Source organism: Centropristis striata, chromosome 8, assembly GCF_030273125.1.
Source record: "Centropristis striata isolate RG_2023a ecotype Rhode Island chromosome 8, C.striata_1.0, whole genome shotgun sequence".
Classification (NCBI taxonomy): Eukaryota; Metazoa; Chordata; class Actinopteri; order Perciformes; family Serranidae; genus Centropristis; species Centropristis striata.
The window spans coordinates 32790145-32934323 of NC_081524.1; the positions used below are offsets into that span (position 1 = coordinate 32790145).

The window sequence follows — 144179 nt, forward strand, 5'->3', positions numbered from 1 at the left end:
AGAGTTAATATAAATAATTGTTTTAAATCACAAGCTAGATGCTAAACAATGTATAGAAAATACAGCAAGAAGAATGAACACAACACATTATAAACTTGAATTTACACTCATTAGTTTAATATTTGCAAACATGTTCTTATGTACATTACATCTAATAACAGAAGTGAGAGTGAATTTAATTGAAGCCACCCTCTCTCTTTTTCTCACTCACATGACGGCTAGTGGTTGTATTTATAGACATGGTGTCAGCCTCATTCGCATGATGGCTGACTGCTTCATAAACAGAACGCATGCTGAAGCATAGATAAGTATAGACATGTCTTTACTTTACACTGTTAGCAGCTTATTGGATGTGTAATTAGCAAAATCCAGTACAACAGCCCTGTTATGAATCATATCTTTGAGAAGAATATGATGTTGTTTGTTGACAATGTGTCAGAAGGATTTAAAGAGGACTATGTTTTTGAGGGCAGTAAAGATAGTGAGTTGTGGTATAATACATTAGAACAAGTTGTTTCTGTCAATAAAAGCTGCGACTGCAAATTTATTTTCATCATTGATTATATCTGCCACATTTTCTGTTCAAAAGATTCATCATCATTGTCTATAAAATGTCAAAAAATAGACAAAACTTATTAAATTGATCAACTGTCAAAAACTGGAAAATACTCAGTTTATGGTGGTATATGACAAAAATCAAACAAAAATTGTATATATATATATATATATATATATATATGTATATATAATTTTTTTTTAAAGTATTATATAATTTACTGCATTTTCTAATGGAATGGCACAGAGAAGATGCAATAACAAACCAGTGAATAGTATCTAATGGATGGTGTGGGTATAATGAAGCATATAATTCAGTAAAATATCATATATGTTAAAGATACAGTAGACAATATGGCTGTAAAAAAATCATATAAAATCATATATACTGGAATAATTTAAAGTTGATTTTATTGAGAAGCTGGTTCTGTGGTTCTTTATACACCAGGACACTATATTAACAACACTTTATATATATGATACAAAAAACCTGGCCGACAAACTAAAAAGGCGGACAAAAGGACAGCACCATCATATCACTCAGCAGGCTGCCAGCCCAGCATTAAAGAGGAACGAAGTTTCTATTAATAGCCAACTCTTCAAAACAAACTCAAGACAAGCTGCTTGATATGTAAACCTGGACTCTCTATCATCATTAAAAACACACAGCTGTGGTTTTTCCTGTGTTTCTACATTCTGTATTCTCTCCTCTCTACATGTATATACCATCTTTCTGTCTCCTGTATTTATCTCCACTCATCTGTCTTTTCCACCCAGCCTCCTCTTAGACATATTGAGTCAGATCTGGTGCCTTATGGGGAGGAGTATTTAGGTCACGCAGTTTCCATTATTTAGGAGTGAAGGACATCCAAACACTGTTGCTAATGACAACAAATCATACAGTCAGTGCAGAACATATGACAGGCTGCAATGACGTGATTCTTCTGTAGGTCAGGAGACTTCTGATGACTGAAACAAAAAGGCAGTGGGCTGGAAAGTTAGAAACAAGATTTTTAAGGGTTTTGGAAATCTAATCGGACTATAAATGAAACTCCTGAAACTCTATTCAGAATCACAGCATGTGAACAAAAAACAAATGTATTTGCAGCTCTTTAAAACAGGACTACTTCAAAGCCAGTCCCTAAATGATTTATGCCATTATAATTGCAATGAAGCTGACGAGACAGTTCTGTACTAAAGTTACAGCTCAGCAATACCAGGATCTAATGTGTTATGGCCACAACATTCCCACCCTGTACTGTCCTCCAGCAGGATCACAATGACAGGGTTGGGTTGAGTTTAGAGGAAGCAGTAGATTTCAATGGGCTGATGGAGTTGTTGCCTAATAACCACAGTACAACAACAATAGTAATTTCTCTCTTATGTCAAAGTGTTGTTTTCCACTTTCTTTCTTTTTTTTTTTTAAGTTCCGAAGTTTCACACATGTAACTCATGTAATTCATGTAACTTATTTGTGAACTGAAGCGAAAGTGGAACACCCTGCCTGACTCAGTTAAACATGCCAAATCAGTAGCCATTTTTAAAAACAGATTAAAAACCAATCTTTTTTCAACAGCATTTGTTTGAACTGTTTACGTGTGGTTGTGGGAGTGGGTGCGCATGTGTGAGTGAGTAAGTAAGTGTGTATATGGTGAATATGGCATAGCTTGTCTACCTGCACTCTTCAATTAATTTGTAATAGATTTTTTCTAATTGTTTGTATTTGCTTGTTTTCTGTTGTTTTGTTTTGTTTTTTAACTGTAATTATGTATATCCATTGTGAAGCACATTGAGTCTGCCTTGTGCATGAAATGTGCTCAATAAATAAAGTTGAATTGAATTGAATTGAACTAGGATAGAGTAATGACATAGACATACAAACACAGACAACATTTAGCAGGTGATGTGCTGAGGAGGAAAAGCCACTTAGAAACTCAGGACCGGGGGTCAAGCCCCTTTATTAGCATCAGGACTGATTCACTTGGAAAATTCAATGAAGTACAGTATGATTTGAGTCCTAAGGGTACAGTAGAGTCACAATCATTCTTTATGACCCCTAGTGCACACACTGTAAAAAAAGATAAACAATATCTACTCAATAAAATTGAGGCAACAGATTGCACGCAATATTATTAATTAAATCTAACTACGTAACAAGTTGAGTTAATAACTTAACAGGAAGTGCCTGTTAATTAAAAACGGACTAATTCTATTTTGTTGGATTCATTCAAAATTCTCTTGATTTAGAATTATATACACATAAAGATTATATTCAAACATTTTTATATTAAAGTTACTTAAACAACTGCCTCAAAATCAAGGATGCCTTCATATTTAATACATTTAACAAATATATTAAGTGAAATGAAATGACTACAGAGTAATTTATTACAGTGCAGGCAAGTATTTATTGTTAGTCCAGTGCCTGGGAAAAGACTGTCAAATAATGATATATCCCTCCAGCTCCCACAGATGATTTCTCAATGCATTCTGTTAATGAGTCACTCCTTGCTGTGCTTTCAACTGTAACAATGTGGACATTACAACAGAGACCACAGACGTTCATTCTCAGCTGCTGAAGGAAAACCACTGGTGCAACACCCAAACCTCTGTCACTAAAAACTCTTTCCATCCACATCGAACATCACCCAGAAGAAGACTAAGTCAGGCCAGCTCAATGTTTGGTGTAACATGATCTCCATAAGACCTTCTACATCTTATAATCTCTCAAACTTTAGATACACCAAAACACACACCAAGCATCTAATGAGGCCCATACTTATTTTCATATATATTTTCAAACTGAATGGGTTTCCAGGGCCAAGAAACATAACTGATACATAATCACCAATTAAATCAGCCGATAATACTGACTTTCAATTACGTTCAACATGGTCTCACAGGAATCCGTGAAATAGCCACGGATTCGCTTAACTCAAAATCTGTGGAATAGCCACGGAATCACTCAAATTTCCGTGAAACTGACACGGATTTTGCTACAATGCAAGTCATATCCCGTGGCTATTCCAACATACAAAGTGATTACTGACTTGGAACAAACCAATAGGACAAAATATCCATGGAATAGCCACAGGATATGACTGTTATTAACTTGCATTGTAGCGAAATCCGTGTCAGTTTCACGGAAATTTTAGTTATTCCGTGGCTATTCCACGGGTTTTGAGTTAAGCGAATCCGTGGCTATTTCACAGATTCCTGTGAGACCAGGTTCATTACGTTATATATATATATTCATATCATCACACAACAAAATATGCATGAATGCAGAACTTTTTTGCAATGTTATGACCGTCACAGATACAAAAATATGCAGCAATAACTATGACAGTATGCTTGATGCTCTGTGAAAACCTGCAACAGTACCGAGGTGTATAGTTTTCATGTTTATCATCTTTAAATTAATATCTGAGCTATCAGAGGTCCGAACTGAAAAATTGACTAATTTGAGAAGAATACAACACATCATGTATGTAATAATGTAAATCTATAATGAAAAGTGTAATGGAAGATTTTAAAATCTGTTAGCTTTAACATTATGATTTTACCACATTAAATCATATGCTTTTGCACTAGAATCTGTTCATGGTTGGAATCAATTTTTTTCAACCTCTTTTCATGAAATGATTGTGACAATGTGATTTATTCTTGACAGATAAAGTGTACATCTCAAAATGTAATTAATTAGCCTATTCCAAACAATGAAAATGAAACCACAATTAACAGAGGATTGTGTCTGAAAACAAAATGATTCCAACTTTATGGCGAGTATGTAGTATAGCAGTGATTCAACATTCATTCAGTTCTCCAGAATTATGATTAATCTTCAGTGGATTGATCCTTACTGACTCTTGGACAAAATCAATTTCTTTCTACAACCACAAAGTAATCATACTGGTAAATGAGCAGTCTAGCTGCAGAAAACCTGTTTCATATTAAAACCACAATACCCACAATCCAATCTACCATCTGTTGATCAAGATGCTGCTACCAGTCAACTCATTCATGTCGCCTAGTGATTATCCATCTAGTGATCACTCTGGCTTGGAAACACACCCTTCTGCACTTTACCACTGAGTCCACTGTTGAATGTTATAGTCCATAAATGTATAAATCATCAGCTCACTGTTGGCCCAAAAGTTTTAAAACATTAGCCTGTCTGCTGCTGGGTGCTTTAATAGTCAATACATTAATTCACAAACCATGCCTCTGCAGCACTTTTAAGCAGCTGAGTGCAAAGGTTGTCCTTGCTGGAGGGGGTTTCCTTACTTTCAACAGCTGATAATTAAGAGCACTCTGACTTACAGTAGAGCTGTTCAATGTGTATGTGTCCTGGCTAATGGAATATAGAAGGACATGCTGATGGATCACCATGTTCACTGGTCATCTGTGTGTGAGGCACACGCTGTGACTGGAGCTCTAACACAGGAAACACTGTGTACACCATAAACCGCTTCCTCTGAATGTGCTTTCCCATGAAAACCTTCAGGCAAGGAGGTCAAGAATCTCAAATTCAAGACATATTATAGATACTGTTTGCCCCGAGAGAGACGGGTGAAAGGTTTCCATATTCCTGCTCAGTCATTAGAAATATATGTCAGGTGTAAATGTTAAAAATGGCCTCCATAACGTTACCATGGTGAGACGAGCACTGCATAGACCTGAGGAGCCACAGCTGAACTGAATCCCCCTATAATTGAATGTGGTTTTGTCTCTGGTCTCCATACACCCTGAGGAAGGCGCAAGCCGACACGCGTTAGTGTTTTTTATATGTAACCCATGTTAAAATAAAGGGTTTTTAACTTTTCCACCAATCCACCAGAGTGCCTGCATTTTCTTCTTTTGAGTTCACTGTTTACCCATTGCAAGAGCACCGGTGTATTTATTCTGTTATTCTGTTTTTTGTATATTATAGATACTGTTTGCCCTGAGAGAGATGGGTGACAGGTTTCCATATTCCTGCTCAGTCATTAGAAATATATGTCAGGTGTAAACGTTAAAAATGGCCTCCATAACGTCACCATGGTGAGACGACCAGCATATAAAAATCTCCTGCCATAAAATCACCAGTTATTAGAAGCTGGCAGACATCAGTAGAGTAAACATTGGTTGCTATTGAAAACTGCTATGTCAACATTATCCTGTGTACAGACACCGCTTAATTACACACTAGCCAATTCATAGTTTCAGGTGCTGTTTGATTAGCAGACGGTTTTATTCTCAGCATGAACCTATTTGGTCACGACCTGACAGCTTCAGCTGGGGCTCAGATTTCTCTTTAATTCCCTCTAGGTCATTGGGTTGAGTTTCATCTCCCATTCTTTTCTCTCTAATGGGACAGGGAATGTAAAAGTCCCTCAGTCTTGCCAGCACCTTCTGTCAGCTTGCCCTGCTGTAGATTCAAGATATTAACAAAGCAAAATACTGTTGGAAATGTATATATAAAAATGTCTAATCGGGCGTTCCCGGTGGCACACCTGGTAGAGCGCGTACCATAGAGGCATTGTCCTCGTAAGCGGGCGGCCCGGGTTCAAATCCAACTCGGAGCCATTTCCTGCATGTCTTCCCCTCTGTCTCCCCATTCACTCTGTCCTATCAATAAAGCCCAAAAATGGCCAAAAAAATATCTTAAAAAAAAAAAAAAAAGTCTAATCAAATTTAAGGTATTATATAATTTGCATTAAACCGTTCAGTTTTTTTTTTTAAACCAAATGTTTGAGTGAGGCTGGAAAAAGGTCAGCCCAGGCTGCAGCCCTTCCTGTCAGCCACTTTATGATCAATGGATGCAATCAATACTCCAATACAGTCTGTTTGACCTATAGACTGTATATAAATAATGGACATAGTCACCGTGACGTCCCCTATTGGTTAGTGGACTGCCCGTTGGAAGCATTGAGTTTAGCGTTACACTCTTTGCCATCTTGCGTCGCCATCTTGTTTCCGATACGGGGAGCAGACCACATTGTGGAGGAGTGAGAGCGATCTGATCACTGACTACAGCCTCTCTACACCTCAACCCGACTGAGAGAAGCCGCTGCTAATTCATGTTAGCAATAACTGGAGCATTAACTGGGATGTTAGTTTTGGCTAGCAAAAAACTAAAACAAAATGTATGTTTCTTACCTCAGAAAACGGAACAGTCCAACCAAACACTGAACAAGACATTTTTACTGAACAAAACGTTCAAATAAACTGTCATTAAGTGAAAACAGTGGTCAAAGTTATGAGACCAAACCGCTAAACGTCCTTTTTTATATCTATGTAAGGTTATATATAACTTTATTGACACGTTGCCGTGGATACGCATTGCTCTGCTTCTCTCCTGATGACGGCTCGCCTTGTCAGCCCCAAATCATTCTTTATCTTCTATTTTCTTCTAAATGGGGCCATTTTTAGAACTATTAACATCAAATTGTCTTGAAGAAGATTTTTTACTAGCGATTGAGACTATAGTGTTGTCCTAAAAAAAATCTGAGGTAATAAATCAAGTGAGTGAATCATTCACTGTTTTCTAACAGATGTTCTATATTCAAATAGTCTGTGCATGCTAGGGTTGTCAAAAGTATCGATACTCAAAAAAGTATCGATACTAAAACGTTTTATCCGGATATAATACTCATTTTCAAAAGTATCGAGTATCTGAAGCTTGTTATCATGGTTGCAGTTTCTTTTTGCACAACTGTTTTTTATTATAAATATTTAACCTGTGGTTCTGTTCATTTTTACATATTGCATTTTTCTTGTTAATAAAAATATTTCTGTTAAATTTTGGGGTCTTTGTTTTTATCCTTGTGGTATCGAGTATCAAATATTTTCCTGAGTATCGGTATCGAGTTGAAAATTTTAGTATCGTGACAACCCTAGTGCATGCAGCTCCAGAGGGCCACTCTCATCTTTTTAACTCATTTAAAAGAATGTGATTCGTGAAAGATAGGCTGTGGTAAGCATTTAGGATTTCTTTACATATATTTAAATGTACATTTATGACATTTGTGCCATTGTAAAGACACTCATAACTCAAGAAATGTTTGGGTTGTAATTGCTTACAAACTGACATTCTATTTTGGAAAATAAAGACATTCCACTGATTTTTTTAAGGAGAAGTTTGAGACTCAGGGGACATTTGTGTTTGTATTTTGTATCATACTATGTGTTAGCTGGCTTAGCCTACCCATGATTGAAAATCTGTATCAGTAATTGTTGCATATTATTTGTATTATTTTCTGTGGTTGTCGTGTGTACTTTCAAAGAACTATCAGTGTCACATGTATTGCTGCTACTTATGATTATTTAAATTATAGATTCATCTGCAGATTAATCAATTAATCCTTTGGTCTATAAAATGTCTGAAAATTGAGAAAAATGCTCATACACATTTCTCAAAGTGCAAGGTGATGTCTTTGTATATTTTCTTTTGTCAGTCCAAATTAGAAAGATTTTCAGTCTGATATGATAAAAAAAACTGGGGAAAGCAGGAAATCTAAACATTTGAGAGTTTGAAAACATAATCAAATGTTTGTAATCAAAATAATTGGCATTATTTTCTGTCAAACTTTTTGTCAGATGAGAGAGATCTGATGCCATTACTCACAGACAGTGACACTTTAAGAGTCTTCACAGGGAGAAGACACAAAGAGGAAGACAAATAGAGAAGTTAAGGTGAGATTAGAAGAAGGAAGCTGTTGGGATTTAAAAGTCCAACAAGTCACATGATCAGTCAAAAGAAGTTGAGACATCCTTTCTGAAATCCTTTAAATCCCTTCATGTAATGTCAGGGCACCTCTTGGCTGAAGAGTGCTGTGCTACTGTAAAAAAAGAACTTACTTCAAGAGCAACTTAAATTGGGAAAAGGGGTTGATGGATGTGCATGTCTGTGGTGTGACAGCACTGCCTGTTTGAAAGTTTTGCTGAAAAAACTAAAAGTAGGAAATCACAAAAGACAGATCAGAAGGAGGATAGAGCAAGGGAGAGATAGAATGACAGAGAGGTTCTGGGCCTGATGGTGGAGGAAAGACAGAGGTAAGGAGAGAGAGAGAGAGACTGGTAGCAGGACGGAGGAATAGAGGTAGGTAGGTTGTAACTTAACCCATTGAGGCCTAAAACGCCTGTAAAACCTCTGGGCGATTTTAAAATAACCCCCTAAAACCTGAAGTTTTTCTGGAAATTCAACAGAAATGTCAACGCTTCTACTAAATAATAGATTTTTCAGCCTCTGTAGCAGATAGAAATGAAATTCAAAAAGTATTTGAGAGCTTATACAAATACTACAATACGACGTATCCGCAATCCAGGCTTCAATGGGTTAAAAGCAAGAGAGAAGCAGATAACTGCAAGACAAACAAGGTCTGCCATAGAAACATTTACAGTTATTTTTCTACAAGCATTAAACTACTGTTGGATTCTGCACAAGTCATCCATATAAAACAGTTACATGTAATGTATTTTACATTTGCTGTGAAATACATCACATACAGTTCAGTTGTGTTTGCTGATACATACAGACGAGATTAACAAGAGTTGTTCAATGTGTATGTGTCCTGGCTAATGGAATATAGAAGGACATGCTGATGGATCACCATTTTCACTGGTCACCTGTGTGTGAGCCACATGCTGTGACTGGAGCTCTAACACAGGAAACACTGTGTACACCATAAACCGCTTCCTCTGAATGTGCTTTCCCATGAAAACCTTCAGGCGAGGAGGTCAAGAATCTCAAATTCAAGACATATTATAGATACTGTTTGCCCTGAGAGAGATGGGTGACAGGTTACCATATTCCTGCTCAGTCATTAGAAATATATGTCAGGTGTAAACGTTAAAAATGGCCTCCATAACGTCACCATGGTGAGACGAACAGCATATAAAAATCTCCTGCCATAAAATCACCAGTTATTAGAAGCTGGCAGACATCAGTAGAGTAAACCTTGGTTGCTATTGAAAACTGCAATGTCAACATTATCCTGTGTACAGAAACCTCTTAATTACACACTAGCCAATTCATAGTTTCAGGTGCTGTTTGATTAAATGTTTCAAGCAGACGTTTTTATTTATTAACATTACTTTGACGACTGCTGTTGTGATGTGAAACCTATTTATTTAGGAAATCTGTCAGTTAGGGTCCATACCAGTGGCGGACTGAGAGGGGGGGCAGGAGGGGCGACCGCCCCCCCTCGTGCCTCCATGGTTGAAAAAGCTGAAGTGCCTCTAGAGTGGTGAAAACGAGAGGAAGTGCCTTATTGGCTGCCCTTTACACATGCAGAAAAATGACTGTGTGCCCTCTAGGGTGACCCTTCATACAAAACATGATTATGTGCCCTCTAATGCAAAAAAAAATTGATAATGTGCCTTAATAAGTGCCCTTTTAGTGCCCTCCTGGTGCAGTGGTGCCTCTCTTTGGTAGCCGACGAACGGGGAATGCAAAAGAGGCGTTGCTTTCATGTGGCGTCGCAATGACTGACAGCTACATCGAGTGGTACTAAAATCCGCAATGGATAACGATAGCTCTCATTTAGCTCTCAAAGTGGATTAGATTGATGCATTTTACTTTAAAATTTACTAATTTTCTCCCGGAGGGGCATGCCTCCAGACCTCCCTACATGGTTTGGTTCAATGGTTTTAATTGTCAATACCATATAATTTATTACTTTGATCTGGATCTCCTTTAACTTAATGCTAATCGTAATAAAGGATGAGGTCTATTTCATCATACATGATGCGTCGTAGCTTTTGGTGTGTTGGTGGGGCCCCATGTTGTGCAGAATGTGCCCTTTTTTTATTTTTTCGCCCCTGCCCTTCAAAGTCCACCACTGGTCCATACAATCCATTATCATATAGTAGAGTGAATGTGTAACAGAAGTTACAATCTTTAGGGCTGTATAAATGTCAGTGTGGCGAAATTACTTTTCTGGTGCCATTATTGTTACTGCTATAGATGGCAGCAGTATCAGCACAGTAGTATCAGTGGGCTAATTATCAGTCCAGTCCCACTGTCCATCATGATCAGCCAGTCAACCCAAAAGGCAACCAGCTGATAAAATCTCCTAACCCCTCAAACAGTTTACATTGAACACACACTTGCTCACTCTAGCCTTTTCTTGCAGTTTGTGCTACATTTTATTGTCTAAATCTGATTTTCAGACTGAAACACAGTGAGCCATAAATCCATAAAGCTAGTACTCAACTGTGATAAGTGTGCAGTAAAAGAGCTTTGAAGTTAATATTGAGGGCCCGACTCACATATTAAAGCAACCTTTGACTTTGTCTGTCCCTGCAAAGAAAGTCATCAGTACATGAAAGACAGAGTAGAACATAAAACATCAATTGATCAGTTTGTCTCGTCATGCTTGTTGAATAAGTGCAATGCAACGAAAAACTGATGTCACAAATCTGTAACTGTGATGAGTGATTTTCCATATGTTAAAAGCCTTTGAATGTGTGTGTGTGTGTGTGTGTGTGTAGTGAGACAGAGAGGTCAGATGAGAACAAACACCCCCCACAGCCCATCTGTCAGTCGCTCTGTCTATCTGTGGGTCATGCGAGCTGTCTGTTCAGGTCCAGCTTCTGTTAGTGTGACCGTACTCAGAAGTGTGTGTGTTGACCGTGTTGACAGGGAGACGGTGCACAGGCCTTCCACAGATCATGTGCCGTTTGTTGGCAAAACCACCTGGAACCTTATTTAGCTTCCCAGGACTGGCTGAGAAACCCTGCTCCTCAGCAGAGTAGCTGAGGTCAAATAGAAATCACTGACCCCTCCATAGCTTTCACACTGAATTTATTCATCAATATTGTGTTGCAGCCTCTCATATGGAATCCACACCTCTGTGTAGCTTCTCAAGCCATATTTAAGTAACCTGAGGCTCATTATCTTTGTCTCCTTCATTGGTTTGTAATAGAAAATATGATTACGCCTAATGTATCTGCACATGAAGACAGTCAATAGGGAACTTGAGTTTACAAAATAATTGCAATGAATGAAAACAAACAAGGTAATCTAACTGATGTGTAGTACATAAAGAGTTTAATGATCGTAGCACGAATAGTTTTAAAACTGTGTTCACGTTCTCTGTATGGTAGCTGTGATAATCAGTCAGACTGCTTATGGAGGTTTAAGTCACTTTTAACGAATGAAGGCAGATTTCCTGTGATAGGATTAGCCGTAGCGAAATCAATCTTATTAAAAGGTCCCCACTAACCGCTGTGACAAACTCACGAGGCAGAACATTTCACCTCTGAGTCAGTGGACAGAAAACAGCTAATTTACTAGATCAGATCAAGTCCCCACATGGTCCATCTATTACACCGCTGAGAAAATGAATTAGACAGGGAGACGATCAGAGTTTCACTGGAGGAATTTGGTTAAAAACGTGCCATGTGTAAAGTTCACTACATAGTATAACTGTCCCTTTCATGAGTGTCGGTTACAGCTTACGAAACCGTGTTGCACTCTGCACCTGCTCCAGTATAACCCTATGATCATCTAACTTTAAATCTGAAAGTTTTACAAGCTCAAAAGACTTCTTACCGCTTTAATAGATCCTGCTGACTTCCCGAAGAGGCAAAAATAAATCCGTTTTTTCCGTTTGGAGAGAAGCTTAGGTCCAGGCTATTCAGCGCGTCACTCAGCTCGCTGTCTGACAATGTGGTTGAACCAAATTGTGACCGGTGTTGTGCAGAAGTCCGTTTCCCAGTCGATATTTATATCACCTGCTATTAACCTGAACCTAACATTAGTTCTACATACAGTCTTCTTCTGAGATGCTCAGCCTCACCCTAACCTTAGCCTAAACATTAACCAGTTATCTCTGCCACGCCTAACCATAACCTAAGTCCTAACCCCAACCATTGAGGGGCACCCCACGGGAACAGACCGGTGTCAGAGCATCAAGTCCCAATCAGGCGAAAAACACATGAAGTGAACGGACGAGACCAGAAGATGTAAATCCAAGTCAGCCCTGTGTCTGTTCACTAAACTTCAGGAGTTTTTTTTGCTTCCTTCGCAGGGGTTACTGAAACGCTTGATGGAAACAAAAGCTGCTGAGCAGAACCAAGTCAAGGTAGAAAAATGATGGATCTGTATCCGGTGTGAGGGATTCCAAAATAAATTACACTACATTACTTTTATTTTTTGTGGTCTGTTTAGTTAACAGTACACATTATTAGTTATAAAGATAAACGGGTGACACTTAAGAAAATAAAAGACTAGTTTGTAAACTTTGTTTTTGCCTGTACAGTGCATGGAAAAAATAGCTCATGAAAACTACAGTATATTATAATACAATGGAGGCAAGAAAAACATTTTGATCATTGAGACATAGTAGCCGGTGTGTTTTATTCAATCATTTGCACATTGCTGAGCTTGTTTAGAAGAATTAGAAACTCTTTATGTCCTTAAACATAAAGGAAACAGGGTCATTGTGGTAATTTAAGAATACACACATACAAAATAAAAGCCTAAACACTAATACCAATCTAAATCGCAGACTTAAATATTTCCAGTTTCCGGTAAATAAGGACACTATCTGTGACAGTCAAGTGTTTTTCTACTGTCCACCGAACACACAGAATTAACTAATGTTGACAGTACAGTGGTTTTGCTGGCCAACGCCAGATACCAATTAATTTTTATATATCTAGTCAATAAGCATAAGATTCTTGATGAATTTGAGTATCCTGGCTGTGCGAGATGAACACCACACAAAAAGGGCTGAGTTTTAACCAGTCATTAAAACAGCTTACTTTTTAAATGTGTGTTCATCACATGTATTTATGTATTTATACAAAAGCAAATTGTTTAGACTCGAGCAATATTAGTACTCACACCGGTGCTGTTAATGAGAATTGGAATACATAAACAAATAAATGTAGTCGAAAACATTTTTTTAAGTTTTTTTATTTAATTTAGTCTTTTATTTTATTTTGTAGAATAAAAAGTGGTCTCCGGAAATGGTATTTTTTAGCATCTTTAGTTAGCCTTACAGGCTAGGGGGTTTATCATTTTCAGTTCTGAGCGCTCCGAGGTTTCCCACTGTCTCATCTACATGTAAATGCAGTCAATAGGGGCCCAACAATAGATTCCTGCTTCCCAACAGACCAGTGAGCACAACTACTAGAGCTACAGTTAATTATCCTGCAATTTAGTTGCTTGTCGTAACGTAGAAAGGCTGCATTTATAGCGATGATGGAATGTAACTAAGTACATTTAGAACTTTTGGGTACTTGGTTCTTCCGTCTCCTGCTACTTTACAAATATCGTCACACTGTTTAAATAATCGACGAAGTGATTTTTTGTCAAAATAGTTGTTTTTTTGTTGCCTAAATCATCTCCTCATGACGCCGGCCACCTATGGTAAAATCGCCTACATCCTCAGTTGATCAGATCATGTGATTTTACCCCTTTAAGATAATGGCCTATGTCAAGTGTGTGACTTAAGTGCATTTATTATGCCTAAGTCAAAATAAAATGTGACTTAGGCAATTTTTTCAACATGCATTTGTGACTTGACATGACATGACAAGTATCATGAGCATTAATGTTACTTCAAAGTGTCATTAATGTTCATGATACTTGTCATGTCATGTTTCTGACAGGCTTGTGTAACTCTTATGTAGACACCTTCAAAATAAAGTGTTACCATATCTTACTTAAGTCACAAAGGCATGTTCAAAAAATTGCCTAAGTCATTTATTTCTCTTAAGTTACATAATGTACACTCAGTATTATTACTATGCCAATAGCCATCCTTTATTACATCCTTTTTGAGTGAAATGATCGATAAATGTCATATGTTACACTTTTGGTGAAGTTTTTTGTGTTTCCTGCAAAACTTGAAAAAATGAGTTAGGGGATTATTATTTTAACAGGGTGACTATATGGTACTCCAAATTATTTTATAACTTTTGTCATTAGTTATGCCTACTTTGCAGATTTAAATTGAAATACAATAGAATTACAGTCGTGAATTGTGATGTATTGCTATTTGTAAGGTGCCAAATAGAGCTGTCAATATAAGGAACACTTTTTATAGCAGACAGGTAGGAGGAGTAGTCAATATTTTAAAGTTCTCTTTGTACCTCCTTCAGCTTGTCCCCTGCCCCCTTCTCTGTGTGTTCTCCCATTCAGCAGGACCAGGTCTCATTGTGCTTAGTTTAATACATTGGAGTTACACAGGGATTTGATGATTTTAAACGTGTCTTTGAACCAGACAAAGGCACATGTTGATATGGCCCAATGATAGACTAGTACACAAACTGAAGACACATTTAAATTATTAATTTATTTACATTTAATCTTATTGCAAATTTTATTTTCATTACTCTCAAAATCAGGCCTTATGTTTCATTAATACAATGGAGAAAAACTGCTTGGCAGATGCTGTTCTATCTAATCTACACTGGAGAACCATGTATGATTAAGGTCAATGGCCATATCCTGACAACCCTAAGCTCACAAATGCATTTACATATCATTTGAAATTATCTGGGACAGTGTTCCCAACTACTGGAGCATTTGTTTATTTATTTAGTCACATGCATGTTGATCTGTAGGACTTGTTAAATTTTGTATATGCACACATTTCTAAAATTATTAGGAATTTTTGGGGGATGTGGATGAGATCCTGAGTCAAAATCTAGTTTTGGGGGCTTCATTGTTTTAAATTACCATGCTCATATGTTAGTTATTCAATTTCTCTTAATCAAATCCTGAACTAATGGCATTTTCCAGTAAAGGAGGACTGTTTGCTCTGGACGTAATAGAACTTTGTGGCAAGAGTACATTCATATTGAGAGGTGAACATGGGGGATCGAAATTATGGACTGAAATAAAACTTTATAGCAGGCAGGTCGGAGTAGTAGTCAACATTTTAATGTTCTAGTACTACAAAAGATGGACATTTTTAGTAACAAGAATACAGTTTAAAATAGTTTTGATGGTGATTGAGCTGTATTGAGCTTTGACCATGCGCTGTCTGTTGTGTGAGCTCTTGTATCCTAGCAACGCTGGAATATACCATGTGGAGAGGGTCAAGATAAAACCAATAAAACTTTTACAATACTACCAACCTTTTTCATGAATCGTGTGTATGTGAAAATATTTCATATAGTCTAAGACACTTATTTATATACATGTAATGATTTCGGCGACTAGATTCCGCTTTTGTTTTATTTGAAGAATTCCAAACTTCCCTCTTCCAGTTGGAGTTAGGCTGCCCATCACGCTTCCGCCAACAAACAGCTGGCGGTTGAAGAGGTAAGTTCTACTGTAGTTTTATAGTAAGTGTCAGGAATATAAGACATATTATCAACTGACGTTACATATTTGGTGACTTTGTGTTTAGTTGCACGTAGTTTTCATGTAATTGCGTGACTTTTAATGTAAGTGTTACAGTAGCACTGTCTTATCACAAACTGCCTGTGCCTCTCAATAGACGCTAACGTTAGCTGTTGCCAGATCACATAATGTTTCAGTACCAGGGGCCGGATTCACAAAAGTGCTCTTAAGATAAAACTTAAGAGAATTCTTAAGAATTGTCGTATTTATTAGGAACTTCTTAGTTTTTATCACTTAGGACGTGCTTAGATTTTTAACTTAAGTTCACTAGATCATTAATTAAAGTAGAATCAAATACAACAACTGCCTCCTTGATTTACTAAGAGTACATTGTAGTGTAATCTAGGAATAGGTCTACATGTCACACAGACTGAAAGGACATTTCAATTATATGTCAACTGACAAAATATGCTTTATGTGATACAGTCACAAAAAACTACTCTGACCAACTTCAATGAACAACATTTGTTAACACATTGTCTAGGGCTAAACTAAATATTAAAGAAATCAAATGAATGTTATACAAATTTGTAAAGTAAATACAAATCAAGACTTACCTTTTCACTGTAGCTGTTTAAGACTGGTTGTGAAGAAATATGAGAATAAATCTAAGAACTTTGTTTTCAAGAATCTCATTTGTTCTCAAGTTCTATCTTAGGAAAAAACTTAAGAAGAAAGTTAAGAAAAAAACTAAAGAACAGATAAGAATTTCTTTATGAATACCAAATTTTCTTAAATTTTGTCTTCAGGGCAAAGTTAAGAAAAAGGAGGCACTTAAGAAGCATTTTCTTCTGAAGAATGCTTTGTGAATCCGGCCCTTGCTCTCTCTAGCTTAACATTTGACGTTTGATATGATATTCACCTTAAAGTTAGCTCTATACTTCAGACATGCCTATTTAATATAATTGTAGCTATATTTCCTAGCTGGCTGAAAGTTAAAACCCTTTATGACTCTCAAATCAAGCCGTCAGTTAAAGTGGTGTCAAATTTTACAGGGAACCCTTTAAACTGTAACAAGCATTTGTTTTGGCAAAATGTAAGCCTATGCTAAATGCAAGTTCACCATTTGGTAAATTATCAGATCCAAAGCACCTTTATGTATGTTAATTTATTGTTCAACAATCTACAGTATTTATGTACATCATTATGTTTATCCTATTTATTTATTTGACCCTTGACAAAATCAATCAATGATACCATTTACATGTCATTGATGTCATTGTCAAACCATATTCGACAACTTGAACAGGTTTCAGGTTATGAAAATGTAATAATTGTTGTGACAATAATTATGAACAATACATTCAAAATACCATGTTTCTTCTGCTGGACATTTATGAAATTTATGATAAAGATATAAGTTTGTAAAATACTTTATGTTCGGTTTTGTTTGCTATTATTCTCCCAAATTTGCTCATTGATGACAAACTCTACTCTGTCTATTCTCTTTTTTAACTCAACTTCATAAAGTGTCTAAGGATTGTGGCTTCAGACCTTTTATTTCTTTTCTGCAGGGGATGGAGAACTTCATCTTGTATGAGGAACTTGGGGCCGGGTCTAGGTCTGTTGTCTATAAAGGAAGACGGAAGGGAAATCTCAACTATGTAGCCATCATCCGCGCCGACAAAGCCAAGAGATCTGAGATCACAAACCATGTAGGATCATTCTTTAAACTGTATAAACCTTTTAAAACATCTGTAATATTCAAAAAAATGGATGTTAATAATTAAGCTGCTTGTGAAGCTCGAAGAGGTCTGAAATCTCCAACTATTAAATAATAATTTAAATAATATTTAAAGTTCTATTGACCTACATTTCAAATAAGCTGTGATGTCATCAGAATAACCATAACGGCATTACACTTAAACATCAAAGGTTTGGACCCTCTTTCCAGTTTAATTTTCCCTCAGTTTTGTCTGCCAAACTGTCCCGATATCATAGGGATACTGCTTGTCAATTAGCTTTGCTTTTGAGCTTTGCAATAAAGATTGCCTGCTGTGTATATCTAATCCTGTCTTGTTTCTGTCCTGTTAGGTACGTCTCAGCCGTGATCTAGATCATCCGAACATAGTGTGCTTCTACGAGTGGTATGAGACAAGTAACCACCTCTGGTTGGTAGTGGAGCTCTGTACAGGTCAGTAATTATATCTTACACTCCTGAAACTTCCCAAGAATTGTGACACCCCGAACCATTAGATGCAATAACTGCTGGTTTTCTGCCACCAACAGATGAGGAATAAAACATGCATATCATAGCAGCTTAAAACTGATACTATCTATCTATCTATCTATCTATCTATCTATCTATCTATCTACCTATCTATCTATCTATCTATCTACCTATCTACCTATCTATCTATCTATCTATCTATCTATCTATCTATCTATCTATCTATCTATCTATCTATCTATCTATCTGTCTGTCTGTCTGTCTATGTCTCTGTCTCTCTGTGTGTCTGTGTATCTATCTATCTATCTATCTATCTATCTATCTATCTATCTATCTATCTATCTATCTATCTATCTATCTATCTATCTATCTATCTATCTATCTATCTATCTATCTATCTATCTATCTATCTATCTGTCTGTCTGTCTGTCTGTCTGTCTCTCTGTGTGTTTGTCTGTGTATCTATCTATCTATCTATCTATCTATCTATCTATCTATCTATCTATCTATCTATCTATCTATCTATCTATCTATCTATCTATCTATCTATCTATCTATCTATCTGTCTGTCTGTCTGTCTGTCTCTCTGTCTCTCTGTGTGTCTGTCTGTGTATCTATCTATCTATCTATCTATCTATCTATCTATCTATCTATCTATCTATCTATCTATCTATCTATCTATCTATCTATCTATCTATCTATCTATCTATCTATCTATCTACCTACCTATCAGGTGGTTCCCTGCATTCTGTAATTGGTCATGATGGATGTCTGTCAGAAGATGTGGTGAGGAGCTTTGGATGGGATTTGGTCAAAGGATTGAAGCACATCCATGAATTAGGAATAATTTTCTCTGACTTGACCCCTGCTAAGGTTTGTATCTGCTTTCAAGTGAATGTAGGACTAACAGTATAATAGCATATTTTAATTATCATATACATACAGTAACTCTCCTTCTGTTGCCTGTAGATCCTGCTGGATGGTAGTGGCACTCTGAAATTTGGGAACTTCTGTCTGTCGAGGGCAGACGGGGAGACACTGGAGGATATCTTTACCTTGCTCTCTACGTCTGAGGAGACAGGGGAAGGAGACAGCAAGGAGAATTTCTACAACACAAGGAAAATATTACATGGTCAGATTAACATTTATTTTGATCATGTTCCTATATATGGTCCTATATACATTGCATTGTTTATTAATGGAGATGCAGGCCAGTAGATTAGTCAAGAGATTCCAAAGATGTGCAATGTTTTGGTGGAGCCAGTTGAAGCTTTTATATGCTGGGGGATCCCTTTTGACAGCTGCAGAACACATGAACATGCTGGAAAGGATTTCAAGAAACTAGTGGTCAGCGAATTAATCGCTGGTTTTGCAACAATAGGAGATATATTTTAGGTTACCTTGGTAAATTCAGAAGGGCAGAAGGCAGGACACAGGGATGGAGTAGGTGTTATTATGACATGGTGATCATATCAGGAAGTAGAAGCTGAGAGCATGTTAAAAAAGTTTTGACATTAGCCAACATATTGATTACCAATTTACCACATAATGAGTGACCAATAATAGCAAAAATGGACAGTTTGACTAAAACTCAACAGCCCTTTTTCATGAAAAGGCTGCATGTCTTTGTTTACTATTTTTGTCCTTCCTCATTACCATATTTGTGTATTTTTTCAGGTCCTCCAACTTACACAGCACCAGAGGTTTTACAGGGAACAGAAACCAGTATGAGCTCTGATCTCTGGGCTCTGGGTTGTATACTCTTCTACATGTATGCTGGTACGTACACACACACACACACACACACACACACAGTGATATTAAGAAACAGAATAAGAGTACTGTATTACTTAGAGTATTGAAAGATATTATACTGTACTGTACTGTATTATACTAGTATTGTACTGTACTGTAAAGTGTACTGTGTTGGAAACCTAAACCCAAACTGTTTTTTCTTCTCAGGTAAACCTCCATTCTACTATGATAGCTACACTAAAATGAGTAACATGATCTTACATGAAGAACCACCACCTCCCAGGCAAACAGGTAATTAACAGTCTCACAACTACAGACAAATTAGATTTTATATGATATGATATACTTTTTGTTATTATAGAGTGGTTAATTTATTTTTCATTATTGTATTGTCTCTAAAGTGTGTGTGCTGTGTTGTTTGTTACAGTGCTTTCAGCAAGTCCTCCCAGTGAGGACTTCCAGAATCTTCTAAAAGGCTTGCTCAACAAAAACCCAGTCATGAGGTCAGGTTCATAGAGACAAACACACACACACACACACACACACACACACACACACACACACACACACACACACACACACACAGGTCCAGCCCACACTCTCTACTGCTCTTACTCTTATAATACAACATCCATCCTGTGAATTTTAAATCATAGGTAATAATTGTCCTTGCTACATACCGTATTTTATCGTAACATTACAATGCTGCTTAAATTGTCATTAAACAAAATGAAATAAATGTCAAAAAGTTGTTTGATGTCGAATTTTCTTCTGTCCATTAAAAAATAACTTTTATTAATAAAACATATCCAGCTCTTTTTATTTAGAGAATTACTTTCTATTTTATTCGCATACAGCAGCAACTGTAACAAAGCAATTTCCCCCCAGGGATCAATAAAGTATTTTTGATTCTGATTATCTTTACTCAAATTAAAATGGACAGCAACAGCCCTTCAGTGACGTTCATTGCAACATTTAATTACTTTAGACGCTAGTTTTTCATACATGTTGATCTTAGTGTCTTGTTTCTGTGTAATAATTTGCTTTGTTGTGTGTTTTGTTCATTAGGATGAACTGGCCAGAGTTGCTTGACCACCCTTTCTGGGCACAAGTTCTAATGGAGGAAGTGGGAGTAGAGGAAGAGGAGGAGGAAGATGGGGATCAGGAAGAAGAAACTAGTTGTGAGGCGGCTGATTCAGATAGCTTGAGGTATGTTAATATTGTTAACTTTTATTTCCCTTCATTTCACAGCTCCTATAGCATTCTACAGACACTATTGTTGCCATTTTACTGTAGACAGATTTGCTTTGTGAAAATAATAATGCACACATTAATGGTAGATGAAGATGACAAAATGTAATTCAAGCCCAAACCGTTTCAATATGATGCAATACAATTCAACAGTACAACAAACAGCCTGCAGACTTACCATAACACTTAATCAAAACAGTTCATATGCTACATATTTCCCTCCGTTAAATAGTTTGTGTTAGTTTATGTTTTTTCAATTCCTCTGCAGGCACATAGGGATCCCTGACCCTTTCCTTCCAGGACAGGCAGACATGCTTCCCAACTGCCATTCAGCCATCACCAACCCAGCCCATAGGATTTCTAAGAAACTAATCTCATCACAGACAACAACTGCAACATCTTACAGACCACCTGACAGAAGGACTGATTGCCAACAAGCTGTCAGACACACGACCTGTGGTGCCTTAAAGAACAGCCAGGGCTTGGAAAAGGAGATGGGAAAGGAGAGAGCAGGAAAAGAGGAACCAAAGACAGAAGATGACTTCAAGCTAACTGGGGCCAAGATGGGCCAAACACTGCAGCCCAATAAGTCATTCATACTAGGTAAGACATTTCAGATGTTCATGTGTGTATATTTCCATATGGGAATTTATAACTCGGCCACTACAGGCTATGCAATTTTGAAATATGACAGTTACAGTCTGGACTTGTAGTAATGTCGTCTGTATATACAGTCATGGAAAAAAATATTAGACCACCCTTGTTTTCTTCAATTTCTTGTTCATTTTAATGCCTGGTACAGCTTAAGGTACATTTGTTTGGACAAATATAATGATAACAACAAAAATAGCTTTAAAAAAACAAGACAAAAAAAAAAAAAAGAGTTTAATCTAAGAGCTGATATCTAGCCATTTTACATGGTTTTCTTGATAATAACCAAAATCGTTACCAAGAAAACCATGTAAAATGGCTAGATATCAGCTCTTAAATTAAAGTCTTATGAGCTATTTTTGTTGTTATCATTATATTTGTCCAAACAAATGTACGTTTAGTTTTACCAGGCATTAAAATTAACAAGAAATAAGAGAAAACAAAGGTGGTCTAATATTTTGTATTTTCTGTATGTGTGTTTGTGAAAACAGAGGTTGATATGAAAGGTTGTTAACTGGAATTGATTTACCACATTTATGGGATGAAACAACAACTGCCATTATACTCCTAATCAACGATGTGTCTCTAGCAGCGTTGAGAATTTGCAGCTTTATAGTGTTGGACAGTCACAACTGGCATGATCAGCAAACTTTTCCTGCTTAAAAAGACACTATTTAGTAAGGTTTTCATTCCTTCACTGCATTTTTCATTCTTTTCATTTTTTCTGTTTTGTTTCACCATAAAAGTTTTATGAACAAGCCTGTAGTAATCTCGTTTTCTAGATAAGGCAATTTTGTTCTGCCTTTTCCCCTCAGCTGCAAACATTTGGATTTTTTCACTGTTTGCTGTCATTGCTATTGTGCAAATCTCACTCCTGATTAAAATGCATGCCCCAGCTTTCACCTCTGTGGCCTTTACTAGACATGTGTGTCAGAAATGCAGTGTGTCTCATAATGAACACAAGAAAATCTGATTTTATATGTTTTGTGCTTCCTCTCCAAGATAACGTGTCAGAGCTCAGGCCAAAGAGCGGTGTGGATGAGGACAACACTGAAGCCATTTTTCTGCTCAGGTATTCAGTTCGGTCTATCTGCTGCCTGTCAGCCATTTTTTCTGGCTTTTGCCTGGGTCACAGGGTCGTACCTGTTCTGTCAAGGCTGTCTTCCTGTTTTGCCCAATTAACTAATTGATGGACCTGTTCATTTTTAATTTCCAGTATGATTTTATTTTAAGTTATACTCCATCCAAAGTCATATATTAGACTTACACATATGCAAATATTTGACAGGAAAGTACACAGTATAATACAGTACTGTGATTTCTTAAGTGCTATTTTAGAATGAGTGGTCCCAGTGGCACTTGCATATCTCTCCTCAGCAATAATGTGCTCTGCCAATGAAGCTACAGGTGATCCACCTTGTGTACATATATCTAATGGCTAGTCAGAAGCAATTCAGCTGTATATTTTAATTAAATTAAATTAAATTAAATTGGCTTTATTGGCCAACAATGTATATATTGCCAAAGCAAGCATCAGAAAAAAAGATAACAAGATAAGGAAAGCAATATTTACAATAAATTATTATATTTAAAAGAAAAGAAAAACTAATAACAATAAAAGAAAGCAATATTTACAATCATTGAATTACAATCAACATATAATTTATACAATCTAACGGTCCCAGCAAAAAAAGAAGAAAAAATAAAATAAAAAATAAAAACAAAACAACCAACAGCTGTGTGTCACTCGCTGTCTCTCAGTGTGTGACAGGCAGAAACATAGACTGCTGCTAATCTACAGCTCTGTGACTCTTCCCCGAGGAGGAGCGGCAGTTTTTCCTCATCTGACCATTTTAAAAAACCTTTTTTGACAGATTCAAATTTTTGGAAATATGTTTCTCTAATTAGTTCATTTTTTTTTACATTTATTTAATATTAGGGAAACTACTTATTATTATTAGGGAAATTACTTATTTAATATTATCTTCCTGTTTTTCTTCCAGTTCCTGTGCCAACTCAAGGCGAAGCTGCAGTACCTCAAACTCTCTGAACCAGACCCCTGCATCTCAGGTTACTGAGACAGTATACTGGGAAATATGTGATAACATGTAATTGCAAAGAGGAGTAGTTTGTGCTTATACAGCATAAAAAGTAACTGGTGAATTGGCAAAAATAGTTTTTACCAGACGTAAATATAGTCACTAATGGCATGTTATTATTTGCTTTCATCTGCTGCTGTGCCTGGTGAATCCTTCACTGCTCTTCTGCCGAGGTTGACTCACCTCCCTTTTCTTTTCCCCTCCTCTCCTCCTAGGCCAATACTGGTACTGACATTGCATCCTGTGTGAAAGCTCTTCTCCATACTGACTCTGATCTGACTGTCACCGCAATCATGGATAATCCCAAGGTACAGACATGCAGTATTGGTGCTACGTCAGATTCCGGGGTATTCTCACATTCTATTTTTTAGAAACTAATGACTTATATAATCCTCTTTCCTTACAACTCCCTCTCACAATTAAAATGTAAGACAATAAACAATATTTTTTTAGTTTTTTAAAGTTTTATAGTTTTTGTTTTTTTCACTGTAATAAAATGCTTGTATACTGAATTCAGTTGGTTACCAGCAAGTAAGGAAATTGCTATATGGGACTTGTAAAAATCAGACAGCTCATAATTAAGCTCACTGTGCTGTTTTCTTTCTATTGACTAGATTCTTAAGACTCCTCCTGTGCGATATGATCCCAAAACCCTTTCTGTACCAGCATATTCAGGTACTGTGGTACATTTGTTTTTCAAGTCAGTATCAACTGAGATTTTATCAGTGTCCTTTAGAAAGTAAACAGGATCTATAGAGTGTGTGATCAGTGGCCCCAATCCGTCTTGAGGCTGACTCATTCTCCTCTCCTCTCCTCTTCTCTAGTTGAGAAGCTGCAGTCGCTGAGTGATGAAGAGTGGAATGTCTTCCTTTTGCAGCTTTGTACATTTCTTGAAGAACAGAACCCGTCCACTGCTCCTCCTCCTCACTCTATAGCCACTCGCTCCAGACTCAATCTGCTGTGCTATCTCTGCTGTGTGGTTGGACATAAAGTTGTTGCTAACAGGCTGATGAACTCAACACTGGTAGGGAAACATGAACTAAGGATCCCTGTTGAAATATTGTTGCATCACTGCTGGCTGGGTTGGACAAGACAATATTGGGTTTTTTAGAGATTATATTAGACCCCAACACATTCAATATAATATTGTATTAGTATTGTATTATGTTATTAGTCAAGTGGGAGCTGTTAGTGCAGTGACAAGGACAAAGAGGCATTATTCGAGGCCAAAAAGGGACTTCTCTTTCATCAGACTTTGAACAGGAAATAGCTCAAAACATGGCATCCCAACCCTACGTGTGATACTGTTGTTTTATTCACCAATCACACTCAACTTCTCATGAAAGCCACGGGTATAAGCTCTCAAATACTTTTTGAATTTAATTTCTATCTGCTACAGAGGCTGAAAAATCTTCTGTTGAATTTCCAGAAAAACTTTTTTAGGTGGTTCTTTCAAAAATCGTTAAAAACCATAGGTTTTCCAGGCATTTTTTCCTGGCGTTTTAGGCCTTAATGGGTTAAAGAAATGTGCAGCTGTTTTACTCAAATGCATACAAACTTGGCAAATTTTAACAAGCTTATTAAAAGTCATAATGAATCTAAAACCCATGTTTTGCTGCATACCTCATTATTTCCTACAGATTAGTTGCCTAATCTTGTCTGTAAATTTTTCTCTCTATGTCTATCTCTCTAATCTCCTCCCTTCTTCATTCAGCTTTCAGTATTGACCCAGCAGTTACGACAAGCTCCAAACTGGGAAGTGTAAGTACATTATGTATGTATTTTCTCTATAAACTAGGAGCATGATTGTGTGCCTCATAGTAATGTATGAGAAGTGGTTACTACTGATACTCAGTTAAAACGAAATTTAAAATAATGATTGGTGGAGCTGAACTACAAGCTACTGAGATATGGATAGCCAAGATGCAAGTGAGAATTTAACCAGGATAGAAAGGCTTCTGGCTGAAAAAGCACTGGGACATAGCAGCCAAATTTGTTTTTGGCTGCACTAAAGTAACAAACATCAGGGGCAGACAAGCAAGCACTTGGAGGATAGCACCCCGTCAGGGCTGTCTCCTCGCTTGCTCTTTTTTCTTTTACTCTCCCTCTCTCTCCCTATCCTTTTTCTTTTACACTTCTTAAAGAACTGTGTTTCCAGTTTGTTGCTATTAACACCAAAATGAACTGGAAATTATATTTCCCTGATTTTCTCTTAAGTATTGATTTTTCTCTTTTATCACTTTGACTGTTTTTTACATGTTAGTGATTGAAAATACTGTAAGCAGTAAATCAGTAGTTGTAACATTTGCTGTTAAATGAAAAAAAAAATGTTTTTCAGACGGAGCAAGGTTCTCAGAGTGATAGGTCTACTGGCTCTGCACTGCACTGAACTAGAAGAGGACACTCCTGTTTCTGAGGTCTGTAACACACACACACACACACACATACTTTTAGTGTTGTATATCTCTGTTCATTCAGCATTTAGTTCCTAGCACAGTTCAAGTTTGAATTTTCTCTCCTTGTTATCGTGTCCTCTGGCCTCCTCTTCACAGTTTGGTGAATTGGAGACTATATTGCCTGTAGGTGTGAATGTGAGTGTGAATGATTCAATAATATATTCCTGAATTAATGGAGGCTGCAGCCCCAGGACCTAACTGTATCCCCGCAGTTCTGAAACTGCAGCCTCTGAAACTGCAGGAAGATGCTACTTGAAGGGTTGTCTATCTCAGTGTGTCTGCCCTGTGATTGCCTCATCCAGTGTCAGCTGAGCTCAGCTCCAGACCCCTGCAAACCCTCTAATGTCTTGTTCACACTAGATTACGTAACCCCGATTTACCAAGGAGAAGGATAAGAAGTTACAGATAATGGAAGGATAAATAGATGGAATTCCAAAACCTTTGCAAAACATTTTGAGTTTGTAAAACCTGCAGTACCAGTTTACACCATGAGGTGACAGTACATACCAGCAGATGTACAGGAAGTATGCATTAAAACATATAACATGAAAAGTGTGTTACAATGAGCCCTGTGCCCATTTACAATGATGTTATGCACATATATGCTTTTTGGTAAATTTATAGATATATCTTTGTTTTTGTCTTAGGGGCATATCAGCAGTAACTAAAACTTGTAGCCCAACATAAAGGGAAAATAATATGAGGACAGGAATACCTGGTATGTCCACACTAACTTTAGGACAAGTATGTACCAGCAGGGGGCATTAAAAACCTACAAAACAGCATTTCATTTGCCATAGAGATACTGAAAACAACTCACTCACTCAGTCACCCACTTACTCACCCCTCCCCTATTTTGCCAATTTTACAGATTGGTAAAATGGGTTGTAAAAGCTTGCTATTTGTAATCAAGCATTGCATAGTAATACAAGCTAATATTACCACAGAAAGTGTTTGTACTTCTAGTTTAACTTTTATGATAAATATTTGCATAGCTCGAGATCTTTATTGCAGTTGTTTTAGTTTTAATTATGCATTGTTTTTACAGAGTGTTTTAATTTACATACACTACATTTAATTGTTAACCATATAATAGTAACTCCATAGTGGACTTTCTTTGTCATAGTTATTTTAATGATGCAAGTGAAACTGCTCGACATATGTAGATACATATATATGTAGTTGCAAGTTTATTAGCTACAGCTTTTTAAAACTAATGAAGTCATAAACAAATATCACAAATGACAGCATACCCCTCTGTTCTTACACCCTTGTGTAAGGAAAACTCCCCAAAAACTTCCTTAATGGGGGAAAGATGGATTAAACCTCAGGAAGAGCAACAAAGAAGGGCGGACAGATTGTAAAGCCTCTTGAAGCAAATATGTGATTTGTGATATTGAGTTATAGAAATAAAATTCCCTTGACTTGACTATTGGACTGAATTAATATGAACTATGTATACCTAATAAACTGGCAAATGAGTGTATGTAGCTAAATCGCCCGTACATACCTCTAATTATGTTAAAGACCATCCTGTAAGGTAGTTGGACATACTTGTCTACACACAAATTTTCCTGGAGTCACACAGACAATTCAGATACTTTCCTGAGCCCCCCTCAAACACATGCGCACACACACAAACACACAGTCAAACCGAGGAGTGTTGAACTAATTCAACATAAAAGCAGTTTTGTGTGGAGGTGAGATCTGGAGCCTCTCTCCCTTATTTGATCTTTTCATCCTAAACAGAACTGAACATCTTTTTCCTGTCTCTCTACTCTTCTTTGTCTCTTCATCTGCTCGATCACATCTATTTATTCAGAATGTAATCCATTCCGGCTACAGTAGTTCCGATCCCACATCCGCTCTCTTTCCTGGTTTGTCTTTCTTTCCCCCACTTGTTCTGACACTTTACTGCTGCTGAGTCGTCACGGCGATTTACAAAATGGCCGACTGTGGCATAGCAGTGTTTTTTCGGGGAGCTTGTTGTTAAAGACAAATGGCGGAACATTTTTTCCGCTACCCTTCTTACCTCCCTGCATCTCCTGTAGGATGACAAATTGTTAAGAAAAGGACAAAGCTGAACATTTGTGCCTGTGTCTTTGTGTGTCCTTCTGTTTGTGTCTATGTGTGTGTCCATCTATAGACTCAGCAGGGGTTTTCTGTGTGTGTGTTTGTAAGTGTGCATGGTCTTTTTGAGACGTGGTTGTGTGTGCACTCAGCAGGGGTCCTGTGTATGTAGTTTTCTGTGTCTGTGTTCAGTTTCCATATTTGTGTATGTGTCTCTGTGTGTGTATTCTTACGTTATAGTGATGCTAACAGATGACCAATAAAACCACACTTGCATTTTTTTTAATGTGTGTGTGTGTGTGTGTGTGTGTTGTCACAGCAGGGGTTCTCCTGCTGCAGTCCTGCTGATTGGAGTGTCAGGGCTGGGCTTAGTTACCATGGTAACTGCTATATGCTTCGAACCCCCCCTCCAACACACACGCACACACAAATGCACACGCACACAAATGCACGCACACACACACACACACACACACACACAAACACACACCTGGCTGTCTCTGTCTCTCTTTCTGTCTCACTCATTACACGTCACCTCACACGTCTGTCCTTCTGCTATCTCTTTTCTTTCTCCCTTCAGTTTGTCTATCTTTGTCCCTCACTCTCTCTGTCTTTCTCATCAAATAGAATTAAATGAGAATAGAATTTTGCGGGTTAATGTTACTAACGCATGCTTACTGCTTTCCTCATGCGACATAGGGAAGCTGTGCTTTCAAAACCTTCTAGATATCATTTTCCCCTTCACTTATCATCACTTATAAAGTTTTCTGTGGCTTTAACAGCGGTTTAGCTGGTAAAGCTTCAACTGTGCAGGGTGTTTCATGGGGATATGGAGTCTTAACGCATTCTAAGAGCTCACACAAATCTTGAGGAACACACGTTCAAAGTGCATTGGCTTCAGGAAGACACTACTGTGTTTGGTAATACTGCAAGGCAAAAATGACAGTTTTAGCCAATTGTGTTGTGTAAATATCTAAATAATCCTACAGTACATTATATATTTATATGCTTAAGGTCAAACAGATATTATAGCAGTATTGTTTCATGGAGATATTTGGTGAAAAGGTTCTCAGAACCTGTACTAATCTTACTAATTAATTACCTCTTAAATTAGGTGTATGATTCTTTAACAGTTTTAATACAATAACTTTATTTGCTTTGTATAGACGAGTAATGCATTTGTTGTCTTGTTATATTATTTGACATACAGTGTCTCATATCTACCATGGTCCACTTCAGAACATGTATACATTTTTTATTAAAAAGCTAACATGCCAATTTTGAAAGTTAAGCAAATTTTAGAGTAAAGCTGGGTACATGGAGATAAGAGGGTTACCTCTGACTGCAATGCTGCAACACTGCTTCATGCATCAGTTTCTTCTCTCACCTCAGCAGAGACAAGCCTTGGATTAGCTTTAAAATAACGTAGCACCATTAATCCACCAGCCTTTTGTCTGTATTCCTTCTTTAATATCTGTCCCAAGTGTAGACACACACTAACTACTCATGTGCACTATGTGTATGTGTCATATTTGTGTGAGTATTTGTAGAGTATGTGCTGTGTTGGGACGTCTCTTTCTTCTCGCTGCCACTATATCAGTACTGTTTATGCATGTTGATTAAATGCATATGTTTATGGTTCCTTGTGTGCATTCATGTGCATTATTTGATCTGAGGGAGTGTTGATGCTGATATAATGATGTGTTCTGGGAGGGAAAATAGTTGTGTGTGCCTACATTTATGTTTGCTTTTCCACTCTGACTCGTTGCACAGGGGTTGCCTTTCAGTAGCCTCTGCTGAGAGCAGCTGCGTGACCAGTTTCAAACACACCCCAGAATTTCTGCTCCCCAATCAGTCATTTATGTTATTGGTAGGTTTCGGTCAGACAGGGAGTAAGGGAGAAGAAAAGAGAAGTAATGTGGAAAAGAGGCAAAAAAACAAAAGCAGTGTCTTTACTGCACATATGTACCATCACATAGTTGGTTAGTATGGTATGAGTTTATAGTTTATTTATTAACCCTTTATCAGGCGAAGAACCGCATTTGGTAACTTCAGCAGATATCCAAAATAAAAAATAAAAATATTTTGAGAAAAAAGTTGCAAATTTACTAGATTAAAGTGGCAGATCTACAAGAAAAAAAGTCGCAGATTTAAGAGATTTAAAGTAGCAAATCTGCGTGGAAAAAAGTCACAGATTTATGAGAAAGAAGTGGGGAAATAAAGCAACTTTTCTCGCAGATTCACCACTTATATCTCTTAAATCTGCGACTTTTTTCTTGTAGATTTGCCACTTTAATCTGGTAAATTTGCAACTTTTTTCTCGACCCCATTTTGATGTTACCAAATATAGTTCTTCGCCTAATAAAAGGTTAAGATACTACTTGAATGTGTCAGCCCTGTGAACTAAGACATAATGACGTCTGTCCTAGTGTCAAAGAGTATTGGAACTAGTGTTCAGACCTACTCAGGATTCCACTGGCAAACTGATACTGTACCATGCTCATCAGTGGCTCAGCATGAGGATACACTATGGTTCTTGGGCAGAAATAAAAGGAAAGAACACCTCTTCGGGGAAAGGGGAAGATATGTTTGGAGAGAAAACATGACAAACAGACTGTTACCACTTTTCACCCTACAATGAGAAAGAGAGACAGAAGATGAGAGACAGTGAAAGCAAGTGAGTGTGAGAAAAAGATGTAGAGGAGAGAGAGATGGGGGGGAAATTGAGAGAGATTATGTGATACATACATAGAGGGTAATTCAAAGTAGAGCAGGAGGAGTAAAGGCACACTTAGAGTAAAAACAATAGAGGAAGGAGAAACAGAACAGAGAGATGGAAAAAGAAAAAGTGGAGAAGAGAGAGGGAGAGATAGAGGAGTGAGGCACAACTTGCATCAGATCACAGAGGGGAGAAGCTGGCAGTAATGCTAATGCCAGGAAGCAGCCAGCCAGCAAGGCTGTCTCTGCATATACTTAACTCTGTGCGTGAGTGCGGTGTGCATTTCTTACAAGTGCATATGATTGCATGAATTTGTGTACCTAGTTATATGTGTGCATATACTTACTGCTCTGAATACACATGTCTGTACATGTCGTTGTGTGCGTCACCATGTATTTTAGTGTCTATGAATGCATTTCAGTGGTTTTTAAGGGAAATTGTTATTGCTGCTGCCCGGCCCATATCTTTCTCTTTCCTGCTTTGTTTTTCCCCCTCTTAACCAACCTTGTTTTGCCCTATTTATCCTTTATCTAATTCTATTATTATTAATATCTATTTCTCCTTCCTTCTTTCATCTTCTTGCACTGTAAAACCCAATGTTGGTTGTTTGTTATTATAACTAATTTTTCCTTTTCAATACAACAATGATTTGTGCAAAAAGTCATTTTAACTTAAAATATTGAGTCAAATAGCAAGATTCATTTGAGTTAACTCCATTGTCTTTGTTGTCTTGACATAAAATTATTTTACAGCATGGACACTCAAATATTTAAGTTGAAACAACAAGTTGGGTTTTACAGTGTGACTTGTCATTGTCTTGTCACTTTATGCAATCCTTCTTCCATGTCCTCCTTATAACCTAACCTTTCTACTTTCACCCTTACCTGTCTTTAGGTTATCTCATTGTATGGAGTGTCCTGTATTGGTTCATTTAACATAGTACATTTTCTGTACACTAAACTGTACCTCTGAATGATGATGAGAAGCAATACTTAGCCAAATTGCTTTCATTGAATTAACAAGCGTAACATCTACACTCCAATACAGTAGATGGTGGTGGCTAATCATCAGTTTTACTTATTTCATACAATGATATATCTGATTTGACAAATTATGTAGAGCATTTAGATTTGAATTCTTTGTAAAAATGCTTTTTAAAAGCCAAATTATGCTTGTGAGTTTTTTTGGAAAAAAGAACATAATACGTTTGTGAAATAATAACTGATACTTGAAAGAGTTAAATATTATTGACACCATATAATAGAACTGTTTATTTAAATCAATTTAAAAATGCAAGTGCTGATAAAACTCTATCTGTTCTCCTCTCTATCTAGGCTGTGTCCACACTGACGGACCTGTTGAGAGAGAACCTGAGGAATAGTAAAATAAAGCAGTTCCTGCTGCCACCACTTGGGGAGATCCTCTACCTCATCGCCTCTCAGGTAGGTCTGAATCAAGAAGATGGTTTAAAGAGACAAATATAGAGACAGAGATACAGCCGTTTATTGATCTAAATGAAACATTTTAATGGATCTAAACACACTCTCTATTAGTGAAAAATGGGTGCATATGCATGGATTGCAATTGTTCTATAGCTGACAACAAAGTTTTTTTCTACTCCTTTTGAAGATTTTTTTCCTTTATTTTAATGACAGTGACATGTGAGTTTCTGATCGGAATTGTGATATTTCTGTTGTTATAGGTCTTTGACCATGGCCTTATGTGAAAATCAACCTGACTGTGGTTGGAAGTTAAACAAATGACACAGAAATGCAGAGAAGTTAAGACAAAAGTGAAAACAACTAATAATATTGCTGTGGAAATGTGAATGTGCAATCATTTTCAGTCTCAACAAAAACGAGATATATCACCTCTCCACAGTTTATTCAGCTTAGCTGAAAAAGCCACAGTTACATAAGTAATGTGATTTACAGTAGTTTGAAGTATTGACAAAAAGTCAAAGAGGGTCCAGCTATTTGGAGAATATATATGAATATTTCTCTAGCTTCTGTAAAAATCACTGACTCACAAATCAAGTGCCAAATCTGTGGGAAAGTATTCCTTACTGTTTGACTTTCTGTTATTAGTCTAAATCGGGTATTGAATTTGAAAATGCCTCACCTCAATGCGACCTTGCTTGGACCACATTCATCTGTGAAATCTGCCTTCATTTTGATCTCAATTACACACCTATAAAGTTTCGAACCTGGTCTCACAGGAATCCGTGAAATAGCCACGGATTCGCTTAACTCAAAATCCGTGGAATAGGCACGGAATAACTCATATTTTTGTGAAACTGACACGGATTTCGCTACAATGCAAGTTAATGACAGTCATATCCCGTGGCTATTGGTTTGTTCCAAGTCACGTGACTTTCAAGGTCCCGGCGGTCAGAACAAAAACATGGCGGACAGTTCTCTCATTTTTAGTGAAGAAATCAATATTTTTGACTTAGTTTCTGCATAAAAATGGATTTGATCACATTTCTAGCGAGAAATATGTGTTTTATTTTCTAAATATTCACTCAGTGAATGTACATAATCACTTTGTATGTTGGAATAGCCACGGGATATGACTGTCATTAACTTGCATTGTAGCGAAATCCGTGTCAGTTTCACAGAAATTTGAGTGATTCTGTGGCTATTCCACGGATTTTGAGTTAAGCGAATCCGTGGCTATTTCACGGATTCCTGTGAGACGATGTTGAAAGTTGCATGCGTCTTGCATGGTTCTAACTCCATCGCAGTGAAACAAATCTGTTGACAAACATTTGAACACCTGGCCAAGTGCTCAGAACTCGTTCTGTGGTATTTCTTGCTACAGTAGGTGCCACATTTTACATGAAAACAATACCAACTGCACTGTTGCGGCTGGTAGCTAGCATACAACGTTGTGCTTATGTAGTATAGACCTTACACTTATAGGCTGTCAGGATGCCTCAAGAAATGTCCTTTTAAATGTAGATAGAGAAAATCATCTTGCAGAGAAAAGTTTCTCTTATCCCAACTCTTAAGTAATTAATGCAGAGTGACTGCTTTCTTTGGAGTTAATGAGTCAAAGTGAAACAAGCACAACACTGATGCCAGATGCCAGAAAGATCAAAACACATTTTCTTATTACATTAGCAAGAAGACCAATCTTGAGTGAAATGAATGAAACTGAGTGCTCTGTCATTAGGTAATGGAGTTTAAATTTACATGCTGACTAAATTCAATTGAAAGCAAATTGACCTACAGCCCTGAAAATTACAAGAGAAAGAGTGAAGAAGGCCTCGTTTGACTTCATTAGAAAAGGTGAACCCAATTTATTTCTGGTTAACCTCAATCTCACCAGGCAAGTCGATTAAGTGTAAGATTTTTATTTACAAGACTGATGGATAACCTTCAAAAATCGATCACCCCGCCTGATTACACTTATTACTCTCCTGAAGCTGCGGGGAATCTCATCAGTGCCCTGTAGAAGCTGTTAATAAATTGACTTTTCTGATCCTGCAAGAGATGGTGTTTTTCCAAGGAAGCCACTGTGTTCTTGACAAATAATAACACTATAATAAACTGATTCGTATTACCTCCCTCAGGGTTCAGGGGCAGTTGTTAACAGCACTTTAATAGTGTAGATGTTTGTCAGTAGTTACAGTAATTCAATTCAATTCAATTCAACTTTATTTATAGAGCGCATTTCATGCACAAGGCAGACTCAATGTGCTTCACAATGGATATACATAAGTACAGTTAAAAAACAAAACAAGACAACAGAAAACAAACAAACAAAAACAAACAAAATTAGAAAAAATAAATTACAAATTAATTGAAGAGTGCAGGTAGACAAGCTATGCCATATTCACCACATACACATTTACTTACTCACACACATAAGTAAGAAAGTAAAACACTAAAGCTTGCACATCATTTTAAAGATAATTTGTTCTGTAACATGTTCCAACATAATGGGGGTGGTGGTTTTGCCTTGCCAAGGAGTTTTCGGTTTGGTTTGTTTGTCTGAAGGATTACGGGAAAACTGCTGGTCCAATTTTCACAAAACTTGTTGAAAGGATGTAGCATGAGCCAAGCAAGAATCCATTAAACTTTGGAATGGATACAGAAATTATTTTTCATTTTCATATGCCCTTGGCAGAGATCTTCGCTCTCTAGGTGCCCGTCTAGTTTTCAATGTCACTGAAGTTAAGGTTGACAAAGTATACTTGATTTGAGTAATTCCACACTTCAGCAAAAAGTCATTAGGTGTAATAAAGTAAATAAAGATTTAATTGAGGAGTAATGAAGGATGTACCTCAAGGTATTGGTAAGTGTTGTTTACCATTAAATATAGTTGCACCTGAGTTGTAAAGTCAAAACAGCATTATTTTGCTTGAAGAACATTCAAAGGTTCCTCCTTGCCCTTTCTCTCCCCACTACAGAGAAACTGCATACGTTTTTAACAAGAACAACTATAATGTTTTGTTCTTAGGCCTGTCTAAATTTCTGTAATACAATTATAACAGAGAGCTCACATTACTCGTGTTGTTCAGTCCCCGTACTGGCAGTTAATATTTAGAATACATAGTAAAAGATGCTTTTACATGTTTAGAAATACATTTTCATGTGCTCACTGCTTACTGTATTGTTGATATGCTGCCAAAATGCGTATATATATATATATATATATATGTATACAGTACAGGCCAAAAGTTTGGACACACCTTCTCATTCAATGTGTTTCCTTTATTTTCATGACTATGACATTGTAAATTCATCAAAACTATTAATGAACACATGTGGAATTATGTACTTAACAAAAAAGTGTGAAATAACTGAAAACATGTCTTATATTCTAGTAAGCAAAGGGTGGCTACTTTGAGGAATCTAAAATACAAGACATGTTTTCAGTTATTTCACACTTTTTTTTGTTAAGTAAATAATTCCATATGTGGTCATTCATAGTTTTGATGCCTTCAGTGAGAATCTACAATGTAAATAGTCATGAAAATAAAGAAAAACGCATTGAATGAGATGGGTGTGTCCAAACTTTTGGCCTGTACTGTATATACAGGCACACAGGTGTATATAATATAATCCCAAAGCAGGAGTTAATTCATGAGTGGAACTTTAGTGCTTAGTGCAGGCTTATGGATGGTAGTGATTAGTTAGAGGTTAGTAGTAACCTTTTTGTTGATTGGGGGATTGGGTTTAAAAAGGACATGTGAACATAGCGTGGAAAACTCACGTTAGCAATGCTTTGCACATGGATTTGGGTTATCTGGAGTGCCTACCAACACACAAAATGTTAAATGAAACAACCCAGTCAAAACATATGAAAGTTTTTTTGACATTTTGGCAAAAAAAAAAGAAAGTAAAAGATCACATGTAAATATATATTCACAGCCTTTGAAATGACACTCAAAATTGAGCTCAGGTGCATCCTGTTTCCACTGATCATCCTTGAGATGTTTCTACAACTTGATTGGAGTCCACTTGTGGTGAATTCAGTTGATTGGACATGATTTGTAAATGCACATGCCCGTCTATATAAAGGTCCCACAGTTGGAGCACAAACCAAGCCATGAAGTCCAAGGAATTGTCTGTAGACTTCTGAGACAGGATTTTCTTGCGGCACAGAAAAGGGGAAGGCTACAGAATTTTTTCTGCAGCATTGAAGGTCTCAATGAGCACAGCGGCCTTCATCATTCGTAAATGGAAGAAGTTTGGAACCACCAGACTCTTCCTAGAGTTGGCCGCCCGGCTAAACTGAGCGATCGGGAGAGAAGGGCCTTAGTCAGAGCACCACAGTGCTCTGTGGAGAGATGAGAACCTTCCAGAAGGACAACCATCTCTGCAGCACTTCACCAATCAGGCCTGTATGGCAGAGTGGCCAGACCGAAGACACTCCTCAGTAAAAAGCACAAGACAGCCTGCCTGGAGTTTGCCAAAAAGCACCTGAAGGACTCCCAGACCATGAGAAACAAAATTCTATGGCCCAAAATCGCCCCTTCACCTGGCCAATACTATGGAGCTTGGTTGTGGCAGCATCATGCTGTGGGGATGTTTTTCAGCGGCAGGAACTGGAAGACTAGTCAGGATCGAGGGAAAGATGAATGCAGCAATGTACAGAGACACCATTGATGAAAACTTGCTCCAGAACGCTCTTGACCTCAGACTGGGGCAAAGGTTCACAGCCAAGATAACATAGGAGTGGCTTGAGAGGTCCTGCAAAGAAGAACTGCCCAAAAATAAGTGTGCCAAGCTTGTAGCATCATACTCAAAAAGACTTGAGGCTGTAATTGCTGCCAAAGGTGCTTCAAGTATTGAGCAAAGGCTGTGAATACTTATGTACATATAATATTTTCGTTCTTTATGTTTAATACATTTGCAAACATTTCAAACAAACTTTTTTTCACTTTGTCATTATTAGGGGTAAACTTCAGCCGTTGGTGGGGTTTTTTTCAGTCGATGACAATGAACTTAACTTTTATTGCTGTGTGGGCTTCTGTCTCAGACTCAAAGTTTATTTTCGTTTTTACTTGAGAATTTGGTATTCCTCCAGCAGTGCCACTCAAAAAAATTGATCCCTCTCAAAACCCAGTAATTATTTAATTTGTAGAGTTGAGTCTTTTGAGTCCTCTGGCAGACTGCCAGGTTGGCTGTCTGGTGGGTTTTCTGGACAGTCTCAATGATCAGCTGCATTGCTGCCTCTATTCTCAAGGTTAGAAATAACCACACCAACATGAACTTGTATTGGTCTTTGGACTGATTTCAAGGTTTCAAGGTTGAAAATGGAGGTGACCTGCCATTCTGTGAGCTGACTCAGAAAGCTGTTGCATTTTAGTCCACAAATGTTAAAGCCAACAAATGAACCCAAGATTCACCTGTGGTACGATCCCAATTGGTATGGTGAAAACTTTTCCTAAAATACTATATGACAACAAAAAGTTTACTGAACTACTACATGACCACAGAAAACACCGCAGAGGATCATACTGATTGTTGCATCATTTTCGGCACATGTAGTATTCACTAAATACAATAATAAATAATAATATTTAAGTTGTTTGAACAGCATCATAAGTAGTATCTTCATTACAGCCAGTCCTAATCAAAGTCCAATACACACTATGTAAACTTATCCTGACAGGTGGAATCACTGTCTGTTCATGGTAGGAGAAGCAGTTTTTTTTTAGTATTATGGAATGGCCCTTTAAGTGTCCCCAGGTAAAATCAGCTGCTTTGTTCCCCTCTTCTTCTGCAGCACCAGTCAATGACAACGATTAGCTATAGCCTCCAGTGCTGTCTTTATCCTCAAGGTTAGATATAGCCCAGAGCTGAGCACAGTAGCAATGGAATGGGGCATGAAAAGATAAAAATATTTGTTGAAATAATCAGAGTTTTTGGAATGTAAGACAGCACTGATATGATAGCATATATAGCGTATTTTGTGAGGTATGAAATACACATTTTCATTGTGATAAATCGGATAAATTCCTCTTGATAAATAGTAGTCAATCAACCAAAAAACACTTGCTAAATTTGAACTTATAAACTTATTTTAAACTTGACTTCAGTATGGTGAAAGTGTGACTTGTATAATGTTCGTATATGTTTCTGAATAAAATCAATGATTTGAAGAAAAAGAATCTGTTCAATTTGAATAGTTATGAAAGCATGTTAGACAGGGTAACAAAGTAATCAAGATGTCATGGCTCCTCTTGCTCCCTTTTCCCTTCCCCTATTGGCCCTTTCTTGCCCTTTTCCTCACTCCCCTCTACTTGCATCCCTTCCACGTTATTTCTTTGCCTTTCTCTCATTCCCTCTCTACTCCTCCACTGCCCCTGCCCCCCATCTGTACCCCCTCCTCCTCTCTCCTCTCACCCTTTTTCACTGTCTTTTCTATGTCTCTCTATCAGGAGGAGAAGAGAGGCTCCCCAGAGGGACTGTGGTTCGTTCCCGCTGCCGCCTACACTGGCTTAATGAGGAGCCTGCGGGAAGGGGTGAGTGTCTCTGTGTATGTCTGCGTGTGTCTGTTTTTGTGTCTGTGCCTGTGTAGCTGTGACTAAGTCTCTCTCGCTGTGTGTGCCTGCAAGTGTGTGTGTGTGTGTGCGAGTGTGTGGCAGGGGATCCCTGTGAACAGTAATGATGAGGCAGCTGTGGGGGCCTAAAGCGTTGTTTGCCAGCTGCAAGTCAAGGGCATGCAGAGCAGTCACACACATGCACGCACACACACTCTTACCTGCATCAAACACAACCCTTTACTGCTCAGCAGCCTGACCTCAGCAGCAATTAGGACCCTCCAGACACACACATACAGTAGATTGAGCAGAAACACTAGCAGAAATATAGATAGCACTTTCCTTTTTGCTGGCTTTCTAGCTTCTTTTTCCTACTCTCTATCTCCTCTCTTTTTCTATTTAATTATGCTTTCTCTTTCATATTAGCCAGTAATAAAAAAGAAAAATGATGAATTATGACTTTGTTTGGTATAATATTATGACAAAATGACACACATGCCTCCAGTGATAAAGCTGTGTCCTAAAATATATAAAGACATATACGGTATCAATGCTGGCATCATGCTACTGACAATATTGGATTGACCTGGTCTTATTTTGGTTGGACCCTGTGCTTCTTAACTTCTGCAATATATGCTGGTGTTGTCCCTAAATAATTTTAACTGGAGGAAAATTGAGGTTTTAACATTTGCTACTAGTTTACTACTTTTTGCTTGCTTGTTTTTAAGTAATTGTGCACATCCTAGGCCTGAACGATATGACCAAAATCTATCTATCTATCTATCCCGATATAGGTAATTTAATTTCTCAATAACAAACTCTATCATGATATAGCATCTTATTCAACGAATAAAAAATCTATGTGAAATAACCAGAAGGTAAGGTCTATTTTGTGTATATGCTAGCAAAAACAGGGCCTTTTCCGAATGGCATAAATATTGTCATACTGCAAGCTGGCCGCTGGTTTTTCATATTGAAAAATATATATACAACAGCATATTATATTCATAGCATATTGATGATTTGTATTGCCGTATTACTCAGCACTAATGCTTGTTGTTAGCAAGTTAGATGACATAATTGTGTATCATGATATCTCAATATATGATTTCATCATGATACAATGCATTTTCATAATGCGTTATAGCCCAGTGCCGCACAGCCGAGTGCTTCTATATCACACGTATCGGACACCTTTTTTGTAGTGTTCATACCACAGGTTCATTCATGGTGATCCTTTGCTGCTGAATAGGGAGGATTTTGGTCGGGGGTCAGACTGATAGACACAGTGAACAGGTAGGGGGAGAGAAGGTGGATAGATGGATGTTGTTTTGTCTTTCAGAGGGTGGCCCGCTATAGCAGAATGAATATAGATGAAACTCTGGTCTGCACAGTTGTCAGCTAGTACCTACTGTTGCTTCATTACCACTGGGAGTGTAGTGGGGGGAGTGTAGATGAACAGAGGAGGGGTGTGTGTGACAGGAGCAGGGAGAGGGGTTGAGGGGAGGAGAGAGGAGGTTGACTTATTTATCATTATTGAGCTGTGAGAGTAGGCTGACGGAAAAACGTGCATCCATGCACACACACACACACACACACACACACACACACAGCCTTAGGGACCAGACACTCATCCCCAGACCCAACCTGCCTCCCTCTCTTTCCATCTCTCCCTCTCACCCTCCTCTCCCCTTCCCCTCTCCATTGCCTCTCTTCCTACCTCTCCCTGACTGGCTGTTTTCTCCCGTGGATGCACAATTTGCTATTATGTTACAGAGCAGTCTAAATAGTCTAACTTTGTCTCATGGGCATTACATTTCCTGGAGTTAACAAGATGGTCACACCATAGCTTACTATACTTGCACAGACAGTCATACTATATTTGCACTGTCGAAGTATAGCTATATCATCCCTAATACAAAAAATGCCATATATTTGAGGAGCATTTTTGGAATTCATTAAAGAATCCTGGATTCTTTCTTCTGAAAAGTCAGAGCGTGGCCACACCAGCGTTTATCAAAATAAGTTTAATTCACTGCATTGCAAAGAAATAACTGCTGTTATTGGACTTTCTCCAAGAAACAAATGGTGTGGTTTGCAGACAGATATATTATATAATATTTATACAATTATATATAATATTTCTTTTAAATAAACTGTCTTACTATACGTTTTTCTCTGGTTAAAGCCCTGTCACTTGACAGGGCATTGTTAGCATGCTCCCTGCTAACTAGTATGTAAGTGTTAAGCTCGGCAAGTACAGTACCCCGAGCACTTGCCCTGCTACCAGTCACCATGTCACCAAGCTCCCAGTAACACCCATTTCACAAGCATGTACGAATGAAATTCTTTCTGTCACTTGGTACTCTGAGTAGGCACTACCTCATCAGATACAAACAGCTATGGTAAATCTCCCACAGGCCAACTTAGGCCCCAATAGAGAGAGCCTCACACTGCCTGTTTTGTTGAAGACACCCAAATGAGATGGATCACCATAGCCTTACCATTTTTTTTTACTGTGATGTAGACAGCATAACATGTGGAATGGCAGAGGGGCAAATGTGTTCAGCCTCTGTTGGATCAGAGAAAACCTTAACTTGACAATGGAATTTAGGTCAGATTTTTGTGTTTAAAAAGTAAGATGCATGTTTGTTGAGGGATTTTTTTCCGATTGAAGAACATATGACCAGTATGAGTCTCCCTCCTTCTCTAACCAAACCTATGCTCTTGCATTGTCATTGTGACCATCTGATTTTCGCTCATCACAAATATGTACCAAGAGGTCTATCTGCACATTAAGGCTTAGGCCACACAGCAATTGTGAGCAATACATGATGGCTGCCCCACTGGTAAATGGTAATGGTAAATGGACCTGCACTTATATAGCGCCTTTCTAGTCGCTTTGCGACCACTCAAAGTCGCTCGCTTTACACTACAGACTGCGCTCATTCACACACACATTCATACTGGTGGCAGAGGCAAGGGCACTGCAGTGACAGATTGCCATTTTCTGTACTGCAACTTATTATTGACTGTAGTCTCACCCTAGGTGAAATTAAAAAGCATAAGTCTTTTCTTAACATGAGTTATTAATGTTAACAAGGTTTGAGTAATTTCTAGGTCCCAATGTAGTTAAAAAAATTCACAATATGACTGAATTTTAATATTAATGTTTGAAATCACAAATTGACCATCCTGTGTAGGATGAAATAATTGAATGAAAGTTTTATTTTGCACTTTATTTAGAAATTACTGAATTAAATGTCTATCGACCCGACCAAGGTGAAGAGGTGACAGAACCAATGGAAAGAGAGCACATGAGGGACTCAGGCTGGGATCTGCCTGGATAATCCAGCCATGGGTTATACAGAGTTGAACATCTGGTCAGAAAGACAGCAGAGATAGAGTTGCTCATCCCTGACAGCAAGAGAGGAGGCTGTGAGAGAGGCAGACAGAGAGGGGGAGGGGAATAGACAAAGAATTTGTATTTCTTTTTTCAAATTATGTCAAATAGGGTGACAAATAGCCTAAGGCTTAAGGCCTCATTCTCACTATCCCTTTGAGAAACAACACCCCCAATGTGTACCTATGTGCAACTTTTATCAAATGTTTTTATTTGCTGGTCCAACAAAAGAAAACACTGTCAGTCCGTCTAAATGTATCAATTACACTGATTTTACACAGAACAAAAAAAAACAGATGATCTGAATAAAATGTTGGTGTAAAATGTGAACACTGAGGAAAGTAGAGAGCCACATATTTTTTACCTGCATTTTTTATGAATAAAGGAAAGCCAGCACACTGGTGCTGTCCATTACCAAGACATTTGGTGTGAGCTTGTCGGTCAGTTTCAGCAAACACAAACCTGAATTTGGTTTATTTGACAAAATGTATATATTTCAGAATATTGCAGTGCTAAGTAGCATTTTTTTATTTTGTTTTCTCAAACTATAAACATGTATTTTAATTCTATGTTTTTCAAAAATATATTTAAAAAGCGTAGTAATGTCTTAAACTGATTTTATTTTGCTTGCTTATAACAGTGTAGTGACACTGGAGTCACCAGTTTCTAGGTTAAGAGTTACCATTGTATATAATATTTTACATGCACGTGGTCTTACAGATCACAGAAATCCATGTTTTAGCTTGGTTTTGGTCCCCCTCCATTCATGAGGGTAAATATTTGGCTCTATAACTGCTGTAGAAGAGTTCAACAAGGGTGAAAACCCAATACAGAAATGAGCTGAGGAGAACTGCAGAGTTGGATGACACCTTTCATATTACACTTGATCCACTGTTTATATAAAAAATATTGATTAGTACAGCTTTAAATAAAATATTTGAGCTAGCTATCTGGCCTCCATAGATCAGTTAAATGTTGGATGGGGGCATTTAAGATTCAGAAACATTGATTGTCTCTATTGGTTACACTTGACCTTGGGTTGAAAACTAAATATTTGTTAATTGCTACAGTACACATTGTAGGAGAGGTGAAGCTGGTAGCAGTTTGCCGTGACTTTAATATAATAGAAGGCAGCTCTGAAGAATCCAGGAGCAGAGTAAAAATCAATTCAAATTCATTTTTCTCTCAAATAGCACATTAGCATAAATAACAAATTTGATGTTTGAATTACTCGTTGCTAATCAGTAACAACATTTTTACAAATTTGATCAGCTTATTATTATTGGTTCCTTGTTAAAGTGGTGTCTCCAATATTTAGTGATGCATTTCTCATGTAGTGTTGCCTCGAGAAGTCTACCAATGTGCTAAATGTAAATCCAGTGCCACACACTGTTTATTGCATGACAGCATTGAGATACAGCGCCAAGACCCTGTCTAATGTGCTCCAGGCAGTGTGATTTTGATGCATTTTCTGACCCCCTGGATCACCCCAGCCCCCTCCGCTGCTGTTGAGAGTTTTCCTGATTTATAAGTAAAGCACTGGAGAGAGGGATAGAGATCGCTGTAGTAGAAGAAGGGGTCGACTGGGGGAGGCACAGAGCCAAAGCAAGCATGGTGGTTTTACCAGTGGAGAGGGGTATAGTGTGGGGGGTGGCAGGGAGTGACAGAGTGGAAAAGAGAGAGGGATCAGTGCAGTGGGAGAGGGAGAGGAGATGGCAGGGAGTCAGAGAGAGAAAGAGAGAGAGAGTTGTACTTGGAGAGGGGGAGTGGGATGGCATGGAGTGAAAGGCAGGTTTCCAGGCCAGACTTGAGCTGCAGGAAATTATTTATGAGTCTGAACAAGATGATGCTTCTGCTGCCTATGATGAAAAATCTGTGTGTGTGTGTGTGTGTGTGTGTGTGTGTGTGTGTGTGTGTGTGTGCGTGTGCGCGTTCGTTCGTGCATACGTGTGTGCGTGCGTGCGTGCATGTGCGTGCTTGCGTACAGCAGAAATGATGTGTGAACACTATTACAGTGATAGGAGCCAGGGGGCAGAAGGCAAAAATCCCCCTTACACACACACACACACGCAGTAGTGGTGAGCCTATTAATGATTTATCACTATCATCCACAAAGGAGAGGAGAACAGAGAGGGACTCTCTAAGATAGTCATGGGTCCTACCCTTGTGTCTCAAACATAAGATGACCACTCCACGTGCTTGAACGCACACACAGACACACATGCATGGTCTGCATATAAGCCAGTGTATCATCATGATATATAGTTACTGTGTTGTATTAATTTGCACAAGTAAAAAAACTATGTGGCCCTGTCCTTTACGCACAGAGAAAGGAGGAAAAGATGATGACTTATAACTCTGTGTCTGTGAACCTGTCTGTCCGCATGCCTGTTTCTTCTCTTTCTCTTTTTTATATTAGCCCGTCCTTTTTCCCATTTATGTACTGCCATTAGGCTCTATTTACTGGCCCATATCTCTGTTTCTATATATGTTTGTCTAATTGTCTGCTGGTCTGTGTTCTTTGCCGTTTGTCTGTTTGCACCTCAACTTGTTGCTCTTTTTGCTGTTTTGTCCACATGTCTCTTCCTCTTCCTATTACGCCCCACTGCCTGTCTGTTAGCCTGTTAATCTGTCTTTCTGTCTGTCTCTCTCTTTGAGTGTGGCTATTAGGGATGTTAGATGTTCTGTGTGAGGCTGATAGATGGTGTCTGTGTCTTTGCCATAGGGGCTCATTCAAAACCAGGTGCACTGGCTTCTAAAGGACTTTAATTACAGAGTGAAACCACATCAGACATGTGAACACGCGCAAATGTGCGTACACAGGCATACACACAAATCCCGCATCAAGTCATGTGATCTGGTTCTTTTTTTATGTGATCTCTTTCTACTTGAGACTCAGAGGCCAGGTGCAAACATGTTTGGATATAAAACTAATCTACTGATCAACACTTGAAGACAGGATTTAATTGTTCCATATCTGTCTCGCCTTTTAACTCTTTTCATCTGAAAACAGAGTTTTTTTTCCATCTTTTTTTAGCTAGGGGTTCAAAGTGCGTAAATCTTATCTGTCAGCCCTGAGCTACGGAAAAAGGGAGATTTTTAATACAACCGGTTGCCAGAAAGCCAGTTAGTCCTGTTGAAACCTGACGAAAAAAACTGAAATTCTGTTTAAGCTGGATACACAAGTGAAAAAAATGTTTTTTTAGCAATTGCAAAATGCATAACAAGGAAACCAGAAGAATGTATGTTTTGCTAACATTTTATATCGATCTTTAATAGTTTTAAATTACAATAAGAAACTACATAGAAATTATGTCTGGATGTTTTAAAATAAGGATGTATGATACTGGGGATGCCATTTAATTAGATATGCCCCATGACACCTCTGGAACGCTGAACTTCATGCTCTCAATGTACCAAATTTTAGTACTTTACTGAGTTTTAAAAAAAAAATCCATACCAGTCATGGAGGAGTATATACAGAGTAGGAGAAGCAGTTGAGTCTTAGAAACATTTTTAATCTTTGACATAAATAATATATGAACTGTCCAAACATTTCCTGCAATTCAATATCAGATGTTCTAATATTTTTGACTTTGAATATACAGTGTACTACTTAATGACTACTTTTAAATTAGTTCAAGTTATTTTTTAAGGTCATGAATCTAAATTATACAATCAGTGTTTTACCTTCACCTTTTATATTCTTTGAATAATAGTTTACTCCACCCCAACAAATCCCCCACATTGAGGGAAACACCACAAGATGCTACCAAGGATATTCATGCTATCAACAAACTAGAAGACTTGTACAGGAGCACAGTGAGAGTGAGTCCTGTCAAGTGGAGTGCATGAAGGGGCAAGGTGCTGCGTAGTCACTACAGCTGTAAATTGATTGGGACTTGATTTTGTGTATTGATAAAATAAGGCCTACCAAACCATATTTTTCCCACACTGTAAAAAAAAATCTGTTTAATTTACGGCAAAATACCGGCAGCTGTGGTTGCCAGAACTTCACCGTAAGAAATAAAATGAGTAATGTAAATATCAGCAAAAACTGTAATTTATACTGAACAATCCCATTACTTTTAGGATAATTTTGTCATCATGGTATTTCTCCATTAACTTTACATGAAAATTTTATATTTTTACAGCAAAACTTTGTGTTTTCTACAGTTTATGACAGCAGAATTTAAAGTTTTATGCTATTCTTTGATTTACAGTAATTAAAAGTATATATTACGGTGATGTACAATGTTTAATTTTACAACCTATTTCTGATGCTATTTGACAGTGTTTTACTGTAATTTCTACAAACATTTTTTACAGTGCAGTCTAATGGCTTTGTTGTCCCTTGACTTCTAGCACAAACATGAAGTGGACATTCCTGCTTCCAGTGAAATGTCTTGACCACTATTAGACTAACTGTGATGACATATGGTGCACACATATTACTCTTAATAAATTTGTGAAAATTACGTTACCAGTGACCCCAAATTTCAAGTTGTCCAAATCTTTGTCTGTACAGTCCTTATGTTTATGCCAATACACCTGCAAACTAACTGCCTTCCCATCAACCTTAGTTTTACTTTGTGTTCAGTGGTGTAGACCTTTTTACGTCAAACATTTTAACATGTCATAGCAGGAGAAACCACAGATGAAACAAATTTGGCAAAAGATGGCTCAGTCCACTTAACTGTCTTAGTGTTCATTCATTATCCTTAACTGCCAATCCAAACTCTGGTCGCGGAGGGCTGGAGCCAATGCCAGCTGACTTTGGGCGAGAGGGCCTGGAACAGTCCAACCTAAATGCAATGCAGATGTTGTTACCACCACACGCTTCTAGTGGGTCATAAGTGACGATTGAAGGCGATTACTTTTGTACGAGTCCATACATTGCTGTTTAGGGAAAATCCTACAAATTCAGCCCTTAATGTTATTAATTACAGCTGTGCTTTGTAGCTTGACTGCATGCTAAATTAGTAAACTGAAGTAGTGAGCACGGTAAACAATATTCATGCTAAATATCAGCATGTTAGCACTGTTGTTGTGAGGATGTTAGACATGGTGGTTGGGCATGCTACGTACAGCCTCATAGAGCAGCTCTTCACCTTTCTCTAAAACTATTGGCTCAAGAATTACCACGATATGTCAACGCCCAGTGGAAAAGGAGACAACAAACTACTAATATTTGTCCGGTTTCAGTAAATACAGACTAGACCAGCTTCTAATAAGTTGTGGTATTATGACAAAAAAATGTACCATGATTGTATAATTTCCAGACAGATTCAACAGAATCCAACAGATTTCTCATTATTTCGGTTCAAACTTAGCAAAGTGTTCCGTGCCAAGAGAAAAAAAATCTTCGATGACCCTGCAGCCAAGTTATTGGGAAAGCCATTTTAATTTCTTTAAAGTTGACTTTGTGGAGATGTCAGGTTTAAGTAGGACACTGAGTATAATATAATGAGTGTGTTTCTCGGATGAACTTGTTTCTCATACTGGGAAATATTATAATGAGAATAACTTACTCTTTCCTCTGTCTCCTGCATTTCTCTCTCTGCATCATAATGATGGAGTTTCTTGCATGAGCTACTTGTTTCTCACCACATGTAAGGATATCTCTCTCACTGCATCTCTCTCTCTTTCTTACAGTCACCCCCTCTTTCTCTTTCTGTGTAGTTCCTGGCAGGGCTACAGTCTATTAAACACACAGACAGTGGGTGCTCCCCCGTGGGCTCATTAGTGAGCTGGCCCGCACGGCCTGGGGAATGCTGGAACAGACCATTCTACTAGTTCCCGCAGGGGTGCCAGAGGATTCATTATGTTGTCATGCTACATAGTCCCTTAGTGTTGAATACACAATGTGATGTGCTATATTGGATTAAGAGGCAGGTTATTTTAGCTCTTAGTTATGATTACAGTTCCCATGTGGTTGAATAGACTGTGTCTTTAATTTCTATGAAATGTTAGATAACTCTGGATCACAGCCTGACCATCGATGCATTGTTAAATGTCAGAAGCACATCCTTGCATCATTAAGAGAATCAAGATTTCTAAATTCTAAAATGTTCACTTTTTTGAACACAAGGTTTCTGCAGAACAGTGGAAATTATTTTTGCCATTATTGCTATATTATTATTATTATTATTATTGCATAGTATTATGTTAAGGCAGATGGGATTGAGGTAAATGTTTTTGTGAAATTCAAGATATTGTGAAAAATGATTTAAACACAGGGTGTAATAGCTGAACTTTTTTTTTTTTGAAGCTCTAGCCAGTTTGAATTGATGATAGAAGAAGTCTATTGAAACGTGCAATATGTCATGTTCTGCCTCTTGGGGTCTGTCAATCGAAACAGTAACAGAAGACACAGCACTGCTGTCATTGCACTTAGCTTCTCCAGGTTAGAGGTACTTTAGTGTTCAATATTCAGGAGGTTTTTACCAGGAGTCAAATTAATCGCAGAGTTCTCCTACTTGACAAAAAAAAATTAAAAAACTGACCTGCTGGTTAAACATGTAAAAAAAAACAGATACAGCAGTTTCTCCTTCAAAATCTGTATTTCTACATCTGCTGTCCATCCATATACTATACTGCAAGAGTGCTGGAGCTTATGAGGAGGGGAATGAAATTAAAAATAAGCAGTTTATTTAACCATATTTTGCCAAAACTATGACTGTTTGAAACATACTGAGCACACAGATGGACAGCAGAAAAATGGATTATGCAAAATTTTGTCACCATTTGGGTCCATTTTAGATGACACAAATTCAAGCTGACCACAGCTGCAGCTGTGTGATAAGAAACAAACTAAAAACTTTATACAGCCAGTTTTCAGGCTTAAAGGGAGTGAGTGTGATGTCAAAAAGACAGCTTTTTAATTGAGCACCATTGTAATTGTGTTTGTCTTAGTCTTATTTCTTAGATGTTGTGCATTGCACATACTCGGTGTGTGGAGAGTTAGTACAGTTATGTGTGAAATATGAAACAATCAAGTAGTGTAATAATAATGTCATTATCTGTCACCTGCACCACTTTTTAGAATTACCATGATAAATTTATGTGATGAAATTAATGTTTCAACTGTTATTATGAACCTTTGCCACAGAATATATCTAACTGTGTTTTATGAATAGACTCTATTGTATCTCATATCGAGGGAGAGTAGCGTATAAGTGATGTAACACAGTGAAACACAATAATAACCTGACAGAGGCAATCACTTCTGTTCTACTTCCTGTCTTTCTCCACAATGACTTTCCTGGAAAAACTCATTTCCTCAGCCACAGAGATTTCATTAGCCTGGCCCTATTGTCTGAACACAAACAACTATTCTCTACTCAGGCAAAGGTGTGTGGGCACATACAATATACACTTAAGCATACACACACAGAGACACACAAACACTTGCACAGTAACACACGCAACCTCTCTCTCCTTTTTGTATTGAGGTGATGTTGAGCGCTAATCTAATTGTCAGTTTGTGATTGTGTTAGTTCTTTGTTCATTTCTGCCTTTTGGTGTATGACATTTTCTAGTAATCGAGTTTTGAGTTTGTAACTTAACAATGAACCAGAAAATGTGTTGCTCACAATGGCATCATATTTTATGCAAGGAAAAAAAAACATTTTTTAGACACAAACAGATACGTTATGCTCTGCTATAAGGTTGCATGTGCACATGCACACACATGTATGAAAGCTCTTGAAATGTAAATACAAATAACAGACATCCACCACCTGGCTGTCCTAGTGTTACTGGCCATGTGGGTGAACGGAAGACACTTTTCTTCTTATACAACATAATGTATTATGGTCTTGACTGAAAGAACATTAAGTTCATTTGGTCAATATTATCTATATACATGATGACCAAGCCAAGGAGTGCCATTGCAGCTGGTCTCATCGTGTTGGTGTTGAGGACTTTGGATTCAAATTACAATTACAGGGTTATTCTTAAATGGAATCCATTAACATGTTTTTTAAGATTGAAACACAAGATTTTAAAATGTTCAAATACTTGGAATAAATATTTTCAAGGTAAAGTTATTAGTGTGTATGGACAGTGCTTTTGTGTTCAATTGTTATAGGTGTTGTCAATAATGTTTTTTTTTTACTTAATTGACTATACCATTACTATAGCCCCCTGTCTGATTTTAAGGAAACCCAAATGGTTAATTTACTGGGGTAAGAGATGCTCTCTATTCTCTATTCTACTATTGATTAGGTTAGCCAGGTCAATACTTAAAGTGTCATGTAAATATGTACTTATTAAAATGACTTGGTTGTTCATTTCTACCAGCATGGATTCATGTGATTCAAAAATGCTTATGTGTCTGTCTGACAGGATGATTTCGTAGTTCATCACATGGCTGCCAAAGCCATTGAAAACATCTCCACTGCTGTGTCTGGCCCCTCCCACCACCTGCTTACCACAGAGATAGGCTCTGCCCTGTGGTACCTTTTCACCCACTCCACTGTGGAGGCTGTCAGAGTCACTACCGTCTCAGTAAGTTAACATGCATAAAAACACACATAAACACACTATCAAGTATGTGTGACTGTGGACAGAAACATGCACAAACTATCATCTCTGTGATATCAAACACACGCCAATCATGGCGGTTAACTGAAGTAGTGGACGTTGGAAAGGCAAGCTGTTGTTGAAAAATATATTTTCCATACTGACTGGTGAAAGCACTGCCTGAACTTCTTGAACTGCTTGTGTTTTGTGATTACAAAAAATATTCCACTCCGTAAGTAAAGACATAAATGCTGCACAATATGCAATGATGAAAGTGTTTTTTATAGAACACAAAATGCTTGAACTATTTAGACATGGTGTTATCTATGTGTTTTAATATTGTGTTTTCTTTATTTGAATGCTTAGCAATTAACAGATACGGAACATGCAATGCTGATGTTTATTTAGCAATTTATTTTTATTCATTTTTTATTTTCTCAGTTTTCAATTCTGGAATAGGTTGACAATGTAATACATTGAAAGTATAATGTAAAATAATGTTAAATATTTTTGAATAATTTATTTGTGGAAGAAACCAGCCTTCTGAGTACCTTTTATTTACTGAGTGCAATATCAATCCACATAGAAAGGTCTTTTTCATTCCAGCATAAAATTGCAATATATCAACTGCAATATTGGTAATCTATTGATTTCCCCCCTCTTAAATTGTTATCAATCTCAAAAGTCCCATATTAGTCAGGCTTTACATTAACTAACTTGGCCCCCATGTAGCAGTTTATACCCTGAATCACCCATTCTCAGACTTTGGATCATATTTACTTCTTTGCCTCATTGGGTGTAATTATAAGTGCATTTGCAGGTTATTTGTCGCTCCATATAATGCACCACTGAGCACTTTCTTTTGATTTTAAGGCAGAACATCTTAACATCAGGGACGTCAAGTGCAGCATGCAACATGTCAATGGAATGGAACGATAATCCATGAATGACATACATGTGTGTATATCTGTCTGTTTTTTATGTCTCCAGGCTCTTTCAAGGCTAACCCAAGTGGTCCCAGCAGTCTTCTCGGCAGTGATTGAAACGTGTGGGCCTGCGGCCATCTTGGAGGGCGTGGGTGGAGCAGGGGCCAGGGTTCAGCAGCACCTACTTACTGCTATTGCCAGTGTTATACTCACCTCACGCATTCAAACACACCGCATCACACAGAGCAAGGTACAGGCATACTCTTATGCACACCTGCATAAGAATGTAAAAATATATTGCAATATACATCAACTGGACTCAAAAATCACCATCATGTTATATTTTATTGATATTGCTGCTGGGAAATTCCACAGGAAATCTAGATAGTAACATCACTACTGGAGACAGTTTGACTTTCAGAGACGTTAGTGAGGGGAAGTCACCAACAGGGAGATTTTTACACAAGGGCAGAGAGATGAAAACAAATGAAACTACCTTCAAATTCTCTAAATCTTTTCTTTCTGCTTCTCTCTCTCTCTCTCTTTTTTTGTCAGGCTTTTTCTCTGTCACTCTTTTTCCTCCCTTCCAGTTCATGAACTAATGATGAACTGCGCATAAACTAATTTGTGATGAATTACTTATTTAATTTTTCATAAGACAGCCCATCTAGTGTGTAAACGAAGTGCTAATCTTGGTAAGGCAGAGGGGCTAAAATTGATTTGAAGGTTTTTAACTTGGAGTCTAGCATTGGTAATTGACTCTGAACTGAATTTATTTGCATTGAGCATTTCCAATTTAACACCAGCATACAAACTTAGTACTTCAACTCTGCTCTAATTATACACTGATATGCATTCACCCCCCTACCCCCCTTCTCTCCCCCCCCCTCTCTCTCCCCTGGCACAAAGACAGACAGTCCAAGAGTTTGTTTACACAGAACTCTGTCTGTTAGTGTGTGTGTGTGCATGCATGTTAGAGAGTGACTGAGTGTGTGTGTATGTGTGTGTGTGTGTGTGTGTGTGTGTGTGTGCCTGCCTGCACATACGCTAATTTGTAGAGTGTGTCAGTATCTGGGCTAATTGGCTGAATGAACGTGCTGCAGCCTTCTACTTCAGCAGAGCATTATGGGTAGTGGGGAGGGACTTATCAGCTAGGCACACACAACTGGGCTTTGAAATTAATTAACTTGGTGTGTCGCCCCATAAACACACATGCATCCACATTCTCTCACATTAACTCACACACACACTGTCAGAGGCGTGTGGTGTTGGTGATAATGATAATGGTAATGAATGTTGGCCAGTCACAAATTTTTCAAACCAGTTATTGCTGCTGAGTTTATGCTGAGTGAATGGAAGTCTAAAGTAGCTGTAGGCATACAAGTTTGTTTTTGTGTGTGTATGTGTGTTGTGTGTGCGCGCATGTGTGATAATGTGAAGTCTGAGCTGATTAAGTTCTAGTCTGTTAGTTTGATGCATTTTCTTTTTTTTCTGAACACCTTAGGAAAAATGTTACATTGATTAATTTCATATTTCTTTGCCGACATTATTTAAATATATTATATTTTATTAAGATAAACTGAAAAGCGTATTACCTCATATTACTGTGTACAGTGTGCAAACATTTTTTCACTTAATATTAATCAATCAATCTTCTTAGTCAGGAGGTTACCATGTTCACATTTTGGTGTTACTATGCAGTGTTATTTGTCTTTTCCATATAGCCCGCTTACAGAATAAATCATCTTGGGCTGTATATTAGCAGAAACATTCACAACCAGTCACTTTCACTTTATTAATTTGTGTTTGTGTATTTTAGGATTTGGTGTTGAAAGTGCTGCGCTGTCTGGAAAGTCCATCCACAGTAACAAGAGCCAAGACATTACTACTACTGCTGCTACTGATACAGGAAAACACACACACACTGCTATACTGCTGCCAGCACAGGTAAATACACTCACATGCACTCATATGTTGTACACTTAGACAATGTCTTTCCCTCAGTTATATGCAATCAGAACATCATCCAAGCCATATTTTAATGTAAATTTGTTTTAGCTGACTCATTGATCAACAACTAGAATGTAGCTCACAATTTGTCACTTGCTGTGACAATGTATGGTTGTATGAAAGTTGAACTGTCTCACTCGTGCCGTGGATATCTTAAGTTCATCATTCACAGTGTTTCAAATTAGGGAATATGATTTCTTTTGAAAGCATCCGGAGGAAAGCATTAAGATTTGGCAAGAAAGTAACACTCTATGTGACCCTTTCCAGCACAGAGGCAGATCTGGAATAGATGATACATCATGTATGATTAAATAGACTATTGATCAGTCGATCTATTCTGTTTACTACGGAGGAGGCTACAACTTTTGTCTACAATTTCATTTTGTTGATTAAGGAGTCTCTTTTTATCTTTTTTTAACACTGTTATATGTATGTTTCTATGCTGCCTGAGAGTGATGTGTATATAAATGGTATCTTACTACATAGTATATCCACTGCATCCTCCTACTGACTGACTGTTCTGAGATTTGGACCAGTGAGGCTTACTCATAACTCCGCTCAGTCTGTCAGACCACTGGCTAATTAGTTTCTCTGGAATGTAGTTGCCCATGTTCACACACAGACTGAACTGCTAGAGAACAAACAAATACCATTTGTGAATTCCATTTCAGGGTGGGATTCCCCTTTAATTATTTAGCTGTAGCTTTTAGACTGTATTCTCTTACCCAGCTACATTATAGCTCAAACTAAATTCCCTCCTCACTGCACAGTGTGTTGGGGCAAATCCAAAATTGTGCTTCATTTTTTGTTTTTGTGATATTATTCTATTGTAAGATATAGAATTTGATGTAACTTCCACAATTACTTTATAATAAAAATAAAAATAATATATTTAATTTATATAGCACTTTTCTGAATCTCAAAGACGTTAATTTGGTGTATATTTAACAATGTCTTGTTCCAGTCAAGTAATCCTGTTGGTCCTAGAGTTGTTTCGAATGGCTAGTGTGATTTATTGATTGCTTTGGAAGAAATATGTGAAACTCCTTTGGGTTTAAGAATTTTTAATTCTGGCTGGATGGTATGCATTAGCCCACTCTGAGACTACATCTACAATAATTGAGTAAATCTGCAAACACTGTCTACTTGTGAAAGTGTCTTGTGTACGCATGACCGATTTGTTTGAGATTACAGGCAATAGAAAGTTGACCTCTTAACTGTACTGCCACACAGCAGCTGATCCTGCTGAGCATGCTCATTCGGCCTCATTCAGGAAGTGAATATGATCAAATTTCCTTTTTCTTTTGTCTGTATCCACAATTACCGAGATATAAAATAGTAATAATCTCGTTTTTCAAAATCCACAAATTGTTTGTCCAGGTTTTCAATTTGAGTAACATAAAAAAAATAGAGTATAAAAAAAATCTAATTTAGATTATAATATATTCCAATTTATTATTGAACAGCTGCTCTGGAAAACCCTGTTTGCTAAGTTTAAGTTTATTGAACAGTACGTTTATCTACTACTGCTAAAGTCCATCCCCTTACAGCCTTTCTTTGGTGGCATCTCTCCAAATGTGCCAATTTTTGCACACAGCACGACACCTGCCTTTGTATTGTGTTACCTATGCTAACAAACAATTATGCTCATTTGGGACTCATCATTCAACACACCCGGGTGAGGGCAGATTTGGATGGTTGAAAACATTTGGGGCATCAAAAAATTAAGAGAAAATATAAAGAAATTAAAGAGAATGTTTTTTCTCTGAAGATCATTTTGGAAAAACCTTTGATTTTTGGGTGTTAAAAAGCAGCAGTTTAATGAAGACAGACAGAAAAGGCCTTTTTTCCCACATTCAATTGACTTAGTGTGGATATGCTAAACTATACACTGAGTTAAAAATGTATTAGATTATTAAACCAACAAATTAGGCCATGCATGCTTTTGTGGAGAGATCTATCAGAGGTTTCACATTCTGATACAAACACTCAGAGATTGCTTTTCAACACTTTTATCTGGTATTTAAAGCAGATTGCTTTTTAGAAGAGAGGCTTCCTTCATAAAAATGCTGCTTGGGGCTTTCGGCAAGACAGTTGAACTCTGTGTAACCTTTGCGTTAACTAGCACAGCAGCCGTGGGAATGATAATATAAATGTATGTACCCTGGACATTCAGTTTTTTTGCTGCTGTATGTTGTAACTTTACTGCAACTTCAAATGGTTCATTAGCTGGTTGTCCTGTGTTTCACCCCACACTAACTTGGATTGCAGCTATGAATGTGCATAGCCCACATGATCAGTTGCATATGCATGATATATATATTCTGTATATATACACAGCCAAATCCCCTGGTAATTTATGACCAGTTGGTATTTCAGTTTGAAAAAGATGCCCTAGATTACTGACATATGGATCCTCACAACTGTCTCTCTCCCTGCTGTCTCTTCTCTGTCTTTTTTCTCGCTTAGTTTTTTTTATTTTTTTTATTTATTGAAATGCTTCTGTCTTACTCCCCCCTCTACTTCGCCCTCTTTTCTTCTTTCTCAACTATCACTCTCTGACATTTTACACATATGAACTGCCAAATTAACATTCCCATGAAAGAGTATGGTTAAGGCTAGTTAGAGTTAGGCTTGTTGACAAAATCAAATACTTAAATGATTTGAGAAATATTTTTAATGAGTGAGTGATGAGTGCCATTCTGAATACACCATTTTATTACCTTTGATTGATAATCACAAAACCTCTCCTTGGCAGCTGTTGAGGAGCTCACCTATGTCAGCATAAATGTAGTTTGATACAATGCCAAGGAATATTAAGTGTCTTACACTAATACACAATTTTAAAGTATATGCTGTGTCCCCATTCTGTCAGAACTAATTGGGTTTTGAGTGTGTAGCGTGTTCTGACAAAAGTATGTGTCCTTAAACTTGTCATTATGTAAGATGAATTCACTTGTTTTTGGAGTGTGGCTATGATGAACACTTATGTCCCACAATGTAATACACAAAATAAATAAAAGAGATACTATTATCTGGTAATAATTAAAATAAATCAGTTGTGGACCGATCCAGCAATATCACATAAAGCAACCTTAGGAAAACAGTTTGTTTCCAAATCTATTTCCAAATTGTTTGCAACAGGAATTGGATATAAAGCAGCATGATGGAGCAGCTGTGGCTCAGATGGTAGAGTGGTTCCCACTGATTGAAAGGCAGCTGGATCAATCCCTGGCTATGGCGGTCTACATGTTGAAGTATCCTTGAGTTAAGATACTGAACCCAAAATTACTCCTGATGGCTGTTCCAACAGTGTATGAATGCGTATTGTTAATGTTACCTTGTTATGGTAACATCGGCCATCCGTGTATTAATGTGTGTGTGAATGGCTAAATACTGATCTGTAGTGTAAAAGCTCTTTGAGTAGTTGCTATGACCAGAAAAGTGCTATACAAATGCAGTCCATTTACCATCCTCTGACATCACCGTCTTATGCCAGAGCATCATATAGTGCATTTATTATTGTAGCTCTGTTATGGTTTTGCTTTCTTATAATTAGATATGAGAATAACTAAATTCCTAAAAGCACAGCCTCTTTTTTACATGTCATAGTTGAGGTGGTTGTATTTTCTCTTTCTCACACTGGTCTGTCTCCTTCCCTCACACACACACACACACACACACACACATTCCCTGTATCCCTCTTACTTGCTCTGCCTCTGTTCGCTGTGTTAGAGCTGTCAGCGTTGACCTGCCTGTCTCTCTCCCACCGAGCACTCTGCATGATTCAACCACACACACACAGGCACACATCTTTCTCTCAGTCCTGCTCTCACCCAGGCACGTTGTGTTTAATTAGCTCCTCAGTGGCGTGAAAATATGTGTGTTTGTGTGTGTGTACATGTTTTTGTCTGTATGAGATAAACTTGTGCAGGCCTCACTGAGGAAGTGTCAAGATTGCCATTGGGAGTGGAGGATGATGGCTTTCAACACACACAGTCTCTCACACACACACACACAGAGCAGGCCACTTGTAGGTCAGTTGTGTGTGAGTACTTTGTGAGTCTCCCACAGCGACTGACAGAGAGGTGGCAAGTTTGTCTCTCTTTATTTAGCAATTGGAAAAAAATGGCTGCAAGACTTACCAAGGAACAGGCATAAGTCTAGCAGGGAGACAAATAGGCAGACAGACGGGAAACAGGCAGAGAGCTGGCTAGAGAGACAGAAAGGTAAATAACTATGCAGAGAGACATTTTGACCTGTACAGTAATGGAAAGACATAATTATGAGACTGGTGAGGTCGTCATATGATTTGTGTTTAAACCAAATGTAAACAAAAGGGTCAGCCAAAACTAAAATTCAAACACATGTTCTGTTCACAAAGCTACTATCACCTTTACCTTGACTGAAAACATGTAAAATGGGCCTTTCACGTACAATAACTCAACAAACAAGCTTCTATTTGAGGCACATTTTTTTACAGAGCTTTATGGTTACCTGACGATCAACATGGTCTCACAGGAATCCGTGAAATAGCCACGGATTTGCTTAACTCAAAATCCGTGGAATAGCCACGGAATCACTCAAATTTCCGTGAAACTGACATGGATTTCGCTACAATGCAAGTTAATGACAGTCATATCCCGTGGCTATTCCAACATACAAAGTGATTATGTACATTCACTGAGTGAATATTTAGAAAATAAAACATATATTTCTCGCTAGAAATGTGATCAAAATCCATTTTTATGCAGAAACCAAGTCAAAATATTGATTTTTTTCATTAAAAATGAGAGAGCAGTCCGCAATGTTTTTTGTTCTGACCGCCAGGACCTTGAAAGTCACGTGACTTGGAACAAACCAATAGGAAAAAATATCCATGGAATAGCCACGGGATATGACTGTCATTAACTTGCATTGTAGCGAAATCCATGTCAGTTTCAAGGAAATTTGAGTGATTCCGTGGCTATTCCACGGATTTTGAGTTAAGCAAATCCGTGGCTATTTCACGGATTCCTGTGAGACCAGGTTCCTGACGATTAATGTTCCTGACTTTGGTGATCCTAGGATTTTAGCGCCTTATCACCACCTGCAGGTTGACATTTGTGTCTATGTCACAACTATTGGATGGATTGTGATGCTGTGCTTCCACTGCACAGAATTCCTTTATGTTGTATGTTTTCATTTAGCATTGTTGTTAATAATTATATCAATATATTTATGCAATACCTTTAACAAGCACTTAACAAGTTATTGCCAATCGCTAATCCATGACAAACCCATGAATAAAATCCAGCAATTACTATTAGAGCACCCCTGAAATGCACTGGACCCTAAATATTATAACAATAGCAGTGTTGGATTCTGTATTACTGTGAACCATGGCTGCTAATCTTTTATGCAACATTATGAGGAAAAATACTGAATTTGTAATCCCTCACTCCCCCTGCACCATTCCCACTCTAAAGCTCAGAATCAATATTTGTTAACTAACACGACCTCTCTGAATCTCTCTCAATGTTTCTACATTCATGCTTTTTATGCTTGTGTGTGCTTTCACACACATAGGTTGGTATGTTTGTGTAAGTAATGAAAATCAGTTAGCTGTGGTAACCTTTCCTCTCTGCTATGAATTTGTGAATAGAATAATATTGATTACTGCTCAATACAAGCAGTCTGACAAGAATAAAAATGTTGTTGAATTCAGGGCTGGTCTGTCTGTCTGTCTGTCTGTCTGTCTGTCTGTCTGTCTCTGAGCCAATCTCCTTGCCCTGTTTTTAATGCAGCCTGTCAACATTTTATAGCTCATTGATGAGAGTCATATTGTTAGTATGCCTTCATCATTTCATCATCTTTTTTTACATGTTAGTCATCAAGTCAATTCTTCTTAGCAACTCACATTGAGTAGCGCAGTAGATTAACATAAATAAGATGAAAATGAAAATAAATCATCTCTCTTTAAAATATTAATGTTTATGCATATGCTAGAGGGAATTTAGCCCCTGTGACTTAACACATTTGTTTGTGGACCACCATTTTGAAACCATGAGCTTGGCATTTTGGCGGTTTGGCAGTTGCTATTTTGTTTTTAATTTTCTTGTGTTGCCATAAGTGACCATATTTGGAAGAGAGGGCGGTTACCAGGTACTGCATAGCCAATGCTAAGTCACTAGATAACGCTAGCTAATAGGCTTAGAACAAAATGTAATTTCAGGAAAGAAATTAACAACCAACTCGTTAACCAACTCCCACTGGGGTTACCCTCTGCTGGCGATAAGAAATGATGCAGGTATAAGTCAGTTTGGCTTCACTTTTCAGAGCTGGAAGGGACGTCCATTTCTTTATCCAATCTATGGTAATGTCACATACATTTTGTGACATACATGTGTGTGTGTATGTTTCTGTCCAGACTTGTGATGCACCTGGAGAGAGACCTGCGTAAGGCCACTCCCCTCAGAGAGAACACCAGCCAATCAGGATACCTGTCTCAGTGTCTGGATTTACTGATTGTACATCTGAGTAGCACTGCACCACTGATACTGGGTACAGACACACACACACACACACACACACACACACACACACATTATGTGCTCTTCCCTTTGTGCTACATTTTTTAACCCATTGAAGCCTGGAAAGCGGATAAGTTATTTTGTAGTATTTGTATAAGCTCTCAAATACTTTTTGAATTTAATTTCTATCTGCTACAGAGGCTGAAAAATCTATTATTTAGTAGGAAGTGTTGGCACTTCTGTTGAATTTCCAAAAAAACTTCAGGTTTTAGGGGCTGATTTTAAAATCGCCCAGAGGTTTTACAGGAAGTTTTAGGCGTCAATGGGTTAAAGTATGTATGAGATTTTTTACGATAAACTACTTTTGTATTACATTAAATCCAGATGATCCATTCTCATCTCCTCCTGTGTCCCTGTGTTGTCTCCTCTCCTCTCCAGAGGATGTCTTATGTGCATTACGAGGTGTGATTGGGAGGAGACATCCATCGACAGCTCAGAGCAGACAGCTTAAACACACTTTGCCTACAATGTCTGTAGTGCTGGAACTTCTTTCATCACAGGTAACTTGAGTTTTAGTGTTCTAGCACTATTGTGTGCAAGGTTATCCTTATATATTTTCTCTCCCATCCTTATTTCAGCACAGCATCGCCCATTGTGCATTCAAAAAGTAAATTATTTAAGAAACAGTATATTGTTATAACTGTCATTGTTGCCGGGGTGAGTGGGCCTGTTACCAAACATGTTATGAACTACTTATTTCAGGTTAGAGGAAGATGAGAAAGATGTGCCTGGCTACAGAAGGTGCTGTGACGCTGTATATTAGTTGGGGTTGTATATAAAAGCTTGCAAGAAGAATGATGTTTGTATTCCTACTCTTCACTCTTTTTTTCTCTTAGTTGTCTCTTTGCCCATGTGACTGATTATCTGTCCTCTCACAGGTCTTTAGATCTCAAATTGTAACTGAAGAGTTTCTTGCTCAAATTGGATTGCTACTGGTAAGTGTTTAGATAAGGACTCTTTGCCTCTTCAGCAGAGTGATTGTTTTACAAACTAAAGGCAACAAATAACACTTCAAACTAGCATGCACTGACATTTTGAATGAATTTGACATTTTTGAAAATAATGTGGTATTCCAATGTTAAGGCATGTTAAGATATCATAAAAAGCAGTACCATATTCATTGCAGTCCTTCAATATTATGGCAGAAAGAAATCTCGAAACCTATACCACCACACAACAGCACATATAGAGATCTGTGCATGTCTAATGAAAAGCAAAAATCACTGATTACAGTGTACTAAAGTAGTAGTAGTGCTGTAATGCTGTAGTATTTAGTTTATAATTTCTACCCTCTCTCTCTCTCTCTCTCTCTCTCTCCCTCTCTTTCTCTCAGAACTATATCACCTCTATCGAGTCCAATGAAACAAATCTAGCTAGTGCTTTGGGTAAGTTACTTTCTTATTTATTAAAATGTTTATACATGTTAAAAACGGATCTACGTTCTATATTTTATTTCTTTACATTGTTTAATCTTTATGTTCATCAATCATTATTTTCACTGGGTGCTTTTATGTGCCTTAGTTTGGCTTAATCTGCTTCCTCTCCCCTTAGAACTGACATTTTATAATCAGGGTGTTTCTCTGTTTAAATTCAATTTTGCAGTTGAAAAACAACATCACTTAGTGAATTTTTTTTTTTACCATATACAGTTTAATTGTGAAGGTTGTACTTAAACTCCCCAGTCACTTTTCAATTCTAAGAAATAAATGTGAATATGTGAAAAATCAAATTGAATTTGAAATGCTTGAGCATGAACCAAGGTGCAGGATCAGCCATAGTACAAATGTAATACACCCAGCCATCTTTACAGGGAGCTCCGTTACTGGTCAGCCTGTGGGTCATCGTTTATTGAGATTATTCTGTAGCACTGAATGATATTTGGTTTTCCTTTAGGTGCAGCAGTTTGTGAGGAGTTGATAAGGACATCTCTGACCATTGTGGAAGTCCTGAGTCAGCACCATGCTCTCATCACTCCACATCACAGTGCTGTAAGTACTATGCATGCAAGCAAATATGCAACTAGCTTTCTGCCTGTCGACGTGATACAGCCGTTACAATTTATTCATGAAGCAAAATAATAGTAATAAATGAGTTGCTTTGCTGTGATAGAAGGCTTGCAGAGTTTGTTGCTATACGATTTTTTAGGTGTATGCACGAATATCTCCAGTATTTGAACATTTCATATGGTGCGCCTGGTTTTCTATTCAGTGTGTGTCTTCCAGTCTACTAAACCTGCCTGTTTGTGGTGTGAGGACAGAGGTTCAACTTGTGCGCTATTAGACAAGAAACTAATCAACTATTGAACCAACAGAGCCTCATCAGATCTGTGTGTGTCTCTGTGTGTTTCTGTGTACGTGTATGTGCATAGGATAGGGAGATCAGATTGTGTTTAATGACTATTGACGTATGGAAGTTGAGAGCAGCAGGAAGCAGACAGGATGGAGGGAGAGGAAAGAAAAGAGTTGAGGAATAGAGGAAAGGAGCAAAGAGGAGGTTTGCTGCTACTGATAGTCAATAACACAGGAAGACACTTTAATTACCACCAGCCAGCTCAGATTAACTTTTATAGCCCGCTAGACAAGGACACACAGTCATGTTTGAGTGAGTTTACATCTCTGAATCCTTCTCACAAAGTAAAGTTTTAAATAAGTCTTCCCTCTATAACCCTCTTTTTCTTGCTTTCTGTTTTTTACAACCGCCACTTTCACTGGTAAAATGTTAAATTTGTTCTTAAAAAGTTAAACATTTCAGCTATGTAAGCATTACTCAGTAGTGATGGGGAGCAATCCACTAAGTATCCCAGTTGATTAAATGTGCAATTGAACTGTGATATGGAACACTTAAAACACTTTATGGGGTACAGACTTGGCACCAAGCTTTTAAAAATCTGAACTAACAACTGTAAACAAATGGAATTTATAAATAGAGTTCAGTCACTGAGCATGATGTTATTGCACTAAATGTGCATTCAGCCACGAAGGTTGGTTCATTACTTTTTGGGCTATGTTAGCATATTGTAATATTCAGAGAAACAGACTGAGGGTTAAACATTTATTTATTTACACACAGAGGTATAAAACTGCTTTTACTCAAGAATTGCCTCAACGTTTTGTTACAATACATACGGTACAACACCAGATACTGAGTTACAGCTATGAGAAAGTTGATTAACAATAAACTACCATCCTCTTTTCAACAGGGCCATTCAGTCTAAGACCAATATATCTTGAGCTTCTTTATAGACTACCATCTCTATCCAGGAGCTTCATGCTAACAATAGCTTATTTGTTGTTAAAATAATGATACAGTAGCTTCAGCACAGCAGGTTTATTGAAAGAAAAGTAGTTTTGTGCACTGCCTAATCAACTATGATTAGGCAGCGCACAAACTACACATGAGGTTTGTTTACCAGAAGAAACAGAAGTAGAATTTCAGAAGACCAGCTGTTGCCTGTGCCAATAGTAAAAAGGGGGAAATAAAAAGTATATACAGCATTTCATCTTTTCAAGTCCTGCGAGAATACAGATGAAACAGCATATTACTATTTCTATATTGGCAACGAAGCAAAGTTAAGGAAATTCATCTCTAGTTACATTTGTGGTGATAGGAAAACTGTTTTTTGCACAACTTGTACAACAGGTAGAGGGGTAGGTAAGAGAGCCAGAAACCGCATCAGAAAATCGGGACAAGAAAGGATTTTAGACAGTGAGGGGACATGTCACCCATAGTTCACAGTTCAGAGAAACACACACACACACACACACACACACACACAAACACACAAACACACACACACACTATCACTCTTTCCAGTCTTTTGAAGGTTGTGATATTAATACGCACACCATTAAGTGGTGGACAACATCCTTTGTAGTTTCCTCGCTCTGGCTTTCAATGTAATGACCTCACACACACTCACTCAGCATTAGTGTTGTTTCTATGGTAATACTTGTAATCATGCAAATTCATGGATGACAGATTCGTGCCTAAATAAAGACTTTGACACTGCGGAAGTACATTTGCGTGTGTGTGTGTGTGTGCGCTTAATCAAAGAGCTCATTCAACAGTGTATTTCCATAGTAATTTGATCCTCTGTGACAGTGGTCTGTGTGGTTGATGCCCACTGAATTAATATAGTGCACTTTCTTCTATTCAGCTTAATCTAAAAATATATCCTGTTTTCAGATTTGATGTATAATAAGTAGTCTTTTCAGAGGAAAGCCGGAAATTGCTTTTATTGATATGCTTTTTCTCCCCTCAAAATAAGAGAACACAGGGCCAAATTGAACTATTACATATACCCAGAATATTTCTATATTAGATATGATATTAAATATGAACCTTTACATATTAAACCCCTCAGCATATTTGCAATGGTTTTGCTGTTACATTTTCTCAAGTTATTTTTTTTACTATAACAGATTTTCAGCCTGTACCAAAATTTTGTTTTATGTCACTGAAACATCACAAAGACCTTATCTTCAGATGCACTTCTATAAAACCAGGTTGTAATTGTGCCAGATTCTAGAATTGCTTTAATAAAAATGTAATCAGCTTTTTACAGAGTACCCTAGTAAAGGAAAACGGAATGAAATGTGTAAATGTTTTTGTCCGTTTATGTCTCTTGAAGGTTGTAGATGCCGTCCTGCCTCCTCTGACAACACTGGCTTTCAGCAGAAACGGTAAGGGAGATAGAGGGTAATTTTTGAGAGAGGAAAAAGAGAGTGAGAGAAAAGAGATGTGGAAATAGAAGCAAATGTCAGAGTGAGGGAAGAGGGAGTTAGGAAGAAGAAGGAACAGAGGAAATGACACATGGGGAATAGTAGGACAGAAGGTTTAGAAAGATAGGGGCTTGGTTAAGCTGAATGGTTAAAACACTCACCATGCAGACATTAGTTTCTCAAAGGTAAAATGACATCTGTGTTTTGTGTAGGCCATTGATACTGGGTTTTCTTGTTACCTGTTATGTCACACTAAATTATTGTAAAAGAGCTTATTTTTGTATGTATATATATATTGCAGTATATATGTATTGGTACAGCATATTGCAATGTAGTGTAATATTATACTGTCTTATGTTACTTCTGTGGCACAGGCTTTATTTTTTTTTTAAGAAATATGTTTATTAATTTTCAAGAGACAAAACAAAACAGAAAAAGAACACTTAACAAAGGTCACATAACATACAGAACACAGCACATCTTGGATTACAACAATATTCCATGTTATAGATGGATACTATAAACAAAAACCTCTAAAAGTAGCAACGACAAAAAAAGAATTAATTCGACATATACAAAATCATACTCATTTGCACTGTGAGGTTTTATGCAATAGCCAGTCTATAAGATCACATTTTTAAGATAATTCAATACTGGGTCCCATGTTTTATCAAACTTAGCTCCTCTACCTTTGTTATAGAATCTCAGTCTCTCTAGATGTAAAGTGTTTGACAATTCTCCCAGCCACAAATTATATGTATCCAGAGAAGAGGAAGACTCACTCGACAATACGGGCAGTCCCAGATTCTTGGAAAATCACATCCACCCTGTGACTTATAGACCTTTTCATAAAAATTAGCAAAACATTCATTATTTTTTTTAAAGATGTAGCCAAAAGCTACTACTTATATAACAATTTTCTGTGTGTGTGTGTGTGTGTGCGTGCGTGCTGCAGTGGAGTGGTCTGTGTTTGTTTTGAAGGTGCTGTCCGAACTCAGTCTTGTCCTGCTGGTCCAGGAAAATGGTGAGACTCAGGAAGATGAGGAGACAGAGGAAAAGAAAAAGAGAAGAGAGGAAGTAGGAAGGAAAGCAGAAGGAGTTGATGATGGAAGCTCCTGTGATCAAATCTCAGCTCTCATCACTAAATCTCTGCTTCCAAGGTTGGTCAGACTCTTTCATGAAGTCCTATCCTTGTACTTGCCACACTTTTTCAGTAAATTCTAGCTGTACACAGACAAACAGCTGGAGTACACTGGCTGCCAGGTCAGAAACAGTCTAAACCTTTGTAGCTAGACAGCAGGTGATAACGTCAGAGCTGAGCTTTAGAGGAAGTAAAGTCCTGTTTTGTTGAAATGAAAACAGAGATGTGATACCAGCATAGATTCAATGTATTTTATTGATTGTATAAAAGATCAATTATAACATATTAACCCCTCAAATGTTCTTAACCGTTTGACCCCGGCATTCACACCTCCTGGCACCACTATTATAATCCTGGTAATACTGGAATAAACCTTACTCTATACCTTTTGCAGCCCCCTGTATCAGACAGAATAGTCAATTTGTTACACTCCATTTCTGCCAGGCTTTTGGAGCAGAGCAAGGCTAAAACAAACTATGATGTTGGGGCGATATTGAAAAAACACGCCAGAAGACATAATAGCCTTGATAATAGCGTCTATCTTGATTATAGGAGTCTTTATTGTTGTCATTACCCCCTGTTTGATCCCAGAGATTGCCCTTGTGAAGGGACTTCTGGACCAGCTTCCTACCAAGAGGTCAGATTCCTTTTTCCTGGGGAAATTATCTCAGCAGGTGTTTTGGGAACCTATAATTTAAGCTGGTGGTGAGGAGACACGCCTTGTTTCTATCACAAAGCTTTGCTATGGCGTTAGACCTGCCTGTGGTGCTGATTGTCTCATTGATAGTCCCCCCTCGACACTCATTGGATCAATTGTTTTTCAACCAAGAAATTTGTGTTTAATGTTATGTTGCCAGACAAATCAGTGAACTTGGTGGAGTGGGTGGATTCAAAGGTCTGGACCCATCCAATATTGATGCATCTCGCACTTTTATATTGAATATATGGGGTACATTGTGCCTGCTTCTGTGGGTTCACGTCACATCCTCATACTTGTTAGATACAGCTACTGACAAGCATCTGTCTTTATGAGTGTTGGCATCAAATGAGCGTACAATCTGTGGAGAGCAGAACCAGACAAATGCAGTTCGCAGAAGTTCACATCATGACAGAGTAACAAAAAATACAAAATAGAAGTTGACATTCTTCATGTGTTTTCCCGCTTTTCTTCATACGCTCAATGTGGATCTATACTCTCTCCTCCTATACCGTTAGTATTTTTATTCCCCTTTTTGAAATGTACTTTTCAGTCTTGGTTGCCTCATGTGTTACGGTTACCTCTTGTTCACCTTTATTTCCACCCCCAGTTCTTCTCATCACACCCCCCCACCCCCCTTTGCCTCTCAGATTCTCTCCTCTGCCCCCCTTCTCAAATCTCCCTTTCTCTCCATCTCTTATTATAACTCTAGTTCTCCCCTCCCCCTCTCCTCCACCCCTCTCCCTAGATCTGTTTCAGTTTACACTCTGTTACTAATGATCAGAACAGTACATTAATTATTAACACTATGAAAGCCGAATGTTGTACTCATGCATGTTTATGTCTAGGTATGAGTCTCTTCTTCAGGCGTCAGAGCCGATCCCGCTCTACGCTCTCAAACTGCTGGTATCGATGACTGAACACAGCACGCACATCTCCAGGTAATAAACTCAGTACCAAAATCTGATGTTAGAGTACCATCACAAGTATTTTTAACATAACACACTGGAGAGTTCAGACAACTGTGTATTACACCTTTATGAAGCAGTCCTATGTACAGCAGCACAAACTAATGAACAAACCTGCTCTATAGAAGCTGGTCAGCCTTTTCTTTTATACATGGATCCACTTCTTCACATACATTATTCCTTCTTATTGTAACTAAAATGGTATGTGCGCTGTACCTTTGTTAACTGGAGATACACTCAACTCAACCTTTCTGTTTCTCTATCCAAGATCAAGTTTTGGTTGTATTGAGGTGTTTTACAGTCCTGGCAGGCACACACACAAACACACCCGGGCACATTTTAGGTGCTCAATGTGTAATGTATTAATGCCAAGGCCAGTCTTTCCCAGTTCAGCACTGTGAATCATTACTAACTGTTTTTTATTCGCAACCACACATACATAAACACATGGATAAATACACAAACACACACACACACACACACACACACACACACACACACACACACACACACACACACCCACACTATTTGCAGTGATCTTGCTCACCCCTCTTAAAGCCAGTGTTTTCTACATTAGTAATCAGTTTAGTGGCAGGCATGAGGTGCTGTGTAAACACTTGACATGTTGTGCTGATATATCTGCGCACTCGTTCCTCCTGAAGAGATTGTTAAAAGGAGCACTGCACGCTCTTTAAATATACGACACTAAGACAAAATTACTGCCGGCGTTAAAGTAAGATTCACTACCATATAATGTTAAAGTAAATCGCTATTCAGGAATTTAAAAACATGTCTCGGGGAAGCAGTCATCTGACACTGACATAAAAAGAGGTAATGATGTGTTTTCTGGTTTGGTTGCACAGAGAATCTGCTGATACCCAGTCTCACCATGAGATGACTCACCTGTGTGTGTGTGTGTGTGTGTGTGTGTGTGTGTGTGTGTGTGTGTGTGTGTGTGTGTGTGTATGTGTGTGTGTGTGCGTGCGTGCATGCCACCGTCGTGCACTGATATATTTATGTTTGATAGATGTATCCTGACAGCAGCTGTCAGTAAGTCTTGATTCTCTGGTCATCTGTCTTCTCTTTTCAGCTGTTGACAGAGACAGAAGGTGAGGGGAAAAAGAGGAGGCAGAGAGAGGGGATAGAGGAGTGGATGGAGGGGAGGAAGGAAATATGGAAGGAGGAAATAGATGGACAGGGAGATTAATTGAGTTACAGAGGGAAAGGTAACATTGGGTAGGAGGTTATCAGTGTGGTGTGTTTGTCTGCAGCGTTACAGAAAAACAAATGGCTCAATTTTCATGAAACGTGGTGAAAAGGTGTAGCATAGGTCACGAAAGAACCTATTAAATTATGGAGCAGATCTAAATCACAGGGCGGACACACCACTTAGTTTTTCAGTTTTATTAACATTGTCATAGGGAATGACCTTGGCGGAGCAGCTGGCAAGTAACAATGGCAGAGGAGACACAGAGCCAGGACACTGTCAGAAATTTGTTTTTGTATTTGTTTTCACATTACTTGATTTAGGTAATCTCATTAAATCTGTTATAAATTACACTGCATGAGTCATTATGAGTAATCTCTAATGGAAGAAGGTTTAAAAATAATCCTCCCAACATTGCTGGCATGTCAAATGATGCCGCTGGGTTCAGGTTAATCAATAGATTTTTATAACTGCTCCCCACAGACAAAGAATACCAGCGAGAACTGAAGATTTTTTTTTCCACACTTTATGCCTCTGTGCTAGATAAGATTGAAAATTGGCACATTTTACCTTTAATTTACAACAACCATGATTGTTAACCTTCTATTTTGTCCTTCCCTCATTCCTGTTCCTGCTTCCATCCACTTAGTTTATCTACTTAAGCAATACCAACTCAACAAACCTCTTATCACTAATATCCCACTCTTCCTCCATCTCCATCCACCCCCACCCCTTCCCACAGTTCAAAGTTCACCCTCATAGCTGAATATTCCCCTACTTCTCTTATCAGTAATATTACCCCCTCTCGTCTCCATCCTTCTCCTCCTCCACCTCTCCTCATCCCCTTCTTTCCCTGACACAAGTAGAGTGACGTGAACTTTTCAAATTGGTGTCAGCACTCTTCTCTCTACATCTGTGTTTTTCTCTCACTCTTCTTCCTCTGACATTATTAACAATATTTTACATTTTTCTCTGTCTCCCTCGTTCTTTTTCTCTCACCATCTCTAATTTATTAACATTAGTCCACATTTCTGTCTTTCTTTGTGCCCTCTCTCCACAACTCTCCCTCCATCACTGCGGTTATACAATCAGAAATTAAATTGCCTGGGTCTTGGTTAGATAAGTGTGGCTATGAAGCCAGCCGAGCGGTAATTAGATGGTAAATTGGGGACATTAACGTTAGGAAGGCAGCCTGCTGTTTCTCTCTGCATTATCACAGCCCAGACACACCTTCAAACAACTACATTTACTATGACCTTTAGCCAAAGAACCTTATGCTGTGTGGTTACATATGTGTGTTAAGTATGTTTGCATGTCCTCATATGTATGTCTGTGTGCCAGTGTGTGGTAAGCCAAGGCTTCTCACACATGCCATGCTTATCAACCAAGTATCAGGTATGTTCTCTTAAATTAAGCGGTTTGGTTATTATATGGTGATTGTAGAATAATCTTTATCTTAGACAACTCATAATTCTTTTCTGTGTGTTTTTCCTTTTATCATTAGTTCAAACTTTATTTATAAAGTTAATAGCTTGACATAGACTCAACCTTGCAAAATCATTACATCATCAAATTGCTAGAGCCATTTGGACACCTAAGTCTCTCTTAGCCAGAGAAAAGTGGAATCATTAGGTGTTAACAACACCAAGGTGGTCATTTTCACACGCTAAAAGTCTGTAATTGCATGTAACAGCCTGTTTTACTGCACTTCTCTCTGGTGTGAATGAAGGCATGAGAATGTTTTTAAATATTCGTTAGATGATACAGAAACTCATTAAGGTGTGTCATTTGTAAATAATTGTACAATCCTCAAGGGAAGAACCTTTCAGTGACAAAAACTTCCAAATGCTAAGATATAACCTGCTGACTGTATCTTTCATGTTTATGATCTTTTCAACTGAAAAAACAAGGTCCACTATGTCCTTTAAAAATTATCCCAAATTTAAGCTTTAGAGCTACAAATATGGCAGACAGCAGAATTATTGACTAGTAAAGCAGAGGTTAACCTAGCTCAGTTGATCTCCATCATGGGATAGTTTTATATCCTTTGAAGCTAATACTGACAATGAATGACTAACACGGTAAGGTTTGTGTTGTGTGTTTGCTCTATTATAGGCAGTCTGCTGTGCTGTGGGTTGTTCAATGTCTGGTATTGTGCACTGTGTCTATTGATGTATGGCTGGTCGTTTAAAGGTGGTCCAGTTTATCATGTCGCGCTGGCCTCGTCTGTCCTCTCATCTCTCTGCCTGTCACCTTCCTAATGGGAGGCCATCCATCACATCTACAAACACAAACACAAACACAGATACACTCACACACTCACACACACACACACACACACACACACACACACATTTACTCCTACATTTAAGGTCTAACATCAGGTACAGATCTATATATAAGATGCATCATTGATTTCAGGATTCAGTGATCATGGTTGGTCAACAACAGCTAGAAGATACTTCTAGAAGTAACCTGGTTGTGTTCTCAGTATGGAGATTGGTACTGTTCATCAAAAAAGAAACATCTTTTAAATGCATTTAAATACTGTTAGATCGGTAGATCAGTGTGCTGATAGCAACTCAGTTATGGCCTAACTCAAGAATCTAACTTAAATAGAAGGAGTGTGTCTGTTTTTCCTTCAATATTCTTGACAGCTGTTTATCTGATCAACTTTAAGCCCCTTTCAGGCTGCGTTTCCGGAAAGGTCCCGCTATATTGCCAAAAGGGGTTGTGTCGGCTTTTCGCCTTATGATATTCATACTGATTCCACAACTGTGTAACACTGACGTCCATTCACATTGCGGTCCAGCATTGCGTAATGAAGTGGGAGGAGACAGTAGTGGCGTGTAACAGAGCAGCGAGGATGTAAGTATGTATGCAGCAGAGTATGTGTATAGTAAGTGACGTTCGTTTGTTTACATTTAGCAGCCGATACTTTTCGTACAGTGAGCAACTGCAGCATAACAATAATGGTGGAAGAACTGCCCATGCTGTTTCTCGCTGTAGAGATTCTACAAACTAAAGCAAAGTAAATAGTAAATGGGGTGCACATATATAGCGCTTTTATCCAAAGTGCTTTACACTACACTCATTCACCCATTCACACTCACATTCATACTGGTGGCCGAGGCTACGAGGGCACACAGGTGCCACCTGCCACCATTGGGAATTCATTCACACACCGATGAATGCAGCATCGAAAGCAATTTGGGGTTCAGTATCTTGCTCAAGGATACTTTGACATGTAGCTGCCATGGTCAGGGATCGAACCACCAACCTTCCGATCAGAAGACAACCTGTCAGACTCAAGTGAGAGGCGTGTTTCTGGTGATATGTCACATTGATCCCACCTTGAACAGTCTCACCAATTTATGCGTATGTTACTACTTCCGAAGGCTTTACAGAACCAGGATCATTTGATCCCCCACCACACCTCTGGCACCATCAGATTGCAGGCTAAACATTACAGAGATGTAAATATTGTGGCTTGAAACGGCAGTCTGAAAGGGGCTTTATAGAAATACATTTAAAATAATCGCTTTTGTTCAATATAGCTAGCTGTTTGCAAATTATATTCATACTTTAGCATTGTCAGGGGACACGACTATGGCATGGCAGGCTCAGGACTTGAGGATGTGCAATGTTGAGTGTGAGAGTGTTTTGTTTGGATGAGTGGTTCTCAAGGAAAGTTGCAAGCAGAAATACTAGAGATCAAACAATCACCTCATTCTGAATAGACATGTCTTGAGCAGGAGCTCTACTACTAAGGCATGAAATGAAGAAAGACTTATTCAAGTTAATTTACAGAACAGAATATACAGAAGTTGGTCAATGTAACAATTCTAATCAGAAGTTTATGGCATGTTGAGTGGAATATATAATCAGCACACATTAAGTTAAAATCAATCTTGCATTGTTTTATACGGAGCCCCTAAAGGGACATGGTGAAAATAAAAAATAAACTTTGGTATCTTGTGAGCACGAGATACTTTCTCGTGAGCACGAGATATTTTCTCGTGCTCACGAGATACCAAAGTTTTTTTTTTATTTTCACCATGTCCCTTTAGGGGCACCGTAGTTTTCTGTTTAAAAAGGAGGTTATAGGACTGCAGCAAATGTAATCAGATACATTAAGGATAACACGAAATGAATCTCAGCACACAAAGACAAACATTTAAGCAGTAAAAAGGGAATGGAAAAAGTTATGAGGAGTTGATATTTGTTAACTTTTTAGCGAGCAGATGCATTTCTACTGGGACACCTAACTTTTTTCAAATGAAGACCTTACACCGTCACTATCAAGATGGTTAGAAGAACATCACATTATTCAAAGTTCAGCCCTCAATGTTTGGGCAGTACAGGCAACAGAAAGGTTTACATAATTGGTCTGTTGCCTGCCAGACAAGCTATAAATCATAGTTAAAATGAAGACAGTGGACAGGCTTTGTTACCTTCAGCATATGAACACCAGTCTGACTTCAGCTGGCTTTGTTCCCTTTTACAGCCTGAACGCTTTTTTACGCACACTAGGTGTGAGTGCATATGTGTTGACACTCCAACTACACAGTAATTGGTTGCAAATCAAAGAACCTTAATCACTGAGTAGACAGAATGTCATTGCTAATACAGACATCCATCTTTCTCTCTCTCTCTCATACTCTACAGCTTTCCTTCTAGTTTTTCAATGTACATTCATCCACATCACTCTTTTGTTTTCACTGCTTTCCATCCATCCATTTCCTTCAGCTTTCCGAGGCTGGGATGGGGAGGCAGTAGGATAAGCAAAGTATTTGTGACGACCCTCTCCCCAGCAGTGTTTTCCAGCTTTTCCTGTGGGACCCTGAGGCGCTCCCAGGCCAGACAAGATATGTAATCTCTCCAGCATGTTCTCGGTCAACCCCGGGGCTTCCTACCAGTTGGATGTGCTCTGAAAAAAACTCTAACAGGAGGTGCCCCAGAGGCATCCTGATCAGATGCCTGCACCACCTCAGCTGGCCCCTTTTGACACGAAGTAGTAGCGGCTATACTCTGAGCTCCTCGCCCTGTCTCTACGGCTTAGCCCAGCCACCGTACCGAGGAAGCTCATTTCTGCTGCGTGCACTGATTTAATTCTTTTGGTCGCTGGAATAAAAATAAAAATGATATTTAAAAAAACAAAACAATAACTAACTGAAACTGTATTGTGTGTTTACAAAACTAACTAAAACTAACTAAAATTCTAGTGAAAATGTCCTCCTTTTTCGTCTTTGTTCACTTTTTTCATACATAAGCCTTTTTGGTTGATATGAAATGTATTTATTTAGCTCTGACCAAATAGCTGCTGGTTAGTGAACATGCAGAAACACATTGGTAAATATGTTTATTGAGACTGGGATGTCTACACGACTATGTGAGTCGATTTTGCCTTCAAAATGTTCAGCACTTCACTCGAACCAAAATTCAAAACTCCCGGAGCTGCAAGAATTTATAATCTTATTGTGGCTGAGATGGGTAAGGCAGAGGAAATAAAGGCAAAATGTATTGTGACCTTTTTGAATCTTGCACCCAACAAATACCCCATTACAAAAAACTAACACTAAAACTAATAAAACTAAAAGTATTTAAAAAAAATAAAAACAAGCCAACTTGCTCTTAAAACAAATTGAAACTAACTGGATTTGAAAACAAAATTAACACGAAATTAAAACTAAAACTAATGAAAAATCCAAAACTATTATAACCTTGGTACAACACCCACATCACTGATGAAGCTGCACTAGACCAAATACTGTCTATCTCATGCTCCATTTTCCCATCACTCGTGAACAAGACCCTGAGATGCTTGAAGTCCTTCACTTGGGGCAGTGACACACTCCCAACCCAGAGGGACACTCTCCACCTCCTGGCTGCGCTTTCAGATCCAATGACATGGGACAGATTTGGCAGAGGCCTACACCCACCAAAAACTTCTTGACTTTGTACCAAGACACAAATGTCACTTTGGTTATATAAGAACCACATAACTCCCTGGGGGACACTGTTGTAATCCTTCTCCAAGTTCACACTCCGCTTTTGTCTGCTCAAATTTTCTTTCTTCTTCTCTAACCTTCTCCTTCCTTACTCCTCTTCGAATGAAATCTTCGTTTACCTCATCCTCTCATGAAGTCTTATCTCCTCTTTCCGTGTGCTTCCCTTTCCTCTCGCACCTCCACTCACTTCATCTGCTCTCATGGTGTCTCCTCTTTCCGTTTCTGTTCACTCCCCAATTCCACTGGTAACAGACAGGAGCTGTTGTAGCGGAACTTAAACCTTAATGAAGATGAAACAGCCCAGTATGTGTGCATGTCTCAACAGTGCGGTGAATTGCCGCTAAATCAAATAAATTTCTCGCCCTCATCTTTCTACCTCTGCTCCAATATGTATCTTTCTCTTTCCGTTTCAGGTTGATCAAACACAGTAAGGTCCTACCAGCAGTCTTTCAACTCATTATGGTAAGAGACCAATCTCACTTAATCAATTATTATTCAGCCAATCAGCAAATCACTTCATCATTCAGTCAGTCAATGAATCAGTCTGTTAAATAGTCCTGCAATGAGCTAATCAAACTGAGATATCACAATCTGTGTTTTTATATGGTATTCTGCCTTTTATTGCAGCCCTGTTTTTTTCTGTCTCCTTCCTTCCCTTTCCTCTCATACTTGCTCCCTCTAACCCTTATAGATGTAGTTATGTAAATTAGTCTGAGTGGTGTTGACCTATTACAGGGCTGGTGTAATTGACTGACAGGTCAGCAGTGGAGAGGAGGAAGGGTTAATAGAGTGAGAATATGGACTCCACTATTAAGGTCCCACACAAACGCAAACACACAGCACTTGGCTGTTATCAGTGAAGCGTAGCAACATTTCCAGTAAACAATTTATTTCACCTGACCCTTTTTGCATACGCAAAATCTAATGAACACACCAACAGTGCAATCTGTTTTCAGCAAACCAAAACACTTTAGAAACAATTTATGGTTTACACACACACACACACACACACACACATGCACGCACACACACACACACACACACACACACACTCCCTAAATAATCAGTGTTCTGCATGGCTGCCTGTCCAGCCCAGACTAGCCGATGCAGAATGTTAAACACCGTCATCTAACAGCCTTGATTAACTCCTCTCCTGATTGTTTACTCCTGTCTGAACCAGTCATGTCAGGATCCATTAGTGCCGTCTGTATTGCTCACGTTTGGATTGATTTATGCTGCCTAAAACCATGTGATCTGGATTGATTACACCTGCCACTGGTAATCACACTTTTCATGAAGAAACTCACCTAATTGTATTTGTCTAAATGATGAAGTAGTTCTGCTTCAGACATGAAAGGATGTCAGGAAACCATCTAGACCATGTTTTTTTTTTAACTGCTTGGTTGTTTTGCCTGAGGAAGCAGCAGACTGATTAGAGTTGCAGTCAAATTCTACTTCACTTACACTGTACACTTCTTAGATGCACCGATAATAGTGTGTGATATGAGTTAAGGCGAGTCACTAAGTTAAAACCCTTTGGTTCCCATTTCTTGTTGCTCTTTGTCAGGTTTATGCTTTCAGTGATGTGCACGGTAGTCCTTTCACAGCTCATTAGTCCATAAAGATCAAAATAAATTAGCTTTGTCATTTGTTGTTACTGACAGGCAGGTTGTCCTAGGTGTGAATTGATGTCATTGTCTTCAGCCTCAGGCTACTGCACATGATGAGTACCAGCCAGGCTTATCGGCCCATGCACAGATCACACTGATGCACACAGACCCCGCAGGCAGAGCTGGTGTATCTCAGAGAGGATCAAATAGTGAAATGAGGCAAGGAGAGAGAAGGAGAAGTGAATTACTGCAGGAGGAAGGAGACCGGATTTTGTAAGGAGGAGAAAGAGAAGAAGATAGTAAGGGGGGGGAAAGCAAAGGAAGAGAAGGCAGAGGCTGAAGAGATGGGAGTAAGAGGAAAGTGGAGACTACAGCATTGCTTCTTGTTCTCTTCAAAACCAATTAACTATCAAAGGTCACAACTACACCATCCTCTGATAGACAGAATTAATTTTATCCTTTCCTCATCATTGTGCCCCAATAATAATTTTCTCAGGAGGCAGAACACGATTCTTCTTAGATACAATATGAAATTCTTCTTATATCTGCATTGTGAAGAAACATTTGGCAATATTGCTGCAGTTTTGACAATAAATATGTCATGAGCATAAGTACAACATATACCTTTAATAAATCAAAATAGTGCTTTTTAGAAGATGACATTGACATGCAAACCAAAAAACATTGGAGAGGCAGCTGCTCACTATTATACAGTAGTCACACTGATATTCAGTAGAAACAAGAAGACATGCCATAGGCCTGCATCCAGTAAAATGGATACCTACAGAGATGGTAAACTAGTGAAAAGTACACTCAGAGAGTGCAAAACTCCCCCAGGCATTGAGCATCCCCTGCATGAAATAGTTCTGATCGATCCAAACTCTGTTCTTAAAATGAGCAATTTAAAAGTTGTTTGCTTGTCGTCTTGCAGGCAGAGCTGATAAAGCATGAATTCTGAATTTTTATACTTACTTTTAATGTTGGAGTTATTCTGGAATACTTTTTATCGGTTATTGCAATTATGCAATTTCATATCTGGGACTTCCACAACAGATGCAAAGCAGCAATAGTGGTGGTTAATTGGACCACGGTTGATGACGGAAATTAATTTCACGTCTGACTTGAGTAACATGAATAATCCCAAATGTGATCTTGCAGATTGCAGAAATGAAAAGCAAAAGGTTCTGTGATGCACACCTGCTGGATTGTCCAAATTATGGCCTGTATCAATCGAAGTAAGGCTTGTTTTTAGCTTAGCCAATGCCTGAAAATATATTTGCTGTGTAACTGAAGCAGTTGCCGATCACTTGCACAGTAAAGAGTCAGTCAATGACAATGCAACATATGATGCAAACAATAAAACATTTTTTTCAAAATCTGTGAATCACCACAACTAAGAGAGGCCCTTGGGCATACAGTCATAAATGTGCACAGAAAGTATCAGGCTGATTGGTACTGTTGTATGAGAGATTAACTGCAGACTGACAGATTGACTGACAGTTGGACAGATACACGCAGGCATGTATGCACTCACTCACACGCATGCACATACACAACCAAAAACATCCCCTCCAGGCTTAAACCAGGCAGGGATAATAAAAGGTCTAATCAATGCATATATAGGACTTTTTTTTTATCTTACTGACTGGCAAAAACTGATTGTCTGGGTTGCAGTAAGGTCGTTGGCCAGTGGCCACTGGGACAAATTTGCAGCAAGGCTGACTTTGTACTCAATGCCCAGTTCTCTTAACTCTTAACTTAAGATCAAACAGTTGAAAGATTAATAGTATTTAAGTTACTCTCCAAAAGTTAAGGTTCCACAAATGGTTAAATAATATACATTTGGATCTTAAACTTTTAATTTTGGGTATGGGTTTGTGTGATGCTGTTTTTTGATATATTCAGTATGCTAAAAGATGTTGGTTTTCAAAGTAGATTCCAAGTTTGATGTAGTCAGTATGGTGTAATCACATTGGTATTGCTATACTTTTAGTAATTTGGTATTTGAACTGACTTATATTTATTTTCTGGAGCTTTATGTCTAACCTTAACCATATGATAAATGGCAGAACATTTTAAAGGCAACTGGGTGATTAACAACCCTCCCTTCCTGCTCTTATCCTCTTTGAATAGTGTGTTGCAGCCATTGCTGTGTAGTATAAAAGTGGTGTGTCGGTGTTGTGAGTTTAATCCGTGACAACAGTCTGTGACCAAAATGTTCCTTAAACAGTGCTCACCATGTGTGGAAGTTCACAACCGTATTCATATGTACGTTATCTATTATATGGAATCACATTTAATTTTATGTTAGATAGTAAATATGAAAATAAATATTTGTCTGTGGTGTAATTTTGGGATATAAGCTGTATTTAGCTGACCTATAACCTAGTTATCTTATCTCTTCCTCTTTCTTTCCATAGGCTAACAGTAGTAATGTCACCAGTGGATTGGTCCAGAATGCAGTTGCCTTGCTGTGTAATCTCAGTGTAGACACGGTCCTGGACTTGGAGCCTCCATACAAACAAGGTACAGTATGCTTGAAGAGGATGAAGATATAACTTTCCTCTGCTTTGAAAAAAAACATACTTTTCTCTACTTTTATTTTTTCCTACTGTCTCTGCCACTAGTACTTTTATTAGTGAGTGAGTTAAGTGAGTCCTAGAGGCCTTTCTGTCATTGACCTTACTGCACAGAGCGTCGATATTATGTGTCTACTCTGCTAGCGTTAGTTATTGTCATGTTACTTGTTGACATCTTGTTTTCCCCAGTCTGCTGTCCTGCTGCAGCATGATGCTTATTCTGGTCAACAACTTCGGCTGTGTGTGTGTGTGTGTGTGTGTGTGTGTGTGTGTGTGTGTGTGTGTGTGTGTGTGTGCAGGTCAAAGTCAATGTTTTTTGTCCTTCAGCTATGGTGAAACTCAATAATATTAGAATTTCCTGTCGATTGCAAGTGATTCCAGAGGGGAGAGTCAAATTTATGGTTCGTGTCCTCTTGGAGTAAGGACATTTTTCAGACATTAGGTCATTTTAGGCCCATTTTGTCACCCGAGAGCTAGTTTGGGATTATGATTCTAATTAGAAAGAAGGAATAGTAAGGCAGAGAGCAGACATGTAGTCAGATGCAGTCTAAATTTAGCAATAGAGAATGAATGCAGTAAATGAAAGATGCTTGCAAGAAAACATTTACAAACACTGCTGCGTTTTGTGTGTGTGTGTGTGTGTGTGTGTGTGTGTGTGTGTGTGTCTGTGTGCGTGTGCGTGTGTGTGTGCGTGTGTTTGCGCGTGTGTGCACGTATGCAAATGTTTCAGGACCCACAGTTCAATGCTGTAATTGCAACTCTCAGCGGCAATGAAAATACAACACAATAAACTTACTGCTTTCTCAAATTTCTGTTTATTACTGTGTTCTCTCTCTTGCTGTCTCTTTCTTTCACTCATAATTTTGTGTCTCATTCTGTCTATCCGTCTTTTCCGCTGCACCCCCTGCTTCCCCAAAACCACCACCACCTCTATCAACCCTTCCTCTCCTTCTATTTCCATTGGGTCAGCAGTGCGGCAGTTCAGTAGTCAGCATCATTATCGTCCAATCAGCTCCCCCTCTCAGCAAGAAACTGTCAACCCAGCACTAATACTGGCCGGGCAATTAACGATATCTCCCTCTCCTCTCCTCTCCACTCCTCTCCTCTCCTCTCCTCTCCTCTCCACTCCTTTCCTCTCCTCTCCTCTCCTCTCCTCTCCTCTCCTCTCCTCTCCTCTCCTCTCATCTTTTTTCCTTCTCCTCTTCACCTACCTGCGTTCCTAATCTACCAAGCTCACATCTTGCCCCATTATCTCCTCTTCTTTCTCCCCTGTTTTCCCATTTTTGCCTTCTCCCCTATCCTCTATTTTGGGCTCCTCTTCTATTTTCTCTTCCTCCTCTCCTCTTTCTCCCTTCTTTTACTCATGGTTCACTCGAGATCAGTGTGGCAATGGCAAGAAAGAATGGAGAGGGAGAGGAGGAAAGAAGAGGAGAAGGGAGGAAGCGTGTATAATTGGCTTTTTAAGGTGTGACAGAGAGAGGAGGGGAAGGGTGGTGTGTGTATGTGTGTGTGTGTGTGTGTGTGTGTGTGTGTGTGTGTGTTGGGAGGAAATGAAATAGACAGTGAAGAAGAGCAAAATAGGGAGATGTTTTTTGTGCTTGTGTGAATGTATTTGCGCTTATGCTTCTGTGTATGTGTGAGACAGAGAGTCGATGTGCGTGTGTGTAGGGGGGAGGTGGGTGCGGGGTGGATGCAGGAGCGCCCAATATGTGAGTGAGTGTGTGTAAGAGAGAGAGAGAGAGAGAGAGAGAGAGAGAGGAGATGAGGTTTATAATTGGGCAGATTTGCCTCCGACTGAGATAATACCCCCTGGGGAATGAAGACAGAGGGAGCAAAGAGAGAGAAAGGCAGAGATAGGAAGGGAGAATGGAACAACAGAAAGAGAAAGAAGATGGCAAAAAAGCATGAGAGAGAAGAGAGAGGGAAAAGATGACAGAGCCAGAAAAGCAAAATAGGAGGTAAAAAGGGTAGCAGAGAGGTGACAGAGAGGAAGAATGGGATACACAGAAAGGGGAATGTGGTGCATTAGGGTGAGAAGACTGGGAGGAGGGATGAGATGATAGAGGAGAAAATTTGAGGTTGAAGTGAGTGACAGTTTGATAGAGGGAGAGATGGAGAGAGGTGGGAGGGGGAGAATAACTTGATGTGCGTGTAAGAGAGACTTCCTAAACAAAGTTCTTATTATTTTATAAGATTCTGGATGGCTCAGCTTTAATTGTGAACGTGTAGCAGACTTATTTGGAAAGTCTAGGTTATAATCTGATTTCATAAGGATATGAAACCTCAATCTTCCCTGCTAAGGGTGAATTTGAGACTCATTTTGTAGGCACGCTGACAAGCAGACTGTTTGATAAGGAAAAGGATACATCTAGTGCATGTAATGCAGCAAAAATTCACCCCAACAGTTCACAATAGTTCACATTGTGAGTAACCTCCTGAGTTTGGTCTTGAAGTGCTGACAAGGTGTCAGTTGATTAAAGCGCTCTTGTCTTTTAATTAATAAAAAAAAAAGTCTTCAGGGGCTCCATGTGTATTCAGAATCCTTGAAGGTCTTTAAAGGTTCCTCTCCGGGTTTGATCTGCCACCAATCCTTGTTATTTCTCTTGACCTTCTGTGAGAAGCTCAGAGGAATTTTTTAGGGTAATTGCCTCTGTGCTGGTGTTATCTAGTGTCTGTGGAACTTGCATCTATAAATTGCTGTTTGAAATTGGGTTCAGGTTATTTCCCCAAACGACGTGTAAAATATTCTATAATGGTTCTTCAACACTGTGTCCATATGTGTCCAATCAATTATGCCCCCTGGCATAATTTATACCACAAAGATCTTCCATATTAATGTTTTCATATTAGCACCCGAGAGGTCATTGGATTGACAGTTTTTACATAATAGTAATCGATAAGACACTTGACACTCAGTATAAGACGTTTTGCACTATGTCTTGAGTTGCTTTTATGAGATGCTTTACATAGATTGCATTTATACCTGCGCAATTTACATTGCAGTGAAAAGTTATTGATTTTTAAGAATGTATCATATTAAGGTATTTTGTTTGACAAAGAACAACATCCCAATTTGAATAATTCATCACATCATGTATTTTTTTTATAAATCTAATTAATTACATATTTTGTGATGTTATCTAAGTCACATATATCAATAATTTGAGAGATGAGTCAGTCAATGAATAGACAGTATAACTAAATGTCAACATGTCTTTTATTTCCCATAGATTCAGATCAATCTTTTGACTGTTTAGATGCAATAATCACCCAAACTATCAAAAATCTGATGTTAACCACCTATTCTCTACCCCTGAAATTGACCTGCAATCCATTTATAGCAAATGTTGGTTTATCTGTCACAGGTAGACTTAGTTACTTAACTCAGTGTGTGCATGTGAGTGTGGCTTGATGAGACTGACCGACCACAGTTGCATCATGGGGGGTTGTGCTGGGTCAGAGCTAGCTATGATATGCTTTGTCCGGAAGAGATATTTCAGGCTTGGAGTACTACGATGGTACAAAAAATCCTTACTATAGAAATGGGACAGAAAAGTTCTCCTATCCACAGTTCCATCTGAGTGTTTACAAAAAGTTGATTTTCCATCACTGAGCCAACAATGCTTTGTCATCTGCTTCAGTCATGCTTACAAAGCTACTGTGGTTGGTTGTATGATCAGTGACATGTGGGGTCATAGTCAACTTAACTTTAGGGGTGGTAGATCATAAAAAGCTTACAACACTGTGTGATGGAAATTTGGTGTTTCCTGCATGGTGGGACATGAGGTAGGCGGCGACCTACTTGATATTCAAGACACAAGGCATTGTGGGAACTGACTCTGTGAACTTAACAATGATAACACCATGAGAGAGGGGAACATGTAGACCAGTGAGCTCTGTCCTGATGTGATGTATAGGGCAGGAAGATAGGGCCACATTGAGGCTTACTGAAGAATCAATGCTGGGAACTACAACAGATATAAGTCGAGCGGTGTACGGGACTTTGTTGTACTGTAAAAGAGCCATTCGGGATTGTGCATTGTATGGAACACGAATGTGCTAATAAAACTTGCTGAATAGAGTATTGAGTGCTTTGTGTTTGGCCAGCTCACCCATTAACTTAGTGCAGTTGTCAAAATTGCCACGACAACTGTTTTTAACATTTGGGATATTTTAGAAGATATTGACAAGCAACTTGTTTTCTTGTTTGGGTATGAGTTATGTTTTTGTTGTAGATTTTTTTGTAGAGAGCAAAATTGTGGTGACAGTTTTCACTCTTACTTACTTGATTAGCTGTAGGGAGGGACTAAAAAATTGGGTGCATATATTCTAGACAGTCTTAAATAAAATGTGTTTTCTATTAATTTGATAATCAAAATCAATGAAAAAGAGCTTACAACAATAAATCAGTCACAGGCTGTGTCCGACCCTGGATCTTCCAGTTAAAACCAGAGCCTGAAACATTATCCATTAATCATATGTCATCAGTACTGTAGGCTTGACTGTCCCCACAAAACTTTCCTACTTTGCATAGACAAGGCTTTGAGCCATCCATCCTGTTGATTCCCAATAGAACTCATTTAAAAATAGATAATATTGCAAAGCATTGTAGAATGTCTATTTTTAACCTAGTTAAAGTCCAAACTCCAAAATAGGACAGAACACAACTGTTACATTATCATAAATTATTCCTCCAGTCTTGATCGAGTAACATTAGTACAAAAGTGATGGTTTTACATCGTGGTATTTCCAAAGAAATTGGGACGCTGTGTAAAATGTAAATAAATACAAAGTGTATATTTAGAATCACAAAGTTTTGCAGTTTGAACTTTAACCTCTAAATCCCAATCTGACTATGTAGATTTAGTGTTAGGGTTAGACCAAAAAAGCCAAATCTTATATCAAATTACCTATGAGGCCTAAGTGCATGTTTGTGGCTTCATTTGAGAGGTGAAATCCTCTTGTTTCTGCAATTGTGTGTGTTAAGCATAATGATAAAATTTAACCGAAACTATCAGTTAAAAGTTTTTTTTGGAATTGGGGTTGTAAAATTGAATGAATGAAGCTGCTATCCCTCTGATTACACTTATTATTGTTATATCCTCACCTCACAGGTGTACACACATACAAACACACAATCTAGAGATATCTGTCAGTTACAACAATACACATCATTACATTATGCACAAGCACACATAGCTCAAAGTCGATGCTCTGCCATGACACCATAAACATTTTATATGGACCTCTGAAAGATATCCCCAGTAAAAGCCTGCGTGTGTGCATGCATGCCTGTGTATACAGCCTTTCATCTAGCAATTTCTGATGAATACCTGAAAAGGGACAAATCATGATAAGACTGGATCACTTTGCACACTAAGCGCATATCAAGCCACACTTTCTGTTTTAATTCCATTCTATGAATAAAAGGGTCATTGCATTAGCTGCTCACATTACTCCAAAATAATTTGTCATGGAACTAGGATGCCCCTATGTCCAACAATAAAACAGTAAAAGCAACCAGTAAAACATGTTCTTTATAGTTTGCATGATTATTCTGCAGCAGCCTATTGCTTGTTGTGCATGATTTTAACCAAGGGTACCCACAGAGGGTCAAGCATGCGTTTTAAATTGAAGAAAATGTTTAACTACCCTATGGCTTTTAGATGACTCGAGATCCTTTGAGCTGAGAATAAAGGCTGTATACAGTCTGCAAGCAGTTGAGAAGAATAGTTGGCAGTTAAAGCATCAATCTACTGTGAAACATTGTTGCCATAGTCACAGGGAACATAGCCATTATGTCAACCATTGAAGACGATTTTGAAACCTCATTTTTGGCATTTTGGCCGTCACCATCTTTTTTTTTTGCCAGATAAGACCATATTTGGAGGAGAGGGTGGAACTTGGGAGTTTACACAGGTTACCAGCCAGACTACAATTAGCATAGCAAACACTAGTAACCAGGTAATGCTATTGCTAGCTAGCTAATTTGGTTAGCAATGTGCATCCCACCAAAAAACTACAAGAGGGTCTGGCTGCAGACCTCCAGTGTGAGGCTGCTTCCGGTGCAGGCTCCACTCCCAGGCTGCCTCCAGTGTCAGGACCGGAAATAACAAACATTTTGTGCATCTCTTAAACTCCAGGGTATTAATACAAACACCCTGAATCCACGGGTTACGTTTGCAAATTGCCAAATGGTAATAGCGAATGTGGATGGTTTGAAAAAAATGAGTTACGCTAACGGTGGCTAACGATTGACTGACGATCAGGTTATTTGCTCCACTCTCTGCCTCCAGTGTCAAGACCGAAAATAAACTTTTAGTGCGTCTCTTGTGCGCAAGAAAATTCATAATAAAACTGTATACACACTTTTGGAAGAAGCCGCTTTGTTGTTGATTTATTTGTAATTAATTGACTTTTAATTAATCAACACTAACACAAAAACATGAATTTACACGTTGCATTATAAATGTACCAGCATTATTATTGCATTTGCTTACATAAAGTGTCATAATAAACTCCATTCAAAGGTGCCGACTTGCGTTAAACAGTGTAAATATACGGTCTGATGGAATCATATTGTTAAGAGACTGCATGTCCACATCGCTGCTTAATATTTTCATTGATGGTTCCACACGTGGCTACTTGTGTCTGCAGGCAGCCTAAACCTACCTCATGTGTATATGATGCACCTGGATGCAAGAATAAGATAAACACTGCCTACTGTATGTCCGTGTGCATAAAATTACGCATGGAGCTGGGAACTGGCTGTCAGTGGCTCACTTTAAGTTTAATTGCACTTATAGGCTATATGGTAACGTTAGTTGTCAAGTCAGATAACATGTCTTCGATTTGTGACAGGAGCTGTGTGGACAACGTTATAGACTATAAGTGCAATTAAGCCTTAACTCCACTAACGTTTGGAGTCGCTTGCAGCTCAATGAGTAGTTACGCTCAGACAAAGACAGTGTTTAGCTAACACCCAGTATCAGAAACAGTCCTTGTGCAATAAGTCTGTCACACCAAGCATCCACCTACTACCTAACAATATATTTCATAGGCTCTAACATTGTTTATGCTGCATTTTTCTCAATATGTGTTGCATTTTACTTCCCTTTGTTTAAGTTTATTTAATTAGTTATTACGAGAAAACAATCTTTATTAAATCAAGATAACGAAATAATAAGTCGTTATCACAAGATAATGGTGCATAAAAAAAATACATGGCCAAATCTCTGTTTCCGTATTTAAGAGACAACAAAATGTTTGTTATTTCCGCGCCTGACACTGGAGGCAGCATGGGGATTTCCACCGGGCGCGTTATGGCCGCGGAAAGGCTCCGCCGCGGTTTTGCTCCGTCTTCTGCCCGGCGTCAATTCACACCGGGCGCGTTTTAAAAAATTGTAGCCAACTCCTGAAATATCTTATAGTACGACTAAACACTGAACAAAGCGATGAAAATGTTACAAGCACTTTTGGTTAACTGAAAACACACTGTGAAAGGGTAAAAGACAAAAACGTGGACTATACCAAAAAACAAGCTCACAACTATTTAAATGTAGACAGTGCCATATATCCGCGTTGCTACGTCTGTCCACACCATAAAACATTAACTGCTATATTGTCTCTAGTGATTAAGACCCCAAACCCATTAAGAAAATGTTTACTTCTATACAATCTGACTTGTTTTTACGGCCAGTGGAGTTGTCCCCTGCAGGTGAATGAGAAAAATGCAGATTTAAGGCATTTCCATGAGGGCTTGATCCAGAGAATGTATTCCCTCGTTTAGCATCAATGACAGCTTGCTTTCTTTTGTGATGGATGAGGCCATTTATTTTTTAGGTCGAAAACTGCCCATTCTTCTTGGCATAATAGTGTTCTTGGCTTGAACTGCACATTTGAGATCTCCCCAAAGTGTCTCAATAACATTGAGGTCAGAAGACTGTGTTGGTCACTCCAGAACCTTAACCCTGACTTGGCCTTGTGTTTTGGACCATTACCATGTTGAAAAGTCCAATGCTCCGTGCTCTTCTAGGGAGATGAATGCAAATTGTTCGCCACTAAGTTCTGATAACATGCTGCACTCTGTTGCTGTAGCTCACACACAAGTTAAGTATTACTATTGTCACTGTATAAAACAACAAAACAAATCAGGGATCCAGCTCTATCTTCACAGTAGTGATGTTGTACTTTTCATCACAGGCCTTGTGGACTCCCCTCCACACATAGTGTTTATGGTTGTGATCATAATGTTCAATTTTAGTCTCATCTCTCCAAATGACTTTGATCCAGAGCTTTTGAGGTGTTTCTGGGTGCTGTTTGGCATACTGTAAGCAGACTGTTTTGGGGTGTGACGCACCAACTTGACTGTGCAGCCCATTTTTTTCAAGTAGCAACTAATTGTTCTTGAAGCAACCACACCAGTTTTTTTCTGGCAGAGAAGCCTGTATTTAGTTGATTCATTTTCCTGGCTGAAATCTTTGCTGGTCTACCTGGCTGTGTCTTCAACAGAACCCCCACTTTTACACTTGACAGACATAGTTTGAAAATATTGATTGACTACACATTGCCATTTCCAAATTGTTATAATATCTTTTTATACCAGTTTCCTGGCTCAGTATCCAACAAACTCACTGCAGCCCTGGATGAATTGTGCAGGTGTCTTTCAAGACCAAAAAAACTCTATTCATACACCAGCACTAATTACAGTCACAGGTGTGAAACTTACCTTTAATAGCTATTTAAACCTGTGTGTGTTGTGCTGTTTGGGTGATTTCATTCATCATTGTGATATAAAAATGGCAAACACAATTATGTGATATTACTTTTTACCTTAATTAAAAGAAAAGTTTTGTGAATTATCAATAATTTATAATTACAACTGTACCATCCAGTATGAATATATGCTGTAAGTTTTTAGGTAGACAATCAAAGAGTAATGTTTGTTTTTATTAGTTGGGCTGCTATAATGTTTCGATAGGTGATGAAATATATGAATATCAAAAATGGTAGAAAGAATTTATTGGATAGAACATCCAGGGTTTTGAATTTGGTAAAGGTGACTATGTTTCATCATGGCAGCTATTCTCAACAGTGAAGAACATAATAATGATAATTGTAACATAAACATGAGCAACTATCGAGAACAGAGTTTTCCTCTGAACAGAACTGTATTGTCGGATCACATTAACAGCAGAAGAGGTCTCTGTTTGACTGAACAGTCCAAAGTAGAGCAGGTCTGTTTATTTAATTATGAGGCAGCTTGATAAAGTAACAGTACATCTCACTGACAGCAGCCTAGCTTGATAGCTTTCTAGTGTCTGCAGTGTTGCACTTTCACTCACAAAAATAAACACACACATCGTCTATATTCTAAATAAAGATCTATTGAAATAGAAAATAACACTGGGTGTGTTTTCCCCAGTGAAGGCAGTTATTTAACTGTTACCTTTTTGTGCACAGAAATAAAAATGAAGTACAACTGTGGAGTGTTATTGATAGTCAAAGTATTGGCACAGTGTACATTTACTGGAAGGCATGTGTCATGACATCCTCGTCAGGCCAAAATATATCTAGTCTTCACTTACAGAGATCTCTGTGAGAACACCTCAGGGACACAAGCCTACAATAGCTAACTACACAGATCAAGCTGAAAAATGCAAAAATCTTCCATGTCATGTTAAATTTAATGAGCAAAGGAACATGGTTTTGCACTTTATAAGAGCTATTTATTCATGGCTTGGCAGGGGTTAGCAGCTTTACAACCTGTTTTACACTGGACAGTTTTCTAGGGAGGGATGGAGTAATGGAAGGCTCAGAGATATGTAGAAAGAACTGAATGTATTTTTAGACGAGCATCTAAATTAAGTTGACCCTGTTGTTGCTGGTTATGTTTCCATTCTGTTGACTTGGATGTGTTGCTGCTATCAGATATTCACAGATTAATCCAACCTGCACAGGATCTCGTTCTGTTTAAATAGTTAAATGTAAAATTTTCTCTGCTGGCCAAACTGGTCACAATGAAATGCGAATCGATTGAAGAGGGAGAGTGTCCCTCCTCCTGTACAAGAGCTATCGATTCAGTGTGGAGTCAAACCACAGCCTGCAGCTACAGACATTTATTCAGGTCAACATTCAGGTACACTGTCATTGTTTAACTAAAACATGCATGTGAGAGACGCACAGAAGTGTGTTGGTCAAGCGCTTAGAGTCCATGATTTGAGCTGATATTATGAATTAATGAGCTTATGTGTAAACTGATCATTTAGTAAATTTGACATTTCTCAATGAAAACAGAGATACAGGCATTACTTCATGTTTTCCAACAGAATGTACTATTTATTAACATGACCATGTGTTTAGGGATCTGTTTGTGATGTTACCTGTGCATTGCAATACTTAATATATTTGACTGTGCAGACTGTCACCACAGTGTAAAATGTACGTTTTGGTAGCAACAAGTCACTGTATCCAAAAATACCTTATCCAACTACTTTTCCTCCACTGCACAGTTCTTATAGAGGTGGTGGTGAGCAGACTCTCAGAGGCTGCACAAGTCCACCTGGATGGAGAGGGGAATGCTGGGAGGAAGGTCAGCCATCTTGTGTTACAAGTCCTTCTGGAGCTACTTCACAACATCCTAAAACAAACATCGGTTGTGGTTCGCTCCGCACTGCAGGTATGATTGCTTAAACACTTGTGATGGGAACAAGTCCTAAGTTACTCTCATGACAGTTATCTCTGGCCAATCAGTGCTCTGCAGTGTTTTAACTCCACCTTCCAATATTGGCTCAGCTTGCTTAGAACCTCAAATGAGGAGATACCCCCAAAAAAGCATCAGGTACTATCCACAACTTGCCATAACTGGTAATGGAAAATTAAAAAAAGAACGAGTTGAGTTGAGTAGAGCCATGTAGGACTATGAACTTGAAATGTGGCATAAATTAAAGCCTCCTCACCTTTTTCTCTCACATTCTATGATTTTAACCATGAAAACTCATTGATAAGGCTCTTGAATGGCCATTGTTGTTGTGTATCTGTGGAGCAAATATTAATAGTTGGCTACTATTCTTGCAAGTTGCAAACAAATATCCTTTAAAGTATATACTTCTAAAGATCACTGTGTTGCTACAGGCCTACAACAATGGAATCTTTAAAGAGCTGCAATAGCTTATCTTTTTTCTAAACAATTGTTGGCTTGTTTGTCAGTTGTTAAGCTGCATCATGTTACATTGGCCCTTATAGACTAGTGTCTTTCCCACATTTATTTCACCACTACTTACCAATTTCATCTCTGTTGAGCACAGAATCACCAGCAGAATCACAAAGTCAATTCCCTCAAAATGTTGTCCTTGTATCATGTCCCTAAAGGCGTGTGTGTGTGTGTGTGTGTGTGTGTGTGTGTGTGTGTGTGTGTGTGTGTGTGTCTATGTCCATTGATGTGTGCAGTGGAAGCTAGCAGGTTTAAGCAACTGCAATATTGAAGTTGTAGACTCGGGAGAAAGCGGACGAGGTCCTGAGTCCCTGGGACACACGCACACACACACACACATACTCACAGGCATACACAGAGGGGCCTGTCTGGCTATGTCCCTGCGGCCTCATTATCACCACTGGCTTTGTCCTCAGCTTGCCTCCCTACACACGCTCACATACACACACGCCAGCCCCCGTCTCCCCACAGTGTGCACCCCAGCCCAACGCATACATATTAATGCCTGGACAGGGGGGTGTGGGGGGGCTGAAGGGGAGGCAGGGTAAAAGACTGAGTGGAAGAGGAAGGACAGACGAGGGAGAGGGGAGGATGGATGATAGAAGGAAAGAGACAGAGATGGAAAAGGGAGCAAGCTAAATGTGCAGCGGAAATCAATTCTGCGAGAAATGCAAAGCTCATTAAAAAGAAAACTTCTGCCCAAACCAAATTCATTTGGGTAATAAGGTCTGATAAGGAGAGAGGACGTGACTAGACCGCTCTCCCCAAACTACTACTGTGTTGGTCAAGAGAGAGAGTCAGAGATTATATATACACAGAAGAAAAAAGAGAAGGAGAGACAGAGCCTAACAGAGAAGAAGTGACTTTGGAGAAGAGAGAGAAAATATGTGCCAGTATTAATCACATTATTCCACGGCTAATTGGCCTGAAGTTCCACTGTAGGCATGAACTGAACTAAAATAAGCCAAAGTGAGGGACAGAGGTGCTAATGGTCTGGGGGGGGGGGTCTTAATGAGATGCAAAATAAGTTGATGTGACAAAAGTGTTCAACCTGTGTTCTCCTGAACATATCTTGTGTTAAAATAACACAACATGTGCAAAAAAACTATTTCCTCTTAGTCCACCTATCAGTGTGTCTCTCTCAGTGTGTCTCAGTCTGTCAGAATCTGTCTTGGCAGGTCTCTGGATCCATCATTATTGACTGTCAAATCTCTATAAATGATTTAACATGAGTGTGTGTGTGTGTGTGTGTGTGTGTGTGTGTGTGTGTGTGTGTGTGTGTGTATAGAGCCAGAGGCTATCTTGTCCAGCAGTGGAGATGGAGGCAGCAGAGAAGCTGCTCCTAGAAAACAGACCCCTGAGCCAACTCAGCACACACCTCATTCACATGGTGAGACCCACACTCACAGAGCCTTGTGTGTGTGTGTGTGTGTGTGTGCGTACATGCGCGTACATGCGTGTGCGCACATGTGTGTATGTGTCTGTAAATGCCTTGCATGCATACATAAATATTTTCCATTGGCTTCTGCATTCATGGTTGTGTACTGTACATTTAAATGTATGCCTGATTCAGTGTGTTTATGTATTCTTATTTTTGCGAGGAAGTGTTTGTGTGTGTGCGTGTGAGAGAGAGAGATTCAGAAAGAGAGGACATGGCTGCTTGTCTGTCTATGTGTTTTATTATGTTGTGTCAGAAACAAGTTTATGAATGAGTCTACATGATTTCTACATGTGAGTAGTACTTGTATTACTTAGCAGTGATTCAAGCAAGAAAATATTGTATGCATAACTTTTCACCATGGGCTAGTGGCCAGTACAGCCAACGGGCCAATTTACACCTGTGAGTGTGTCATTTTTTTTTTAAATGTCATAATTTCACAGAACTGCTTATAACAGGCTAGTTTGATCTCTACTTCTTTGCTGTCTTATTTTGCAGGACATCAAACTTTTTCCAATAAAATTTAAACTATTAAAACAATAGACTATAATACAATCATAAAAAATGGACATAGTCTCTGCGACATTACTCATAGGTTTCTGAAAGCCATTGTGAAGCTCAGTGTGGTGGCTCCAGCCGTCAACATTTTGACGGTGCCTGATTGGAGGGTGGAGCTGAGTCAGGTTAAATGAAACCTAATTGCTGAAACGTTCCACCTGTGAAGGCACCCACCTGTCTTACAAAGTAGCCATGCCCACAAATTCACCACACGTTCAGTTATCATGAATGAGGAAATTAGTTATAGAAACCAATTACGTTTTTTGGACGTGTAAACATGGAGGTCTTGCTTTTGGAGCCAGCCTCAAGTGGCCATTAGAGGAACAGCAGTTTTTGGCACTTTCGGCATTGGCTTCATTTTTCAGCCCCAGAAGTTGCTGCTTGATTAAGACCAGTGAAACCATATGCCACTGTTGCAGTAACTAAACTCACAGCTTCCTCCCAGACAACTTTTCAAGTCTTCTCTCATGGCACGCCTGCACTGTAAACAGCAACACTACTGATCAGGCTCATTTCAAAGATCCCCCCTAATTAGCTGTCTTCCAAAGAAGTTTACTGTTATTGTAATGAAGACAGTAAATTATTTTCAAAGGGAGAAATAAAATGCTTGTAATGCACTTACTTGCACAGACTCTGTGTCCTCTGTCTAATTCCTTCGACTGGTTCTGTCAAAGTAGCAAACATATTACATAGTTTTTGGAAAACATACTGACTACGCTACATGTGAGCTCAGTGTAGAATTGTTATGCAGTAGGCTACTATAACATTGACTCGATACGAATTATTATTCTAGTTTACTGAGGTAATTATAGTACATAGTATAGTATAGTTTTAACAAATAATAATCCTAGAATGTGGCATTCTGAAAAACAGGAAAATAAGAATGACTACAATCTTTGCCTTGCTGCTGAGAGAAATGTTTTTGCCATTAATACATCCACACCTTCTGTCTCCTTACACACTGAGGATTAAATAATCAGTAAAATTCAGAATTTAAAGAATAATGTGAATTTGATGCAAAATTACTGCTTCTTCTATCTGCACTCAAAATCTCAGAATTATGATTGGAGTACTTGGGGGCTGCTTGGAAGGTGGGAGGAGGAGAAGAGGAGGTCTCAAGGGACACAATAGAGTTTTTTACTTATACTTGACACATTGAGTGCTGGGTGGGCGTCTGTGTGTGTGGTTGTGTATGAGAGGGTTAAGGGGCAGCTGACACACCCCCAGCCTCGGAGCAGCCCCTTTGCCCCATGGGAGATTAGTGGGAGAGTGAGCAGCAGCGTCAATATGATCCCTGAATCTAATTAAAATCGTTAAAACTGCAAAACTTGCTTCTGTTGTAAGAATGCAGTTCTGAACTGTTATCATCTTGCATGAAAATTATTATGATTTAGTGCATTTTAAATAATTGTTCATTTGTTTAGCATGGGCTCAGTTACCAGTGGTAATCTTGCCAAAATGCACACAGTTTCGGGTGTACTTTGATCCTCTATGCTTCTGTGTAACACCTTCTGACATTAATTTAATAAGACTTCCAAATAAATTGATATATTCAAGTACAGAAAATAACTTTTTGCAGTGTAGGAGCATGGTGCAAGGATATACATTTATTAACTGATTTTCTCTCCATGCAGCTGTCCACTGAAAACCAGGAGGTTTGGGAGGAGTCTATTCAGTGTCTGTCTCTTCTGGTCCAGCTATATGGAGGAGAGGGCTATGACTGTCTGTCACCTTCCTGTTTGCAAAGCTTTTCACATGTGCTTCGCACACACATGCACACTGAGACACCCCGAATCCAACGCACAGCGCTAAGGATCATCAAACGACTGGTGAGTAAAGTGCACATTAAGGCATGCAGACACACACACAGACTCACACAGACCAACATCTCTACACATGCATAGATATTTTCACACCGATAGCACTGCTCGTATGACATTTTATCAGGCGACTAAACATGTTTGAAATCCTTGTATGTCTCAGGAGTCTTGACCCTGTGTTTGTTTGTATTTTAGGGGTTGAAATATTAAGTGCCACCACTGCAGAATGAAAATATTGGAATAATGAAATCCGACTCAGTGCAGACACACACACTTACACACACACACACACAGATACACACACAGACAGTCCTGCTGTGCTACTGTTCTGAAAATAGGGTGTAGTTTCACCAGAACTAGACTGACAGAGGGAGCAAGACAGAGAGGGAGAAAAGTGTTGGTTTGTATCTGCCTGTCAGTCTCTGTTTGAGTGTCTGTCCAATTTTGTCTGATAGTCAAAATGATTTGTAGTACAGGCCAACAAAGGCTGACTCATATGAGAGAGTAAAGCAGGTGGAGATTTACTGAAGCCTCTATTCCCAGTAAATAATATCAGTTCCATGTGGTTACATTGAGAAACCTGTGTTGTAGCAATTCGTTATTTTCATGTAGAAATTAAAGTGAGGCGTTCTGAAATTTGACAAAGAGGTTTAATTGGCAGACCAACTAATTCACTTGACTTAAAAAGCCAATGAGAAAGTGAACTAAACTGCCAGTAAATTACTGATCAAATAATCATACTGTATTAGACATTAGACAGTTGTGAAGCAGTCCAGCAACATTAGGTATACCTTCTGCAGCCTAGCTTTCCTAGGAACTAAATTCACATTGGATGATGCTGTGGTACAACACCCAGTGCCAATGCTCGGTGACAATGCTGGAAGCATTTTGCTCTTTAAGTAGCACAGAGACAAGTAAAGGCATGGAAGTAAAATATTTTACTTTGAGACCAAAGACCACAGTTCACATTCAGACACACCCATTCATTTTCAAGCCAACATCTAATGTTTTTTAACCACAATGGCAGCAATTTTCTAACCTTGAACAAGAATTTTTGGTTGCCTAAAAAAGTCATTGAATTTAATTCAGAGAACTGTCGAATATGAATATGAACAGCAAGGTAAAAGACAGACAGGGTTGGTGACTGCAGTCCAGTGAAAATTGATCTTAAAAAATCAACACAACCAGTGTGAAAAATTGGCTGATTTTCTGTGGACCCCTATGAATTATGTAAAATGCATTCCTAATTTTTTGGCTTGGCCGTAGGGTCATGAAATAGTTTCTGCATGTGGGACACAAGGTCAGCTGTCACCCTGAGATTATATGATCTGACTGAAGGCTTTGCCTGGAAGCTACCTTACATTTGTAGTTTTGTGTGTGTGTGTGTGTGTGTGTGTGTGTGTTGCAGAAAGACTTTCTGTGTGTGTGTGTGTGTGTGTGTGTGTGTGTGTGTGTGTGTGTATCTATATTTTGGATTTCTCTCACTAATTAGTTCCAGCCACCTGAACCACCCACACACAAACTCTGTCACACACAAGCTCACGTCTTTCTCTTTTTGTGTCTATCTATCTGTCTGTTGTAGCAAATTTGTCTCTCTTGTGAAAACTCCCTTATTACCCCCTGTGCTAACAGCGACAGTAACATCAGGGTGTGTATTCTCTATCCTGCTCACCACCCTGAACAACACACACACAAAACTGTGTGTTTAGCCATTTCCTCGTAGCTAGTGGATGAGTCACTAAGCAGCTCAGTGCTAGGAGCAGAACTAATTTATTTGCTCAGAAAAATACCATCTACCATTCTGCACATTGAGTCATTCGACTCATTGCACATTAGTTAATTTAAAAGGTTTAAAGTGTAAAGTTCCCTCAGAGTAGTGTTATAATAGTCCAGTAACTAAAGTTTAAAAGAAAACTCAAATCAATATATTAAAACCGTTTGCTACGTTTAGTTTTCAATCAGCCAATCAGTTAAGAGAGAGCAACTTGCACCTTTGAAAAAATGCAACACACATTCAATATCCACAACGCACACTTTCTCACAGTTATACCATCACAGAAACACAATGACTCACACATTCTCTCTCAAACACACACACACACACACACACACACACACACACACACACACACACACACGCGCACGCACACACTCAGGCAAGTCTGCCCTTCAACAAAGGCTTTTTAATTATCTTTCATTGATTTCAGGGCTCTGTTAATCTCAATCAAAGATCCCGCTAATAGCTTGGAAACTGCAAAGGAGGAGAGAGGGAAAATGAATCAAGTCTGAATTAGTGAAATTTTCAACTTGTCTTTTTTTCAACACACACAACTTGGAAGGACTTAAAGGGGAATGCTAATTAAATGAAAAGGGATTCATGAGAAGTTGTCAGAGAAATAAGCATTTTATATTTCGCTGAAAGTAGTTTTATTTGTCTTTTTTTTTACACAATGAATGCCTTCCTCAAGCACATTTCACATAAAACTGTAATGTTACTTGTCAGGCAAAAAAAACATTTTTAAGTATGCTGTATCTCTGTGTAAATTGTGTTTACTCGCTACATGACAAACCTGGATATGGGTGGTCAAAAAGGATGTTTTTGTCGATGTTGTCCTAACACTGCTTGTTAGTCGCACTCTGTATCTAGAAGTTTCCTCCTGTCTTATATCCGGAGGCCGAAATATCTCCAAATGTCAAACCATATTACTACGTCCAGTTATCGTAACCCTTTGAGTTGAGCTAGAAACAAGGAAACTTGTTTATCTATAATCCATCAATCAAGCCCTCAGGTGGCAAATAAAATGGGCGGAGCCACACAATGACACAAAAAATCATCCCTCAGTAGTCTCAGTCTCTCTCTCTCTCTCTCTCTCTCTCTCTCTCTCTCTCTCTCTCTCTCACACACACACACACACGCACTATATTTATTCTATGATTCTTTAGCTTAATTTTCACACCACTCTGGATAACACGAGGTAAAGCTTTCAGCTAAATAGTATTCCCCTCTCCTTCCTCAGCCAATTTTCTTGCTACATCATTGTTTCTTCACTTTGTCTTGCTTGTGTCTTTATTCTTGTACATACACACACACACACACACACACACACACACACACACACACACACACACATAAATATATTCAGATTCAATGTTATTCTGATAAATGCTGGCACATAGAATGGTGTAACTGTATTTAGAAAAATACTTTTTTTATTTGGTTGTACAACTGTGTCCCAACTTTTTTGCAACCTGGGTTGTACATGGTCACTTGTGTGAAGTAGACAACCATTATGATAGCCCTGTGCTGTCTTTCTTAGAGGCAACATGTCTGAATCTGTCTCTGTCAAAATAGGGTTCTCTGTGTCTTTCAGCAGTATGCAGCTGAATCATGTGTTTGAAGACAGCAAACCTGAAAAGAAAAAAACTCACAGCCTTTAATTGTGAAAAAATGTGTTTGCTCAAGTCAGTCAGTGTCCTCCGGTCCCTTTTTCTCTTGTAAATCAGTTTGTCTACCTCTACTTTCTCTATTTGTCTGATCGAACTGTGAGTTCAGGGTGTTGGTCAGGGAGAGGAGGATAAAGGGGGAGAAGAGGTGAATACGTGGTGGAGAGCAGGGATGGAGAAGGGATGATAACTAGGTGTGTGTGTGTGTGTGTGTGTGTGTTTCCTGGTTGGTTGGCAGGCACACTTAAATGTCGCCTCACCCTGATGGGGAAGGCAAAGTGTGTGTGTTTGTGAGAAAAGTAAGCGAGTGAGGGGAGCGTCTTTGTCTCCTCCTAACCCCGTTGCCTAGCAACAACCATGCTGTGTCGCTGCAGAGACAGAGGTGATGATGTCACCCGAGATCAGAGAGAACACGTTCAAGAAAAAAAAACATGCATACACACACACACCTTTAGGAACAATTAAAGAGACTTAGGCAAACATAGTTTTTTATTATTTATTGGAATACATTTGTTACACAATGGTAACCATATTATTAACTCAGAACGTAACTTGGCTATCAGTTTAAATACTGTAAGTACCCCTTTCTAAAGTGACACACACACACACACACACACACACACACACACTCAAGCAAACAGCAGTGTTTGGACCAGGTGTTCCTGGGTGGGTGTGGAGCTGAGACATCAATGTGTGGGGAGACATGTTGAGACAAGAATAAAGACACAAGCAAGACAAAAAGAAGAAACAATGATGTAGCAAGAAAATTGGCAGAGGAAGGAGAGGGGAATACTATTTAGCTGAAAGCTTTACCTCGTGTTATCCAGAGTGGTGTGAAAATTAAGCTAAAGAATCATGGAATAAATATAGTGTGTGTGTGTGTGTGTGTGTTGGGAGGAAATTAAATAGACAGTGAAGAAGAGCAAAATAGGAAGATGTTTTTTGTGTGCTTGCGAATGTATTTGCGCTTATGCTTCTGTGTATGTGTGACACAGAGAGTCGATGTGTGTGTGTGCGCGTGTGTGTGCGTGTATGTGTGTGCGTGTGTGCGCATTCAACTGGATTTTGGGCAAATTGGCTCTTTGATCAGTTTTCTTTGAAATGCCATTGACAAATGAGTGTGATGTCACTCAGCAGTTGGCCATGGTAACTTGCAAAAATGAATGTGTGATGAACACAGACCAGTGGTTCTTATAATGTAGTTTTTCTCCAATGATTATGAATGACAGCGTGAAAAGATAATAAAGAATGTGAAAATTACATTTCTAATGTGCAAATGTACCATTATTGGTTTCTTATTACTGGTGAAACAGTGTTATAGCGGCTTGTCCTCCTCCTCTGATTAATCTGTTCGATTGCCTGAAAAAGAAGACAGACAAAAACAATCTTCCATGTTTGCCAAAAATCCAGACCGATATTGCTATGTTGAGATGACAATGGTAAACACCACTGATGGAGTATGACATCATTATTACCTACGTATGTCAGACCTATGTCTTTAGTTCCTTTGTCAAGCATGGACCACTGTCATTTAACTGAAGACTGTGACTTTACCTTCAGGCTTTATTACTCACTTTGTTCTTCCTCACACCCTCTTTCTCCAGGTGCAGACTACAGAGCGACCTGATTGGCTACAATGTCCTGAAGGGGCGGAGCTAATTAGTCTACTGCAGGACATTCCTACGTACCACAGGTGCAACATTTTGCTTTTTAAATATACTTGTGTGCATCATATAAAATATACATTTATCATGGAATATTCCTTCCATTATACCATCATAATAGACAATAGTAATCATATAGTTTTTAAATAACTGTAGCAAAACAATACTTTTCAGACATGTCCAAATACGGCACTCTGTCATCTGTGTGTCATGAAACCGTACCTCAAAGGATAACAATAACTAATGTGGATTAGATCTGCCTCCTCCAGCCCTTTCCTTCATCTTGTTATTTTTCTGCATGTCTGAACATGTCTGCATTACACGTGTCAAAACTGACCTTTTCCTAGTTGTTAATTGAAAGGATGCAAGCTTCTGGCAGGACAGTCTCAGCTTAATGGCTCACAAAGAGCAGAGAGATAAAATATATACATCTATTAAAAACAAAACTTGTTCTTTGTTTGGGAGTCTCTTGAGATCTCATATCAGTGGCAGGAAACATGACCTGCACCACCTCAAACACCTGACAAAGTAACAGCTTGCTTCTATGATTTATGAGTTTGGGAACTGTGAGGTTTGTGTGGAGACAGTACAGATGATGGAAACTCAGAAACAACATCAATGCAATCTGAACCACAAGAAATGTAAAGGTAACACAGCTTCAACTGCCAGTCTCTGTTTAATGTCTTCTGCATTCACTTTTAACCATACAGAAAACAACACAAGCTAAATACAATGAGTACAAATACACCTGCGCATACTCAATATACTAAATATAAATATTCAGATTTGGAAGAAGTGAATATATCTTTATAGACATTTCTACATGTATTTAAGATGAAAAAGCAAAATCAATCCTAAAGCTGAAGGAGGTTTTTACTTCTCATTTTATAGCATACCTGTGTTGTCCACTCTGCATCGCTTTCACTGGACATGGCTGCAACAACGAATAAATGAAATCGATAAAATGATCGTAAAAAATACTTGGCAACGAATTTCATTACCAATTCCTTGGGTCGACGTTGCACACTATGTCTCAGAGCTGGCTACTTTAAGAAAAAGAAAAAAACATTTGAAGCATGGTGGAGGCAGAGAAAACAGTTTGACCAAAATCATCTGGGAGCACTTCTCATTAGATTTCAATAATAATTGTGTTAGCTGCAAAGCATGTTGAAGCGATCTTGCACGGCACAGGAGCACTGTGGTAATGAGAGCACACCTGAAGTAAAAATATGTTGGAGCCATGGATAAAGAGGACTCAACTGCAGGGTAAGTTGCTCCAAAATATTAACTAATGAAACAAGTTTAAATTTATGACACGGGTTTTGTTTTAATGCGATGAATCGTTTGTCTCGCAGCAGGTAGTTCTTGCTCACAATCGAGCTTGAATGGTCTATTATGTCTAAATAACGTTAATATTGCATGACAAGTGTATGTAAGTAGCTGGCTAATGTTAGCGATAGAGCAGAGGCGGTAGAGCTTACGTTAGTCTAGCAAGCTAATTAACAGTACCCGCTAGAGTTACAGCAGTTTAATGATTAAGCAATATTTAAATAGAAATAGTTTCTTTTCTGTACTAGACTTTACATAAGCAATTGTTAGCTAAAACATCAAGGCATCAAGTTTTATGTAAATTGTGCTATTATGCATACTCAAACTGTTTTTCTCATTTCAGAAAAAAAACAAGTCACCATGAGTGTGTCCTTGATAGGGAATGGAGTGCCATGTACACCACAGAGCAGCTGTTTTGACAGATAGTGCCCTAAACGTGCTTGTCAGCGACACCGACACTATCAGTGGTTGAAGATGATGGCTTCAGAGCAGTGATCAACACTCTCCACTCTGGTTACAATCTTCCCTCAAGGACCCATTTTACTAAGCTGATGGAGAGGAAATATCAGGGGGCATTCCAGGAAGAGAAGATTGCAATAAAAGCCAACAACAGTGAAAGTGTAGCCACTGAAGCCTACCTCTGCATTACATGCCATTACATCAAAGATGACTGGGACATGGAGTCAATTTGCCTTACAACAATGCCACTGCAGGACAAACATACAGCATCCAACAGCACAGAGTGGTTGGAGGAGTCGGCAGCTAGATATGAAAGTCCTCCCAGAAAATGTATCACTATGTAACACTAGTGCTAAATGTATGGCTACAGCAACAATATGCAACAATGTGCTGGAGGAGGAGGGGCGGCCCTCTGTGTGCTGCACTGACCCTACCTAACACGCAATTCTGCATTTGAAGCCCATTTTGGCATTATTATGATATTTCACATATGACTTACTTCAGTTTTTTATGAACCATACTGTCCATCAAATATTTGTGTACAAATAAAGACAGTTGTTGCTGAAACGGGAAGATGACATGTGACGACAGTAGTTGTACAAGTCATACATCATCTTCCAAGCCTGCAAATGTTACATAATCAATGCAAACTCATATACAGTATATGAGTTAGCTCGCCATTAGCTCGCTTAACTTATTGCATTAGCAAACTGAGGGTCTTCATTTAATTTGTTAGTTTACTTCACTTGAGTTAAGTGTGTTGTCTTTACAATGGCGTTTGTGTTGGTGGTGGTTTACATGAAATTTAAATCACTGTTTATTCCCGCTGACCACAGCACACAGCAGGACGGATAGATATGTAGCCGAGGTCCGTTGTTTGAAATGCAGTTTTGAGCTGTTTTGGAGGTTTCCTGATCCTCTCCACTGTCCTGGACCCGAGGTTTAGAAGACTTCCGTTTCTAACAGTTGACGGTGTCCTAGATATTCAAACCAGTGTGCAAACACTGGCACTCAGAGTGAGGAGGGGGATGGATTAGCAGCAGCATGACCAGTGCCACCTCCACCATCACTACAGCTGCTGAACCTTCAACTCCTGTCACTTTACTTGACTCACTACTCGATTCCTAAACCAGCAGTGACGAAGAGTATCGAGAGTGGGAAGCTGAGGCTCTCAACAGCCAAGTGAGGAGTGACGTCCTAACATACTTAACAAGGATAGATATTCCCGGCTAACGAAGACCTACTTATGCAACCCTCTCACCTCGACAGCATCTGAGAGGCTGCTCCGTGCAGCAGGAAACAGCCTCCACGAAGAGAGCTCCATAACATCTGTTCTTTGTGTTAATGCTGTCGATTTGGAATAATGTTTTTTTTTTTGTTGAATAAAATTAAGATTGAAATACAATTATTTTTTAATCCAATTGATCAAAGAACGATTCAACAGATTATCAAAATAGTTGATAGTTGCAGCACTAAATCAGGAAGTTACAAAAAAGGCTGTGACAGACACACGTCCATTCAATTTCAATCTCTGTGAATTAAACCAGATCAAAAAGTGTTGTTGTTGTTAGGGAACACATTTAATCCAGCGTTAGATTGTGAATGCATGCAATGGAAACAGGACTTCCTTTTATCTGTCTCAGATTAACATGCACAATATCTCATAATTATGATAACAAATAAAACTTTCTTATTTCTAACATCTTCGATGCTAATATTTCCAAAGATCCCAACAATAATGAAATGCAATGTGTGTGCGTGTGTGTGTGTGTGTGTGTGTGTGTGCACCTGTATCGTTGCATCTGGCTGCCTTTAATGATCATGTGGGCCGAATGTGTGTTCACTCTTTGAGGCAAGGGTTTTGTCGCCGTAGCGACCATGCTTCCTTTGATCTGTTGATGTATGAGACCAGCGACCTGTCGCACAACAACACAAATACACACACACAGACACAACACACAGACACAGACACACACACACACACACACACACAATGAATAGCACAAATAGTGGCTTTCACTCTGTTCTATATACAAACTGTCTCTCAATCACACACACACCCTGTCAGATCAATAATAAAGGTGTATTGTTGTTCTGCTATAGAGGCCTCTCCGAGTCTCCCCTCCCTCTCCCCTTCTTTTCTCCTCAGTCACCCCTTTTCTTCCCCTTTTGTCACCCTCTATACCCCTTTCCCCTCCTCTCTCCTCCTCCATTTTCTTTACTTTCCCTCATTTTTTTTCTTTTTCACCTCTTTCTCTCTCACTCTCTGGTGCGTTCCCACTCTCCCACTTCTCCTCTCCCCTTGTCTCCTCTCTCTCCTCTCCCTCTCTGGCAGATGAAAGCAGAGATCAGCTCCAGCCTTTGAAGTGGCTGAGACTGGCACACTCCCACTGGTTTAGTGGTAGGAGGAGGGGAGCAGAGGTTTTAGGAGAAAGGGCAGGAGATGAAAGGAGTTATGAGGAGAGAGAAGAGGAGAGTAAGGGAGGGGGGGTTAATTGAGAGGATGAGAGGAGTTGGGGCAGAGAGAGGAGACGGAAGAAGAGTGGGAAGGAGAGGGAAGGTCTGGGCTGAGATCCTAACCCAAATGATGTCATTCAGCCTTTACCATGGCAACCTGAGGAATGCCTTTTCAAAACCTCAGGCCTGAGCGAGTGCAGAGGGAGGGGCGGGCGGCGCTCATAGTTCTCCATCCTAAAGAAAAGCCTTGAGGCCCAAAACCTGATCTGTAGTTCATTTCTACATTGAGACAAACATGAAAGTGTCAGTAGTGCTGCCACTGATATCTGAACATAAAAGACCAAGTATCATATATCAATATTCCAGGATCATGTCTCGTGTGAAGAAATTATTGTAATATGATCCACCTTTACGTAGAAAACATTTGGAACATGACAAGTTCTGGAAAAATAGATTTGTTTATGGAATAACTCACCTCTACCATCCCTAGATTTTATAACTGATTTATATTAGTGCTCAAAATTAACACGTTAATTTTTTGCGATTAATTTTAAATATTTAACATGCTAAGAAAATGAATGCACTTCAAAAATAATAACTAGGCTGTAGCAGGTTGAGCTTTTAAAGCAGGTACAGTGAAGATACTGGTACCGTATGAGACAAAGGAGAAGCTAAGGAAGAAAGTTGTCTTGTCGGGAAGAGGTCTAAATAACGCTTCAAAGTGAGGCTGACTTTTAGCGTGAATAAACTGTAATGGGCATTTTCAGAGAGGTCCCTCTCACCACAAGATATCTGAATTAGTCTCCTTTTTTCAGACAAATATCTATTACAAACTGCAGTCTTAAGATGAAAAAATATCAATGAATCGCGGTTAATCACAGCAAGTGGTGCAATTAATTAGTTAGAGATTTTAATGGATTGACAGCCCTACTTTATGTAAAATTGCTCTAAAAAATGAACACTATGATGCCATAAGGTTGGGCAAAAATTCCATAATAACCTTCCAGCATATCATAAATCAAAAGGTCTTCTGCACCTCCTCTTTGCTCTGTTTTCAGCCTTCAGAAAATCTAGCCCATGACAGAATACTATCAATCTAAAGTCATTTCAGAGAGGTCCTTCCTATTGGCTGCTCTAAAGATGCAGATGTTTGTGCACGTCCCTTCAGATCAGGAAAGTCTGCTTCAAATGCAGAAGATCCTGTGAAAAAAAAAAAAGACGTTAATTCTGAGGACTACAGCTACCTAACACCAGGATCACAACCATGATCAGGACGATTGAAATGAATGACTTGTACTCGTACAGGTGACTGTATGAAGCTTGTGTAAATGGTTGTTTGGTGGAAAGGGCTTAGGCCAGAATGGTAGACAGACCTGTTTGGGGTGTTTATGTAGTCAGCCACTCACAACTGAGAGCAGATTTCACCTCTGTCTTGTGAAGACTGGCCAGTTTATGAGGATTGGCGAGAGATGGAGATAAATAAACTCAGACAGTGGAATGAAGAAGTTAACTGTATTTCCGTGAAGAATCCATTGAGATGAAGAAAGTGAGGAAGCTTCTCGTCCACTAAGTCCTGCTTTTAGTTTAGTGTCTCCATCCGCTGCTCCAAGTGTTGGTGCAAGCCGAGTGTGAGTGCTTCTGTAACACATTCACTGTAATCTAAAAGCAATTATTTCATTTTCCACTGTCCTCCGAGCAGCTGCTGAGTGTCCATTTAGGATTGTAAAAGTGCAGGGATTTAATGAGTAACCAAACTCTAAAGTTTGTCTTAAAACTTTTATGGATCCAATTTATGTTTTCAATATTCACAAACTTTCAAGGATTTCCGAGGCCTCTGGGAGCCGTGTTAATTAGGTTAATTATGGAGGTTTTAATCAAGTAAGGGGGTGGGCTTCTGCTGGCCTGGCTGCCAGGCTGCCCTCAAAGACACCTGGGAGGAAAAGCAGAGGGGAGGAGGGCGAGGGAGGGAGATAAGAGAGGGGGAGAGAGGAGAGGTAGATTACATACAGCCCCTAGTGTCTCAGTACATTGGGTGTTTTCTCTAAGCCACGATATTTTAAATGTACCTACATTTGTAAAGTATCATCTCTCATTGTGGTTAAGGTTTTTAAGTCTTATTTTGATACTTACATGTTTATTTTCAAAGTAAAACTACTAAAGTACACTTTGATACTATATTGAATGTGCAACTGTGTTTATTTGATGGCTGTTTTATCATCAAAACTATTTCATGGCAACAACATTAATAGAAACTCAGGTAACGCTTTATATTAAGGTCCTTGTAATAACCATTAATTAACAAGTAATAAGGCCCTTGTAAGTCCTTACAAGATGCTTATTAACATTATTGTGTGTTTATAAGCTTATATAAGTGTTAATAATGGCATTACAAACACCCATGACCCACCCATTATGTCTTTGCCATGCCTTTATTAATCTTATTTTGTTTGCTTATTGATATTAAAATATACTTTATTGCTCATCTATTATAAGTTAACTATAAGTTAACTATGCCTCTGGCAACTACCGGATCTAAAGCGAGAACAATGCCTTATTACTTGTTAATTAATGGTTATTAAGGACCTTATTATAAAGCGTTACCGAAACTCATTTAAAATGAATGTATAATTATCTGCCATTGACAAAAGAAACAACAGTATAGACTGGACTTCATTCAGTCCACTCACTACTATGCTGTGAACACGTCTGCTTTTAGCTGTAATACTTGCAAATGTCTTTGATTTCTTTTATTGTCATTTTGAGCAGCAATGTTCCCCTGAAAATTTACCGTCTACAGTCTGGGGTGGGCAAAGTGTTGAATTTAATGAAACATAAAATTACTTTTCAATAAAAATTGGTCCCACAGAAGGATGAATTCAGATATTGGCTCAGTTCTGCATCTGCTGTTGGCCTTGAAATTACAATTCAGATCTGAGACATTACAACTTGTACACATTCAAACACATAAGGAGCCACATAAGAGCTGTAGAAAGACTTGTATTGACTAAAGACTACTTGAAGTATTGTAAGTAGTAAAATCCCTTATGAAGATTTTAAATAGTATGTACAGTACATGACATTGTTGTCATTTGCACTTTTTTGCATTTTTAGTATTTCTCCATTATTTTGAACATGGATTAGATGTAGACGGTAAACAAGGCTAAAAATCGAAGCATGGACGTTGGTATACCTCTTAACAACTACACAATCAGGACTCTTTATCATTTGCACCTATTTAAGGAAATGTTGTTTTATTCTATTCTATTTATATTTATAAAATCTGATACAGTGAATAACTTCTAAATAGATTCTTTCTCTGTCCCAGGTGTCACGTCGATGTGGTTCCACTGTCTGCTGAAATCCTCCAGGAGATCTCTGGACCCTAAAAACTTTCAATCATCAAACCAAAGCCATTTTGAACTACTTTGAGTTTCTCTCAGTTTTAGGTAAACTTTAAGGAATAATCAGCTGAGGGATTGTTCTTTCAAAATGTGTCAGTTTGCAATAAACAATAGTTATTTAATTGACTCTTGGTCGATCTGAGTTGTTACAAGTAACTTAATGGTGTGTGTGTGTGTGTGTGTGTGTGTACATATATATATATATGTGTACATATATATATATATATATATATATATATATAGTTTGTTTTAATCCATAAATACTTTTAAAATACGTTTTTTGCTTTGAGAATATCTGACAAGACAGGTTCCTAAGAGCTTTCAGTGAATTTGACCATGTGGTATCAGAGTACTGAGTGCATCTTTCTACATGACTCTCATCAAATTTGCAAATTGGATCAGTGACAGTAATAAATATTGCTGACAGCTCAATCAAAACATCCATCCAGTGTCCATCAGACTGTTCAGGATTACAGCATGAAAGTTAATTCAGACTGTCACAGCACTGGCCTCTGGCTTCCTTTAAACACTTCCAGTCAGCATTAATGGTTCAACATTAGTTCATGTGTCTGCCATCATTTACTGTATGCGTCTGTAATGTGACTTAATCACAAATGTCTACTTTGCCTCATGGCTTCTTTAGCTATGAGCAGCACATTGCTCATCTACTGCAGTGTCTCCATCCACCAGTTTTCTTCTGCTTATCTGGGGCCTGGTCACTGGAGCTGCAGCTTGTATTTTTTCATTTATGTAATCACACTAAAATGTGTGTTATCAGGAATTATGAAGCCACACAAATGAAGATGTTTTGCATGCTGGAGGCAGGAACCAGTGCCATGAACATAGTCTACGACAGAAGTAATTCTCCATAAAAACAAGTCTGATGCTGCAGTTGCACACAAATCACAACTTTTTATTGAAGTCATCTTGCTGATCCCAGATATCTGGTAGTCAGTTGTCTTAATTGTATAAACTGGACACGGTCGCATAGAATAATCTAAGATATCAGTACAGGAAGCTGTTTGCATGAAAACAGGTGTGTATTTTTTGGTAAATGCAACAGTGTCCTCTGAAAAACAAACAAAATCCTGGACATGCACACATGGTCACCACCTGCAGGCTTTTAGTTCTTCACTCCAGGTTCTCATTTTATATGCAAATCTTACTAATCTCACCAAAGCTGCCGCAAACACAGCTGTCCCTGTTCAGTTGTGTAATATCCTCCACCATGTTAGACTCGCTGCAAATTGACACTCTCATGAGGAAGATAGTGGACTCAACTGGCGTCCTGCCAAACTGCGTGGCCTCCTAGGTTGATGTGGACTTGTTTGCACAGTTTGTGGATCATCGGTTTCTCACCTTGATACCTAGCTGTCATTCGACGTGTTAAACTCAGGGCCCAACCTGTTGTTGCCTTTGCCGTCTAAAAATGAACTTGGACATGAGCCTAATTCAAGCTAGCTGTAATCTTGATTTTGTTTCTACCGTGCCCCATGGTCTTTGCTGTAGAAGGCTGTTGGATCCAGTGAAAAGCTCTTACAATGAAGTTGTCTCGCTGTGTATCTCGTCTTCTTGTGGATTTAAGGTGTGAGGTGAAATGAGACGTGGAGGCTTCCAGGTGAAATGACAGTCCATTTTATTGTTTCAGAACACAGCAGGCTACAGCAACCAGCTCTTCCCACTACCCCCACCCCTTAGTAACAGCAGACCAATAAGAGCCCTCCTCCACCCTGGTCCTTCCACAGCCACACCCATCCAGCTAGGTCAGCCACACCCCCTTTGGAACAGCAGAGACACATCAGTGTCCACCTTTAAAGCAAGAAAATAGCTTGATATTTGGACCATGATTTCCAATTCATGTTTTTTTATACAAAAGCTACACAATGTTACACTTGATCATCAGAATACAATTCAACTGATTAACTTTAGTGTTTGGACACCATTTAAAATGTGATCAGATTCTTTACTTGGATGGAGCATTACCACTAAAAAAAAAAAACTCAACACTACCAGAGACTTAAAATACAAGGGACTGCAAAAACAAGAGATGAATATCATAATTCAGGATAATGAAAAAGCAAGCTAGAATCAGTTTGTACCATTACAGACTTGAGGAAAAAAGAATAAAAAAAGTAAAACAACCAAATTAGGTAAAAATGAAAAACAAAGTACATAAAGGGTTTTTTAAAAATCAAACTGTTGAGATCAAAATCCATGTGTCATGTCAGGATTTGAAGTCAGCCCTCCGTCAGGCTGAGACCAGAACAGAACCGCATTTAAATCTAGTTTGTCCCAATGGAGTTCCCATAGACAGGAAACTCTGCTTGCTGTTGTTGAGTCTTCTTCAGGCACTTTCTGAAACCCCGCCTCCTCCATATGGGCGAATCACGATGCAGGTTCATCCAGATCACATGATACAGCTGCAAAGGGAGGAGAGAGTGAAAAAAAAAAAGAAATGAGGAATGAGGGGAAAAACAGGAGGTGAGAGGAAGGAGACAGGGCACTGGTACTGGTAAAGACCACACACACAGATCAAACTTTAAGAAACATCACACACACCACATCACACAGCTTTGCAATTCGGAACAGTCTGAACATGCAGCAGCCTCAGTGAGTGACTCCACTCTCCTCTCCCCCTCAGACAGAAAACCTCCCCACTGCGCTTCCACCTTTACATCTTGCACCAAAAATGCCTTTCATTCAGGCCAACACAAGGTTGCTTTGAAGATATTCTTACCTAGTAGAAAGTGTAGTGTTATGTTGGTCTTGGTATTTACAGGTCGGTATCAAACCAGGCCAGTTGGTTGGAGTCACCAGGTGGCAGGCCCTCTATCAGTTCCTGGGCATGTCCCAGGTCAGGCAGCCCCTCTACAGGGGGGTAGTCCTGGCCAGGGTGGTGGACCCCACCCAGATCATGGTCCATCATGGGCTCCATACCCATTGTGTCCGCTCCGTAACCCCCCGAATGGAAGGGACGGTAGCTTGGGTCTGGGGGAGGAAGGAGTGGGTGGAGGAGAGGCAGGGGAAGCAGAGCAGTTGTTAGAAGCATGTTAACAAACCAAGCTTTTCACACAGTAGTAAGATCATTCAAACGTGGCACTACACAGCAACACAGCACATCATCCATCCTCCAGCACACTAAACTAATGGTGAACTCGGTTCAAAGCTGCAAAGGACTTTGAGCCATGAGTTCAGCTGAATTCAGTTCATGTTTAGTTTGGTTCCACCAACAGAAATCTCTCTGCAGTGACCAATTCATCTAGCACCTTCAGATCAGTTTTCATTTGGCTGGCAGACAGCCAAGCAAAGCGTTTAGTGCTGGAGGAATTGAGAGTAGTGCAAATTAAAACAAACAGCCAACCCTCACCCCTACACCTATTGATCAGTACACAGTCCAAGGTCCTGGGACACTCATAGCAGCTGTGACAATAACTAAAAGCAGCAGGATTGTGTTTCTGTGCTATCCTGACTGACAGCAGGGATATAATCAATCTCCACCCTTAGTGGTGAAGGGCAATAATGCTTTGAAGTTGTATCCAGTTGCCTGTGCATCATGACCTTTAACAGCCAATCCTGTCACCAGCAGGAATAAGGATGGACAGAGAGAGCTCATTGGACTGTAAGAAAATGTAGCCGTTATCAACTTAATATAACAGGAAAGACAGATTCATCCACAACAGAAGGAGATGACTGTCTGCTCAGTTAGGCAAAGAAAATCAGCTAAATTGTTTCTGTTGCAGCCTATCTGCTCTGGTATTTGTGACATCCCAGTCACCTCCCATGTTTCTCATGGGAGTGTCCCAGCCAGCCAAAGGTGAAGAGGTGACTTACCTTCCTGTCTGTAGCCCAGAGGCTCTCCCTGAGCTCCAATGTCCAATCCCAGGTCTCCGGTCTGCAGAGCAACACACACAGACATGAATGAGAATAGGGGCAGCAGTTTCAAAAGGACCAGTTCCTTTTACAGGATTTTATTGAAATTTTGTACTAAATTTGGTGCACAGCATCTGAGTGTTGTGTACAAATATACAGTTCAGCAATTTGAAGACAGAGCTGCTTAGAGTGCAACATACCTCGTTCCAGGCCATCGGTTCTGTCCTGAAGAGCGAGCTGGTGAGTTCTACAGAGAGGCGTTTCTTGTAGTCTTGAGGTTTGTCTTCTGACATACGGAACAAAACTGCTGCAGCGTAGGTGGCTGAGAGAAGATGGAGGGTGAACAGGTTAGTCAAAAAACAACTTGCTACAAATAAAGCAATGCTGAAGAGAATCCAGAGGCCAAGTACTGACATGATAACAGTTGCATGTTGCAAGTCCATGGAAAACTTTCAGTTGGACTGGCTCTTCTGAGCATAGCTGAAGAGTAGCTCTTATGTTAATGAGTGTTTTTGTAAACATACCAACTCCTTCGTTGCGGCTGTGCAATAGCTCTGTGAGTGGGGCGGTGGCTCCCTCAGCCTCGATGGCCTCAGCAGCTTCTTTATCCTGAGCCAGCTCACACAGGACGCCTGCTGCTACACGCTGGATGTTCTCAATGGGAGAATACAACAGCTGCACACACAGAATAAAAAATCTCAGCCTTCATAGTACTCACACATGATTGAAAGGATGCACCAAGCTGAGATTCATGAAGTGCAAAGACACACAAACTGTACATCAAATTAACTTTTGAGAAGCCTATAACAACCATGGCAGGGAGGTGTTTATCCACACTACCTAAATGTGACTTTTTTATGTCAATGGTCCCTATTCAATCCAAAATGCCACCTAAAACAATTTGAATCCCTTTACTGACGGTTTACAATGATTGCAGTGGTTTACAGTCCCTGACTTGAGCTGAAGAATGTTTTTTTTAGTACCTGTACAAAGAGTGGAATGGTGTTCAGTCCTCTGATGACTATTCTGTTGTGGACATCTCTGGCCAGAATGTGAAGTGCTCCTGTGCAGCCCTCGACAATCTCCTCCATACGTACTCCCTCCTGGTGACAAAAAACAATCAATTAGTCCAGTTCAAACCAGGGCGATGTTAAGATGAGCACAGTGGTGTGAAATCACAAAACAAATAAAGTGGCAAATCTGACATCAGTTTATGGTTGAAATTTGTGGGTGCTGTGTGTGAGATGGCAAGTTCTCCGCTGTAAAAAAAATTGCACATCCCCACTGAGCCACATGTCCCATTAATTAGCTATGATGGTGTTTGTTTTATAGGCGCATGTTAACAGAAGTGAATCTGTCTGTGTGTGTGTGTGTGTGTCTCTGTGTCTGTGTGTGTGTGTGTGTGTGTGTGTGTGTGTTTGTCCGTGTGTCTGTGTGTCTGTGTGCGTCTGTGTGTGTGTGTGTGCTCTGACCACAAACTGCTGCTGCGTGCCTCCCATGCTGGTGCGTCTCTGTGTGTCTTGGTGTGCTCTGACCAGCAGCTGGACCAGTCTGGGGATGGCTCCCTGCTCCCTCAGAGGAGCGTGGTTTGCAGGGCACAGAGCCAGGTTACGGATCAGACCGACTGTAGCCTGAGAGACAAACATATTTACAGATTGAGGTCAATAAAGTCCCTTTTTATTGTCAACAATAGGTACCCAATAGTCACATGAGGGCTGCCCCACAAAGCAGGATTAGTAGGTCAGCGAGGCATGTTGTGTCTAAAGACAGGGCTTATGTCAAATAGGTGGCTTTCTTTTAACCTGGCTAGATCGCCATAGTAACTTATACTGCACAGCAAATCTGGCAGGGACCAGTTTCTGAAGTTTTGGCTTGAAAATCGGCTAAAAAGTACCATTCACTAAAGGGGATCAATCTATGATGGATACAGATTCTCAGCTGAGGGAATGTGTCATAGATGCAAACTTGTTCAGAGATTATGCATTAATGCTAAGAGTGAAGCCGTAGACTTACAGTAGCACTTACTGTACTAATCGTGTTGCCAAGGGAACCTACATTAATCCATTCCAATTTTTCAGTTCTATTTATTTAGCCTCAAAGCACAAATTAGCCTTGAAGGACTTTACAGGCTGTACAGCATACAACACCCTGTGTCCTTTGACCCTGACAACAGATAAGGAAAGAGTCTGATGCAGATGATCTTTTAATTAAAAAGAAATATTAAAAAAAAAAATTGCATTTATGTGTAAGGTTGTTGCTCTCACTGAACTGCTGAATAGGTTTGTGGTGTTTTCTGGTTATTTACCCATGCAGTCTCTAAAAGTGTAAATTTTCCATTAGTGGAGTCAAATGGTGCCCCCATTGGTGGACATGGCATTTAGAAAAACTAGGTTAACAGAGGAAGTTGATCACCACCATCGTGGACTTTGTTGAGCCAGCTAACACAAAGAAACCCTGGCTCTGTTGAACCTGCTTCGTGAAACACCCCTTTGATGAAGAACCAAAAGCCTTCTTTCTGACAGACCGCAAATGGAATTTGAAATTGGAGAATAGTTTTTACTTAACCCACTGTCAAGAACAAAACCATACAGATGTCTGTAGCAGTACAATTACATCTTGTGATGGGCAGGATTGGTCACAAAGCTGTGTTCTGCAACTTCTTTGTTGGACATGGTCTAAAACCATCATGATTTGAGTACTACAGCTTAAAGCAACTTCCAGCAGTAACCTGTTGCATTCCCAATACACAGCAAACAGTCAGTCCTAAGGGACCCAAAGCTGCCTACATAGAAGTCAACCTGTACCAGGTTTATTCATTTTAGATTAAAAGGCATGATCAAGTGTAAAGTGATTTTCACTGCATACACCAATAAAAGAACACAGTATGAAGAGCTGCCGATGTGGCTGACTGCTGCTGGCAAGTCTGCGTGTACACGTGTCTGTACCTTAATGAGTGGCCAGTGTGATGGCGGATGCAGTAATTTGACGACCACGGGGAGGCCGTAGTGCAGTCTGACAGCATTCTGTGCCATCTCAGCGTCCTGGTGTCGAGATGTGAGGTGGCGCAGGGCACAAATAGCTGGTTCTGTGATGTCTTCTCTGTCTCCAGCCCGAAGCACTGTGCGAACTAATGCCTCAATACCTCCAACCTAAAGAGGAACAGGTGGAGTAACAGATTAAAAGGAGACTTTTACTGGGTCAGTAATAGTAAAATGTAAAACACAAGTGAGGAAAACATATCTACATATTTTGAGCAGAGATAATGTTCTGTGTTCAAACTGATGATTTGTTGATATGGTTTTTGTAGGTAAGTGAGTGTGTGTACACACCTGGCAGACCATCATCTTATTCTTGTAGTTGTTACAGGTCAGGTTAGACAGGATGCCAGCAGCACAGGTCACAACATTGATGTCGTCACTGCCGAGCAGCTGGACCAGAGTTCCTAAGAGACCCTCCATTCCCTCCTGGAAAAGAAAGGCCGGTGTGAAGTCAGCATGAAGTAACGGTTGAGTACACAGTGTCAGTGCAGAGAATGCTTGCTACTAAGACGAAATTCTACAACAAAAAATTAAATGAGTTCCTTATCTTTCTGCTGAGAAATGTTTTTTTAAAAGCACAGAAGGAAGTAGGCTCTGGGGTCTATTAAGTTTCTCTCTTACACACACACACAAAAAAAAAAAAAGATTCAGTGTTCACCTGTTTGGTGGCAGCGTCTGATAAGTTCCTGAGAGTCCAGAGACAGTTCTGCACCAGTCTCTGGCTGGGGTCTGTCAGGTGGAGTCCCAGAGCCTGCATGCCTCCTGGACAGAAAAAAAAGGGTTATTTACACACGTTAAAACATTTTAATATAAAAATGTAGTTATAAATGCAATTTAATTTACATGACAGAACGTCATCCATAAATACACAGTATATGTACAATCATATTCAAATGTTACAGTTTATTGTATAGGAGGCCAAACATACCAGCTTCTACAATGGCAGGCTTGTTACTGGAGCAGACTGACAGAACTTTGAGAACACGGCTTGTGGTCCACAAAAGCTTCTCATAAGTATAAGTCCTCATGATGTTGACCAACGCCTGGGGGCCACCACTGGCCAAGATTATCAACTAAACACGAAAAGAAAGCAGAAAATAGGTGAGTTTAATGTTTTTAATGTTGTCATGCAGAGTACTTTGCCTTACAGTATTATACAGAGACCTGCAAGACCTTAGACACCAAAATGCAACATTTAATGTTGTACCACAGCCTCAATTCCAAAAATGCTGGCTTGTTGTCCTGTGTCCATGTGGTAATCTGCTTATCCTTTTTTTGACATTATAATTTTTAAAATAGCATTGCCTTCTGACCACACACCCCTCCCACTAACATCTCACCTTGCTTTCCTGGTTTCCATAGGCCAGTATCTGGAGACAGTCAGTGGTGATGGCCAAGAACTTGACATTGGTCTTGTTGAGCAGAGCCACCATTTTCTGGAGACCCCCAGCTAAACGGACAGCCATCTTGGCTCCTTCCTGGTGCAGGAGGAGGTTGTGGAGGGTGGTGATGGCGTAGAACAGGACTGAGTCCACTGGTGAACTGCAGAACAAACAGAGGCTTATTACATTACAACCCCACTGGGAAATCACCACAGCTGGAAATGTATTAAATTAGGTTTCCCAAAGGTTCTCTCTCTTCACAGCTGCTGCCTTTGATGAGTTAATAGCCAGTTACAATATTTCAGGATTCTCTTATCACAAATTGCCACTGCATCAAAAAGTAGCCATTTACCAATACAAAAAAAAAAGTATGTTTCTGCCGTTTGGACTGGCCAAAACAGAGAAATATTTTGACCACAAACATTACAAAGCATGGCTCCCTGCCTTCCTGTACTGGTGAGCTGAACTAGTAGAGTGAATGTAATAGAAACCCGAGACAAAAACCCTCCGAATCAAGTATTCCTGCCTCCTCCTTTCACATACCCAAGCATTTTAACTAGAGCTGGTATTCCTCCCGACTTGAAGATGGCCAGCAGACCCTCTCTGTGATGGGATAGGTTGTGGAGTGTTCCTGCAGTGCAGCGAGCTGTCTCCACGTCGTTTGTGTTCTGCATGGTCCTGACAATAGCAGAAACCATCTGAGGAGAGCGCATGATGGCGTGGCGAGAAGCTTCTTTCTTTGAAAGCTGGTGGACCATCACTGCTGCTTTGTTTACTACGACCTGGAGGAGAGGAGCACAAATGTTAGGGAATGACGGTGGCAAAAATAAAAAAATCATAACCAATACTGAGCCACAGTTTTAAAGGGCAATTACCTGGTCCTCATCATTGAGTAGCTTGGTGAGTTCTGGTATGGCTCTGGTTGCCAGCTCAGCGTCATCTTGGTAGTTGATCAGATTGACCACAGCATGTTTGAGCATTTGCGAGGGCTCTGCCAGCCTCTGAACGTTGGTGGGGTTTGCTGCATCATACTGTGTGGAGGGGATCTGCATTCCCTCCTCAAGAGTCTCTGGGAACATTGCTGCACGCACCCGCTGGGCACGTGTCATGGCGTACTGACCATCAAGGTCTACAAGAAATGGAACAGTTTTGTAAAACTGGAATTCTGTTTGTGCCAATATGTATGTGCAGTGAACAGATCTTCCTCAAAATATAAGACATTAAAAAGCATTACGGCATACCTTGTACTGGATCCTGGGCGAAGTTCTGGTTGAAGCCCTGCTCCCACTCATACATGACCTGGTTGTCAACATCGTCCTCCTCGGGGTTTCCCTTCCCACTGAGGGAGGGAGCAGTTGTGGTGGCCCCTGAATGGATGCCTGAATCCAGGTAAGACTGTTGCTGCCAGTGACTGACTGCTGCCTTGCGGTCTGGCTCCATGGCCATGTCGAGCTCCATCAGATCAGCTGATAGGAAACCAACAAAAACAGGAAAATCAGCATCAAACAAAGGAGAATACATTTGGTAAAAGTCTAACCAGTACCACAGTAACAGAGTAGAAGCTCTTGTTTACAGTTTGTTAAATTACAATAATATAATGCAGAGAAACAGGTTTGGTCGGACCTATTATTTCTAAGGAACAGTGTGGAGTTGAAAGCATTTGAACAATGGCTAAGCAAATATTGCCATGTAAATGTAAATTAATTAATCCAGTTTTCAAATAATTTCAGACTCATTTTAGTTCATAGCCACCACAATTAATGGATTCTAACTTGCATGTCATGCCATTATCTTTCCACAGTTTCATATTTAGTGATGTGTGAATTACCCCTATAGGTCTCTTCAAGCAGAGTTTGATTTTACATGTGCTCAGTTTCAAATTGAAATCAATAACTAATTCAAGTTGCTCTAATAAGAACATAAATCTGCACCAGGAGAAGAAGCCATTTTCAAATGCTGCAAAGTTTAACACATTGCGTGCCTGTCAGTGTGTGTGTGTGTGTGTGTGTGTGTGTGAGAGAGAAATCGAGAAAGATGGATAGATTGAAGGTGGAGTTAGCAAGGAGGTAAAGAGTTGGAGTGTGTGTGTCTGAAAACTCACCCTGGGAAGCCATGTTCCTTTCTCAAACCACGGCCGACACAGCTTCCTGATCTGAAACAGGGAAAACAAAAACAGTCAGTCAAACTGCCTCTGTGGCATCTCGCCTTCCATCATTCCTACCCTCAACCCTGCCAGTCCTCTTTCCTTCCAGTCAGACATCAGCCATTTTACTTTAACAAGAAGGTAAGAGCAAAAAACCAGACTGTTAGAAATTAATGGCAATGTTGCTTCAAAAGAAAACGGCCCAGACAAGTGACTTTCCAGTGCCTCCTTTCCTGTACTGCCTCCTCCCTTTCTTGGATTTCCTCTTCCAGACATGCAAACAGCAGAAGCTCACACACAAAGCCACCATTAAGTGTGCAGCTAGCAAGTATTTAGGTGAGGAAGGACAGGGGAAGTGGAGCATTGGGTGGGGAGAAAAGAGGCAGGAGGAGGGAGGAGGGGCATACGCATTCTTGCACTGGCTTTGAAGCTGAAACCGCACTCTGCAGGAAAGTAAACACTGGCAATGGCAGGAGAGGGGTAGAGCAAGTGAGAGGAGATTAATTCAGAAAAACAAGGGAAATTGAAAGAGACGCATTTCCAATTCATACTCAAAGATAAATGTTATGACAGTAACCCACAAAAACAGGAAATGGGGAGGCAGAAAAAAGGCAGGCTAAAATGAGACAGACACAGCTTTTATATCCATCAAATCTGAAAACCTTTTGTCAAGCACTTTCAAAAGTACATCTGTGGTTATTCCATGATGAATCCTGCCGTAAAATAGAAATAAAATCCTTTTGAATCACGGCATACAAGTTTGGACATGCTTAAAAACTAAAACAGGCACAGTGGAGTTTAACTAGGTGTATGGCAACAAAAGAGCCACGAACTGATTCATAACTTGAAGCAGAGGTGAACAGCAACAAGACAGACCTCCCTGAGCTCAAATAACCAAGTTATAACCACAGACCTGCCGACACAATGTCAGCTCCACATAAAAATACCAGACTTCGTATTTTAAATTCATAAAAAATAAAAAAGTACAGCAAAAGTCTTTATTTACCAAACCTTCATTAGACATGGATACTGTTGTGCCAACATTTTTAAGCACCATCCACTAAAAACATCACAATTCTATATTTTAACTATACACTATAAGTGGTATGACTACAGACTTAAAGTCTCTCTAACCTTGTGTCTGCAGGCTACTTATTTTTTTAATACCAATATTACAAATCAAAAATCTACCTCTTGAAAAATAATCCTCCAAAAAGCTTTTTTATTTGTCCCCGTGCAAAGTGAATGTGTTTCATTAAAACACTGAGCAGTCACTTCTTGCCGCTAGGCTATAAGCAAGAGGTGTGCAACACTGTTGCTGTTGTCAGGTAAGATGTAGCGACAGCAGTAACTTTGATGTTGGTTTCTAAAAGAAATGTAAGAAAGAAAAAAAAGTGCCAAGAAAAATCTCATTTTGTATTTCAGGTTTCAGTGTAATCATTCAGAGAATAAATGAAGGTGGGGGTATTATGTCTGAGTTGAAGGTTGTAATAGAATGAAACAACGCAATTCAGCGCCTCGGCCAATGAAATAGCCATTTACTTTGGAAAAAAAAAAAAACTTGAACTATGCAGGAAACAGGGTTGTGTCAGAGAGATCATTAAGTCAGTATAAGACAGAGCATTAAATGTAGCCCATCTTATTAAAGTTAATGACACCTGAGGGGTATCCCTTTCAATTTTATCTCTTTTTTTGCTTTCAAATACTGACAGCAAATGAGACATCAGCCTTAAAGCAGTCAACAAGCTGTCTAAATATTATGTGATGTGATAACCTTGACTGTTTCTGTAGAGACTGACCTCTGAGCAGCAAAAACACAGTTCACCATCTTTTCATATATCAAAACTGTACCAAGTGCTGTTTCTAAACAGGGGTTTAGAGGGTTAAGATCACCATTGCAGTTGCTCACTCGGTTCTGCACCTTTAATAGCTTGTTGAGGATCGTTAATATCCTACCTGCAAATTGCTCTGTAAAAATTGTCCTGAAGAAGACTATTATTTCATCAAATTGAAATGATAAAGCACAAAAACAAGTCTAAATGGCCTACAAAAAGTAGGCATACAGAAATGTACGGCAGCTAAGCATGTAGTGGTAAAAATTCAGACTAACATGAGTGCCAGTGTCTGTGTAGGAGTTTGTGGAGTTACATGGCTGCCAATATTAAATACACTCAAGAAATAAACTACTGCCCTGAATTACTTACCTCGTCTCACACCCACACCACCCCAGCTCAGCTGTGTCATTAAAACACAATCTTGAGTCAGGCTCCACGACTGCTGCTTCTAACCACAAACGCACCAACTCAAATTGACTGTTCACACACCATCCTCGCAAACTTTGTCTGCCTGCCCTCACATAACCTAGCCCAGCCCTAATGGGAGCCATATGTCCCATACAAGGCTGCATACAAATCAAATACACAATCAAAGCGCACAGTGGAACCATTTATCATTCACACTGGTGGAAAATGTGGCTCTTTACATCTGGCTTTGGAAACTGAGCCAGTAATTTTTTTTGATGGGCAAACAAGAAAAGTCTAGTCTCCAATTGGGATACACAAATGGCAGCCTTACCCTTAAGTCAGGCTCCGACCATTAACACAAAAAAACTCATTACAGTAAGAGTTCCTCGATATCAGGCTAGAAGCCCGGCCACAAAAATCTAAACTGAAAGGTTTCTTTGAAGCCAGATGTGAAATCCAATATGTGGAGTTTTGCCTGGTCCAGTTAAAAGCCATACAATTGAAACCAGATGACTAATGAGTGACACACCAGTTACTAGAGTCAGATGGTTGTTATGAGTAAGTGGGATGAAATTAGAAAAAAAAAAATCACATGTAGCTATGCTTCATCAAATAGGCATTTTATCTTCTTGGCACACACAAATGTTAATATTTAGACTGTGTGTAATGTAATGTACATGCACGCACACAGACACAGAGCGCTGTGATGTGAAATGTAACCACAGCACTACTGTCCCAGGTCAACACTCAAATGACAGGCTTACTGTTCCAGCAAAGAACTGGATGGCCAGGAATAGTGTACTTCAGTCCGTTTCACTGCCCTGAATTTAGTCGTGAAAAACATGGCGTTCATTTAGAGTATACCAACATAGTCCATTAGACTGGCACTATTCAGAGCATACAGCTTCTTACATCTGTAGACAGAGCTGGACGAAGCAGAGAAAGCAATACAATTTAATTGCAATAAAAGCAATACAATTTCAACCATTTATAAATGTCCTGCAAGCAACTTGATCCACCAGATACAGGGTACAAACAAACACAAACAAATTAAGACATAACCAGTGGGTTTTAACAGGGCCACAGTGACACCTACACAGTCCAATATGCCCAACTTTAATCTCACATTTCTAAATACCTTCAAGCTGTTAAAAAAAAAAATCTAAATGGCACATTCAGTAAAACTAAAGCACATCTTCAGTTACTTTAAAAATCAATCCAAGCACAGTTGGTTTGTAAATCATATCTGTTATTAATAGCTGGATTTCAGAGAAGCATCATAAACTCAGCACATCTAAATTCTCCAATCCCATTTCCTCTCAATGAAAAACAAAAGCCATTCTGTCAGCAAATTTGAGCCATTCTATCAAAAGTGAGTTTAGTTGGGCCCCAAGGTTTACCTTCTGTAAGAAAACAGTATGATATTACCATTAAAAAAAAATCAGTTTATAAAACACTTCCTCTTAATTGCATCTCTGTATTCTGGCCTGCAGACATTTGTGGTATGGTTGTACAGTCTATCTCCAGCATGCTGTGACATTTAAATAACTTATACAAAATTAATTTGTTCGAGGACGAAAAAATGATTTATTGAGAACAGGACTTCAAAAGAGCTAAAGCCACCTAAACTCATGCACCTCCCATTTCCTCTCAAATGGAAAAAACAGAGTTCAATACATCCATATGAGGTAATGACCCAAACAACCTGTATTATCGGCACAAGCAGAGAGACAGGAGCTGCCACGGGCTTCAGTGTTGGCCATGTAATGTGCAGGGTCAGCAGCACTCACTGCTGGCTGCCAACAATACAATGAGCTCAAAACACTGCAGCGACTGCAGGCATTAACTGCAAAATGATGATACCCACAGAGAGAGAAAAGCTACAAGAAACAACTTCCACATGATGACTTTTTCCTTGTTCTGCTCAAAAATTATCAAGGGGAAAAATAAAACTGAACGCGTTCAGTGTAGTACTAAAAAATACATAAAAACACCCTCAAGAAATGAACTGCTTGTTATGCTTAATCGCCAATAGACGTTAAACCACACTACACACTACACTACATCTTCATGAAGATATAGGTGACTATAAGAGAAGAAAAAAAAAGCTGATTTAAAATCTGCATCAGACCTACAAATTGCGTAGAAATTACCATGTAAATGAAGACACAGATGACTCATTAGGAACAGAAACAGGTAATGGCAACACTACAGGAAAGGTTCATGGTAAGTCTTCTTGCAAGTGGATTACCTCAAAACATACCCACTACCGGTGTCGGATGTCGGAAACACCCACGTTTCCGTCTGTAAAATGTTGATAGACTGTTAAAAAGAAAAAAATTCTGAGGAGATGACGAATTTGTCAGGTTTTTGTTCCATTGTGTAATCTGATCGGGGAATTTCACTGAGGGATCACAAAAAGGCACAAACAAAATATTTAAACCATTTTAAAACAAACCAAAAGCCAAACACAATGCACTGATTTCTGGGGCATGAAAACACCAGAGACTGGTGGTATTAGTTCAGAAATTGCGCCTTCTTATTATTCATAATAAACAAGTTTAATCACAGAGCCTCCGTGACTAAAAGAAATCTGGAGCCGCTGGATGCGTCCTCCACCCACCGATTAATCTCTCCAGCTCCATCTCATTCTTTCCAATAAAACCAAAACATAATCGATGATTTAAAAAAAAAAAAAAACACCAAGTCGCTCTGTGCCACTAAATCACAAAAACAGCTTTCTCAACTGAAGCCATCATATCGCTTATTTTCGGTATCGGCAGGACAGCGAAGTGCACCGAGGTATCCCAACTTTTCAACGGGGGACTTGCCTGTTCCTCTCCCGCAGCCAAACACAAACGCATCTGGCGGAGCAGAGGGATCATGCAAAACAATAAACACCCAATATATATTTGGATACAATCAGATCAATACTTACTAACTCTACGAATAATAGTGCGGCATTCCTCTCCCCCACAGCTGCTGGCTGCCCCCTGACTTTCCAACACCACTGACTCAAATTTCACACTCTGGCTCCTCCTCGTCTTCCTCCCAAAGCACAAGGGCTGGGAGGAATTTGTCGGTCTTTGTTTAAAAGGACGAGTGGAAAACACACTCTCACGCTCCTTTTACTAAAATAAACTTGAACATAAACAACTAACATTAACTTTGAGCGATTCTGTCGCGAATGAGCTCAATTAAACCTTAAAGTTTCAAATTAGTTTTCAGTTTTACGAAGTTCCAACTAAACTTTCGGCGAAATGTTTGCGTTAACCTGGTTCAGCAGTCTGCGTGACTCTGCTGACGGTAATTAACTTATTTTAACTTGTAAAACTACACATGGTCACGATACGGCGAGCTTCACGCGTGTGTATCTTCAGCCCATGTTAACCCTCTGGAGTCCATCTATTTATTGAAAATACACTGAGCATGTTTTATTTACAGTGGCAACTTTATTCATAAATCATATGTAGACAAGCTGAGAAAGCCAGTGTGCCATTTATGTTTCTAGAGCATTTTTAAAACGTGAATTTTCTTTGTACTAAACTATTGCTGTTTTTGTGTGTATAAATAGTGGAAAAATTGTACATTTTCATAGAAACCTATGCCCTTTGTTTGTTTTCGGGGTTCCTGACAGCTTTATACTTGTAATTTAAAAACGAAAAAAAGAAAAATCTGACTGATAGCCAAACTTGTGGCGAGAAAAAGGGGCCATGCATTTGATGTAAGGACGGACTGAAAAATGCTAAACAGAGACAGAAATTAATGCATTGGAAATTGACAAATTTGAAAAAAAAAAGATCTCCTGGACTTCAGAGGTTTAAATGTCTGTTCAGCTAAAACCAGCTGCGAAAACAACCGAGCAAAAGGCGAAACTCAAGTGGAGCAAACATGAGTCAGAATAGAGGAATGTGGCCAGCGGTATTAGTGGCTGATAGTAGTTCAGCTAACTAACCTTAGCCACCGCTGGCTAACTAACTATTCAAACAAGCAGCGGCACAACATCCCGAATCCTCAACAACGTTTCCGAATAAACTAAAGGAAGTGAAATCCACCGGACACATCTTGCTATCTGTTAACCACTGTCTACGTTACCCCACACCAAGCACACACTACCAAAGTCAATGAGTATTTTCTGTAAAATAGGCATGTTTCCATCAGGCAGTGGCTGGCATATCCCAAATATGTGCCGTGAAAACAGCAGCAGCATCCCGGCCGGCCCGCACACAACAGCAGTCTCCATTCCTGCTGGCATTCAGGGGGAGCCCGGCAAGAAAAGAGGGAGAAACAGAGTGGAGCCGATAGTTTGAATGTTGAAGCCTACCCTTGTCAACACAGCAAGTCCGTCCACTCGGGTCCTGGGAGTAAAAACCACTCAGAAATGGGGGAAAAGTCGAGGAAAATGTGAAGGCGAGCGTCAGCGGGGAGCCCTCGTCCACTCCCTCCGCAGTCAGTCGGTAGTGACTTGGCCGGAACAGAAGAGACTGGAAAATGTAAGATGGCGGCGCATCTATATAGACCGGAGAACACCTCCAACGGCCACATATCCTGCCGTGCGCTTGAACAAAATAGAAACCGTATCTTTTAAATCATTAATTCACGCCACTTTTAAGCGTCTTTGCATATATTTACCGACCATAATAGCTAACTGCCTTGGTCGTGAGTTTTAGTTAATTTATTAAAGCGAGGCATGCTAAACATCAACGTCTGTAGCAAGAGGATGAATACACAATTGAATGAAGTTCCGGCGGACTACAAAAGGGAAATCCGCTTTCTTTCCCCAAGTTAAACCTCTTGGACTGTGAAAAAGCACATAATTTCCTTCACCTGTACATGGTGAGACAGTGAACGTTTCAATGCAAACAGCATCACTTTTGTCAAAAGTAGTCCCCTGTCTCAGAACGAACATAGATAGATAAAATAGTCCCCACAAACAGGAATAAACAGTACTGGAAAGTCAGTTCCAAGAGACAAAAACTGGGTTTTATTTATGACGAGGATCAAAATATGTTAAATAAAACACAATAAGAAACATAGCAAACAAGAAAAAACTCAAGGGGGGGGGGGGGGGGGGGGGGTATATTTTTATTACACTGGTAGTCAATCAACAGCCACTGGACTTATGCTGTTGCCCATTCAAATTGTTATTGTAGCCTGCATGTGTAAGTTCCACAAGCATTTCTAAGAAAGCCCAGAACAAAACTGTGTAATTAGGGCCTACAGGCAAAGAAAAAGTCACTCAGCAGGTTGGAGCACTTTTTGACTCAGTGATTTCTGGAGATTTGTTGATTACTGGAATAGATTCAGCTGTGTTTATGAATTACATCAAATCTCATACGCCAAGGAAGTATCTCAAGGAAGTGATTCATCACTACTGTTTTCATATGCTGAGTGGGAGAAAATCTGAGTTCAGCAGTTGTATTGTAGACTTAATTGATCAAACAATGCATCCAATGCTAAAAAGATTACTTCTTCAAAATATTGTAGAGTTAGATTAATCATTTTTCTTGACTTAATTAAAAAGCAGATTCAGTCATTAAAATTATTAGTGATGTATGGGCATAGCCGAGGTCCTTCAAGTGAATGGTGTGATCTCCACTTTATTCTGAGATCACAGAGTTGTGGCTATTAATTTTCACGACTTTCTATTTGGCTCAATAATAAGTACGTTAGTGGATAGGCCGCATAGGAAATTTAAGTATGCATTACAAGTCCTCTAGTCAGTGTTTGGTCCCTTAATCTCTGTGTCATGAAAGGTGGAGAGCAGGTAATGTGCCACCTTCATTCTGTCCCTTCATTCTACAGCTAACAGTGTCAAAACAAAGGCAAAATCCTCCCTTGTCATCTGCCTACAGGCTATTTCATTAACCGTTATTTACAGTATGTGGGTGGAATAGGTTACAGAAAGCCAAACTCTAATTCAAAACAGTCAATGCAGCGGCCCCTGGATAGGATATACAGGAATTATATCAACACAGCCAGTATACACATTATGTGACACATCATTCTGTGTCATTAGATTGCAAAACGGCTAAATGACGGGAACTGAGTGACTGATTTGAATGGCTTTCAAACCACAGTGTGGAATTATTGCTGTCAGTCAGTTTAATATCCATGATTTGTAGAGTCAACTGGCTGCAGTTCATGCAGTCACGTGGTTTCACAGGAGCATGCTGATATAACCAAACAGGTATAATATCATGGCACAGTGAGCTCAATAAAACATATAACTTTTGGGTTGCAAAGGTTTTAATGTTATTCCAAAAACACATATCCCTGTGATGGTTAGGAGACAGGCTGGTGACCACAAGTTTGCAGGTTTGCATTTCAAATATGGCTGCAGAAATCTGAGTTGAATAAGACATGTGCCCACATCTCAATACTATTATGCTTGAGCAAGACAGTTTGACTCCAACTTTTCCAATAAATACTCTTAGCATCAAACACTAAAGACTGTGGTTGTGGATGAAAAAAATATGACCATGAAAACTGTATTTATGAACAGAGAGAATATGCTGTGTCTGACATAATCATGCATTCCTAACTTTAGCCATTTCTAGGAATAAAAAACTTCTGAAAACTATTCTGAAAGCATAGCTGTTAATAATACAGGTTATCATGATAAGTGTATAAAGTTAATTGTTTCCTACCTTGAATTTACAAGACAAAAACCAGGAAGCGTATATTAGATTAGATGAGCCTATTTAATTTCCCCCAGTGTATTTATATTGCACATTGTAGAGTTTTACCCATGGAACTGTGTTAAACTATCATAAATCAAAATGCAGACGTCTTTTACTCCACTGTTTACAGACCCTTTACAATGTAAATGTCTCTGTGATTTATTTATTATTAATACAAACTGTATGTTATTTCTGTCATACACTGCCTGTAGTTACTGCAAAAGCCCAATGAATAAAGCATATACAATATTCCTTTTAAACAAAGGCAATGGGGGATTGACAGTAAAATGATACAGAGTTGGACAATGAAGCTTTATTCAGAGTCAGATTGTCACATATTTCTCAGTGACCACTGGGATTGGATCAAGGGGTTAAAAAGATGTTTTACTATCTATGGAAATTCACTGTGAATCTGTGCATCAAGCAAAGTGTCTATGCATTCAGTGTATCTTTGGCATACATGTCCATTCATCAGCAGCATCAGTTTTTATGTTTGTGTCTGATGATACAAGACAACAAATCTCACATTCATGTGATTTCGTTCATTGTTTTTTATTGTGCATTTTATTCTGTTGACAATTCATTTATTATATCCACAACACATCTCAAGGTCTATCATGATTTTTTTTAAACATTTGAATAATTTCTGCATGTGAAATGTAAAATTGCACCACACTTCTTAAATTCAATCATGGCTCCTGTCAGACTTTACTTGGTAACAGTTTATAATAAAGGAGCTCATGTGAGCAGCAAGGTGGAGTGATAAACTTTTTTTTTACCTTTTATCCTGTCTTTGTGGAGATGTAGCTACACACCAAGTGAAAAGGGGAGAATGAACCTACAACACTACTGTATCCTCAAAAGCATTTTATTTATAACAAGAAAAGGCCCATCAATGGCCTTTTTTGACTGATTTATTAGTGCAACATAATGTCATTAAATTAATCACTTTACAGGGATTGGATTACACTCACCTGAGGATATAGTATACACACTATATATTCATCTTTTCATAAGGAGTCAGTACAAATAAATCCACAAATATGTGATGGTTAACCCAATGTGGGTCAGATTAAATCCCCTCTATCCTGGTTTATCACAAGAGACCTCTCAGCTCTAGGACACGTGAGGTTAAACATCCAATTTTGTTTGATCCTGGGGAGATTCTGCCAAAGATTAATCCATAATGCCTGTGAAATGGCCCTTCATCCAACAGGCTGTACTGCAATAACACAGACTGTTCTGTTCCCAAACACGTTGTGGTTTTCCAATGACCAAGCGTTGCACCACTTCAGGGAGCCCACACAGCACTTGTTCTTCCAGCTGGATTCATGCTCCATCATGGCAGCGTGAGGAGTTCACTGGATGAGTGTTTACACCTGCAATTTATTGATAAATGCAACATCTATTTTAGAAACAGTCTGCTGTAATTAAAAATAATAATGAAGTAATTTAAATAGCTGACTTTATATGCAAAACATTCAATAATGAATTTGTTCTAAGGAGTCAATAGTAACTTGCAATGACGGACATGTGAGTGATTTCTAGACATAGTTTCTATACTGACTGAATTATTGCCTAGACATGCTGGTAATATTGAATATTAATTCTGGTCTGCATAAGTATGCACTGTGCAGGTCAATTCACTTGGAAAGGAAACATCTGAAACTATATATATGTTCAGTGGATAAAGAAAAGGCCTCCATCTTTCATAATTATCCATGGAAGTGGTGTGACAACATTCTCATATTTAAACACTGCCAGGATTTAAATATTGACTGAATAAATAGTTCCACAGTTTTTCCATCTGTGTCTACAGAAATGTGCTAAAGCAGATTAGAAATTAGAATACAGACCAGCACACATAAGCAAATCATTGGGGATTGCACACATTGTTACTTGCTCGCACCACACACGCACACCTTGACAGAACCAACAGTTATCCCGACTCACTCATCCGGCTTAATGCATGCTTGTGAGGAAGCTGCATGTATGTGTATGTGCCGTCTGCTCTCACGAAACAGAGGAGGAGCCCATGATAACACAGAACGCAGGATAACAGAAAACACACACACAGACACATAAAAACAGGGAGGTTTTGCACTCCCTGGGGGTTAATATTCGCATGGGAAGCACAGGTCACATTCAAGCTGTGTTCCTATTGGCTAAAGCCAAGTCGCTGTGTTTACATACGCATGTCTGTGTACACAATCTTGTGTCTGTGTGCATGCTTGCATTGACATATGCGTCTACCATTTTCTCTAATTTATGTGCAAATACACTGAATTTATGTGTGCACTCATATCTCTTTGAATCCTTTAAAAACCTCCTCTATGTGTAGAAAGAGAAGGAAAGGTGTATTTTTCTACATATACTGTATATGTGTGTGTGCCTGCGTATCTTTATGTAAATCATTTTATATCTTTAACAAAACTTCCTGTGTTTATGTTATTATGCAGATGCATATGTATTTGGTGTTGCGTATTGCTAAAGAACAGCGACTGCAGTAGAAATCCCAAAATCCCAAGAGAGTGAAACGCCACACACACATACACTAGGCCAAGGCCTGAGGGGTGTGGCTCCTTTCTTTAACTGTGAAAGAAAGGGGCACGACAGCGCTATAGATAGGGGCAGACAAAACAAACACCCCTACCCCACACACACACATACACAGGGACACATGCACAGCAACAGCAGTGCAGGTCAGGGAAGCGCTGAACACCGAGCCACATGGAAGGAATGTTTGTTTTGCACCGACACTCTCGTGTAGAGGGTTGTGACTTATGGCCCTCTTGAAAAATGGCTCTCGCACAGCGGGGCAAAACAAATCTGCTATTTCTTTAAAAAGACTGTGGAGCTGTAGACCTCTCAATCTGTGAATGTATACTGTATATACTTCTTAAGGTAATACTTTTTACACGTATAGTTTGAATATAATGGTAGCTTTCACTGATTTGGACTGGGAAAAATAAACAAATGAGGCCTAGTGTATACAATATAAAATAGCCATGAACTCAATAATCTACGAAAATATGGATCAACTAGCTTTATCAAGTATAGAGCAGCACTCTGCTATTTTATTTAGTTTGCTACACTGCATGTTCCAGCGCACTGTGAGTTTCTTTTACACACGGCACGCAAACATTGCATCATCTAAACATCACCTTATTCACCACAGAATATACAGAGGTGAAACAATTTTCTGGACGGTAAAAAATATAAGTTATCAAGCAGAGAGCGACTTTAATCAAAGTGCCATGCTAACCTGTTAGGTGTCACTTTTCAAAGTTGCCCAGTTGTAATCCAGCATGTGAAGAGGAAGATGAGGAGGATACAGAAATCACATCCTAGAAGGAGGTGAGAGGACACTGCAGGAACCAGATATTTGACTCGGACTACAGTGGGATTATGAGGATTGGGCAGTATAAGCCGATATAGAAAACAATGTGAAGGAGACACTTGACAATATTGGCAGAGCTGACATAAAAAATGGAGTGGTACTAAAATGCAATATAGGAAGCCATGTTGTGGAGAGATTCTTTTGTCATTTACAAGCTGCTGAAAACAAATGGATGCTGTGGTGCTGAACTAATAACAGGAAGCTCATTTCCACAGCAGAGCCAAGTGGGATTTACTGTTGACCACACTAGACATCAAAAGCACTCCTTGCTCATTTAAAACAACAGTCTGGATGACATCTCACCTGCCTCCCATGAATCCTCTATTAGCACAACAGTAGCCAAGACTCAGTCCCTGCATCTATACTGCATTAGTGGTTGCCATGGTAAAAGTCCTCCATCCCGCACTCTATCCTGTGCAGACAGAGCAGGCAACACACTGCAATTGAGGGTCTGGGAGTCAGAAACAGCTGAAATCCAATGACAGCTATTCACAGCTACACAGTGCAGCTGTGTGGCGTGCTAGCATCGAGATCTACCTGTAAAATCAAGAACGATGTGTCCACATCTTTACTGCAATATGACGATGAAGTCATATATTGTGATACGTTTTGAACATAATTTATACGTCTTTTTTTCTGTTTTATTAAATATAAAACTGGAAGAGGGAGAGACGGGCCGTGCCCTGTATTTCAATCAACATGACACTGTGGATATGTGGCTGGTACACTAAGCTACCACACTGCTCGCTGATATTTCATTACATCTCATGATGTCATGTTCAAATTAAACTCCACATGCAGAGATACTGGAGCCGAAGGGTTTAAAGCTTCTCGAAGTCATTTATCAGCTGGATTATCGTCAACAGCTGCTCATTAAAGCCAGTCACATCTGGATTTATGTGCCATTTGTGTCACACACACAGCACGGCCCAAATGACTGTCATTATTATTGTCATAACATAATGAACTAAGAAGAATGATTTTAACAACCCAGGAGAGTGTAAATGTCTGTTTCATGGGAAATAAGTTTCAAGCAGCAACATTTTTCATAATCATTAAATGCTGCATTTTACAGCAGTCTGATGTACAGAAGGAGGGAAAAGGTGAGAAATATTTAAAAAATAATCATGTCTTCTTTATTTATTTGTTAAAGAAAAAAATCACTGATTAATATTATTTGATCACTTTAATCTGAAAAAATAAGCAATACAAATATATATTTAAAAAGAGGTTTGTTTTCAACAATTTCATAAAAAAATTGACCCATGAATTAAAATACAATCATGCACTATTTTAGAATAATAATTAAAAAAAAGAAGGTGAAGCCAAATAAAAATGGATGAAATTGCTACACACATATAAAACTGAAGCAGACAAATGCATACTGTAAACTAAATCATGAGAATGTAAAAACATTTTATCAAAAGATGAGCGGGCGCTTACAGAGAGCATCGATTACACTCAGATTAATTCAATAAATGACTGAGCATATATTTCCACTCATTCAAAAATCATAATTTTGTTAGCCTCACACAATTTCCAGCAACAAAACTGACACAAACAGCTGTATCACATTTATCTCAAATCATCTTTCCGCAGCATAAAACAAAATCCTGCACGGCTGGCTCCAGTTCACCTTCAGTTTAATCAATTTAAAAAGCCAATTTTCCTCCAAACATTCCAATATTGAGAAGGACAAGGTTGTTATATCCATCTTATTAAGAGTGAATAGTCTATCATTAGCAAATCAATTGCAGTTTCTATTCACATTTGGAAAGGGCTGAACCGAGAATGAATCGACGCCCTCCCCCTTCTGCACAAAGCCTGGTTCACTGACACCGAGCTATATGTGAGAGCCTTTTCTTGTCCAAACTATTTGGAATTGTCCTTTAAACTTCTCCTCTTGCTCCAAAGCAGCTTATAGACAACAATGTCAAGTCGGCCCATAGACGACCTCTAGCATGACTGATCCTCCGTAGGTCTGACTCTGTGTGTGTGTGTGTGTGTGTGTGTGTGTTCTTGATACGGAGAATATGCGAGTGAAAAACAGACAACAGAAAGTGAGTATTGTGGATTCTAAACCTCATTTTAAAGAGCTGCGGCACACATATACATACACACACCGTCACAACAACACTTTTCTGTTTACATAGACGGTTGGACATGAATAGCAGCTCATAGCACAGGCCTCTATCAAAGCAAACAGGACTGAATGGAGCTGATGGATTCAATGGTGAGGAGAAGACGCTCCTTTTAAATGTTAACAGATAATTTGGCTTAACACACATGCGTCTCAATGCTGTCAGAGACTTTGTGCACCTTCACGCTAATCTCTTATTCTACAACTCATTCAGTGCTGTTGCAAGACAAACAGAAGCGTGTGCTGTTTATATTCCTTGATTATCCTTGATAACACAAAAAGAGAAGGAAAGAAATTCAACACACACCAGTGGAGAGGTGGATGAAAATATTTTTTTTTCTGTTCAACTATTTAACCAGGAACCATAAATCTAAATTGATTCCTAAATCTAATGAGCCTCAACACAAAACTGCATGCAAGGACAAAATAAAGGTGATATTCAGTGATATAGCACTCCTGAGTGTGACTCTCAAATAAACGATTAAAGGCTGAAGCTTGATTTTTAATGCATAACTACAGAAAATCATTTAATTCTTTTGTTCATGATTTCCACCAAGCACTGCACATAATCTTTCCGAATACTAAGCACACAAATATATATGGGGACAAAATAACAAACACTTTAACCACTGCATGCAGTAACGCACCTCCTGCAGCAGCTCTTGGAATAATTGAGAGAAAAGAATATTAGAGAAATAAGAAGAAGAAAACATGCTGCTTCACTTCAAGGCCTTGAAGGTATATCATGTCATCTAATTCACAGCACTTAAGCATCTATAGAAATCTTATCACTGTGTTCTACTGTAGGCGAGGTCAAGTGTATACACATAGATGTATATATTACCTGTAGAGATAAGAAATACAGAGCATGATAATATATGGGAAAGATTTGATTATTTATTATCCCTAAGATAAGAAATATGCAGCACGATAATAAATATGAAAGAAGCTTCATTTAAAATGATTTTAATTTTAATCTCTATAGATGTCTGATATAAAGATGAGGAAGGTATTTTTTATTACAATTCTTGTCAATATATGGCTTATTTAACTATTTTCTAGATAAAAACGAAAATGAATGATTGATCTATTAAATAGTATTTTAGTTGATTGCTCAGTGGTTTTTTTCTTTAAATGTATGTCATTATGTCAACAAGAAGAAAATGGAAAAGAAACAAAATACTATATCAAATAAATAAATACTACTTATATTGCATGCTGTGCAACTGAAATAACACTTCCGCAGTACAACTTTTGAATAAAAGCAAGCCTTCAGACCAAATGAAAATATAAAAAAGAATCACACAGTTTATCATCCCAACATTCATTTGACTTTCCCCACGAACTGGATCCACTGAATGATGTTCATTTAAGATGTTAAACCTCCTAAAAGCCAGAGGGGGAGCTCTGCTGTTCAAACACGTGAAGTCGACTTTTTACATACAATTTATTTGTTTTTATTTTCTCCAAGAGGTGTAAAAAGTAAGGAAATTAATTAATTTTTAATTTGTCATTCTACCTCACATATATATGCAATAATTATAATAGTAACAATAATAGAATTATTGTTGTATAATAACAATAATAATAATTATTATTATTTAACAAAATCAGAAGGTTGTAATTCGTTCAAACTAAGCTTAATGTTATCATTTATAGAGCTAAACATTTTTTTGTAGTAGCCTATTTACTTGTAATATAAATTACTTACTAAAAATGTTTTTGTTTAATTGTAATTTATATTAAACTATGGTGGTGTGAATAAATAGTTTTCATTATGGATTGAATTCCTAAGAAATTTAAGTCTGTGATGGATTACTGAATTGCTTTAGCTTGAACTTTCTTATCTCTCCTTATTTTATCATATATAATAAAAAGCTAAAATGACACATTTAGGAATGCTGTGCATAATAGGAAATGCTTTAATAAAAAGAGATTGTGATGCTAAATGGCATGTGGATATTCAAAACATAAAAAAACAACCAAACTGAGATTTCACTGTGACATTTTACAATAATTACATTATTGCATGCTTACAGTAATTGTGTTATTTAATTTTGCATGTTGCAAGGTATGTAGACACCAGAATAAGGAATTGGTAATTTTCTATTGTCTCTGTTATAAAACCATGTTGAAACAAAAGTAAATTTCAATAAAATCTGTAGAATCCTTTTTGACTACATTCAGAAATGTCAAGGAAGCTTTAAATTCATAAAATGTCTGTAAATATGTGAGATGTGACTGTGTCAACTCATGCTTTTATCAAAAAGATTACACAACGATTTTGCACAAACTCCACCCCGCTGATGTGGGAAAGTCTAAGAAAACAAATCAGTATCGTATGAAAATTTGAAGCGACAGAGGCGACACAAGCTTGTAAACAACGGTTATGGTTGCCACTTTGGCTGTCTGTCTCACTGACCGCTCTGTTAATCCACTTAAGACACAATAGACAACAGACCCACACAACACCTTCCTTCCATTTTATCATTAAAATGTTTATGTTTCAAGTGTTTCCCTGTTTTATAAAATCAAGACTTTTAAAAGGTAAAAATGACTGAAATTGTATGATTCCGATGATCTGACATTAAAGGAAAAAAAGCATCTCTGGGTCATCGGGACTCGGCTGTGGTCTGTGTAATTTTTCACGGTGTCTTCTCCTTCGCTCTTTCTCCCTCTCCTCTGCATTACCTTAACAAAAGCCTCACACACACACATACATCCACTCCACCAGTGTGACAGACAGGGAGACAAAATGGCTGAATAGTGATGGTGGAGCTGCGTGTTCCTTTATGTGTCGACTAATCAGCCAGCACTAACATGTGTCAACACTACACTCACACTCTCCTCAGAATGGGGACATTGTCCCGCAGACAGAGGGGAAAAACTAACACTCTTTCGATATCCTGACAACAAATGAGGGACAAAATAAATAAAGCTCCGACTGTTGTTGGAATATCTTTAACAAAATATGAACACAGCTACTCTCACAAGCAAATAAGTTTTAGCAAGAAAAAATAATTCTAGAATTTCTAACCAAAATTATTGCTCGTATGCCGTATTTCTATCCGAGCTACTGGTGGAGTTTTATATTGACAGCCTGTCTGTGACAGTGGAGGACTGGCCGACGGCTACCTTTTGAAGCCTGCTGCAGCAGCACTGATATCCTCCACCACACGTACACACACAGTGTCATCAGTAGTCCACAAAACCTGCCTGTCTCCACTTCTGCTGTATTTTTATTAAGATAACTGACAGCTGGCATCAGTCCTCAAATGCATAAATAATATGCTGTAGATCTGGAGCCAACCCACACTATTGATAATATAAAGTAAAATATAAAAATGTGTGGCTTATTAGATAGATAGATAGATAGATAGATAGATAGATAGATAGATAGATAGATAGATAGATAGATAGATAGATAGATAGATAGATAGATAGATAGATAGATAGATAGATAGAATAGAATAGATAGAATTATACAATGAAATATCTTCATCCTCAGTCAAATTCCATGATTCTCACATCAACTGATAAAGCATTTCAGCTACATGGAAAATAAGGGGAGACTGCAGGAATAGTAACATAATACAGTGATAGAAATAACTGGAAATTGTATTGACAAGGAAATCTATTTTTGCTCGCACTGTTATTCAATTTTGCACCGTTCAAAATGTAAAATGCAAAGAAAATTTGACATGTAACATTCAAGCCACGCTGTGTTTCGGTGGATTTTATGTGAGCCTGTAAATTTTTGTTTTTTGCACGAGTCAAGCCTTTTCACTCAACCATCGTGCATTAACATACCGCAAGAAGGACAGAGAGTGAGAGGGAGAGGAAAAGAGGTGGAGAGATAATGAACCTGTGTCTCCTACTGCTATAGGCAATCAGGAACTAACCTTGTGAATAATCAAGGCTTGGCAGGCTCGAGAGAGAGAGGGGGTGAGAGAGGAAGAGAAAGAGAGAAAGAGTGACTATAGCACCAGTCTCTAATCCTATCAGTCCGGTCCATGGTGTGTGTGTGTGTGTGTGTGTGTGTGTGTGTGTGAGGGTTGTTTCTTTAGGACAGCTCCCACTGCGAGCAGTGAAAAGCAACCTGAAATCAAAGCCTAAATGCATCTGTGTTTGTGTTTATCACACAATGGCAAACCTTCTCTCGCTGAGGCCTTCTATACATCTGAATCATTCTCTACGGCTCCAGGTCTTTCTCTGCCTCGCCGAGCATTTCTGGGGTTTTATTTTGTGCCCGTGTGTGTTACATATCGATGCTTTTCCCTTGAAGTGGCTTTCTCTTTAGGAACTGCATGACTGTCAACTGCACAAAAAATGACTGTAGGGCTTTTAATGGGTGGAAATGGCATGCATTACCTCTCACACTGCTGCGCTGGTTTTAGAGTAGGGGACTACCCTCACAGTGTTGTGACATTGTTGTATTTTTTGTTGAGGTGGTTCAAGTAGTTGAGGTTAGCTTTAAAATTACAATAAGAGGGCACAACTGATGACACAAACTAATGACATTTTGTATTAAAAAAAAGTATTTTTATATGCTCATATATACACAAGGATCCCCACAGTGGTGATGAATAGCTGCTATGACACAATCAGTCTCAAAAGAAATTTCATATCATACTGCAAGCTTTAAAAAGTTGGTGTGTGTTGTAGCAGGGCCGTGCTATTAGGATGTATTATATAGTAATCTTGTCCTGTTGGTATGTGTGTCTCTGTGTGTGCTCCATACATAGCAACTGTCAAGCTGCCTGCACTTCTCCTCTTCAACAAGGACGGGATTGGAACAAATTACCCCTGCTCTGTGAGTGTGTGTTTGTGTGTGTGTGTGTGTGTGTGTGTGTGAGGTGACACAAACAACAGCTGATGCAGTGGACAGGTGGACAGAAGGTCGCCATCCCCCACCAATGTGCACACAAATATTTAACACACACCAGGTATGTGTTAGCATGTTTGTGAGGACACATATGGACACAGACCTCACATAGCAAGCATAAATAAGTGTGAAATGCAGAACTAGCAACTGTAATAAATGCATTGTTCGAAACGCACACACACATACACCCCCCTTCCTGGTGTTACGAATAATCAGACATACACGCTGATGGAAAATAACAAAACAACACCAAACACCAAACGACAAACTAAAATAATGGTGTGACGGAAATCAATATCACTACAATGGCGTGTAGAAACAAAAATGACAAAGCCGTGTCTTCTCTTTGACGAAGCCGTCCGCTAAAAGCATATTTCTCGCCCTCCATCTTACAGCTGGCTGGCCGACAGGCAGACAAAGAGACACTACCGCAGTGTGAAAATATACTGACGTAGCTGGCTTCTCTGTGACTGAGATTTAGTCTGTGTGTGTGTATGTGTGTGTATGAGTCTGTTTCCATGCTTTATAGATCAAGTAAATGTGCATGTTATGTTTTGGAGTGTTTCTGTGAGCATGTGAACAGATTTTACTCATGCAGCAAGTTTGTCGACATTAATGTTCACTGTACTTATTGTATATGCATATATGTTTTACTTCATGCAGTTTGTTGATGCTCCTGTGTGTTTATGTGTGTTTCAGGTGTACAGTGGGGATGGGCAGGTTCGAAGTGGAGTAATCTGAATTTTCAGCATCTCAGTGTTCGCTCTTCTTTCCTTCCCCCTTTCTCAGTCAGTACCTCATCCATCCCCCTCCTCTCCTCTCCTCTCCTCTCCTCTCCTCTCCTCTCCTCTCCTCTCCTCTCCTCTCCTCAGACTATTCAATAATATCAGTTGTAAATAAAATTGCAGTGCTAGAATTTTAATGAAGATCTCTTTCTTCCCCACTGTCTGGTTACTGCCTAGATAGACCCACTGAGGAAACTAAAAACACTGGCGTCTTAGCAGGGAAACAACACACATTAAGGCAGAATACATTTAGACAAATACATAAGACCTGTCTCCATCCATTCGTTATAATAATAGCACTAATAACATAAGACATTAGCTGACTGCGTTCAGTTGTGGTTTTTCATTGGTTAACTTTGTATTAGCTAACTAACGATGCTAATGAGCTGTTTCACAATAAATGCTGATACATTTTCCATTCTGCAGCAATGTATGTGATGCAAAATAATGCAAATATACCAAATTGTTTTACTTTTGCACCAATTGATGCATTACAGACTCCAAAGACAAAAGTCATAGTGGTGTTTTTAATGTGTGTGGTGCAGATGCTCACCTGTTTGAGGTAATGGCTGTGTGTCTGTGTGATGGAGGCCTGCAGAAGGCCAAGCCACTTCTATTTCACACAGACAAACCACAAAGAATGGGTCATCAGCTAATCCTCAAAATCCCGTCCTAGTCAACTTAAAATAAAGAAACACAAACCTAAAAGCAGACAAAAATGGTAAAAAATAGTCACCCATCTTTGCTGCTGGATGAAATTAAAAAGTAATACATAGTAGACAGAGAGGAAAGAAGTGATGAGGAAAGAGGACAAACTCTAAAAAGGCAGAGCAGAGACATGCTAGCACTTCACTGATCAACTTTCAACTTTGAGAACAGGAGCAACAGATGCAGTGGTGGTGTATTGTGGAGGGTATTAGGGTGAGGGACACCCCAAAATCTCCCCCGCTGCGTGTATGCGTTTGTTTGTGTGTGTGAGTGTGACAGCAGGGAGCAGCTCAGCGCAGGACGCTGCACGCAGCAAGGGGCCATTAGACATGGTGGGGTGACCCACATAAAAGACACACTCACTCACACACACACACACACACACAAGCACTCACACATACAAGCATGAAACTTTCCTTTTTGCGGCCAATGTGCCATGATAACCATAAAGCCGGGATTCTTTAGCATTGGGTTTTGCATGGCTATTGTCACATGGTTCTCACAGTGCAGGATTTGGAAGCAACTGCTGGTCCAATAAGCCCTAATATATTCAGCACAAATCCAACGAACTCTTTTCATTGATGAAACTCATTCTTATACCGTGTCTTCTGCTGTACTTTAGTTTCGTCTTAACACAGTGCTTATGTTTTTGCCATAAAAGGCAAATTTCTGTTATTCTGTCAGCACTGACTGATTTGTGGTGACTTTATTCCAACACACACAACTGTAAACAACACAACAAACTGCAGGCCAGACAGGTTCAACAGAAAGTTAATAAAATTCACAGAAAGTTAATAAAATTCACAGAAAGTTAATACAATTCGCAGTCTTGATTTTCTGTTGAGAGCGATGTTGCTTTGCATTGGATCACATTATGGTATATTGTACAAATGTTCCTGTAATTGTGCCCATCCCTGTACATGCACTGATATCAAAGTTAACTAACAAATTGAAAAGAAAATGTTTAATTTTCACTTTAAATGTGCAGTAAGTGATTTAACTCTGAAACTCTCAATGATTGTTGCAGGCACTCTCTCTGCAGAGAGCTAACATCTCTCCTGTAAACTTTCAATTTCCCCTCTAAATAATTACAGCTGTCACCGCAAACTGACTTAAATGTATATTTTCCATGTGGCATTATTGAACAGACAAATCAGCATGTTTGTACAGTCACAACAGGACTTTATGTTAAAAGCATAACACTGTTGTGGAAATCAATACAGCAACTCTTCAAGAGCTCACAGGTGGCTCTGCAAGAAGAAAATCTGGAACTGTCTAATTTTGAATATCATAATAAGCAATTGACATATTTTCATGAATGGGTTTGTATAATTTCCTTTTAAAAGTAATACACAAGAATGCGTATGATATCCTATAAACTATGACCTGTCGCTGTTTGAAACATGTTCATGTTGTGAAACGAAACGATTCCATTTCGGTTTAGACACCAAAACTACTTGAGGTTAGAAAAATAGGACAGGGTTAGGGTTATGAAAAAGTACTTAACATAACTTCCACCAGGAAACAACCTTATCCCAGTATCCTGGATTAAATCTGGGGTTTGCTTGATGTAAACGGTGTGAAATGTAACTAGAAATAGAATGCATCAAATTCAGAATGAGCATATATATTTACAAAAAACAGAACTTTCCCAGTTTGAGCATTAGATATTTTGTCCTTGTACTGTATTTATTTTCATGTTGATTGCAAAGGATTTGCAATGCATTCTGTTTTTATTACGTTTTTCACAGCATCCCAACTTTTTGGTAATCTGGGTTGTACTTTTTCATTGGAAAGTTGACAAATGAATAACTGTCACACTTTAAAATTGGAAGTGTTATTAAATATAGCACCAATGACTTAATGATCTATGTGTCACTATCCTCCTTGGACTAGCCTTTTTTGCAGTAAAAGAAAAAAAATCGCATTATTTATGAATCTCCCAAAACGTTGGGAAACAAATCAGAATCTCTGTTTCTTTTGTAGACAGCTATGAAATGATTATATCTATTTTGATCTGTTTTGTTTTTAGCAGCTTGCCAAATTACATGTTCAATAAGTGCAAACACAAATGTGTGCTCTAAGAAGAAACACTTGTTTAACATTTGACATGCTCATAGGTAACTCTGCCTGCCCCCAGTAATCCATTTATTTATTGATCTGTGTCAGATATATAGTGATGTATTAATGTTAGTCAAGTCAAGTTAGTTTGTATCTATATATCGCCCAGTATCGCAAATCACAAATTTGCCTTGGGATCTTGACAATCTGTACAGCATCTGAGATTCTCTATCATTAGTCCCTCAAGTGTCTGTTCCTATACAAACGGTATGTGGCATACTTTTAGTATGACAGCACTAATTATTAATTTGACAAAGCTGAAGCAGCATCAGGTTCTTCAGTAACTCCAACACAATGTTTTGTTCTGTAATAAATCTTGAGCCATGTCTTTTTTCTCTCAGATAATTACAATTTGGCTGCACAGCTCCACTTCCTCACAGTGCTTCACAGCAGACAGATTGTTGAGTTGGTGAGTTGGCCTGCAGTTCTGAAACTCTCCTTCTTTCATTATCCTTATCTCTCCATATCTCTCTCTCCTGCCCCCACAACACACACACACACACACACACACGCGCACACACACATATACATTGCCAGAGGGATTTGCAGCAGCTAAGCAAAGCGTACGTGTATGTCTATGTCGGTGTGTGTGTGTGTGTGTGTGTGTGTGCGCACTTGCACAGCAGGGAGTTGCCAATTACAGCAGTGATTAAAACCCAGTAGTGTGGAAAGAGAGAGTGAGAAAAAGGGAGAGATAGGGAGGAAGAGGGAGGGAGGAAGAAAGGAAAAGGAAGGGATATGGACAGACAGAGCTACAATCAACAAGGATACAATCGTGTTCCTACACATGCAGCCTTCTCATAAATGCTACAGCATTGTACTTGTGATATTTCTGGACTGCCTGAGTCAAAACATTCAGGAAATGGGCTTTGGCAATTTTCTGTGTGAAACATTAGTGCATTTGTGTCCAAATAACCACCATCATTACTGTAAGTATAATAGAATGAAGTCCATCAAATTGCACTAAAGCAGACTGACTAAACCAGCAGCCCAGCTTCCTCTGCTGATCAACATTCTACATTTTGCCTGTGAAGCTTCGTAGAGGTATACAGATGGAAAGACATGACATGAGATCAATGTGAAAGCACAGTCGGCATTTTAAAACTCCCCGTTCCTCTTTTGCTGGGAAAGTCCACAGAATCAGTTCAGTTGTGACGTGGCGGAGGCAACAGAAGTTCATTTTTGGTGGATGGTAAGTGAATATGTAATTGTAGTTTTAACTTAATTTTAAACAATACCTTTTTTTATCAGAGCATTCACATAAGAAAATAACAAGTTCTAGCGGAGTATTAATACTTTATGAGTTTCTAAATGATTCTCTGTTAAAATCACCATGGTTATGCTCAGAAAGAGCTGATGGCTGTAAATGGCTGCTCTCTTTCTCTTGTTGACAGTCCCTTTACCTCCCTGTCATTTTCTTTTTGCCTCTAGATAACTACAATTGCGGAAATAAAAGTAGGCCCAAAAATGTTATTTACCACCACTTACAGCACTGTACTAGGTAACAGTTTCGGTATGTCATGTCTGCTCTGTTTCAGTAAAATGTAAAGCGCCACAGCCAAACATACACCCCGACAAACAACAGCTGATCCATTCTGAAACAACGGCTAAGCATCATGTCATATATCTTTCCTATTTATCTATAAATACATTAAGCTTAAACACAGTGGGATCAATGAGCCAAACAAAAAAGAAAGACATGATTCGGCAGTCAGTGGACAAGAGGCAAGACTTGACCAATCAGATTCAACTAAGTTAATTAGTTAACTTAGTCGGGGACAGTATAATAACTTCATTATGTCTGAGGAAAATGTTGATATCCCAAAGGCTTTACCATTGTCGCCCGTCTTTAGGTCTTTGTATTTTCTCTTTCATTTTGCTAGCTTGCTAATTGTTAGCTTCTGTGGCTATTAAACACCGTCAGTAGCGCTGTAGCCAAGCAGAAGTTTACTCATGACTTAACCACTTGAAATCAGAGTATATCGTGACAAATCCCTCTGTTGTAACCACAAACTCACAAGTTCCATTTGGATCAGGCGGCAACCTCCTGGTCTGAGCAGGGAGGCAAACCAGGAAGTGCCTTAAGCTGCATTCTACCGAAAATTCCACCAGGGGGCGCTGACGGCGGCTGCAGAAGCATTTGTGTCCATTCATTTAAATTTAAAATGAGAAAACTTCTCACTTGATTTATTACCTCAGAAAATTTTATTAGGACGACACTATGGTCTCAATCGCTAGTTAAAAATCTTCCTCAAGATAATTTGATGTTAATAGTGTAAAAAATGGCCCCATTTATAAGAAAATAAATGATAAAGAATCTTATAATTTGGGGCGTGGCTATCTTTGTCATGCCAGCCGTCATCAGGAGAGAAGCAGTACAATGCGTATCCATGGCACTGTGTCAATAAAGTTATATATAACGGTATATACATATAAAAAAGGACGTTTACCGGTTTGGTCTCATAACTTTGACCCTTTCACACTGTATTTTCACTAAATGACAATTTATTTGAACGTTTTGCTCATTAAAAATGTATTGTTCAACGTTTGGTTGGACTAATGGACAGTCCAAGTTCATTTTTCTTAGATAAGTAACATACATTTTGTTTTTGTTTTTTGCTAGCCAAAATGAGCAACCTAGTTAATGCTACCGTTAATGCTTACATGAATTAGCAGGGACCTTGCTCAGTCAGGTTGAGGTGTAGAGAGACATATAGTCAGTGCCGTTAGATCCCTCGCGCTCCTCCACAGTCCAAATAGGGTCTGCTCCCCGTATCGGAAACAAGATGGCGACACAAGATGGCGACGAGTGTAACGCTGAACTCGAGGCTTCCAACGGGCAGTCCACAAACCAATGGGTGATGTCACGGTCACTACGTCCATTATTTATACAGTCTATGATTTGAACGCAGTAAAACAACAGAGAAGAGGGCAGAATGACAAAACAGGAAAATCACCAATATATCTTTCTTCCGGCAGGTCTGTTTGATTGATAAGGTATTTCACTGTTTGCATCATCGAGCAGAGGCATCTGCATTGATGCATCGCGTTGATGAACTGTATGCATTCACCAAATAAATTAGTGCCTGTGGCTGCGGGGAGAGGAGAGGAATGTAGAATCATATGAGGAGAGGGTGTTTGATAAGAGAAGACATGAAAAGGAACAGAAAGCAAATGAGAGAGACAAAGATATGATAAACAAAGGTATGGTACAGCAGAAGACAGAAGTAGAGGAGGAATATATGGAAGACAAGGCAAAATAAGTAATACTGTGCATACAGCAATAATGCTTAGATGATCAACTTCTGATTGTTACTAGCATCACAGTTCTTACAGGTGTTTATAACATGCTGATCATAGCAAATTAAATATAATTTATGTAACATGTGAGTGTATGTTTAAGTCTTTATGCCCCTGTATGTGTACATATAGGACTGAACTGGTCTTGTATTCTATATATTCACCAGTATCAATAGAATTGACACAAACATGAAGCCTCAATCATTATCAATGGTCAGGGTCTCAGTGACATCACAGGTTGGAGTAGGCCTCTTTCT

At 38.9% G+C, this 144179-nt stretch overlaps 2 protein-coding genes across 3 annotated transcripts; one reads left to right on the top strand and one right to left on the bottom strand.

Annotated features, from left to right (window-relative positions):
* Positions 1–15585: 15585 nt before the first annotated feature.
* Positions 15586–107280, top strand: ulk4 (unc-51 like kinase 4). Of its 2 annotated transcripts, XM_059340189.1 has the most exons (38): positions 15586–15651; positions 15766–15820; positions 17416–17556; positions 17936–18035; positions 18805–18944; positions 19041–19203; positions 19749–19850; positions 20034–20117; positions 20254–20329; positions 20895–21035; positions 21346–21680; positions 22731–22800; positions 23732–23798; positions 24043–24135; positions 24442–24502; positions 24652–24851; positions 25542–25588; positions 26166–26244; positions 32407–32514; positions 38970–39053; positions 50824–50985; positions 51991–52176; positions 53746–53873; positions 60346–60479; positions 60887–61008; positions 61387–61443; positions 61842–61893; positions 62402–62496; positions 65139–65190; positions 66185–66389; positions 67916–68008; positions 75667–75715; positions 79284–79389; positions 89954–90120; positions 91943–92044; positions 94285–94479; positions 99519–99607; positions 107149–107280. In XM_059340189.1, exons 3-38 carry the CDS (start codon positions 17419–17421, stop codon positions 107207–107209), a joined length of 4143 nt encoding a protein of 1380 aa, XP_059196172.1. In that variant the 5' UTR covers positions 15586–15651; positions 15766–15820; positions 17416–17418; the 3' UTR covers positions 107210–107280. The 2 variants fall into 2 exon arrangements, with proteins under 2 accessions (XP_059196172.1, XP_059196171.1); XM_059340188.1 differs by lacking the exon at positions 15586–15651 and having other exon boundaries at positions 15667–15820.
* A 1791-nt stretch (positions 107281–109071) lies between these two features.
* ctnnb1 (catenin (cadherin-associated protein), beta 1) lies at positions 109072–124378 on the bottom strand. Its single transcript, XM_059339000.1, has 17 exons — positions 124225–124378; positions 117616–117666; positions 116756–116980; positions 116390–116643; positions 116058–116296; positions 115473–115674; positions 115061–115205; positions 114791–114894; positions 114424–114558; positions 114040–114243; positions 112567–112725; positions 112078–112197; positions 111619–111769; positions 111295–111416; positions 111056–111116; positions 109962–110212; positions 109072–109644 (listed from the first exon to the last, which is right to left on the bottom strand). The coding sequence occupies exons 2-16, from the start codon at positions 117626–117628 to the stop codon at positions 109998–110000; spliced, it is 2349 nt and encodes a 782-aa protein (XP_059194983.1). The 5' UTR covers positions 117629–117666; positions 124225–124378; the 3' UTR covers positions 109072–109644; positions 109962–109997.
* Positions 124379–144179: the final 19801 nt, after the last annotated feature.

Coding starts and splice junctions, on each gene's coding strand:
- ctnnb1 (XM_059339000.1), bottom strand. Junction 111,417..111,618: donor CAGCCGCAACGAAGGAGTTG/GTATGTTTACAA, acceptor ATCTTCTCTCAG/CCACCTACGCTGCAGCAGTT. Junction 110,213..111,055: donor TCTGGGCTACAGACAGGAAG/GTAAGTCACCTC, acceptor TTCCTCCCCCAG/ACCCAAGCTACCGTCCCTTC.
- ulk4 (XM_059340189.1), top strand. CDS start 17,419: ATGGAGAACTTCATCTTGTATGAGGAACTTGGGGCCGGGTCTAGGTCT. Junction 60,480..60,886: donor CACTGCACCACTGATACTGG/GTACAGACACAC, acceptor TCTCCTCTCCAG/AGGATGTCTTATGTGCATTA. Junction 94,480..99,518: donor TAAGGATCATCAAACGACTG/GTGAGTAAAGTG, acceptor CTCTTTCTCCAG/GTGCAGACTACAGAGCGACC.